Genomic DNA, 103333 nt, shown 5'->3' with positions numbered 1-103333 from the left:
CCATTCAAATATAGAAAACATATTCACCTTTTTTTTTTAACTTGAAGTTTCATATGACTTTAAATTCTGGAAAATGTAATTGACATCACTCTTTTAAGGCAATAATTAATCCAGTTACAGGTATTCAAATGCACCGATCAATTACTTGGTCATTTCACTTGAGCCATATATTTTGTTCTGAAAGGGTTAGTTCTTAAAACTGCTAAAACTAATGAAATCTTAAGCGAGATGACCATCTCATTTTTGATTTTATAAGTTTTAAGCTTCAAACCCTACATACATAAGTCATGTATGTGTATCTTCAATATTTATAACTGCCTCTGTGGTCTTCCGGTAGCGTGCTCACCTCGAGCGCGGAAGGGTCTTGGGTTTGATCCTCTGCCGGTTTGAATCAAAGAATGGCTTGCCACTCTGCTAAGAACTCGATATTTAGGTGTAAGAACAAAGAGTAGTCGGTCCGGAGTCAGAAAAGTGTGTCCGGTTATGCTAAAATATCAACCTGCGGACTAGTACCTTGTAAACGAGCACGTTAAAAAATTGATCGGCGTGTCGGTCTAGTACAAAATTTAAGTAATGTTCATATTCAACTACTCGTCCTGAATATCACATTCAAACTACATATGCAATGAACACTTGTGGTCCTACATCATTTTTTTGTATTTGGACTTATATAATATTTTAGAATGTTATTCCCATTAAGCAAAACAACATTACACAGAACAATCCTTAATCGAGCACACCTTCTAAAAATACAACCTTTAAAGGGTTTTGTTTTATCTATAAATTCAATAAAAAATGGAAAAATACGTTATTTAGAAATTAAATGGAAGTGATAGTTTTTATCTCATTTTTGAACAAGTTCTGACAAACACTTATTTCGATCTTTCTGAACATGTCAGAAAAATTTTCCTTCTAAAATGTGTTTTCCTACACGAAATATAGATAAATAAGATTAAAAAAAAAGAAAGAAAGAAAGAACATCATAAAACGAAAGATAAGCATGTAAAATATAGAATAATGGAGCGTTAGGGATCATAGATTTATTCTTACGAGGAAGTTCCGAGCATGCTCGGAGCTTTTTCAGAAGGCTCTTCTCAGCAGTTTATGTGATAATAATTATTATGATCCATTAAGATGTCAATCAAATCTGTAGCCTCTTCTATGATAAGAAAAGTAGAGCATTATAGAGTAAGCTCAATTAACACCTGTGTAAACATCTGGTCTATTCAAATACATTTTGTATAAAATTTTACAAAACTATAAAATAGATTAGAAATTCTTCAACAGTACTGTGTAATGCTTCGAAAGAAATGTGGTGTCGCCACAAAAAGTAAAAGTCATTAAAATATTTTCTTATTATATTTAATAATCCTTCTTTTTTAATAATAACAATTTTTTCAAATTTTATAATTAGATTATATAATTTTAATATAGTTAATACTATATAATATGCTGCATAAAAGTCATCAAGACACAAAAAACAGTGGGGGAGCAATACTAAACAAGTTATTTTTTATAGTTACTTATATTAGTATTTTTTGTTTTTAAATGTCAATAGAAGCATGGACTAAGATTTAGATTTTAAGAATTTTTATATCATTTTATTAAATGAAATTACATTTGTAAGTATTTATCAAATTTGAAATGAGTATAGAGATAAATTACTTTGAAAATAATGACAAAAATATTACTTTTATAAATTATTTTATACATCTTTAAAATACTTAGAACATGTACTTACAATTATTTAAGGAACATATATGTAATTGTTTTAGATTACAAATTATAAATAACTTCAAGTTTTAATAAAATCACAAGGTTCCATCTATTTATGTCTGTCTACATTTAAGATTTTAAAGGAAAATGATGTTCAAATAGCCCAAAGAGACCAATCTTTGACGCAGAAGCATAGCTTCAGAAAGGCAATTACTGTTTCAGGAGGATTAGTTTTATATTTCATGGGGAAAATAACCAGATGTTTGCAAAAAATTTGGTAAAGCTGATAAAATCTGTATGAATGGACACCTATAAAAATAATATTAACAAAAGTTACTTAATATACATGATATAGAAGTAATATTTGAAATAGCCTTGTTTTCAACATAACTTGTATAGGTAATTTCGAAAATTACTTGTTCAAGTAATGCCCTAACTAAACAATGGTAATACATTTTGTTTTATAAAATAGCAAACTTATTTTTTTATAGAAAATTATGACTACTTTAGGAAAATTTGTAATTCATTATTGGAAGGCTGGTTTGAGGGGGAAATACCACAATTGTTTTTCCCCTAGTACGTCTCTGTTTAATTGACATTGTTTTTATATTGTGCAGAATTTATCTTTGTTTTAAATAAAGAAATACTTGGCATGAGTAAAGTTTTATCCTGTCCAGTACTTCAATGAAAATTTAACATAAAATTGTTTTTCCCCCTTTAAGTCTTTGTTTCATTGACATTTTCCAAAAAATTGTGCAGAATTTATCTATGTTTTAAGGTGGTACCTTACACTACAGGGAGATAACTCTGTAAAAATCAGCTAAACGTTTTAATTACGTTGTATTGTTAGGGAAATATTAAGCTTCTCAATGATCAAAATTAGTGTTTGTCAAACTGCTATATAACCAACGAAATTTTTCTGATAAAGTGGTTGGTTCAAATTTTTTGAAATTTTTATTTTTTTGTCAAAGGGTCAAAGTAAACATTTTGTCAAAATTTTATGAAAATTAAACGAGCCAAATTAATATTAGTCAAGGTGTTGGGTACCACCTTAAATAAATAAATACTTCACATGAGTAAAGTTTTATCCTGTCCAGTACTACAGTGGAAATACAACATAACTTTGCATTGCATATATATATATAAGATAGTAAACGTCACCAGAAGTTAACCATTCAAATTTCTCTCCCCCTTTTTTCCCTGTTTACAAGCTTTAGTAGCCATGTCCCCTTACATTTCCTAAATATTTTATAGAAACACCAAATAGAATTTTTTTATTCTTTTGTAAAACACATGATACATGTACATGTTTACGACCGCAAAAAATAGATCTGTTCACATTGATAAATAGAAAAAGGAGGTTAAATTTATATGAAATAGAATTCTTGCAATTATCATTTATGGATATCAAATGTAATTATGACTTTCTGCATTTTGATTAAGCTTAAAACAGATATTTGAAAAAATAAGTTGACATTTTTTATACAAATCAATGTGTATTGAAAAACTAGAATTAAAAATAAAATTAAGAGCTAAGAGCTATTAGTTTAGAAAAAGATGCTCCAATACTTTGTACATTTAATAGTATTGATAGTATTGTAAAAATGGTGGAAATGGTAATTGGTCTGGGCAGTTGAAAAAATAATGCACCTTTTTAAAGTTATTTTGTTACTAAACTATGAAAAAGAAAAGTAAAGTCATAAAAAATTAATAAGAAATTATATAAGCTCATAATTTCTTATTAATTCCATTTAATTTGTGTATAAATGTTTTAAACATAAACAGTATCAATAAAATATCTTTTCAATACTTTCCTGTGGATATCATATATAAAATGTTATGAGAAAAGAAGTTGTATTGCATAGACAAAAGGGATTCCAGTACAAAGTATACATTTTTGTTATAACATTTTTGGTCCACTGAATCTGTTAAATTATCTTAAAAACAAATTTAATAAACTGCTTCGCCGAGCGCAGCTGGACACGACCGCAGAGGTCCAACCCTGAAAGTTGGGGCAATAATGGACACAATATTCAAGCTTGATACAGGTCTGAATTTGGATTGCAATTAAATATTTGACACATTATAGGTTTCTGACACAGAATAAATGTAGTAAAAGAACTTGAAATTGGTTATATGATTTGAATTTATATTCAATTGAAGATTTCTTGCTATTGTCCAATACACTGTGCTGTTGCGCAATGCTTAGTTAATCTGTTTTCAGACTATATTAAAAGAATTAGCCCAATTTTTCTTTGGAAAATTGTCAATTTTTTAAATCTTGAGGAAAAAAAAATTGACCCCCACCCTCTAAATTTATTTTTACCTCCTCCTTTTGCAGAAAAATATTTGAAGAAAACCTTGAAAAAAAATTGCACCTCCCCCACCCCACTTTTTCCAAAAAAAAAATAACATTTGAAGAAATGTTCTTTTTGTAAAATGTGGTACAATTTAAGAGACATCAATACACTTAAACACAAGTTATTGTCTGAAAACTAGAAAAATGCTTGTTTTAGATCCTTTTTGGCCCCTAATTCCTACATGGTTTTGGGCAATTACCCCCAACATGATACCAAACCTTCTACTTGTGGCATTGTACCTGTACCTTGCGTTACAATTTCAGAGCAATCATAATACTTATATTCAGGTTATTGTCTTGAAATTAGAAAAATGCTTGTTTTTTAAGGCCCCTTTTTGGTACCTAATTCCTAAATGGTTGGGACCATCACACCCCAAAACAATCCCAACCTTCCTTTTGTGGTATTGAACCTCTTGGTTAAGTTCATAGAGATCCATGCACTTAACTTAAAGTTATTGTCTGGAAACCTAATGTCTTCAGACGAAAACGTGATAGCAATATAGGATCCCAATAAATTTTTGCGGTCGTATAAAAATGTTATTCAAGAAAAAGATATAGAGGAATGCTGAACTAAAAACAATGTATCCTAACTATTATATTGTGAAAAGTCTTTTAACCTAGCCTATACATTACAACTTTTCCCAAAGTAGCCATCATTTTCTATTTAAGAAGTTTGCTATTGCATATAAAGTTTAACAAATGATTATAAAACAATTACCATGTTTCTGTCTTTGATTACTTTTATGTTTCATTTTATATAGTATAAATAAGCTATTTTTATATTTAAAATATAAAATTTTAGTATTTTTTTGTATTGTGGAGACTTGATATTTCTTTTGAAGCATTGTACAGTACTATTGAAGAATTTCTAATCTATTTTATAGTTTTGTAAAATATCATGCACGATTCATTTTGAATAGACCAGATGTTTACATAGGTGGTAATTGAGCTTCCTCTATAATGCTCTACATTCCTTGTTATAGAAGTGCTACAAATTTGATTGACATCTTAATGGATCATGATAATTGTTATCACATAAACTGCAGAAAAGAGCCTACTTTAAAAGCTCCGAGCATCCTCCTCGTAAGAATAAATCTATGATCCCTTAGTCTGCAAAGTATATTTGAAAAACAATTCTCACAATCAAAACCATAAAAGATAACACAAATCGATCGTATGATAAGGGATACCAGTTTAAACGTGATCTTATATCGATGAAAATTATGGCGGGAATCTGAAGAATCACGTGATGATTAAAAATACATGATTTCTATCTTTTTTCGTCATTTTAAAATTATTTAATATTGACGGAAATGATATGATTTATAAGTCTTGGAATACATTGTTTAAACTTGAGCGACGTATTTAACAAAAGTCATACGTTGGCAATAACCGTTCCAATTAGGAACGTACGTCGATTTACGTACGTATGTTATTTTATTGAAAATCTCTACTAGGCCTGACGCTCATTTCGTTTACATAAGATACACCAGTGAAGCTCGCATCAGAACAGTTAAGTCCAAATCATTTACGAGGCTTATGGTTAGGGGCATTGAATACCAAATTCTAAAAAGTTGTGCTAAATGACTAATGCAGTATTGGTATATAAGCCTATAGGTATGACATTAGTGTTTCGAATGATTCTAACATTTTATAAACAGTAAATTTGCAGACAAGAACCACTTCAATACAATTTTATGTCAGCTCAGAAGCGTTTCATCTGGGCTTGTTAAACATTCGTAGACAAGACGCGAACCGGAAGCAGTAACTATCCAATGACTGTAGGGGAGCTACCATTTGATTTTTATGGGGGGTGGGACTAGGATGAAAAATTTTGACCTGCTTTTTTTTTTAGTTGTAATCTCTGTCCTGCCTTTTTATTTTTTACTCTATTCGGTCCTGCCTTTTTTTTTTTACTAGTTTATCCTGAATTTTTTTACACAAATTGTCATCCTGCCTTTTTTTTTACCAAGTTGCTCATCCTACCTTTTTTTTACTCAAAACAACTGTCCTGCCTATTTTTTTCAAATTTCATCCTAGCCCCCCCATAAAAATCAAATGGTAGCTCCCTAACATGTGTAAAAACTTATTAAAGATACAAATCTTAAAATTAAGTGCGCAAACCGCGCGTTTCGTCTGAATAAGACCAATCATCAGTGACACTCGATTCTGAACAGTTGGAACTCTAAATCATTTACGATGTTAAAATGCTTTGAAACCAAAAATTACAAATGTAAACAAAATGCATAATATATGTATAAGAAAGTCATGAATTGATTGTATCAATGTACAAATGTATTAAAATTCAAATACAACTAGTTCTTTTGATTAGAGAGAATTACTTCACCAATTACATGTCCATCCAAATGCATATGCGTATTTACCGAAGTTAGTACTTTGGCAGTAAATAATACTCATGGGTTGTAAAAAGTACAAATCAGTATCGTCCAAAGGACTGCTTTAGGGTGTACTTATTTAGTTAATTTAGTTACTCTGATTTGCTGACCTAATGAAATAGTATAACAAAAATACCGAACTCTTAATCAAATTAAAAAAAAAGGAAGTCCATTAACACTGACAAAACCAAACGCTATCGACCAAAGGAACAAATGAAAAACAACTGCCATATTCCTGACTTTGTAAAGGCATTTTCCGAAGAAAATCTGGTTTTATGGCTGGCTAAACATCCCACTTGTATGACAGTTGCTTATAGTTTTGAAATAGAGGTAACAGTAGTTTATCGATGGTCAAATTTCATAAATTCATTAGGAAGATACACATCAAGGTGAAAACACTAAAGCAATCGCATAAACTGTCCCAAGGACAGTGATCATGTGCATCGACAGGGTAAGCGTCCCCTGATAAGCATGCATTACCCATCATATGAATATACACTCAGCCAAAACGTCAAAATCGATAAAAAGGACACAATATGTAAATTAACAGAGCAGACAATTAGTCTGTTATCTAAAGATTCCAAAGACAACGAAAACATGTCGCTAGGGAGTTGAGACACATTATATCAGTCAACCAATTGGTGATGGTGACCGTAAAACTTGTGTAGAGTCGATTTCAGTAGTTTTTCCCTTTTAACTCTGACGGAGTAGTTTTCTGTCAGGAGCATAACCCTGTTAACGAAGTCCACATAGGGTAAACATATACAAGCGTATCGTATTACTTGAGATATGTTAAAATTACATGATGAGGTCTATTTATCAGATACTATAAGCAATAGGTGAATTACATTTGGTGTATGGAATGATTGTGTGGTGTACATGTTCTTCTGGTATGTTGACCTTGAAATCGATTCCATCTCTGTTTTTGTCTGTTTCTGGAAACTATGTCCAATATGTTAACTATATTTAGCGTGGACATTTTTTAAAATAGCACGTGAAAAGATTAAAATAGAATACTGATGACTTGAAAGAAATTTTGGGGAATTCATGAATTGTTTCCTGTATTGTCCATGAATACTAGATAAGATCTCTTTAAATGTTTTTTGTCTATATAAAGCTCTAATTTTTATTTTCAATTTTTATCTCCAGTGGTTTTGTGCTTGAAATTGAAAATTAGTGAAAAAGCACAATTAGATCAATTTTAAATACTACATTAACTATGTCATTATTGATATTTTAAGAAGAGATACTAGATTCATGCACCATACACAATTTATGTATTTTTTTGGGCAATTATGGTTATACGCAACCACATCATTTTGTAGCATAAATATCTCAGCATAAATTTTATTGATTATAATATTTCTTGAAATGTTCATCAGTCAGGGGTCTAACTTAAACAAGTTATTAGAGAAAATGACATACATAGTGTTAGTGTTAGAATTCTGATGGAGTTATCTCCTCCTGTCATCATTGTGTTGCTTTTCCCAAAATAGTAACTCCTAATATCTACTACATGTTATCTCAGAAATAAGGGGAGGTCAACCTTTTAGATAATATAGATTTGTACACACAATGTTACTTTTTGCCCATAATAACACTTGGATGTTGTTGCAAAATTACTATACAAGAAAGACAACTCTAATAATTTTCCACAATAACACTATGCCTGTTATTTTCTCTAATAACTTGTTTAAGTTAGACCCCTGACTGTTCATGGATAGGTTGTACAGAATGTTGTGTTCAATGCACTATGTTTTGTTTATCTCAAAAGTAGTGATAAAGTCTGGAGAAAATTGAAAACTATCAAGCCAGCGACATAAGGATTTTGATTGCATGAATATAATCTTTACCCCAAAAAAATTTTACTTGATATAAACAAAACCACCAAAACAAAGGGTTTTCAGGCAATCTTTACCCCCAAAAATGTTGCCTGATGCAGAAAAAAAAACACCAATACATTCAGTTCTTTATTTATTTATTTGCACTGCACAACAATAGTTTTTTCTTGCATATCCAATGTTTTCTTATAATCCTTTATTTACAAACAGTAAACAAATACCTGTGGAATGTACACAGACTTTAAAATAAATAAGAAAAAAAGTTTTAAAACTGTTGACAAATAACATAAAAATTTCAGAGGTATATCTGTAAACTTTGAAATTAATGATATGTAAAAAGCATGATTATGATTATGGAAAACAAACAAAACATTGATATAAGACAATCGAAAAAAGCAGGTTTTGCAAGACAGATTTTTTTTCAGTTTTCTGCACTCTTAAGAATATCTAAGAATTAGTTCATTGTAGTCATATGCACTACTTTTTGTAAAGTTTCAAAATAATCACGATGAGATAAGGTGACAAGAACATTTTTTTCGCAACATAATTAAAATTTCTTTTAAAGAATCTTTTGGCCTTTCTTTTATTTAAATAAAATTATATACTTACGGATATTGGTTTTTAAAAATCTGTTTTATTGTTTTTTTCGCAACATAATTAAAATTTCTTTTAAGGAATCTTTTGGTCTTTCTTTTATTTAAATTTAAGTATATACTTACGGATATTTGTTTTGCAAAATCTGTATTTTATTGCATGATTTGTGCTTGTCTTTAGGAGGATGACAGTTGTCACTGTTGAAGCAGTAACTGCATACCTTTATAGAGAACCTAAGTTCATCCCTGTTTATTTGGTTGGGTTAAGTTTGATAAATCTTTACTTTTCAGGGTAGTGTTTTCTGTACTGTTGTCTTTTTTCTTAATTACTGAAAAAAAATTTAAATTTAAGCCTAAAACGGAATGAGACGATGAGTTAATTTTGGTTTAATATCGACTTGGTCTAAGACCCAGTTTTTCATTAAACACTGACTTATTGACTGAACTTTTGAATTTAACACACTCAAACAATGGATTATTTTAAGTTTAGATAGTTTTTTACAAATTACTAGGCTCATGGTAAGAAGAATACTATTCTCATATGTAAGAAATTCCTTAAAGGCAGAAAACTGAAAAAATCTTTTAGGTTGACATTTTTTAAGGGAATTCTGGGTAAAACAACTCAAGCATGACATGATTACTAAACATAACCAACAATTATAAATGACATAATGATATATCTTCAAAAAACAAATAACATTGGATAAAATCTCAACAAGATCATAATTATTATCAAAATGACAATCCATATCTCATTAATAACTTATATAATCACAACAAAAAAACATAAAATTCTTCTACAGCCATTGTAAAGAATGCAACCTTTATTGTAGTGCTTGAATATAGTACTCAAGCTTTACCCTTTTTTCATGATCAGATATCTTATATGCACCATTATTTTTTACAATTTTGAAATAATAAGACTATAGTGTCTGTCGAACAAGTCAGCGTCTTATATCATACAATAAAAAAAGCATGCTGACTTATTAGATGGACAATACTACCTGATTTGACTGTAAATCAGTACTTCAATGGTCAATCTATGACTCATCAAAGCCACAACAAATGACCTATGTTCGTAAATTGTTTTCATAAACTTTTCCGACAAAATGTTTCTTGATAAAATAACATTTGGGAAACAATCAGCATGCACTTTTACTTCATTAATCACATACAAATGAAAACTGATATTTTGAGTTTGATATTCCTAGTTGCTGCTAAAATTAAAAATGTCAACATTTTCATGGAATTATGTCTTTTTCAATAGAAAAATTATAAAACAACATAAAGAAGAAGCATATGTCCATGTGGTTGGTTTTTGAGATGCAAGCATTGGAAAAATTTGAATTTGTGGCAGGAAAAATATGTCTTGATTTTTCATATGAACTATATCAGAAGAAAAGGATGTTAAACTGTGTAAAAACTATGTTAGGAATAACAAGCGTTTTAAAAATTTACCATAAGTGTTTGTGAGATGTCTCTTGTTCAAATATTGAGAAATATGAGTGTAAAAAATAAGTAAGGCAAAGCATTGGTAAAATCCAGAGGGGTCACAAAATATTTAGGAAAAGTCCTTAAGTTATGAGCTCATTAAACCAGAGCTAAAAATACATTTTGTGTTTCTTGGTCAAATGGCTTGCATACTGTGCTAACATACATCAACAGAAATTTTCTACAAACAAAACATTTAGTCACAAAACAACAAAACACAATGTTGTAAAATAAGACTATAAAACTCAATATCAGCAGTGAAATAAAAATTTCAACATCACAGATTTTTAAGGACTAAAATAATGTATAGAGATCAATGGGTTTAATGCAACAAACCTTACCTTACAGTATTCAAGGGGAAAGGGGGGTCTGAAAACCTTCATTTTTAATATTAACTACATTGCCAAATTTAAAGTTCCAATCCACATCAAATTTTCATGAGGAAAACCGTTGCAAAAGATTTTAATTAATCTTCTAAAGAGCCGATTTCACTTCCTTATTATATTATTTTTTTTTATTTCTTCAATTTTGTCAGTCTTAAAAAGTGTGATGGTGGAAGGACACATTATTATACGACAGAATAGAGTAACAGCATTAATATTTACTTTAAGCTGCTGGGAATTCATTAATTTTGCAGGTTATAATATTTGTAGATTGAGTAAAATATGAATTTTTCCTGGATACTTTATTTTGTGGGTTAAATTTTTTTATATTTGAAATCATGCTTAACCTTTACCCCTGAAATCCATGAAAATAAGTACAGTACTAATAATAATAAAAAATTACATAAAGTAAGGATTGTTTGTTGGTAATAATAAAATCTACAAAATAAAATAAGTAACAATCAAAAGTAAAATTTAAGATATTGCAGACAAAACCATTAAAAAATAATAACAAAATTCTACAAGGCAAATAGTACTTCTATAGTCACATGACTACAGACCTAAAACGTTAACTTTTATACAAAACATTTCACATCATTGACATCAACAAATATATGTGAAGTTGTCTCCCTTGTAATAGCTCTTTTTTTTATAGAGACCACTCTTGGTGATATCATTGCAGCATGTTTGTCTTGTGGGTAGACAGTTTTTGGTTCGATACCATACTCATGTGCAATAATATCTCCAATCTGAATATGTATATTGTTTTTTTATCAGTTTTTCTGTACCACATAACTTTTTAACTCAATATCATCAAAAGCTTTGCAAACTCAAATTGAATTTTTGTCACTGTAAAATATGAAGAACATTCTATCAATACAAGAATGACAAAATTAAATTAGCCAAAACTCAGGGTATTGATCACAAAAAAAACATTGTTTTGTACAATGAAAGAATAAATGTTAACAGTCCTACCTTTCATTCTCACTATATATCAAATTTAACATTTTAAAATTATAATAAAATTTAACTTTTTTGAAAAATTTAACCAACATATTGCATTTTGCTTGAATTATATATACCATATAACAATATTTTTTTTCACAATTTGGCAAATCACAACAATTATTTGTTATTTGTAAACATTTCTGCAAAGGCTATGTAAAAATAAATGCTTGTTTTTTCAGACATGTTTGCAAGCTGGAAATTGGAAAATAAAGAACATTTGAAAAAGGGGGATAATAGGATGATGGGAGTGTTTTAAAATGATCGTGACAACCTATAAAGGCCTTGAACACGGCTACCTATACATCAAAGAAACAGTACTTATTTTTCGTTACAAAATTATACTTTCATCTTATTTCTAATTACTATAAACAGGGAGAGGCGAAATGGAAAAATCTACTCATCTACCTAACATATCGTGAAACAAGAATGCAGATAAGAGTAAGCTAGGTACATCCTGGCTAAAGATGAGGGAAAATATGCTTGATGGTCTAACATCTTTAAAGGGAGGCAATAAAGTAAAAAAAATTGATTGCTTTACATATCTAAATATAAAGAAAGGTAAGGTAACACAGCCAACGATTTCTTGTCAAATATACAAGGAGAAAAAAAATTCTAACTTGGCTTGCAAACATGTATTAAAAAAACAAGATTTTTTTTTTCTGTTGCCTATATAAACATTCCAAAATAACCATAAATAACATTAATAATAATTCTGTATTTAAAAGAAAAACCAACATTTCAATAAAATTCTTCACAACCTTCATCCTTTGACCTCTAACAAGGACATAATAAAAAATATTCCTAGATACCTATTGCAGTTGGATCCTTTCAATGAATATTTTTTTTCATTTTTGTCTGCCCACTGCAATTTTTAAATAATTCTAGAAATATTTCAATTAGTCCTAAAATGCTTATTTAGAAACACTCAGACACAAATACAAATAATATAATTGAATGAATTTCTTTTATTGATATTCAACTAAATGTAAATAATGCAGTGAAAAGGGATAGCCTCCTAAATTTAAAGTCAGCTATTAAGGGACATAAAAAAATAAATTCAGTTGAAAAAAGGGGGAGGGGTTGTATCAAGCAAAGCACATCCAAATTTAAATGGCAGATATTACGGGTTTTATCAAGCGAAGCAGACCCAAAATTAAATATCAGTTTTTTTCAAGTTGTATCAAGCAAGGGTCAAAAACATAGCAGAAATACTTTTAAATGCCATTTGACTTTATAAATGATATGACTATGACTTTCATGTGAGACTAGAATCTAAATTTATGTAACACTGAGTTAAAAAATACCATCAAAACTTGATTATGGATTCAAAATTAGAGACATTCTATCCATTACCTATCAAATTTACTTTTTATTTAGTATCAGAAACCTTCTGATCAATGACCAATCAAATTTGTTTGTGAGTCATAGGCAAGAATTTTTGTTTTCTCTGATCCATGACCAATCAAATTATGGTTTAGGATTCAAAATCAGAGATATTCTGATCCATGACCAATCAAATTGGTTTAGGATTCAAAATCAGAGATATTCTGATGCATGACCAATCAAATTGGTTTAGGATTCAAAATCAGACATTCTGACCCATGACAATCAAATTATTATTAAATAATTTTAATTATAACAAAGTTTTGATGGTATAATTTAACTATCTGTAACAATATTTGGTCCAATACAATGTAAAATATACATATAAATAGAATTGCTTTTCAAAAATGGAATAAATTCTTATCATATTAGGAATAAATATGAACCTGCACATCTAAACTTGAGCATTCATTCAAACATGGAATTGCACAATAGTTATCTACCCTAACTAAACTCTTTAATAAAAATTCATAAATTATCTCCCTGTAAATTTCTTGACTGCCATGTTGTGTTGTTTTACGGTAACATTGAAGCCAAACTGATGAATTGCAGACTGTATATTTATTATATTTGCCATTAAAAATATGTAGACTTGCCTCAAAAATTTATAGAATATGAAATTTCATTTGTTTGCACTTTCATTTAACTATGTTTTCTTCTCCAGTCAATGTGACCCAATAATTTTTGCTTTGTAAATAATCCAATTCAATTTTGCCAAAAATAAATGATCTCTGTTAATGAAAAGTTCTATTAATATCAATCCTGTCAAATCCTTAACTGTTACCATTTTCTTTAACAATAACCAAATAAAACAAAGTACATCTATAAAGTTTCAAGTAGTTCTCAATAAAAATAAGAATGTAGAGAAAATTTTACAGCCTTTTCATCAAAATGCAAATAGAGCTCCATTAAACCTAAAAGATAATAATTTTCACTTTTACATATGCCAATGGAATAATTCCATGTATGCTATTTTCAAAATGATTTGTTGAAAGTGTAAGGAAGACATAATAAACTGTTCAAAACAACAACAAATTTCATCATCCTCTCACATTTCATAACTTGACCTTTATTTGACCTCTAAAGCCCATACAGAACTACAAAAATGTATTTATAGCACTTCTATAAAACAGTTACAATAACATTAACAGCTGTAACTATGGTTACGTCACCATCCTTCAGCTTCCATTCGTCTTGCAGGCCGATGGACAGTAGTTGAGACTGTAATGTCGGAACACTCATCCGAATCTGATGTTAAGTCAGAATTCTGTTAAAAAAAAATATTCCAGATTACTTTGGTTACAAAATAGACTATCCTTACGTTTGTACAATTCTCATACAGTCATTGTTAAATCTTTATACTTTGGAAATTTTGAACTTACTGTTTTTTTTATATATTTGACCTAGAGTCCTATAAGTGTTGTGACTTTCTGTTTGTTTACCAAACTGTAGATGCATGTACATGATAACAAGTTAATAACTGTAATCTACTCTGACTAAAATCAAACATTTATTTTTTTAATACATTTTTACATTATAAACTTTATAATTCTGTTATTTAAGCTTTATTTTTTTTGTAATTTCTGTTTTTTATTAAGTATTAACTTTAGAGTTGAGATTATTGTAAATTAAAATTTATTTTATATTACCTCATACAAATGTTCCGGAGATACAGAAACTTGATCCCTCATTTTTCGTACTGTATATTCTCGATCAGAAAGTCCGTCAGACACATGAATCACTGCACAATTTGCTAGTTCTAAATGTAAATTGTCTGAACTGTTCGTAGATAGTAATCCATCTGGGGTTAATTGTTCAGAATGTTCACTTGTATTTTCCTCCTCTGATAGAATACCTTCCGAACTTAATGTTGAACAATAAGACTGTCGACTTCTACGAATGTCATCCTCGCTTACTTCCCCTTCCTCTTCAGACCATGAGTCTTCTGAATGCTAAAATTTAATAATTCTATAAAAGTTCTGCATCAAAACCTAGTTAAATAGTATCTGAGATCTAATAAAAAAAAAATATGCATGCTTTAACAGCTGAAATCATTGGTGTCACTGACAAGTTACTTTGTTTAAGGAAATTGAAGCCATTAATTGAAGAAAAGTTTTGTTTTAATTGTTTATTGTATCCTATATATATATATATATATATATATGCATGCAATTTATTTTATTCTGTCTGCTTATTGTAAATGGTTCCATTGAACCCAGAGTTTTGTCTGCTGCTGTCAGTGAGAAGGTGTAATGTTGACTACCAAAAAACTAGATCCATTTATCAATAAAACATGGAAAATGATAAATACAATTTTCTAAATTTTGCTCAGAAAGTTATTTCTAGATTTCGAAAATCTTAGCCTTTTTCATTTTTAACTTTGTAAAAATCCATGAAGTTTTGACAAAGTTTTCCAAATTCTTGAATCTAAATCTACCAGCAGACTGCACCTAAATGTAAATGTATAATACTGTAAAAAAAAACAAAAAAACTTTGCTCTAGATGTTATCCTTTTTTTTGAAGAAGCTTCTATCAATAATAATCCTGAAATTCCATAAAGCTTCAAGGTCTTAAAAACTTACACCACTGACAACAATATCACAACAACAACTGAATCCTGGATCACTATAGCATGCTCATTTTCGTGACTTTCACAGATTCAGACGAGACAAAAAATTTAAGAATGTTCGCTCTTTTGTTTCAAAATAACAAGCTTTTTAAAAGACTTATAAATTGATAGTATATAAATAGCGGAACTTAAAAAGTAGATAAATGTCAGGTCCGTGACCTTGTTTTTGAGATATAATCCATTGAAAATTTGGTGGGAAATGATTCTCTCTAGATTTTTGATACATTTGACATTGGCACCTTTTTTCTTTCAAAAACTATGAAAAAATAACAAGGATTTTATAAGAATTTCAAAAATTGCCTTTTTAAAACTAAATGTAATAAAAATATGAAAAGAAGAATAGTGTTTACCAGGCAAAATTATTATTGGCACTACATAGGTAATAATAGAGGATTTCCATTATCTGACAAAAAGTCACAAGGAAGAGTGGCAAACATCCTTAGAAAAGATCCAATAATTAAAAGATAGGCTTGCAGTATTCAGGTTGACCTTTTTGTGTCCTTAATTTTAAACATCTGAAAGTTTCCAATTTTTTATTTCGTTTGTGAAGAACTATAGGAAAGACATCGTCTTTCATAAGTGCTAATTCAGAGTAATGTGTCAGTTTACCGCTATTAATAAATTGCCGTACCTTAACAGTTCTAAATGTCTTCCTTTCCCTCAATCGTACATTTACTGGCTCCGAATCTGTGCTATCCATCCTATGTGAATTTATATTTAAAGAAGGAGAACTCCGAGGATCACTTAATCTACGATTCAATGCAGTGTTTATAATTGTGTTATCGTCTGTATTAACGTCATTTGTAGTGGTCGTTAAATTCTCTGTAGTTGTTTCTGTGTCAAAGGAACAGTTTAAATTCTCATTTGAATCTTTTTCTCGTAACGTTGGTTTTGATTCATTTACATTTTCATTGTTTTGGTTTTCAATTCCAATTATACTTTTTGACTCCACTACTGGACTTGGACTTGACGAGGCCGCCGTGTCAGCAGTTGGACTATCGTCAACACTTATTCTACTAGATCTTTTACTACTACATGTATTGTCACTACAAATTCCCTCACACCCAAAACACACATCGTTTAAATTTTTATCCGTTAAATCCCTGTCACAATTTTGATAGCTATAACCTTCATCACCATGACAACCAAAGTCATGATCTTTATGGCAATATTCATGCTGGTCCATCGAATGGTATTCCCTCACTGCAGTACCTGGCCCCAGATATTTAAAAACTCCAGGGGCAACTGTTCTTGGATCACGTTGTAACTGCATTTGCTTAGCATGTAATTCTTCATGAAGGGCATCTTTTGTAGGACTTTTGGCAGGACTTGAAAAGATACTGCTCAAAGATCCTTTACTTCCCTTTCGATGGCGGCTTTTTCTCATTCTGAGTTTAGTTGGAGATGGCAACACAAGTTCTGAACTTGTTGTCAAACTACTATCCATATTAATATTCTCTGGACTGAAAAAAAAAATTTGTTTTATAAAAAAAAGAAGCGTTTAGTACTCAAAGTTCTAATATTTAATATCTTTATTATGTTATACAAGGTCAGGAACCTTGTTAATAATAAATTCTGTTTTTCCTCTTTTTTTTCAATAAGAAATTTGTATCTGTTCAAGCTAATCACAACCTGTATAGACTTTTAAAGCTTAACACTTATCCATTGTTGTAAAAGAGTAAAGATGTATTGACCTATAAATGCCTGTTTTGTGTTGTTGGGTTATAAATGTCTTTTGGTTATTTGTGTTGTTTTGTTGCTGTCTCGTTGAAGTATACCCCATAATTCCTTTTATCAATATCTAAAGTGTATCCAGAATGAACGTGCTCTTAATTTGTCTTTTGATGCTTCAAAATTGCAATAATGTATCATCGAAACTTGAGATTTTTTGTGTTTGCTTGTGTGTGTGCACTGTATAGAATCATAATTGACTGTTGGACTAGTCGCATATTTGTGTTCTAAATACAATGCTCATTATTTAAGGTGGTACCTAACACCTTGACTAAAATAAATTTGGCTCGTTGAATTTTCATAAAAATTTTACAAAATACTTACTTTGACCCTTTGACAAAAATATAAAAATTTCAAAAACTTTGAACCACACATTTTCTCGGAAAAATTTCATTGGATATATAGCAGTTTGACAAACACTAATTTTGATCATTGAAAAGCTTAATATTTTCTTTACAATACAACTTGATTAAAACATTTAGCTGATTTTTACAGAGTTATCTCCCTGTAGTGTTAGGTACCACCTTAACTGACAAAGGTTTTTTAAATAAGTTGCCATAGTAAATTATTGAATACCATGTGCACTGAGTTAATTCAATCCCCCCTCCTTTATTTTTGAATAAAACTGCCTTGTGAATGTGACAAGAATGCATATGTAGTTGTGCTCCACAAAAACCACTCGTAATTTAAATTATCTGCAAACAGGGAGTTAGTTTCTAACATATCCGAAAGTGCTCCTACGTTACAACCCATCACTGTCAATCTGCAGACAAAATATAACAATTTTGTTCATTAGTACTTGGAGAAAAGTGTGACAATAAATTTAAAGTTCATTCAACATACTGAGAGTTCAAAGAACAGACAAACAGAAAGAAGGTGTCTGACAGATCATGTTAAGTGTTCACACTTTGAAAACTCATTACTGTCAAACTGCTGACCATTTATGAAGTCATTCTGTCGAGTAGCATTTGAAAAAAGTGTGACAGAAATATTTGTTAGATAACAGACGAATGGAAGATTGAATGGACGGAAAAGGTGAATGCAATATAGCCCAAGAGAGGGGGTAAAATAAAACCTTGTAGGATAAGTGCCAATTTTTGTAAGAATCAGGCATTTTAGAAGAATTTCAAAACATGGCCAAAAATAAACCACCTACCTAACCATCCTATTTTAAAGTTACTCTCATCCTGAGTTAGAAATAGTAGGTCTTTTCAGTGTGTCTAGTAATTCAAGAAAGATCTACATAACTTTTGGTTAGAATAATAGCAAATAATGGAGTTAGCTCCCCATAACTAATAATTTCTAGTGCATTTCAACCAAATCATATCTTGAAATTCCAGAACAGGAAAAGGAAACGAATGTTATGTTGGTGCACCAATATACAATTTGAACATAAATGAATGTCAACTTGAGTGGGTTTTTGTTTGTCATGTTTTCATCACTGCCTGATTCTTAGGCAGACTGGCACTTAAGGGACTGATTTGTAAATGTATTAGTACCTTGTAGGTTCAGAGACTTGACTTTTAAATGTATTAATACCTTGTAGGTTCAGAGCCTGACTTGTAAGATCTCTTTTTACTCAATCTTTCTAACCTCTCTTGAGCTCTGATTACTGGTCGTACAATACTTTTCCTTTTCTTTGCATACATAGCAAGCTGTTGTTCTCTCCTATAAATAGAATTTTATTAAAACTGAAATTATGAACAACTACAGGTAGTCTTGATAAAAATGAACGATATATGACACTTTACGAATATTATTTTAACTTTTATTTTCATTTTTGAAATTTAATACTCATTTTTTTGCATTGTCCAAGGGCATCACAATCGAGTTTATTAATGATTAATGAAGGGTTATTTCCCTTTACCCAATGGTCCTTTTTTACAATATGAAATTCTACATTGACAATTTTGCATCAATAATATATGAAATAGGTAGTCATTGATTTGATAAATGCTTAAATTGTTGTACACATAAAATGCATTTCCATTTAGTATGAGTAAAATCCAGTGTCTAAAATGACATAAGAACTGAATACATCATAGAGCAGTCTCTAAGAAATTGTATTACCTTTTTTAGGCCTCTAAGTAGTCATATTGTTTTATTAGTTTTATGTTGTATTATTTTAAGGCCTCTAAGTAGTCATATTGTTTTATTAGCCTCTAAGAAATGTTATTATTTTTTTAGGCTTTAAGAAATTGTATTTCTTTTTTCCCAAAAATTTTCAGATATTTAGTGAATAAATATAGCTCATTACAAACTAGTTCAAACTGTTCTCAGACTTCATTATATTTACCAACCGTGCTAGACCCTTATGGGTAGTCAAGGTTGTTAAACACCCCCTATTATTAGTATTAGAAGTACCGCTTTATAATAAACCTCAAGAAATTACTAACTTGATTAGCTCCCTTTCTCTTTTTTCCAACTGCAACATACAGGCTGTAAGTTCCATGTACAAATTATTGGCTCTCTCCAACTTTCTTTCATAATGATCTCGTACATCTTGTGCATGTCTGTAATATCAAATTCACATATAAGTATGTTGACAATTTTTATAGATACTGCAGATACATTTATTTTCGTGGGTACCAATTTTCGCATCTTGAGGAAAAATTGTATTTTATGGTTTTGACAAAGTTCGCATATAAGCCTTAAGAAAGATTTTACTTCTTTGATCATTTAAATTCATCGTTCAGCTATACCCTTGAAATCCACAAAATGGATATCCCACAATAAAATAATGATTCCACAGTACCTGAACAAATTTCAACCAAATTTCATTTTACTAATACACGTAATAATACAAATTTTACCAATTATATAGGTGTTACACTTATAAATAAATATCAGAGTCAAGCTTAAAAGAATGTAAGGGATCATCTTGACTTGCTTGTTGGTTCATCACTGATGATCTTCGAGTGCTTGTCATGAAGAAGAACAGAAATACAAGTTATTCATTTCCTTATTTTATTGGTTACAGCTGTTTGGTGTAATTTTTGCCTCTTCAACACCCCAGACTCCAGTGAAGGATCCAGGTAGGGTGACGAGGCTGTATGCCCCCTTTTAAAAGCCCCTAAAAAATTATCTCATGCTTTACAAGATATATATGATTTCATAGCATAAAATGGTCCAAATTTTTTTAACTTACACCACTCAGCAGTATATATTTTGTGGTCTGGAATTACATCCCCCTTCATAAATCCTTGATCTGCCCCTGCATTCCATTTTTTTAAGTTTGCAGTGAGCGAGGGGGTATACCTTTGCTATAAGTTTGCAGCAGACAAGTGGGTGTGATATAACCAATATTTACCTTAGCTCCTCCCTCCTCCTCTTGACTAGCTCCTCCTCTAGGTGGGGCATATGTGTTCCTTCACATCTGATTAATTGTAACTGTTCCTTAATTTCTTCTTTCCATATAGTCTACAATATTCAAAATTCAAAGCTTATATGACAGGTCATTTAATATCTAAAATAAAATTCAAGGTCAAGAGACATTTCCAATTGCAGTAACCACAATCTCATCCTCTTTTCCTCCAATGTTACTTATCACCAATTTTTTTTCCTTACATCAGCAACATGACAGATGCCATATGTGGAGTAGGATCTGTTCACCCTTCTGGGGCTCCTGAGATTACCCCCAGGTTTTTGATGCAGTTCATGTTACTTAGTCTTTGGATTTCTATGTTGCCTTTTGAATACTATTGTATTTCTTTTGATTTGTTTTTCCTTTTTTTTTTGCCATGTCGTTCTCAGTTCTTTGTGGACTCATGTGTTTGAATGACCCTTTGGTATCATTCGCCTCTCTTTTAATATTCATAAACATTCAAAGTCAGGTGACAGCTGGGACTATTAGACAATGTATTAGTCCCAGGTGACAGGTTATTTATTTTTCATCAGGTTTTCCAAAAAATGAAGATTAGAACTAAATACAAATCCTCAATTATCATCTGTGTTTATTTTCATGTGTTATAGTCATTTTAGACAATAAAGTGTCCAATTGCAACAAGTAAGTGTATTTGAGTACCAGATATCTTGTACCAAATGAAAATATTTTTAATCCTTACCTGCGCTTCAATAAAATCTTGATGTTTAAAGTTGAGTAGTTCAGGGGAGGCAATTTCTAGGTGCATTAAAATCTGTCGGAATGAAGGTCTATTTCTTGCTTTTGGAGACCTGAAAATATTTTATATAGATCTAAAGACTGTTACTGGTATATTCCTCCTTTCTAAGGAGCACTCCCTAAGGAGTTTTATTAAATTAGATTTCAAATATTAGTATATATACATTGATATTTACAGGGAACACTGTTCACTAAACACATTCATATCTAAATTCCGTTTCAATAAAAAAAAAAGTTATGCATTTTGAGATTCTCCGCCAATCAACCACTGTGTAGGAGTTCCCCTTTTACTCAAACTCTACAGTTTCATCGATCTTAAATGGGATATTACTGGACTCTTTGTCACTGTCTGATAAATCTTCAGAATTTTTGACCTTGGATGTAATACATACTAGCCTATCATCCTGGCTCGAGGATCTGGAAATTTTTTCACACAATTTCGGTCATTTTGAGATGACTTGAAAGTTGGGGTCTATTTTTTTCAAACTGTCAAAATTATTCATACTAGATTTAAAACTTTTAATCAATGTTTTCATGGCATTTACTTCATGAAGTTTCCTACTGTTTTTCTTAAACATTCAAGAATAAGCCTTATCTATGCTTCCATCAGTAAGGCTAGACGTGGAAGAATTTATTTTACCCATACTGTACAGCACTGCATTTCTGTGTATGTGTGTATAATAGCTACACTAGTTAGTTGTTAACTAAAACTTCACTAACAATATAAATCATTAAGTTTTGATTATCATGTCAAGATATTTATTTAACTTATTGCAGAATTCTCGTGAATTTCAAATGATTTTTGATGAAATTTGTGGCAAGATGATTATTGCTGTGGATATGTCAGCAATTTGACACTATCCCACAATGCATCATTCTTAATATCCAATAAAAGTAAACATGTGGTTGCATTCTGCCTGGCTCTTCTTACTAACTATGAGTCAGGTCTATCGGTCATAAAACTTTACTCAGTACTGGGAGTACAAAATTTGTGTTCAAACACCAAATCCAGTATTTCAATTGGTTGATTTCTGAGTCTGAGTGTGATAATCCTGCTCCAAATTTTTATGACCACAGGGCCAGGATCTTGGGCTAAATACATACCAACATTGTCTCATCAGCAGTTTGAAGCCCTCGGGACAAGACGATGGCACAGGTAAATGAAGGCTGTTACTTCCAACTCCCCATATTATTGCTGAGGAATCTACGTCTTTATAAGGGATTTCTCCTGATAATAACTCCCATAAGACAACACCAAATGACCTAAAAGAAGAAAATTGTATTGTGTTCGTGTATTGAAATACTGTAAATTCAGAAATTATTGTGAATAATGCGACTGGTTGAGCATCATATTGTATGTTGTAATATTACACTACTGTTTCAGGTTAGGGTGAAGGTTGGCACCTGTTAAAACGTTTAAACCCTGCTGCATTTGTATTCACCTGTTCGAAGTCAGGAGCCCCTTGTTCAGTGGTTGTCGTTTGTTGGTGTGGTTTATAAGTGTTTCTTGTTTCTCTTTTTTATATAGATTAGACCGTTGGTTTTCCTGTTTGAATTGTTTTATACTAGTCATTTTCTGGCCCTTTATGCTTGCTGTTCGATGTAAGCCAAGGCTCTGTGTTGAAGGCCGTACTTTGACCTAACATTGTATACTTTTTATACATTGTGACTTGGATGGAGAGTTGTCTCATTGGCACTCATACTACATCTTCTTATAATATTGTAATAATTTCTAAATTTACAGTATGAGCTTTAGTAAAACTGGGTCAAACCATCACTTTTATTTGCAAACTTTCCATATCCATATCATTTGAAAAACATTTTGTCTCACATTTGTAGCCAATTTATTAGCTTATTTCAAATATCAATCAAAATTATGAAACAATTTGTAGCTAAATCAATAATTTTCACTTCTCTTCAACACATTTAAAGGTTGCATGTAGGAACACATTTGCAATTTTTTTAATAAAACAAATAAATGTCTAATGGTACTATTAACAAGGAAATATAAAACATTAAATATTGCTGTTTTATGGAAACATAACTTGGAATAAATGTCAAACTATGAATAAAAGTGTGCAATTATGGATTAGATACTATTATCTTACACAATATGATTAATCTGCAATGAGTTTTATGGAGATTAAAAGGTACTACAAGTCCCTATTTGAATTACTTCATCCTTTATTTATTGAATCTGCCATCTTTACATTAAAAAAATACCGTTATAAATGTGAAAGCATTAATTGAAATAAATGTCAACGTTTGATTTGAAATGTACATCCATGTTTTGAATTCTATTTGATGTAGATTTAAATAATTTACCACAAACTCTCAAAAGATTAAGAATAAATGTCAAAGTTTGATTTTAATTGTGTATCCATGTTTTGAATACTATTTTACATAAATATAAATAATCTATCACAAATTTTATAAAGACTTGCTATAAGTTTCTCACTGAACTATTCTATCAATATTTCTATTTTATTAAGTTTTTTATTTCGATTACAGATAAACACATTATATTTGTATCAATTTCTTTTTCTCAGTTTCCATGCCTGAAAGCAAAATGGGGGTCATCACAAATGCATGTGTATGTGATTCACTGTTCCCATTACATTGAAAGATTGTTTTATTTTAGTTTTTTGTATTGTTTTTATTCCGTTGCATCAATAATATTTGACCTTTTATTCTTTTTCTTCACATTGAATGTCATTTCCTTATTTTAGACTTGTCCTGTATATTCATCAAATATTTGTCACTGGACATTAAGCAAACAACTGAAAATGATACATTTCTGAGAAATTTGATTCAATAATATTTATCTTACCATATGTCAACTTTCTCTGAACATGGTTCATTTCGGATGACCTCTGGGGCCATCCATGCCACTGTTCCAGCAAATGACATTTTGGTACTTTTTTCATTCCATGTCCGACTGGTCCCGAAATCTGATATTTTAACAATATCATTCTTGGCAACCAAGACACTACAAATACACAAGAAATACACAATTAAGACAAAATAAATACACAATTAAAACACAATAAATACATAAGGAGTATACAATTAAGACACTACAATTACATAAGGAATACCGTATAGCGGGTTTTTATCGCGGGTGTAAAATTGTTTTACCTGCATGCCGTCTTATTTATTGATAACATTTTGACACAGTTATTCAATAGAATACTGGTATTAAGATATTTGTCACAGACGTACACACTTCTAGTAAATGTTACGGTTGATCTGTTACGAAATTGACCGTACCTTTGATGTACTAATTAGATTTTTAAAATTATCAAAAGTGACTTGCAACTGTTCTATAATTTGACACTAATTATTAAGGGTAAAATACCTGACAGAGTACCTCACACTCTTGTATTTTTGACACTAATAAACTAATTAACACCTCACAGCCATTTTATAGTTTTTACAAAATATATGTAAATAATACCCTTTTGGCATTTATGTTGTTCAAATTATCATAAACTGTTATTGACCCGTCGACCTGGAAGAAAAATAGATTGTTTACAAATCGCTTTAGTTATAAGAACGTACCGAACGTATGCATAAATTTACGTGGAATTTATTTTCGTGATTTTCCTTTACCCGCCAAAATAAGGGAAAATAAACACCCCGCGAAAATAACCCGCTATATAATACACAATTACTACAAATACACATGGATTTAACATTTAATGTATTTAAGTATTTCACAGATATGTAGACAAGAAATACACTCCAATTTTTCTAAACTAGCTCCATCTACATTCTGAAATACCATGTTTTTATTTAATTTTAATTTTGAAGGACAACATTGACAGTGGTGGTATTCACAGTTTATTTTGAAGCTATAATTTATAATATATATTTATATAGAATAATGGCATTTTTTTTTTTGATACTGTCTTCGTCAGCAGAATTTCAAGGAGATTGCCATTTTTCTTTTTATTGGCAATTTTGTCTTAATTATATGTTTTTTAGTTAAGAATATAAAATACAATGATAATTTAGTAAAACTATTTTTACAGGTACAAAACGTTGATAGTTGTTTCGGTTGTATGAATGAAGTAGGGTGCATTTCATTGATAAATTAACGCTGATGAACACGGACTTGTGACGTTGCTGCACTGTTACGCTAAGTCATTGCCTAATATTTTCAAGTATCAGGTCCTGTCCAGCGCCCCTTACATACATTTCTGCATATTATATAATGAAAACCTTTATTATGTTTACTAACAGTCAATAATCAATTTCATGCGTTTCATTCCATTCTGAAATACTCTTGGGATTGAAAGAATTACGCAGTGTAATGCTTCTGCACTTATGACAACTTTTACCTCATAAATAATAGATGAGAGTTTAATATTACGTCCTTGAGGCAGTTTACAATAGGAATTATTAGCAATCTTCCACCTTTAAACATTCTATGAATTCATTTTCTTCTTTGTAAATGTTTGAAAAATTGCAATATAAGAGAAGACCCTAATGATGATAAATGGTGATTATTTCAAATACTCATGTTTACTTCAAATTTCAACAATTTACCAAATAAAGCAGACAAAAGTTTTAGAAATTTTTTACTGCATGTTATTGTTTTACACAAAACTTTTCATGCTTAAGGGTCAAAACCAAATACTTGAACTAAAATAATTCTGTAATGGTTTAATTATTACAAAATTATAGCTGCGTCTAGTATCACATTCAGATTGGAACTAAAATTTACACAATTTTTAGTTATCTCCCTTTCCTATAAATTCTTCCCAAAATAATTTAATTATTTTGCATCCAAATCCAAATGGTGCATATTGTAATGGCAGTATTCATTAAAAAAAATCAGTTAAACATTGAATTTAGTGTAAGAGTATCTTGTGGATCCATTTTACAGTAAATATGTATTATCTGCTTAAAATTTAAATTTTGTCTTCTATTTTTAAACTAAAATAAAATTTACTAATCATGAAAATTGATGAAGGCAAAGCTATAAACAAAGTCTCAACTAACAAAACAAATAGCTTGAAAGGGAATGAATTAATGTTAAATCTTTGATGAAGCATATACTTCAGATCAGATCACAAATGCAATTAATTGTTTACAACTTTATATATTTGTTTTAGAAGGGTAATAAATCATATGGAGAGCTTTTATTGGACAATTTTTTTTAAACACTTGGGAATATTATTGTAGCCTATTTTAGTCAATATTATTGGGTAATCTAATATTCAGAATTTGCAGTAAACAGAAGAATTTGCTTAGATAACTAGATTATAAATAAACCATAATAGCTCTTTGTAATAACTGATACTGCCATAAAAATTCTATGTGTTTTAAGATCTTGCACATTTTCATTTTAAGTTCTAAATATTTATCCCAACATATCAGCTATTTACCTAGTGATGTGTCTGTAATATTTGTTTTCATATATTGTTTGTCAAAAATTAGACCTTTAGTTTTCTAGATTGAAGTTTTTTCACATTTTGTCATGTCTATGCCTTTAATAGCTGACTTTATAGTATAGGCTTTGTTCATTGGTGAAGGCTGGATGATAATCTATAGATGCTTAATTCCATGTCATTTGGATAGTTGTCTCATTGGCAATCATACTACATCTCCTTATTTTTATACTGAGGTTCCTGCATAAAACATTTTTGGTTTTGCATCATTAAAGTCCAGACATTTTTGTTTCTGCACCTTTCAAGTCCAGACATTCTTGGCTAAGCGCTGTTAATGTCCAGATCTATAGAATTTCTCTGTATAGTTTATGTAAAATGTTTTTAAATGTAACATAATTTTATCTACTTTTGCTATTTTTTTTACCAGGAGGCAGGAAAGAAGAATAAATTTTTGTTTGCCTTTGTACCAAAACTTACTTTGGTGATTTGAGGTCTCTGTACAGAACTTACATTGGTGATTTGAGGTCTCTGTGTATAACTTACTTTGGTGATTTGAGGTCTCTGTACAGAGCTGACTTTGGTGATTTGAGGTCTCTGTGTATAACTTACTTTGGTTATTTGAGGACTCTGTGTATTACTTAATTTGGTGATTTGAGGTCTCTGTGTATAACTTACTTTGGTGATTTGAGGTATCTGTGTATAACTTACTTTGGTGATTTGAGGTCTCTGTGTATAACATACTTTGGCGATTTGAGGCCTTTGTACAAAACTTTACTTTGGATATTTGAGGTCTCTGTGTATAACTTACTTTGGTGATTTGAGGTCTCTGTGTATAACTTACTTTGGTGATTTGAGGTGTCTGTGTATAACTTACTTTGGTGATTTGAGGTCTCTGTGTATAACTTACTTTGGTGATTTGAGGTCTCTGTGTATAACTTACTTTGGTGATTTGAGATCTCTATGTATAACTTACTTTGGTGATTTGAGGTCTCTGTGTATAACTTACTTTGGTGATTTGAGGTCTCTGTATATAACTTACTTTGGTGATTTGAGGTCTCTGTGTATAATTTTATGACTATGGAGATAATTCATCCCACTTGCTATCTGTTTGGACCAGTCCAATATCAAAGCAGGGGGAATTTCTTTTCCGTCTTTGAGTATTTCGTAAAGTTGTCCATATGGACAATATTCCATGATGATGCAGTAACATGGTGCTTGGGTACATACACCCCTGAAAAAACGAAAACAGAATCCTGTGAATTCATAATTAGCAATTAACAACACACAGAGGAACCTTAGAGCCAGTGTTGTAGCACTAAAGGACATTGTTCACAGGTATTAGTGCAATAAAATATTTGAAGTTGGTTAAACAAGAATGTGTCCATAGTACATGGATGCCCCACTCCACTATCATTTTCTATGTTCAGGGGACCGTAATATTGGGGTCAAAACTCTAATTTGGCATTAAAATTAGAAAGATCATATCATAGGGAACATGTGTACTAAGTTTCAAGTTGATTGAACTTCAACTTCATCAAAAACTACCTTGACCAAAAACTTTAACCTGAAGCGGGACAGAGGGACAAACAGACGAATGGACAGACGGACGGACGGACGGACAGACCCACAGACTGAAAAACATAATGCCCCTAGGTGGTGAAAAAAAAATAGATTTGTAGGATACCAATTTTCGTGGATTTAGAGAACATAGGTGAACCGCAAATTCAAACGTTCAACGAAATACCCATTTTCTATAGGCTTGTGTGCAGACTTTGGCAAAACCACGAATATACAATGTTTCCTCAATCCACGAAAAAATAAAATGAATCTACAGTATTGTTATAACAGGTTATACTTATATATATACTGTAAACATAAGAGATTTTGCAGCAAATAATTTTCACTATTTTGATAGTCGCAGTGACTTTAATGGTATTTAATGTAACAGTCTTGACAGTTTTATAATGTTCCATGCTATATAAATATTATATAATGCATTGTTCTATAAATACAGTTTTCAAGGGTACTATTCCTTTTAATTACTTCTCATCTTTTTATTTACTAGGTCAGGTCAAACCAAAGACTTTAAAATTGGTATTTGCTGCTTCTCCACTAAGCACGCAGCATTAAGGAGTAAGAGCAAAGACTGGTAGACTAGGAGTCGGAATAATGTTTCCGGGTAAGATGACATGTCTTCCTGTGGACTGTTGCCTTGTGAACTAGCACGTTAAAAATCTGACTCAAATATTCATATTACATTAACATATTCTCATCCTGAATATGCATATTAATTTGCCGCTGGACATTAAGCAGCTATCCATCATTATCATCTTTTAATTTACTTGTCTCCCCAAACTCTTTGACTGGAACATACCTTATGCACCAAAACCTTACAGCTTTATAATCATAATTGATCATTATTGAAAACCAAATTGCATATTGGTCAGTATGAACCTAAATACAAAAGCTTATTTTTCTAAGGTGAGGTACATCTGCAAGTCTTATGTCTTTTTTTGAAAGAAAAAAATATTATTTCCACTTCATAGGATGGGCTAAGTAGGCCATCATAAAGTTTTGCTAGTTATATATGGAACCACTCCTACTGTGGACAGAATGAAAATGACAAAATCCACAAAAAATAAAGTGTATTCTGTAACAGCATATTTTTTTAATTGATGTTTGTTGGACTTCATGGCACTTGGTTACATCATGGCAGTCAGTTTTTATTGGTGGAGGAAGCCAGAGAGATTTAGTAATTTTAGCAGGCAGAAAAACAAGCTAGTGATCACTGTAGACTAATTACTTAAGATCACCTGGTCACTGAGGTACATTTTTAAATAGAACTCTGAACAGTAAATGAACAGTTTAATAACCAATTAGTAGGTTGGCTACTTGGACATGTTGGATGCTTTTATTATTGTACCGGTAATTGCTTCAGATTAGAAAAAAAGTTAAAAAAAATAATTAAAAAATAACCACCTAGCTTTCTGAACAAGCTATCTATGTTTTTCAATTCTTAATTGATTTTTAATAGTGTTGATTTCCACTTCAAAATTTATGAGGGTGTCAATTCCATTAAAATATTGAATTTCAATTAAACAAAATTAAATTTAGTATTATAAAAAATCTTGTTGTCTAATTACAGACTATAAATCAATTTATCATTAATAAATTCTCTTAGATTACAACAATTGAGTTTCATTCAAATTACATTCAATATTTTTTTTTAAAACACATGTTGAACAAATGATAAAATTGTTGATTAAATTATACAATTTACAAGAAGAAAAACACAAACGTTATTGAATTGTCGTCTGCAAGTTTGAAAATATTGACCGAAATACAACATCCGATGGAAATTGACGTCAGAATCATATTCTTATGTGGGAGTTGTTAATATACGATTTTTCTGCTTATTCAGGGATAAATTTTCTCAGATGGTTGAAATATTATACAAGTGTTAACCTATAGAGTCTAACCACGAAAACCTTTACAACTGGTATTCATCTGTGTGGAAAAATCAAAAGAATATATAGGCAGCTATAATAAACAATGATGCAAATATAAGGCAACAAAAGAAACACACCTCTTTTTGAAGGCAGAATTTTCATTCAGTTTCCTATTTTTGACCTGTTTTTTGTTTACATTAGATTGAAAAGGTTAGGCATTTGCTGGAAATAGATTTAAAGCTTTCATACGAGAATTTTTTTTTTTAGAAATGTTGCAGTTTTCCAAGATTAGGGTAAAAATAAAAAAAAATTAGATTTAACCTCTTTACAAAATATTTCTAACAAAACTGCATTTAAAACAGAAAATATAAGAATTTCTTTCTCTGTAAGGAAAACTTGCAAAATATGATTCCACTGTTTAAGTGTCAGAAATAATTTTTTGGGGGGCTAAATTACCTGTTTTTGAGAAAACAAAAAAATGTTTTTCATGATACTTTAACATTTATTTCTTACCTAAATGAAATGATGTTTGGATGATTAAGTTTTCTAAGATTTTTAATGTCCGTTTCATGGACGTCCCTGACTTTTTTAACAGCAACTTCTTCTCCGTTTAGTTTGCCAAGGAAGACTGCGCCCTGGGCTCCGCTCCCTAACCATTGTAAATCTGTAATATTTTCGAACGGTATCTCCCAGTCATCTACAAGACAAAAGAATAAACATCAATATAATAATCTGTCAGCAATTGCACAATAAGAAGGTGCACAAGATGTTGTGCAAAGTATATATATATATATGGTCTAGGGCGCTGGACAAGGTGCAGGCGGTGTTGCCATGATGTCACAGAAGCAAAGGTTCGAATCCTGCTGAGGGAAGAACAAAACTTTGCTAATGCAAATTTGAAGATCTAACATAGTTGGGCTAAATTTGAGACCAGTTATATATATATTCCACAATAAGGTGTGTACATGAAGTGGTGAAAAGTATACTCACACTTATTGTCAGAATTTTATGCTCAAGACTCCCAAGGGTATATAAAAAATTTGTCAGACATAAAGTGACTGCCAGGTCAGAAAATCACTTATGCATGTACAGTACAAATAAACATTACATGTATAAAGTTTCAGACAAAATAACCAATAACCTTATAACAGAAGCTGGGTTTTACGCAAATAATATTTTTTTTTGGCACAGTTCAAATCAACAGAAATTTAGTTCTTTGTTGTACTTTAAGTTTTAAGGCTAAAGTTACATCTTCATAAAATCCATGAAACACATTAAAAAAGCTGCACTTTAACAGGACCTCATTAGATTGACAAGTCAGGTCCTGTAAAGGATGACAGAGGGTCTGGTTTGAGGTTTCTTTCTATATTCTTTAAATATTTAAGCAGTTTTCTCTATTCTATATTTTTGGGACCATTATTTTTCATTCTGTGAACCCCATCCAGACCATCATGATATGCTTAGTGTTCTAGAGCTTTATATATGGAATAGACAATAACTTAATGGTGAAGTCCTTGTGTCAATGACCTCTAAAAAAGTCTTTTCTAGTTTTTTTTAATGTTGTTGGGTCACTGCCTCATTGAAATTTTACTTAAACATCTGTTTTTATTAACATCAAGTGCATTGGCTTTCCTTTTGATGCAACTAGATCTAACTACTAATTCTATTACCAGGAAAAACAAAATATTCCTGCATTTCTTCATATAATATGCTATAAGTCCTGATTCCATGTTTTCTTGTCAATTTAGCAATTCAGCTTTGGTGGAAGAATTTTCTGACTATCTCCTTTAAACTTTTTAAGACTAATGGCTATTTCGAACTTGACATATTGTAAAGATGTTTCCTTTTCTATTGTTGAAGACCACATGTTGTCCTTATGATGTCTTTTGTCTTTTTTTTTGTGTCATTGGGTTGCCATCTCATTGACATTGACCCAAACTGTCTGCTTAAAACACAAAACAAATCTTAATTCAAAGTTTCACAAACTGAAAAAAAAATCTTTATTTCACTAAAACCAAATAAGAAATATTTTCATGCACTGCAACAAATACCAAATAATTGTATTTGAAGAATTGTATTTCTGTTATAATCTGCCCTAGCCTATATATAGAATCAATATTTACTGCAGTAAATGGGATCAATATTTCCAATCTCACATGATTTGGTGTGACAGCTTGAACAAAATACAACATCAGATGTCAAGTCTGAAATTTGACATAAATAATCAATACTTAATTTAAATACTGTGTTCCCTGACAACCTTGAACAATTTTATATATCACTCTTTTTTTAGGATTGAATATAGATTTTTAATGACCTTCTAGTTTATTTTCCTTACTTTAGATACTTGTGTATTTATGTTAACAGTTAAAACATACATTCTATAATAAATTCTATATATTTATCATTTTCATTTATTTTGTCATGAAATATTTAATAAGTGTATCCCTGGTGACCCCCTCCACACAAATATACAAATATTATTTAATCAGGGTCGATCAAGAGTACCGGTAACCATAATGGCCCCACAATGTGAGAGGTGGACTTGTCTTCATAATGTGAGGGAAGATGTCTTCACAGTATGAGAGATGGAGTTGTCTTCATAATTTGAGGGAAGATATCTTCGCAGTGTGAGAGGTGGACTTGTCTTCATAATGTGAGGGAAGATGTCTTCACAGTGTGAGAGGTGGAGTTGACTTCATAATGTGAGGGAAGATGTCTTCACAGTGTGAGAGGTGGAGTTGTCTTCATAATGTGAGGGAAGATGTCTTCACAGTGTGAGAGGAGGTGTTGTCTTCATAATGTGAGGGAAGATGTCTTCACATTGTGAGAGGTGGAGTTGTCTTCATAATGTGAGGGAAGATGTCTTCATAATGTGGGAGGTGGAGTTGTCTTTATAATGTGAGGGAAGATGTCTTCACAGTGTGAGAGGTGGACTTGTCTTCATAATGTGAGGGAAGATGTCTTTACAATGTGAGAGGTGGAGTTGTCTTCATAATGTGAGGGAAGATGTCTTCACAACGTGAGTGATGGAGTTGTCTTTATAATGTGAGGGAAGATGTCTTCACAATGTGAGAGGTGGAGTTGTCTTCATAATTTGAGGGAAGATGTCTTCACAATGTGAGAGGCTGGGTTGTCTTCATAATGAGAGCAGAAGTTGTCACAGTGTGAGAGGAGAAGTGTCATCACAATGGGAGAGGAGAAGTTGTTGTCACAATGTGAGAGGAGAAGTTGAGTTCATAATGTGAACAGAGAAGTTGTAATCACAATATGAGATAAAAGGGCATCTATGGCAGTCTTGGTGGTCTAAATAGTCAAACTACTGTATCACTAGCCTGTCAACATTGCAGTTGTGATTTCGAATCCCCACATGTGGCAGATGTGCAAGACTCCTATCTTAATTCACAGGATTGTCAGTTTTCCTATCAAAGGCTGGGTTCTCTCCAGCCCTCCGGCTTCCTCCACCAATAAATACTGACCACCAAGAAATAGTAACATTAGTGCTGGAAGTAGCATTAAACACTAATCAATGTAAGATAAGAAGTTGTCATCAAAATGTGAGATGAAAAGTTGCCTTCACAATGTGAGAAGAGAAGTTCTTGTCACAATGTGAGAAGTTGTCTTCACAATGTGGGAGGAGAAGTTCTTGTCACAATGTGAGAAGTTGTCTTCACAATGTGAAAGGAGAAGTCCTTGTCACAATGTGAGAAGTTGTCTTCACAATGTGAGAGGAGAAGTTCTTGTCACAATATGAGAAGTTGTCTTCACAATGTGAGAGGAGAAGTTCTTGTCAAAATGTGAGAGATGTTCTTGTTATAATGTGAGAGGAGAAGTTGTCTTCATAATGTGAGAGTAGAAGTTGTCATGACAATTAGAGAGGAGAAGTTGTTGTCATAATGTGAGAGGAGAAGTTTTTCAAGTAGTCAGGAAGGGCAACTAACCCTTATATATGGAAAATATATGGAAAACGTCATGTTAATACAAAATTTATGTATCAGCTTATATTGTTACAACTTTGATGGTCAATCTAGACCATGTTCAATTCTGGTTTTCTAAATTCTTGACCATATTCAAACAACTTTCCATTTCAGACCATATGTTCTGTTCTGGTTTGAGACATGATATACCACATTCTTATTGGGTTCATTATTTTGGACATGTTCAAATCTTTAGGGCCATGTTTATTTCAGGTTGAACATTTGGATCACATTCTCATCAGGTTCTTATATTTGGGACATGTTCAAATCAGGTTCAAACATTCTTGGCCATGATCTTTTCTGGTTCAACATTTGGATTACATTTTAATCAGGATCTTATTTTTGGGAATGTTCTTTTCTGGTTCAGCTATTGTCATTTATAGCAAAATGGTATATATATATATATGTATTAAGATAATTTGCAAAATAAAAATGTCGAATTAAGTAGCATTGACTTATTCATCCTATCATTTTTGTTTTTCGTTCATTATTTTGTACATAAATCAGGCCGTTAGTTTTCTCTATAGTTTCGTCATTTGAATTGTTTTACATTTGTCATTTTTGGGCCTTTTATAGCTGACTATGCGGTATGGGTTTTACTGATTGTTGAAGGCCGTACGGTGACCTATAGTTGTTAATTTTCATATGGTCTCTTGTGGAGAGTTATCTCATTGGCAATCATATCACATCTTCTTATTTTTATATTAAGCACCAAAATATGCACCAAATGTCAATGCTAAGCACGCATACCCGAACTCGTAATTCAAAATATGAGCTGCATCAGATAGAAATCGACCTTATGCAAATGAATATCTATATACATTTGTTGACCTATTTCGGGTTGACAAAATCTCTACAGAATGTCTATAACTGTTTGAAAATTGAGTTTTATGAGAACCCTACAAAACAGACCAAAAACCATCTTTTGTTTCCTATTTTAATGTTCCAAAATCAATCCAAGTCTTATACATGTACATGTATACATGCACTACATAAGGTCGATTTCTATCCTATGCATCTCATATATAAGAACAGGTCAAGATGTTGTCCAACAAATTTTAAAGCATTACAACTCATCGATGTCAAGTTGAAGACCAAATATGAAGTCATTCTGTACAGCAGTACTAGACAAATATGGGATGAAAAATTTTAACTTCATTCAACATATTGAAATATTCAAAGTAAATAAGGCAAACAGGAATTAGGTGTTGACAATTGTACACAGGAAAAAATGGTGATGAAGATATTCTATTCTATTGCCCCAAAAAGTTCTTACAGACAATTCAAGGGACTCAATTTTTCTTGCATTAATTGACATAGTCAATGTTTACATGATGAAATTTCCTACACCAAAGTTGTGGCTGACATTTCATCCTTAATTCATTGATGCAGTAAACAACATATGTTTACTTGTTGACATGTTTACCATTAACAGCTGATGAAATCAACACATACCCCTCAATACATCCCCACACAAATAACAACAAATCTGTTTCCATAACTTTATCCTGCCCATAGCCACATCTATCTTTCTGTTGAATTCAAATATTTAACATCCGAAAAAACAATTATATTTCCATAATCATCATTTCACAAACACAGAATTTCCAAGTAATGTTGTCAAAAAGTTGTTGACGTCAACATGAAAGAAAATGGCCGTCAGATTCAAGTTATTGGTGTAACAGGTTGTCAAAATCGTGACTTAGATCTACCATCTTTTTATTGATTCTATAAATGGTATATAATTTGTCGTAGATACATATATTGACCTGTGCCAGAGGACGTCTTACAATTGTAATGAGGCTAATATATATCTACCATTAAAAATTAAATGTACCGAAATTTTATAAATTGATTTCTAACTATTATTACTATAGGTAGGAAGGTTATTTATCTTTATAATACAATACACAATGAAGTTATTTACTGTGGGAAATATAACATTCTATTATGTACTTTGTTCAAAGAAAAAGAAAATTAAAACTATCATGGGCTGATCTAGATCAGACTCTCCCCTTATATGTATATATATAAACATCCCTCTTCATTCAAAGTTTATATTGATTTTAGCTGCTGGCATGGCAAAGGCCATATTTAAAAGATTTTTTGCACTTTTGAATTTGTATTTCACTTGAAATGGCAACAAGATTCATGATATTTGCAAAACAGAGGGTACATCAAATCCTGCAGCAATTGTAAGCATCTCATAAACTGACTCCAAAAACTGTTTGTTTTTAGGGCTATAAACTTCATAGATTTTCTGAGTTAAATACCAACAGATACTGGAAATTATAATTAAAATCGAAAATTTCAAAAAAGTTGTGCCAAATCTTGCTTAACCTATCTTAGAGCTACAACTATCATAGGTTTTTTTTTTGATGAATTTATCTGTACAGGTGCATGTTAAAAAATACTTATACCTTAAGCCTTAACAAAGGTACTCACATAGTACCATAGCATAAGACAACTTTATCATTACAAATGTACTAGATATCTTATATATTGTCATGCCAGAGCCTTTTATAGCTTTGCTCATTGTTTAAGGTCGTAAAGTTATCCGTAGTTTATATCCGCCTCGTACTTTGTGTGAGATTTTAGGTGAATTCTGTTGTCTCATTTCAATCATTTCAAATCTAGATATTCATATAAGCATAATACAAATAGTCAATTTAAAATTAACAAAAAATTTAAAGTTTTACTGTGCGTATTGCTGTGTGTTTCTTTATTCTACATTGGCTAGAGGTACAACGGGAAGGTTGAGATCTCACAAAACATGTTTAACCCTGCCGCATTTTTGCGCCTGTCCAAAGTCAGGAGCCTCTGGCCTTTTTTAGACTTGTATGTTATTTTTAGTTCATTTATATGTTTTGGAGTTAAGTATGACGTCCATTTTCACTGAACTAGTACACATTTTTATTAGTGGCCAGCTGAGGCCCACCTCCAGGTGCGTGATTTTCTCGCTGCGTTGAAGACCCATTGGTTGCCTTCGGCTGTTATCTGCTCTTTGGTCGGGTTGTTGCCTCTTTGACATATTCCCCATTTCCATTCTCATTTTATTAAAAAGAATGCTTTTGAAAAAAAAAAACCCAAAAATAAAGTCATTATATATGAACCATGCATTAATATAGTAATTTTCATTGTCATCTTTTAAAGTGCCAATCTGCCTAAGAATCAGGCAGTTTAAACATGACAAACAAAAACCCACTCAAGTTGACATTAATTTATGTTCAAAATGTATAATGGTGTATGAATATAACACTTGTTTCCTTTTCCTGTTCTTGTAATACAAGATATAATTTGGTTGAAATGCACTAGAAATTAACAATTTAAGGGAGCTAACTCTATACTTTGCTATCATTCCAACCAAAAGTTATCTAGAAATTTCTCAAATTACCAGACACGCAGAAATGAAAGACCTACCATTTCTAACTCAAGATGAGGGTAACTTCAAAATAGGATGGTTAGGTCGGTGGGTTTTTTCCGGTCATGTTTTGATTTTTTTTCAAAATTGCATGATTCTTACAAAGACTGGCATTTAATTTTTGCTACAACATGTGAGATTTAAAAAATTGCTTCCCTCTAAAATTTGTCTGAAGTGGTATCAATTAGATATTTAAACAGATAATAATGAATTCTAATAAATCAAAACTTTCACATCTAAAACATCCTGACGACTATGAAAAACAACTTTGATAACATTCATTAACATACCAAAAAATTTCTTCTATCAATTGTATAAACCAATTTAATAGCATACAGAGAAACAGACGTGCAATGCGAACTTTTGTATTTATATAATTTTACCATCAATACGCGAGGAAATTGAAGCACGGCTTGATATGATCTGTAGAAATTATTTCCGACAGCGAAATCAATATTGGAACAATGTATATAATATAGCTAGTTCAAATGATGCTATTTGTGATCGTCCGATGGATTAAATGTGGGGTTGGCATTTTGTATACTGTAGAATATATCTAATGAAATTCAGAACGTTAGTATAAAGATATAAAGTAAATTCTCCAATTTGCAAGTGTATAAAATACTGAAGGCATTATTAAAAAAAACCTTGAGCCCTGGATTTCTTGAAATTAAATTCTTATTTAAATTAGCATATCCCTATGAATGATGCTTTTTGTGATTGTCTGATGGATTAAATGTGGGGTTGGCATTTTTGTCGAGTGTAGAATATGTGTAATGAAATGCAGTATGTTAAACATTAAGATTTAAAAATAAATTCTATAATATGCAAGTGTATTAAATACTGAATGCATTATTATTAAGCTTGAGATCTATTTTCTATATCAGTTAAACTTAGAGTATTCCTATAAATATTCATCAAATCATTATTATTGAAATATAAAACTTTTATCTTTGCCTATTAATTGTTAGGTCAAACATTTTTTGAGAGACAGGCCTGACCAAATAACAAAATTTGTCTCTTGTTTCTAGACAATAGATTTATCTGTTGAAGAAAAAACAGTGAATTGTCTCCCTTTAGCTTCTGTTTAAATCAAATGACACTTAGAGTATAAGGAAATTAAATTTTGAAACTGCAGAATCTTTTAAAATCCATCACATCGTCTTTCTACTCACAATAGATTATTTTCATATCACCGACTTCTTTTCTCATCAGAAAACAGTTAATTTTTTCCCCAAATTGCATTCTTGGTTTTACTTTTTTTTTAGTTGCTCTTATTTGAGACAGTAGGGGAATGTCCTACCAAAGAGTTGGAAAACTGTAGAAAAATCATGTACTCCGGAGTTAAAATATCAGTAATATGATAAATAGTCTATTTGTTGGGCGTGTAATATAAGCAGACCACATATAAATCTTAAACCTATTAACTTTTCAGCAAAAGAAAATTTTAGCAATTATATAATGGTTAAACATTTATTTATATTTTGTGTTATACATTAATTTATATTTTGTGTCATACATTTATTTATATTTTGTGTTATACATTTATTTATATTTTGTGTTATACATTTATTTATATTTTGTGTTATACATTTATTTATATTTTGTGTTATACATTTATTTATATTTTGTGTTATACATTTATTTATATTTTGTGTGTATTATGTAGCATTAAGGATACTAGGCAAGCTTTCTAGTGTATTGGAAACACTGACTCTCATTGTTATTAAGTTTTAATGCTTTAATGGACTACTACAGCTAAGATGTGTAAAATCATATTATTGGACAGCGAAATCTTATTATTTAAAGTGCATCCTGTCAAATCAATTTCAAAATTTTTCACACAAAATATTCAAGTCATTGTTGGAAAACAGTCGCTTACAATGGGTGATATTGTATAAATTTTTGGCGAGCTAATTTTTCATTAATCCATGCTGATCATTAGGCAAACTTCAAAGTTTAAATATTCCATGAACTTACACATATTTCTTATTTTATAGTGTATTAAACATGTTAAAAGAGAAAAATAATAAAATATTCTAATTCCAGTTTATATTTTTAATGTTCATTAGTTCATGCAGTCATTTTCATGGAGTCCTTGATTAAATATTCTTTATGTTGCCAACTGGGATAAAATTACATAATGCCTCGTCATAACCTCAAATTTTCTTACAGTTCATAAACTCTAAAAGCATGATTTCTGAAATGTTTCTAAAATTTCACTAAAGCAAATGCTTTAAAACATTCATTGAATTACAATAATGACAAATTATTTCTTTGCCTGACCAAGTTTCATTACAGGATGAAAACCCATTGATTAAAACACTCTAATCAAAGAGCATGATCGGGTCAATATCAAAATCATCTTGTATAACAATGAATGTTGAAGTTCTTTTTGTATTTTTCTTGTACAAGTCGTTCATAGATATTTCTAATCTGAAATATTGGACTTGCTAATTATTCTTCATCTGTGTCTCTAATACGTTTTATACCCGTAATTATTTGGCTTCATGCATTTACTAATTCATCCAATTATCCAATGTCAAACCTCAGGCAAACAACAAGGCGTCCAACTCATAAAATAATGACATACGGCCAAAGTTCAGTGACTATTAATGGGACTTGTAATAGCAGCATGTCATGTGATTCCATTTTATGGGCAGGAAATTACAGAAATTATAGTGGAACCAGAGCTTGACCTTTAGATCTGACCATTCTTTAGGATATTTTAATAGTCCTTTGAGTATGGCTTATACCAGTATTTGAATATGATGAAGCAAGTGGAATATCAAGAGATGCCTCCAATATGCCATGGATTTGACCATTTCAGAACCAAACATTATTTGGGAGTAAATTTCAGTAGTCTCCAATTAAGAACAATGTGTTTGGTTACGTCCAAATATTTTGTAAGGTAGACTAAACTGTTGTATTTTTGTACAATTTAAAGCATCCCATTTTTTTTAAACTTTAGCACTAGCCTGCCGGAGGGGGGGGGGGGGGGGGGGGGGAGGTGTATGAAAAATAAAAGAGGACACTGACTAACTAATCTAGTATAATATTTAGACTACACGTAGTTTGGTTTTTTATGAGTTTTTTTGGCTTGTCGACACTTTCCAAAGTTCAGGTCCCCCCCCCCCCCCCCCCCCCACTTTTCAGACTTACTCCTACACCTAGCTGAATCAGTTAAGTTTAAATACATTTAGAAAACTATCTTAAACATTCAAACAAAGTTATAATGCCCTTCAAGTCCCATACTAAAGCTATATTTTAAAATGCTTACTTCAAAAACAATCTTTTATGTTCCTTCTAGTAATTTAGATAAAAAATATTTGAAAATTCCTGTTTTTACCATTAAATCTTGACCCATTTAAGAAACCACTTTTAGATGTAACAAAACCATCAATAAAATTCACTTCCATGGGAAAATCATCCCTTTTTCTTTACAATATTAATATCATAAATTTTTCATTTACTGCTGTGCAAACAAAGCCTAATTTGCATTTTTGAAGAGTTTAAACTATCTAACATCACGCAACACTTCCTCAACCTATTTAAACAACAAAAAGACTTTTAATGCAATGTGAAAAAACCATATGTTGCAACTTTTGTCATAAATTTTCGTGAAAACTCCATATTAAGCTTGTCACATGCAAGATCAATTATAAGATAACCGATATTGTATTTTATCACTTGTAATCAAATTATGATTTTATTTACTAAATTAAGTTTGTCTGAACTATTACAATAAAACACACCATAGAGAAGCGAAGCCAGACAGACGTCTAAATGTAAAACATGGCAAAATCATTTCCAAAGGTGCCTTTCTACTGATAACGTGACATAACCAATTTTTGTCTGAATTTGCTTTTCTTTCTGTCCTGATGAATATTTGACAGAAAAAAGTCATAGTCAAGAACAATCATATACTAAAGATTTACTGTCTCCTGGCAGAAAACAATAGTTATAGGTAAAAGCTATGGACTAAAGAGGTGCTTATTTAACCAAAATTATCTGGACTTTAAAGGTGCTTAACCAAAATGTCTGGACTCTGAAGAAGCTTAACCTAAAAAGTCTGGACTCTGAAGGTGCTTAACTTAAAAAGTCTGGACTCTGAAGATACTTAACCGAAAATGTCTGGACTCTGAAGGTGCTTAACTTAAAAAGTCTGGACTCTGAAGATACTTATTAACTTAACCGAAAATGTCTGGACTCTGAAGATGCTTAACTTAAAAAGTCTGGACTCTGAAGATACTTAACTGAAAATGTCTGGACTCTGAAGGTGCTTAACCAAAAATGTCTAGACTTTAAAAGGTGCTAAACCAAAAATGTCTTTACTCAGAAGGCGCTTAACCAAAAATGTCTGGACTCTGAAGGTGCTTAACCAAAAATGTCTGGACTCTGAAGGTGCTTAACCAAATATGTCTGGGCTCTAAAGGTGCTGAACCAAATATGTCTGGACTTTAAAGGTGCTAAACCAAAATGTCATAAAATATGTTAGAGAAATCATACAAAATTTAGGGTAGTTACGGAGGCACTGTCGAGAATGAGGCTGAGGAAACTAAACTATACTCTTTTGGCCGAATAATAAAACTTGAAATGGCTCCTGTTTTGGGACAGAAACATGAACATGAACTGTAAGCTATAACTTAAATTACCAAGACCAGGCTGAACATGTACTGAATACTAAAAATTCATTATTTTAGTAGGAGGACCAATTTTCATGGATTGAAGAAAATATATTTTTGTGAATACTTCAATTCATGGATTTCCAAAAAACTAAAACTTTTAGCCTATAGGAAGCTTATACTTCATTAAACATTTAAATCTATGGTTTGCCTCTACCCACTAATCCACGAAAATTGCTATCCACTGAATAATACTGAATTCACAGTACCCCAATTCCCATGTGGACGATCACAGACATTCTGTGTTCATTTCTCATTGACATTTAAATCAAATCTTTTTTTTAAATGAACAAGAATAATGCCAGTTTGACAGTAACTAAGAACACAAACTGTACTTTTGTAAACAGATATTGGCCTCAATCCATTTTCTAAAACGCAGATTAAGAAAGCTGAGCTGTAATATTGACTTCTGTCTTTAATACTGATCAAATCTGACAAGAAAATTAACAAATATAATTTTTACAACAGTAGAATTACTTTTCTCCAAAGGCTAATCAATACCGTTACATAATTACAATTTTTAACAATTATTATCGTTTTATCAAAGGGATTCTAAAATCAATCATACAATGCTTCTAAACACTACCATATTGACGCTATTTCAAGTGCTTTAAAATGCAATTCTTCCTAAATTTATCCTTGAAGACTTAGAAAGGCTATGGAAAACTTTACAAATTTTCAAATCTTAATCTTCGCATTTATAACTTGTGCAATTCCATAATAAGTTATAAATGCAAAAATTAAAGATTTGAAATTTAGTGAAGGTTTTCAGAATCCTTTAAAAGTCAAAATCAAGGATTCACTTTTATAATAAGCTTGAAAGTTGTATGTTTTTAGCTCTTGTTTGAAAAGATGCCATATTCTGAACATTTAATAGAATTATAATACAATATCTGCTGAAAATTCACACAGGAAGTTAAACATCCCATTCTTTACAATGTAATTTTGTCAATTCTCCTTAGATTAGCCATTATGAACATTCCTTTCAGGATGTCAGTTTTAGAAAATTATCCTTAAGTAACTATTACAACCACTATTTTGTTCCATTATCTATTCATGTATGTGACAATTACCAATCATAAAAGAGAGGCGGAAGATACCAAAGGGATAGTCGAACTCATAAATCAAAGACAAACTGACAACGCCATGGCAAAAGATGAAAAAAGACCAAAAGACATATAGTATGTACAAAATACAACCTAGAAAAGTAAAGACTGATGATCAACAGGAACCCCACCAACCACGGGGAAATTTCACATTGATTTTTTTTTAATCCATTTTCTAAGAAAGTTACTCAAGCTATAGCATTTTTTAAAGAACAACAAAAGACATATTTAGAACATAATCAAAGTCAAACCTTGGTAAGCTCAAGTGCAACACTTTTAATATGTTGTAATCTGATATCCTATTGTCTTCAAATCATAAAACATTCCATCTTTAAGCTGCATATAGATTTAAACAAGACCAATATCAGGTCTGGACCTGTGTCAAATTGCATGCTATAGTTTGAGGTAACATGTCTACTGAAGCATAAACAATCATTCCCTTTCATCAAAACCTAGAAAACATTGAAAATTTTCTACCCTGAAGGCCTTTCCGACGGGCAGACGGATGAAGTGAAGTGGTTACTAGACCTGCTTTTCACCTTTTCCATGTAAAAAACCCATTGTAAAACATTAATACAGCTAAAAACAAGAGTCTCCAGAAAAAAATTTCTATTTACATTTGGAATAAATTCTTCAAAAATTGCAATGATTTAATAAGAGAATACATACATTCCTCTAATCTCATAAAAAGAACTTTTCTCTGATGATATCACAATTTCTACAAAGTAGATAGTGTCTCTTTAAATTTACAATACCGTTCCTTACCTTCATTTTTAAGTTCATTAACTGCTGCCTTTCCTATGATTGTCCAGACTGGTCGTAAACATCCAAGAAGACCCTCAAAGAATCCTCTTTCTGTAACACCGTCTCGGTAGGTTACTTCATCTTGGTGGGTTGTGGTTGACGCGGGAGCTGAGTGAGGTACGGTGGGTGATGGTGATGAGTCGGATGACTTTTCTGTTAAACTGAGCTGATCTATGTCATGTTCCAAATAGAGCATACTGAAAGTAGAAAAAAATCAAATCTATAAATAAACGTATCAACGATTCCAGGTGTATAATTTTGTACAGCAGACTCGCGTTTTGTCTACAAAAGACTCATCAGTGATCATGATAGATGAAAAAAAGATGAAAGGCCAAATAATGTATGAAGTTGAGGAGCAATTAGGGCCAAAAATTCAGAAAGGTTTTGAAAAATACAGCTACTGTAGTCTAAGTTTTCATTCAAGGAGTAATGAGGATCAATGACTATACAACACAATTTTCTAAATTTTCATCATTTCCTTGAACCTGAGAAATTTTATTGCTATATAAATTATTATATTGTGACATATAAATAATAACTTTCTGTGTTTACCGTCTATACAAACGATCGTACTAGACAAAAACCTTAAAAGGTACTGTCCCTTAGTCAATTCAATATCATAACAGGAACACAAATTATAGAGAAGACAAATATTGATTCCTAAACAATATGTTTATATAATACAAAAACAATTAGATGTGGTATGATTGCAAATAAGACAAATGACGTAAATATAAGTCAACGTACAGCACTCAACAATGAGCAAATCCTTCACTGTGTAGAAAGCTATTAAAGGCCCCCACAAGATCAAACGTAAAACAATTCAAACAAGAAAACCAATTGACTGATTTAATGTACAAAACAACAACGTTTACTCAATCTTTTTTTTCCCTTTTTTTCTGATTTTTATGCTTCATTCAAAGTTTATCATGAAATAAAAATGGGGAGTTCTGAGATCTCGAGAAATAATTCAAACCTGAGCCACATATTCATGTGCCTCTGTCCCAAGTTGTGAACCATGTCAGTGTAAGTTTGCACCTGTCCTAAGTCAGGAACCTGATGTTCTGTGGTTGTCGTTTGTTGGTGTGGTTCATAAGTGTTTCTCGTTTCTCGTTTTTAATATAGATTAGACTGTTGTTTTTCCTGTTTGAATGGTTTTACACTAGTCATGTTTGGGGCCCTTTATAGCTTGCTGTTCCATGTGAGCCTAGACTCCGTGTTGAAGGCCATACTTTGACCTATAATGATTTACTTTTACAAACTGTGAATTGGATGGAGAGTTGTCTCATTGGCTCTCATACCACATCTTCTTATATCTATTTACTTCTAAAACTACCCTTACATTTAATGTTTTTAAGGGAATTTTTGTATTGATGGCAGACCTCGCAGTACACAGTGCACCTCTTTTCTAGGGTAATTTGAGCTTGATATTTTGTACAGACATCTGTTCATTGTTGCAGACTTTATATTGACCTCTTAAAGTCTTCTTGTTTTAGTGCCATTTTATATTATATAATTACTCTTCATCCCCTTTCATCATTGACAATTTTCTTCATTACAATAATTATCATAAACGGAATACTAAAGTCGAAGATGATCAAATATTACACATTTTCCCATTTCTTTGATATTAATTGCTGTAACCACGAATGTGACCTACAGAATTCGACTTATCATCGTGTTTGTACTTACATGAGCAACACGAAAGGTGCCACATGTGGAGAAGGATCTGCTTACCCTTTCAGAGCACCTGAGATTGTCCCGGTTTTTGGTGGGGTTCGTGTTGCACAGTCTTTAGTTTTCTATGTTGTGTGTTGTATACTTATAGTGTTTGTATGTCATTTTTGTTTGCTGCCATGGTGTGGTCAGTTTATTTTCTACTTATATGAGTTTGTCCCTTTGGTATCTTTCACTTCTCTTTTAGTACCTGAACCGCTTTGGTGGTCTCGTGGTAGCATGTTTGCCTGGAGTGTGGGAGGTTGTGGGTTCGAACCAAAGACTTTAAAATTGGTATTTGCTGCTTCTCCACTAAGCGCACGGCATTAACGAGTAAGAGCAAAGACTAGTCGGCCTGGCGTCAGAATAATGTGTATAACATTAACCTGTTCTTGTCCTGAATATGCATATTAATTAGCCACTGGACCTTAAGCAGCCATCCACCATCATCATCATCTTCTTAGTTTTAGTGTATTTGTTTGGTGCACACAAGGCTGTCTGATTAATTCTTCTTTTTAAGGCTTTTCAGATCAATATATTAACCAATATTCGAAAACATACAAAAACTATAAAGACATAATTACACTCCTTGACAAACTGATCTACCCCCACTTTCATTAAAGGAAACCTTAAATTAGTTTTCTCAAAATAAACCAGAATTAATAGTCGAATCTGTTTATAAGTTACTATAACTGGACATAATTACCCCTTGAAAACATCCACATCATAATTCATAACACTAATTAACCCCATAGTAAGTGTGTTATTACACCTATAAACCTTTCTTATTTAGAAAGTGTAGGTCTGAGATAGTTACAAAAGCTATATAAAATGTTGTTGACCCTTAAATTATCCCTAAAATAAAAGATATTTATCAAATGTTTTATTTTTATTTGAGCTGCGTCGGATAGAAATCGACCTTATGCAAATGGTCCATATACATCTGTGAACTTATTTTGGGTTGAAAAAAATCTCTATGCAAAGTCTTATATCACTGTTTGAAAAATGAGTTGATATAAGAACCCTTCAAAACAGACCCAAAATAAATCAAAGTTTTATACATGTTCATGTATACGTGCACTTTTGCATAAGGTCGATTTCTATCCGATGTAGCTCATTTCTAATTGAGAAACTTTTCCAAAAGATGCAAGCCTATACAAAACTACTCAAAATTGACAATTTTATGCTGACTTTTTAAAAACTGAAAATAGTAATATTTACTTAATAAAAATAATCATATTTGATTTCTGATAAAACTTTGCCATTTTAAGTAAAAATCTGGAATAAAAACAATGATGAAATAATCTATCATTTAAGAGATGAAATTTACTCATTTGCTTTCCATTGGGTGGCTGTTAAATCCAATTATGATATATAACAGGGCTAACTAAAGATTTTTAATAAATATAGTTTAATATCACCAGTTTCAGAATTGAACAATCTTTACAAGAAAACTCAGAGAAGTAATAATGATATCAAAAAACACTGAAACCGACATAAACTTCATAAAAGTTGATAATCCTTAGATTTTTTCTTCAATCAATACTAAATGAGGAGATAGCTAAAGTAGACATAATTCCAGCATCCTATTGATTATTCTTAACTTTTATGCTAGATTCGCCCATCTTCCCCATCTTCCGCTATTTAGAGATCACAGACAAGTTGTTTGTATAAATATTTGGTCAATAACTAACCATATATCTTATGGATAACTTGTTGCAATGTTTTCAACCCCTGTACAGTAGAATCTAGATGGACCAGTTTCCATGGATTCACGGCATTTTTTGCAAATTATCATAAGATTTTAGCCAATTTCAATAACTTTCTATTCTGGGAATTCATTTTTATTTGTAACCCACATTGATCACTAATTTTTGTGGATTTTGGTATATTGCAATCCTAGCAAAATATATTTTTTCTAGAAGCTTGGATATATAATTATGCAGACTAGCAAAATAATGAAATTAAATCTCCACAAAAATACAAGAAAATTGGCATTTACCAAATTAATGAATACACAGTATATATGCAAACAATAATGCTCAGCAAATTCACTGCTACAACTAAATGTTATTGGTTTATTGCATTGGGAATGATAAACAATTAAATGGTTAAATTTTATAGTTTCTGGGGTAATCGATATCTTTGATAATTGAAAGCTTTCCTGTTACATATTCCAAAAGTCATGATGTGTTATAAAGTACTTAAAAGCGGTTCTTAAATAAGATGGGCATATTAAGGTATTAAAAAGGAACATTACTGTTTGGTCTTTGCAAGGACACTGTGACTGCACATATACAGCATAATTTCAAGGACCAATTAAAGTCACAAACTATTTATACAAAGAAATGCTTATCCATCAACCATAGCACAACTGAACAATACTCAATTCAAATTAAATTCTCCCAAGGGACAAATCTTTATTTCTATTTAAACTGTTTCTCCTGTATCCAATATACAAGGGTTGATTCAAGGCTTTCAAATCGATCAAACCTCGTTATCTCTGTTGATAGATTCTTCCAAGAAAACTAAAACAGCAAATGGAATATAAATGAGGGAGTTATTAAGATATTGTAAAACTGGGAATAAATTCCTTTAGATTAACATTTGGGTGGAAATGCGGAATAATCAAGCAGTTTTGTTTTCTGATTGGTTTTTAATGAGTTTTTCATTAATTTTTCAGATGATTTGTGCTGTATACAGTGCTGTAACAAGTATTTCCTAATGTTAGCAACAGATTAAGTTAAAACTTCCTTCAGAAACAAGGCAATTTTTATCAGAAAGAAACATTGGCAACAGGAACTACAACATTAAGTCAAATTACTAAAATCAGTATGAAGTTGATGTTAATTTACATCTTACGCAAAGTCAAAATCCAATTAATAGAACTTCAGGCCAAAAATAAAATTTAAATTGTTTAATGTTGCCTTACCTACCCACCTAAAAGCAGCGTATCCGAAAAATTTTATGACACAAATCATTTGAAAATATTTCTTTAAAGATTTTTTCTTGCTCTAACATCATTTTCTTGTCTAAAACATGTTACTAATGTTCCCAGGTTGTCTGCCAAAAAAAAATAAAGTCCCTTAACCTACCTACCCAATCTTAATAGGCATGGGTAGGCAACATCAAACAAAGAATCTTTTAAGGGGCACAGGCCTCATGTGGGCAAAAATAGAGAATTCAATTCTTAAAATTATAAAAAAAAAATTCTTCTTTATAGTCAGCAACAAAAGAAATCTAGCAACACTGCACTCCATTACATACACAGATTCAATATTATAAGTTTTAACTTATTATTATAACCATCATTAACCACAAACAAAGTAATGCAAAGTTAAACTACAAACTGTTGCTAAATTTTACGGAATGGTTAAAAAATTCACTAATTTCAATGCAAAAACATTTCCAATAACCGTGAGAAAAAAAATTTTCCAATAACTGTGAAAATGTTTTTTTCCAATAACCGTCTTTTCTAAAAGTTGACCTAGAACTGTTGCTAGATTTTATAGAAAGATCCAAAAAACGTTGAGTTGACAATAATCACAATGCAAAAAACAAGGTTCCAATAAATGTCTTATTTAACTAATTAACTTGATTTGAATCTTTCTTTCAGACATTCATCAAGATAAGTTACCCAGATAAACCATCACCCTACACATCTTTTTCACATTCATTTTCATTGAAGAAGTCTCAGAAGATTTTCTGTGACAATTCTAATAACCAAAGATGGATCGTCTTTTCAAAAAGATAGCAGCAAAATCAAGTTGGAGAGGGGGGACTTGATGTAACATGATATATTGTGCAGAAAAGTCTGCTGGTATCTTGAGATATTTGGTAAAGGGATGGGTTGCTGATTTAAAAAGATGCATGATTAGCAGGGAATAAATTTTGGGTCTAAAAAAGGGGGAAATCTGGATTTTTTTTTACTTTTTTTTCTGGGAAAATTTGTTATTGCACCTTTCAACATCAAATGCCTTCAATACTTATGAGTTCAGATAATAAGGTTTATAATATTCAGTTTTCTCAGATTAGAATGCCTAGGTTACACAAGGTTAGCATGATTTTATGCCAGTTAATTGACCTGATAATGCTTGCAAAATAATAATTTTGGTCTTACACATCAAATGCTTTCTGTTGTGAAGATAAACCTCTGAATGGTAGACAAACTCAAAATTGGTCTATTTTCCAGTAATCACTTTTTAAATCTGCCAGCACAACATGTATAATATTTAACTGTGGTTCTAATGTTAAATACTGAAATCTGACTTGTTACCCCTAGATGTTAATTTTGGAAAAGTTATTTTATTCGGTAGCAGTCAGATTTGCAAAGCAATCAACAACACTTATTCTACTTAAGTCTCCTGGATAAAGTTAAGTGAAAATAATGTACCTCAAAATGGACTAACATGCACTTCCTCATATTCTAGATTGACAGTTTGTGTACCTAAATGGGAGAAGGTCCAACTTGGCTGTGCAACAAATAACTACATGTCTACAACAGTAAAATACTAGCCAATAATAACTGGCTTCAATTTGTTGTTGCAGATTTTCTTGACAAGCTATTTAATTATATTTTGACAACTAAAGGAATATTTTCATGATATGCACTTATACTGTATGTTACATGTCAGTCAAAATTAGTTCAGGTTCATTCACGATCATTCACCTTTAATTAGCTCAAGACGGCTACCCAACAAAACACAAACAAGAATATATGTTTCCATAGGACACCTGATGCACTGCTAGCACTATCACATATTTGAGCACCATGAAATCTGGGTCAAAACTCTTATTAAAATTTTGGCTTTCAAAATTACATTTGTTTTCCAGCAAAATTGTAAAAAAATTATTCAACAAACAAATGTATGCAGTGAAATCGTACATTTTTGCAGTATCATATTATCAACAAATGTACAGTTTTAATCATATGCTGATATAAGAAAAGCAAATAGCACCTATATGGTTTGTATACCTTAGCCGGTTCCAGAGATCCTGAGTTCACTTTTTAGAGGGTTTCTAATGTTTCCCCCTGTAACCGTAGCACAAATAAATGAATTCACTGTATAAAGATTATGCACGTATATTTTGCAATGAATAAATTGAATCAAAACATGATTTACTTAATCAAAAGTCAGTCAGGCTTTTTTGAAAGCTAATTGTGCTATAACAACTGAAACCTCACCTTTCATGATATAATAGGGACATTTTATTTTCATGATATAACTAATCTCAAGGGAATTCCTGATTTAAAATGTCATTCATTAACATACAAAATTAATACTGTAAAATGAGAAACTTTTGCCAAGGCTTCATTTTTCACATATTCATGCAACATTGAAGATAAAAACTGTGAAAAATATCCCCTCACATTAATTTCACCTTTAAAGATCATAATACGGACATGACAAATGCAAACATTATGTTTACAGGGTTGGCGAATATAAGATACTCAATAATCATTACAAAACAACCTATGGTATTTCATCCTATATATATATATATATATATATAAAGTGAGCCGTAATGAAATTAATTTTAAGAAGCCTTTGGACAAAGATGGGGGTAATATAATTATATTGCTGTTATTTCATAAGGAACATCAAAAAGGCAGAACTTTAAGACAGCTAAAACAAAGCAAACTTATGTCCCCCTTTTTCTGCCTTCATCCTTCCTAATTCTATTTTAAAACTTACCGAACCATCGTGAATCAAATTAATCCTTTTCATGATATTCTAAAAGAACAATTAACTGAGAAAAACAAACCATCTTATTTCATTCACTCTGATACAATAAGTGATAAATGCATGTCAAAAAGATTATTGTATGATCAACAAATATTGAGGTACTGCCAAAAAAATCTGTATCAACCCTTGTACACTATACCCATCAAAATCTAGTTAGTTCTGCTTTTGTCATAGTGTAGAAACTATTGTACATATGTTCCTGTGGACTGTTCAATTGGGATCTGAGAAAATGTAAAAAAAAATGAAATGATTTAAAAGTATTTCTTGTGAAAGAAGTAGGGGTATATATTGAATGAGACAGCAACCCAGTAACATCATAAAGTCAAAAACAGTGGCCAGAAAACAGACACTTACACCTTTTGTATGTGTGCATTTTAAGTGTGAAGGAAAATCTTAATCCATTAGATTTCTTCAAATCTCCTTTAAATTTATTTGTTAAATTTTTCGTTTACAGGACAAAATGGGGACGCAAATAAATTAGCCCCTCTCTCAATCCTTTTTTGTGTGGATTTAGCAAATTGATCTCAACCACCCCCACCCCATATTCCCATCCCACTATAAGTTCTACTGCCTGATACTGCATCAGATGGATATTTGAGTTACTGTAAATTTATAACCATTATTTAAAATGCTATGTTTCAAACAGCAATGTCTTAGATGATGTATCTACTACACAGGGGTTGTTAATCAAAACCAAACATTGCCTACACCTGCCTTGGACAAAAAGTCATGTTAGAATAATTAAAAAGTACTACAAAAACAGATGTTTAAGTACCTCATCAAAACAAACAAGCTGAGGTAATGTTTATATGGGTTGTCAACAATGAAAAAAATAATATTAAGATTCAAGTAATTGATCATTATTTGAAAAAAAAATATGTTTATGTAAGTTCATGTAAACAATTATTGAAAACCATCTTATGAAAAAATCATAGGCTATCATGTAAAAAATTGAGAATCTGTGCTTAGCTGTTGGAAAGAATGTTTATGAAATTAACGAGATATGGGAAGGGTACTATCTTTTGCAAATCTTCAACAACTAATAATGCTAATAAAGATCTCGAGCTGCTGAACCAACACCTCCTATGTTTTGTGCTGGTAGAGTTCAAAAATCAAATACCGCTACATATACATTGACAACAATACTTAAGTAAACTGCATCCCCCCCCCCCCCCCCCCCCCCCATCCAGATAGACCCTCATACATGTACTAAGCAAAATTAGGTTTGATTGCTGTACATGCATTCAATCTGTTGTTGTAGTTGTCCAATGAAATAAAATCATTTCTTCAACTTTTGAATTAAATCCAAATTCAATATAAAATGGCAAATTAGCAGTTATCTAATTTAAAAGAAAGAATGATTGAAAATTTGATTTTTTTGTTGAACAACCAGTGGCAACATTTTAATGAAAATAAATAGTTAATTATATTTTGAAAGGAAAATTGAAAGGAGCAAAATATAAATAATGTGATTTAGATTTCTACCATGATGAAAAACGATTTTTTAAAATTTGGAATTTTATTAATGTGCCTTAAAAGAGAAATATTATTTCTCTAGAACAATAGATTTGCCCAGGTCACATCCTGAATCCTGATCAGAAATCCCTGAAGGGATCTGAATCACAAGGAACAATTAATGAAAAGTTTGTAACGGTGGGTAGGTAAAATCTTGATCCAATTCCCACAGATCCAGATTTTACCTACTCATCGTTACAAACTTTTCATTAATTGTTCCTCAGGATTCATATCCCGCCTTGGTTTTCGGATCAGGATTATCTGGTGTGCAGGTCAGGGGGTAAAAACATATTCAAGGCATTTAAAAGATTGCTTAGGCTACCTTATATAAAATTATAATTAATAATGAATAAGTTAAATTGATAAAGTGGGGATGTAGTTTGCTAAGGTCCAGTGGCAAATACTTCATGCATAATCAGGAAGAGAACAAATACATGCCATAAATACAGAAGGTATAGGTTCTTCGAAGTGGCTTGAAAGAGTTGGTAATTTGGACTCACTGCAACATGCTAAGGCAACAACTTAACAACACAAATTTGTATTAGGCCAAAAATAAAATTTAAATTGTTTGATGTTCATCCCCTACCTAGCTACCCACCTAAAAAACAGCCTTTCCGAAAAATTTATTATGGCACAAATCAGTTTAAAATTTTTTTTTAAAGATTTTTTCCCTGTTCTAATGTTGTTTTCTTGTCTAAAACATGTAACTTATGTCGTTAGCCAAAGAAAAAAATCCCTACCTACCTACCCAACCCTAGAAGGCATGGGACGGCAACATCAAACAAAGAATTTTTTAAGGGTGGCCTTCCATATACAGCCATTCAATTCGTGTATTGGTAGAATTAAACTTTTTTAAAAATTATAACAAATTATATTGAACTATTGATTAACTCTGTTACAATTACAGCATAAAACTTTTTAATTGATCACTTGTTTGAAAATTGGTAATGAACAGATGAAAGGTACAAAAACCATTATCTGCAATTTATTTGCCAATTTTCTCATAAGTGGTCAATTGTTTTCAGATTTGTTACAAATTCAAAGCTCTTTAAATTTTGTTTTTCTCTCATATGGATATTTATTTAAATTTGTAGTTTCTTTTGAAATTCAAATTTTGCATTTTCAGCACTTGTAATTCAAAAAATCGGAAAAGAGGAAGTAGGTGTCTGCCTGATTCGAAAAGCAAAGGGAAGGATGAACAGATGGTAAGACACGGTGATTGGAATATAGCCCCACTCCTAGAGTGGAGAGCAAAAGAGAATACTGTGTATTCATCATTTTTCATGGGATACTAATTTTAGTGGAATATACTACTACTACTACTAAGTGTGTTTAACGACCTTGACTACCCATGAGGGTCTCGCATCGTGGGTAATATAGGGGTAAATGTGAACCAAAAATTTTAATGTTCAACGAAGTACATATTTTGTATTAATTTGTATGCAGACTTAATTGGCAAAATCACAAAATCAAATATGCACGAATCCACGAAAATTTATATCTACAAAAATGCTAAATCTAAACTTGTATGCAAAAAATCTTTATCATCACAGGTCAAACTACTTTAGCCACAGATATTTATTTCAAGCTACAAAACCACAAAACAAATCAGTGTGTGGTCAACCATGTGACCTTAGCCTCCACATTCAATTATTATGAAACCGAAGCCAGTCAATGACTTCTTACGTCAGTAACACATAACAACTTGAGCACCAGTAAAGGATTCATCCTACACCAATTTTCCAAGAACTCTGAGACAGGAAGCAATTTAATTGGACTTACTGCTATTGATTTACCTAATCTTGTGTGGGCAAATGTAGCCAGGAGGTTTATAGGTACTGTAGCTGGTCATGATTTACAACAATTATCAAAATATTTAAGGCAAAAATATTCCAAATATGTCTGCCTATTTACCATTGAAGGAGTGGATTGATTCTTGATTCTCACTTTTATCTTTTTGATTGAATAACAATTTTTTTCTAAATCCAGTAGTAAATGACTGGTTTTTAAAAGTCAAAGAATTAATTACATTAAGAACTTCACCTTTCTCAAACCAATACATATAAGCAAAATAAAGGCCACATCTTAGTTCTTTGGTGGATCTTTTTCCAAAGCCTTAATGTTTGGTAAACAAATATCATACCTATACCGAGACCGAGACCGTGCAAGATCCTCATGGGTAGACAAGGTCGTTAACCCCCCCCCCCCCCCCTGTCATCATAAGAATGTTAGGCTTCAAAGTCATCACATTCTGGAGATGTTGTTAAATACAATGAATTTTTTGCATACTTTTAATCTTTCGGAAAACCTTGCATGGCCAAACGTTACAAGCTAAAATGTTCTGTAACAAAAAGGTGCCAAGGTTTATATTTAATTCCTAGTTACCAAAAGTTTCTTGGTCAGGTGTTGTGGCCAAAGAAAATTATGCTAAATACTATTATGGATTATATGGAAAATTTTGACCAAAACAGCTTTACAGCACAAATAATGCTTAATTCAGAGGTCATTACTTTGTAACTTATAATGTAATATGCCAAAAAGAAGTTATTTTGTAGCAATAGTAATATCACAACTATTTCCATGTAGAATGATTATACCGGTAGTATTATAGCCTGATTAAAAACATTGAAATCTTATGGCCCATGTTAAACCTTTGAGAACCTACTCCTTAATATAACTCAGAAGATTCATTTCCTTATTTTCAAGGGTACCAATTTTTTTCTTTTTTTTTCTAATATTTGAATTTGTGTTTTTGGTCAAAGTCAGCATACACACCTATAGAAAACATTTTTCTTATTAAACATTTGTTAAACATCTACTTTAATTTGTAGTTTAAAAAATCTGAGAAATCAACAAAAATTGGTACCCCATAAATCGTAATAAATACTTTCGAATTCAATTTTTTTTTATTCAAAGTTGTATAAGAATATTTTTCTTGGCTCAATCTACACAAATCTTTCCATTAAACATACTGACTGACTCATCAAATCAGTTATATTGTTTTAATTTGGAGTAATTTCTAATCAACTTCATCAATACAAAATTACAAGTGATCTTCTATCTCCAGCTGCCCACCTACAACCTGATTGTACACCTGCGGTTCAGAAAGTCAATCTCAAGGTCATTCTGAAGGTCACTGTTTGTTGATTGACTGGCTGAGTCAACCTCTTTACTTACCAATACTATAGTGATAGTAAATCTATTTGTGTCACTGAATCATCAATTAGGTCGCAGCGATGAATCAGTGCCACTATAAACAGGTGATTATTGTGTTTATGATAAGAATTTTGTGGTATTATTTCGATTAATGTGGTTTAAGTGTCTTTCTAATTATATTTTAGTGATATTATTTCGGAATATGGTTTCACTCACAGTGTCTATCTAATTATTGGGAATTTGTATGTATACAACTTAGTAATTTGATTTATCAGAGACTCTCTGAGAGGTACTAAAAGGACATCCCGCTGTAGTACATTACAAAATACATGTAGGAGCGACTAAGAAAATATTTCATTTAAATTCAGTTTCGGATCCAGCCATTTTTAAATGGGGGGGGGTTCCAACCATATGTCCCCATTCAAAAGCACTGATTGTCAAAAAAAAGGGGGTGTTCCAACAAGTTTACATTAATTTATGTTCAAAATGTATAATGGTGAATGGATAAAACATTTGTTTCCTTTTCCTGTTCTGGTATTTCAAGATATAATTTGGTTGAGATGCACTAGAAATTAACAATTAAGGGGAGATAACTCCATAATTTGCTATCATTCTAACCAAAAGTTATCAAGAGATTTCTCGAATTACCAGACATGCAGAAACACAGGCCTACCATTTCTAACTCAGGATGAGCGTAACTTCAAAAATAAGATGGTTAGGTCGGTGGGTTTTTTACAGCCATGTTTTGAAATACTTCTAAATTGCCCGATTCTTACAAAGACTGGCACTTAATTGACATTTATGAATTAATGTTAAGTAAAAAAAAATTCTATAAGAAAGTAATGGTTAAAATGCAAAACAACAAAATTTTAAGCACAAAACTCCTCGACATTCATGAAAGATTCAATATGATTATTATTAAATATTGTTTGAATAATCCAACAAACACAGAATCTCTCCTTTTTTTTTTTCATTTCAGAATGATACTACATATAAACAATTTAAAAGTGTGCCAAATTAATTATATTAACAGAAGGATGTTATACAAATGTTGCTGAATCAGTTGTGATAAATATACATGTATATAAACAATCAATAAATCTACTCTAATGTTTGTCAACAATTGATTAGAATCAATAAAGCATCTTATAAACATTGACATTCAATCATCATCTGAGTCACTGTCAGCTTTATGTTTGACCTCACTGATTATTTATTATCTATGATTTATGAAGAAGTAGGTATATTGCAAAATACCAATACAAAACTGACTCAGCGATGATGAAATACAATTCCTATTAAATGATAACTAATTGATGTTAAGTTGTAAAATTATTTATTGATATTTTTTAATAAATTGTACATTTTACCTATAATATCTCATAAAAGGAAAGTTACGTAATGACTAACATCAAAATATATTGCATCAAAATAAATGAAGATGTGGGATTGTCATCAAAACACAGCAAACCATCAAGACAGTTATATTAAAACTATTTCATGTTAAGTTCACTAAGTCACTCTTGAGTTAATACTGTAAATATTTTAACATTGTATTCTGTTTGAAGATTATTTTGTTTCATGTATATATATATATATGGACCTTTTTGAGTTGAAATAAAGATTATCTAATCTTATCTTATCTTTATATCATTCCTCTTTAAATTACTGTAGTTTGTTTCAGGTAAAAATTAAAATAGTTGATAATAATGCAAACTGTTTGAGTTTCAATGTCATGTTAACTAAAACTTGAGGGCAACTTAATTTTCAAGACTATCATGTGAGACATGGATGTCCCAACAGCAACCTAACAAAATATATATAGTCATAGAAAACTGTGACAAATTAAAAATATCCAGAAAGCCAAACAAAACGTAGAAGATACCTGCATATTGTGCAGTAAATGTAATTGTTACCACAACTGAAACCCTTAATAAGAAACTAAACTAAGTCTTTCATAGATCACATAGTGACCATGAAACTTATTTGCTCTATCTAAATGGTTGTATAATCAACTAAGAAAAAAACTGAATTCAACAACTAAGACTGGAAAGGAAACATGGAGGGCTGCATGTGTCACATTTTTTGTACACCTTACTTAAAATGGTAATCACCAGAAAATAAGTCCCATAGGCTTTTCCCCTAACGACATGTTTGTGTATTTAAGAACATAGATTTGTACCTACCTATTACCAAATTCAAAATCATCACTATTGGTGAGCACATTAAGTGTGGTGGGAGCATTCTTGCTGTTGATTGGTTCATCTTGACCGGTGGGATTTTCAGGCGTGGTTCGTGATGTCATAATATCGGTAGAATACTCAGGCTGAACATTTCGTTCCAGTGTCATGGTTACTAACACTCAACAATAAAAGTCCTGCAATAGAAATAAATGGGATTATTAAATGATTGAACCCGCTTGGAAAGCAGGAGGTAATATACAAGCCAATGAAAACTACATGTCGCATAATTCATCCATCTATAATATGATCTATTCAAATAAAATATGAATAGTAATTTAAATGAATAGGATGATATGGTCTTATAGTCTCTTTAGTTCAGAAATATTATCAGTGATGTCCGACTATGCTGAAAAAGTAATCACAGAGTCAAGAATTAGAAGGCCTAAATCAAATATGTAAGAAAATGTTAAAACATAAATACTGATATATGATATGACAGCCTCATGTCTTGTGAACATGTTCATATGTTTATATGTCTTTATATGAAATAATCATATGTACAATTATATAAACTCAAAATGTAAAATTTATTTGTAAAACAACATACAAATATGTAGAAATGCAAACCTTGCAAAAAAAAATCTCTCATGATTCATGACACTTAGAACAAATAAAAAATAATATAGTCATCTGTTAACAATTCAAATTGGGTTAATATAAATGTAAATCTTCAAATATTTGACTGAAATATATGTAAATTTTGATCACTCATACGAACTTCCATTTGTCATAACCATATAAGCCTGTCTGCCTTTCTTTAGAGATATCACCAAATAAGGCTTAAATTCTCACCAGATTTTTAAGAGGGGTGTAAAGGCGGGGTATCTGCACGGAAGAACGCGAAATAAAATTGCAATTTCACGATGAACGAACAATTAAAAATTTCTTGCACATTGATCTTTTTACCGATTTCACGAAACACAGTGAATAACAAACCTTTTTCACAGCTGCACAAGAAATAAAAATGGCAAAACACGTTGCACGAAAATTACCCTTTACCACCCTCTTTTAACTACTGTGGATGGATTGAATTACCTTGGTACTAATTTTCATAGATTGAGGAAACTATGTATTTACGTGGATATTTGAATTTGTGGTTTTTTCCAAAGTCTGCATACACTAGCCTATAGAAAAATGTGTACTTTGTTGAACATTTTAATTCATGGTTCACCTGTACTTACAAAATCGACCAAAATTGGTATCCAACAAATAGTATTATGAATCCACAGTAGTCATATGCAATACATATAAGGAACAACTAGTGTAACAGGAAACGCTGTCACTCTTGATTTCATTCATTTTATTTTGTTTTTGTTGCTTTAAACTTTTTTTTTGTGTGTAGTTTTTGAGGATTTTTGTTTGCCTTTACATCTTGTGAACAACGCGAAAAAATTCTTAATATGGCTTGAAGTAAAATGCAGAAAAACTGATACTACACATTATTCTTTTGTGTGTGTGTGTGGGGGGGGGGGGGGGGGGGGGGGGGGGGGGGGGGTCTGAGGCGGAAGGTGATGAGGTGCACTTCATTCTTTTTTGGGAAGAACACTTTCTAATTTTCTATTTTGGACAATTTTCTCTATTCTGTAGGCCCTATCTAGATCCTCCTTAATATGGTATCATGTTCTTAATATTACAAGAAAGGATATTATGAAGACAATTAGGGATATTATATAACAGGTAATTTTTTTTCTTGACGTTATTGGCCATGGTGTCTTATTGAAATCTTCTAAGATCAGATATAAAGAAGATTCCCTATACATCATTTACATTGATGAGACACCAATAATGTAAAGAAAAGAAAAATCACCTGTTATATGATATCGTTAATTGTCTTTATAATTTCCTTTCTTATAATATTTTAGAACATAATATCATATTAAGGGGGGGGGTAAAGAGGGTGCTTACATAATAGAGAAAAAGATAAAAATAGTGAATAATGTGCCCCCCCAAAAAAGAACAAAGAATGAAGAAAAGTTTGCAAACAAATAAATGGCTTAAAAATCAAAGAACACAGAAACAAAGACCCCCTCCGAACCAAATGCAGCTTTTTTTTTTTTTTTAATCTTTCCTGCTGCATGACACAAATAAAAACCTTCCATTAGCATAATAAGACTCCAATAACGCAAAGAAAAGAAAAACACGTGTCATATGATATCGCTAATTGTCTTTATATTTTCCTTTCTTATGATATTTTAGAACATGATACCCTATTTAGCCTTTTTCATAATCATTTTTATTGATTTTCATTACTTTTCCTGCAATTTATCAACCGAAACAAACCATTAACTCAACATCAGCAAGCTTAGCAAACAAATACCCAACCTACATCTTGATTTTATACTTTATATTTTAAACTTGCATAATATTTATACATTTTATATAAATAGAATAATAATAAACTGTCTGTGAGGTGAAATGCATGTCTAGTATGCCTTGTGAACATCTATATTTGTATTAGATACACATTGAGGGCGTTATAAGCCCGAATGGGTATATTGTCAATGCAGAATGATAGTTTTCAATAATTTAGGAGGGGTGTCTTTCAGTGATTTGACCATATGTTATTGAAAAGCATGATAAATGCAGGATATCCATCTTGGTGTAAATATTTTTTTATATATATATAGAATAATCCTGACTGTTAATGAAACACACATCTGGCATACCAAATTATAAGAACGCAGATTAATCTTTCAGAATACCAGTTTTTTGGAATGACCTCCAACCCTTGCAAATGAACACTACCATCGCGCATTCAAAAAAGAGAAAACAATCTGCCCGTAGTACACGGATTAATTGAAATTAGGGTCAAAACTCTGATTTGGCATTAAAATTAGAAAGATCAGATCATATCATAGGGAACATGTGTACTAAGTTTCATGTTGATTGAACTTCAACGTTATCAAAGAATACCTTGACCAAAAACTTGAACCTGAAGGGGGACGAATGGACGAACGAATGAATGGACGCACAGACCGAAAAACATAATGCCACTCTACTATCGTGGGCATAAAAAGGAGTTACATGATATTGTTAATTGAGTTTATTATATCTTTTCTTATATAATATTATAGAAAATGAGACCATATTAAGCCATTATTATAATAATCTTATAGATTTTCATTATTTTTCCTGCAATTTCTCAACCGAAATCAAACATTATTTCAACATCAGCAACTTTAGCAACAAAAATCCAACTTACATCTTGAATTATATACTCTATATTTTCTACTTGCATAACATTTATATATACATTTTTATGTAATAGAATAATCATAAACTGTCTGCAGATGAATGCATGTCTGGAATGTCTTGTGAAAATCTATATTTATATTTTTTTATATATATAATAATCATATTTAATTTAGTACTGTCATGACTGTCTGTATAAGAAACATGCATCTAGCATAACTAAATTATAAGCCTGGAATCTTCAGAATGTAAAATTTATAAGAAGAATGACTTCTAGAACCCTTGCAACAATTTTATTTTTAAACATAATCCTGCTTCATGTCAAGTTACACATATACATTTGTAAAAACCTTCCAAGCTTAATAAAACTCCTATTACGTAAAGTCAAGAAAACCGCGTGTTATATAATATTCTTAATTGTCTGTATAATATCCCTTCTTATAATATTTTCGAATATGATACCATATTAAGCCATTCTTATAATAATCTTATTGATTTTCTTTATATTTCCCGTACTTTATCACCTGTAACAAAACATGGCGTCAATATCAGAAACCTTAACAAACAAAACCCATTTTACTGCAGCCCAACCTACATCTCGTACTGATTAACCTGGATTTGTTGAACAATCCAACAGTGAAGGGAAAGTAGACAAATGTCATCAATTATTCATGATCAATTTTCTACAGGTAATATGTGAATAAATGACTTCAAATGGAGATGCAACCATGTACAACATGCAATGTACAAATATTAATAGTAAAGGTCTTAATGACTCCTAACACTGTGTTAGAAAGTGCTCTGAATCATGTTTCGTTTGTTGCTTTTAAGCTATATGTATGACTTCTAAATGCAGGTGTCATCAGAGTTATTCTTCAGATACGGTACATTATATTATTGACACTAAGACACTTGCTAAATGTACTTTAGTGAGAATGATAGTCCAAACTAATGCTATGGAAATATATAGGATAAGGAAAAAAGTAAGATTGCCAATGAGACAACTATTCCAAATGGGTATTTTTTACTCCTAACTCAGTGTGTTAAAAGTGCTCTGAATCACGATCCACATGTTGCTTTTTAAGCTTTATGTGTGACTTCTTAATGCAGGTGTATTCAGAGTTATTCGAGTATTCAGATACGGTACATAGTTTTAATGACAAATAAGACACTCAATGCTAAACATGCTAAATGTACTTTATTGAGAGTGATAGTCCAAACTAATGCTATGGAAATATATAAGATTATAAAGGAGTTGTGGTATAATCATGATTAAATGCCAATGAGACAACTATTCATTAGAGACCAAATGACCTTGATACATGTTGGCAACTATAGGTAACACTATGACCTTCAAAAATGAGCAATGTAGAAAATTTGCTATTTTGAGGGTACCTAATTTTTAGTTTCATTTGCTTTTCCCCTTTTTAAGTAACTAAAAATCTGTATTTAGTTGAGTTTATTAAATTTGATGTTAGTTATAGACTTAGTTAAGAAGAACTAAATTAAACTAGAGGCTCTAAAGAGCCTGTGTCGCTCACCTTGGTCTATGTGCATATTAAACAATGGACACAGATGGATTCATGACAAAATTGTGTTTTGGTGATGGTGATGTGTTTGTAGATCTTACTTTACTGAACATTCTTGCTCCTTACTATTATCTCTATCTATAATGAACTTGGCCCAGTAGTTACAGTGGAAAATATTTTGTAAAAACTTACAAAAATTTACAAAATTTATGAAAATTGTAAAAAATTGACTATAAAGGGCAATAACTCCTTAAGGGGTCAATTGACAGTTTTGGTCATGTTGACTTATTTGTAGATCTAACTTTGCTGTACATTATTGCTGTTTACAGTTTATCTCTATCTATAATAATATTCAAGATAATAACCAAAAGCTGCAAAATTTTCTTAAAATTACCAATTCAGGGGCAGCAACCCAACAACATGTTGCCTGATTGGTCTGAAAATTTCAGGGCAGATAGATCTTGACCTAATGAACAATTTTATACCATCAGATTTGCTCTAATTGCTTTGGTTTCAGAGATATGAGCCAAAAACTGCATTTTACCCTATGTATTATTTTTTTGCCATGTCGGCCATCTTGGTTTGCGGGCAGGGTCATCGGACACATTTTTTAAACTAGATACCCTAATGATGATTGTGGACAATTTTGGTTAAATTTGTCTTAGTAGTTTCAGAGGAGAAGATTTTTGTAAAAGATTACAAAAATTTACGAAAAATGGTTAAAAATTGACTATAAAGGGCAATAACTCCTTAAGGGGTCAACTGACCATTTTGGTCAAGTTGACTTATTTGTAGATCATACTTTGCTGAACATTATTGCTGTTTACAGTTTATCTCTATCTATAATAGTATTCAAGATAATAACCAAAAACGGCAAAATTTCCTTAAAATTACAAATTCAGGGGCAGCAACCCAACAACGGGTTGTCCGATTCATCTGAAAATTTCAGGGCAGATAGATCTTGACCTGCTAAACAATTTTACCCCATGTCAGATTTGCTCTAAATGCTTTGGTTTCAGAGATATAAGCCAAAATCTACATTTTACCCCTATGTTCTATTTTTAGCCATGGCGGCCATCTTGGTTGGTTGGCGGGGTCATCGGACACATTTTTTAAACTAGATACCCCAATGATGATTGTGGCCAAGTTTGGTCAAATTTGGCCCAGTAGTTTCAGAGGAGAAGATTTTTGTAAAAGTTTACGGACGACGGACGACGGACGCAAAGTGATGAGAAAAGCTCACTTGACCTTTCAGGTCAGGTGAGCTAAAAAGGTTACAATTTTAATGAATCTACACCATCTGTGTTACATACAGATATCCCATCTTGAAACCAATAATTGCAGTCTAAAATATACAAATTTAGATAAACCAAACATTTTTTCCTATTTATATTGCTTGTTCTAGATAATATAGTGTCAATTTTTAGCATTTTTGATTAATTTATTGTTGCTTGCTTCAAGTGCAGTGGCAAATATTTCATGCAAAAACAGGACAAGATCAATTCAATAATCAATACAATAAAATAGGTTCTGGTAGACCAGGATCAAGAAAGGGAAAATTGGACTGCCCCTGAAAAAAGGGGGTATCATGTTCAATAGGGTCAGTGTACAAGCAAGAACCCACCTACGGAACTGTTGCAAGGGATCTTGCAGAGAGAATAGCACTCTCCATTTACAAGTCATCAGATGTCCCCATTTACGGCTGAAGGTGGCTGTAAATTTATACATCCCGCACAGCTTAACAGATGACCCACTTTCTAAGCAAAAGTCTTACTGCTTTTTTATGTGTATCTATAACCCAGTCAACCCTTGGGGTGAAATTAAGCTACGTACATATGATATTAATCCACCTTAAATAAACTAAATGTCGATTTCCTTTGGAGATAATTGGTTTCGTCCTTGGACCAAATGAATTGTAATAAAAGTACAAAATATATATGCAAAATACACTTATTTACAAAACATAGTTGGTTTGTGTAATTTGCTTATATCACATGACATTGTGTCTTCTTCAATTTGTCAGCCTAAAATCAATCAAAATATATTTTGAAAAGATTTCCTGTTGAATTTCTTTTATGTATATGTCCATAATAGAAAAACAAAGAATATGAAACTTCCATCCATGACAGCATCCTTATTCTGTCAACAAAGGGGTTCAAAAGGATATCTTTCTGGATTTTCATCATCAAATGCAATTAAATCATTAAATATTTCAAAACACCTTTAATTTTAAATTAAGACAATAATTCTCTGATTAAAAATTGACAGAACTTAATTAAGTGTGTACTAATGACTAATAAATATGTTTTTAATTCAAAAAAAGAACAATAAATTAGTCATTTTTTATTATCATTAACATATATTCAAAATGGGGTTCAAGGGGTTGTAAGCTGGAAACCATCTAATTTTTTCCGTTTTTAAATTAATAAAACAATTTATCATAATTTGGCCTTGAACTCTTTTAAAAAATTTTTAAGTAGAAACCTCCTTTTTAAACATTTCTGATGTGGTTGCTTATATAGTCTTGATTGCAAGATTTCTACACCTGTCAATCAACTCTAGACACTAGAACCTTTGTTGACCTAGGGAAATAGCTTCTTAAAGTACAATTTTCTAAAAGTACAAATTTCTAACATAAAAGTACATGTTCCTAAAAGTTTGATGTGTTTTTGTAAAATATTTTTCCTACAGCTAGTAAACATTTCTTTCTCATAAATAAAATTGAGTGATCATATCTTTTTCCCTCTAAAATTAAGTTTTTCATGTATCTCTAAAACATTACATGCATACAGACACATTGAAGAAGTTGTTATTTATTAAAATATTTGTTGAAATCTCAGCAGCAATAACCCTATACAAACCACAACATTTAATTCAAGGATCAACCATACATTATGTTGTGATTATGAACATTTGATTCCTTTGTGAATATATTTCTCAATGAAATTATCTATTTTAACACCAATACTTTTTTATGCCCCCGTCGAAGCATAGGGGGCATTACGTGTTACCCTTGTCCGTCTTTACGTCCATCCGTCTGGACATCTGTATGTCCCAAAATTGGTTTCCGTTCTTTTACTTTAGTTTGCCTCAACCAAATGTTATGAACTTATACACAATGCTTATAACCACAAAACACAGGTCAAGTTCGAATTTGAGTTGCGTCACTTTTACTGTTCTTGAGTTATGTCCCTTTATAAAGTTATATGCAAGCAGGGGTATCATCAGTGTGTTCCATGGACACATTCTCCATTTATTTCTACCTTCTACAGAATTCAAATTGAATATCTCCCCCTCCCCCCCCCAAAAAAAAAGTAATATATTAATTTTACCGGTATTATGTAACAATCCAGATGGTCAGTCTGGAAATAAATCGCAGTTTGTTAGTACTAAGTTTTTCCAATTAAAAGTCAAACATGATATAAATGCCTGGGACTTTTATCTTAAGTATTAAACTCTGGATGGATGGGTTTGTGTTCTTGTCCAGTGGCAAATATTACATGCAAATTAGGACAAAAACATGTTGATGTGATATGAGTATGAACCCTAATATGAACTAGACTGAAACACTGAGTCTGGTTTTTAATGTGCTATTTCACAAGGTCACTGTCCACTGGAAGAAATGTCCCCCATACCACAGACAAGTTATTCTGACTTCATGCCGACCAGCCTTGTCTCTTACTCCCAAATGATATATACTTCTAAAAGAAGCAGATACATTTGTAACTCCAATTTTCAAGTCTCACTGATTTGCACCAGTCTCAAGGACCAAATCTATGACTCCCACATTGGATCACATTTCAGGCAGTTATCAAGAGATAACTTAGGCTGTCAAACTCTAGACAAAACTCATGAATATCAGAATAATTTTTTAGTACTGATAATAATTATTTCATAAATCCAGTGAGACTACATTTTAAATGTCTTGATACTTAGTGTCATTGGATTGCAGACTGTCTCTGATTGACATAAAATATTACAATGTACACCAAATATTTCATTTTATCCCAACCTAAATGAAAATAAACAATTAAAATTTAAAACAATATTACCAAAAATAGTCAAAGTTCCTTTCAGGCATCCATTTAAATATTTATAGATTTCTTGATAGCAAACGTTACCCATTTATCATATTTTATTGTCTCACTTAAATTGCAAAAGAGAATTATAAAAATAGCTAAAGGATACTTTTCAGCAAATGCACTAGAAATTACACCTTAACGAGTATTTTCTATATACCAGAGTCTATTTAAACAGTTCATTTACCCTGTCCAATACTTCAGAAAAAACCTTTCAACTGAAAATCATTTAATACGACCAAACGACCAAACATTTGAGCATGATACTATGAGGTTTACACATTTTAATCTACTTGTCAACATTATTGATTGTTGAATTTCAATGCAAAATTTCCATTTAATTCCAGGCACTTTTCACGGTTCAAAAATTACAACAAATCCTTTCTACTTTAGCAAATGGAGAGTTCATGTCAGGTGATGATCGTATACGATATTAATAATCATGCCTTTTGAAAACACGTTCCAACCCTTGACTTGGAGTATGTTATTAATGTCGATGGGAAGAACCGAGACACACGGATATTCTTGTATCTGTTCAATACTTATTGATTTTGTTACGGTAAAATAAAGCCGTACAAATAGAGTGATAAAAATAAAATGACAGAAACGTTTTTGTTCAGTTCTGATTAAATATTAAGCCTGATATGATAAGTGTTAGGTAAAATAATATCTTTTACTAACAAAGGATGGTTGTATAGATGGATTTAATGTCCATTAGGTAGTTTTCGCAAATGTAATGCTTAAGGTCATAGTGATATGAATCTGGTTCTAAGTGCAAATATTGTATTTTTGCTACAAGATAGCAATCCAACAAAGACAGCATGATGGTAAAGTAAATATCAATCAAAATATTCTGTAAATTCAGATATTGTACTAGATGTTTTTATCATTGCCAACATTGTGAAGGGACAGGTTTACTTGCACTATAAAATTTTGATAGCATTATTTCAATATACAATAACTTGCTGTTAGAAATCAGTAAGCAATAAATTATTGATTAACAAAATTTATAGAACTACAATGTAGCTGTTTATAAAATGTCAATTATAGGATAAAAGTTTTCATATCCAAGTCTGGAACCCAGTGCCTTCCATTATAGAAGCTGGATGATTTATTTTCAAAATAAAAAAAAAAGTGTCTCACTGAAGCAAATGGTATTGTCCATTTAAAAGACAAAGCCTTCTGATTAAACACAGTAATGACATCTTGGTGTAAGAGAGTACATGTTATCTATATATATAGGTAGGGGATAACCCTGGTATACACTGAAAATATACTCTTTTTGTTTTTTGTTGTAGCTTATTAAAAAATTTAAAAATAGATGTTGTAAAGGCATAGATCATTGTCTGACAAGTTTTGTTTTTCACTAAACATTCATGCCAAAAGGTTCAATGATGGTCCATCTATTAACCAATCAAACCAAAGGAGGAATTAAAAGTACACCGTGGAAGGACAGAAATAGATATTTTCATTATCAAAGGCCATTAATTTTTCAAAGACATAGAAAACGCAAATAAAACAAGTTGTACTTGTCCCTTCAGAGAACATTAGGATAGATTATGCTTACAAATTCTATTTGATTATAGCTGTTACCAAATGGTGAAAATAGGAACTATATACGGTCTAATTGATTTATTTACCATTTATTTGTTCTTGTTGGTTAAATTGCCACTGGCCATTAAACAAGCAACAATCAATCAATCTTTATATCCCAGTCTAAACGCTTAACCACAGGCCTAGCAGCCTAGGCTTGTAAATATGCTGTCGGGCCTGTAAAAATCATCTCTACAGACAAACAGAATCTAACAAAAATTTTCCAAAAATTGAGTCCCTGGCCTGGAGATTTAAAAGTTTATCTTGAAGACTGATATCCATTCGCAAATATTACAAAAGGCCCCCATAAATAAGTTATATAAAGGACTATTTAAAGAACAATTTTCATAAAACTTTTTCATTTTCAGCATCAAACACTTAACGCAGCATTTCCTCAAAAAAATTAACAAATCTGAAATCTTCCACATTCGAAATAAAGAAGCTAAACTTAAAACAATTAAAAATAACACAACATGTCCAGTAGCTAAGTCATTGGCATAAAAACTGAACGCTGCTAACCTTCAGAACAATGAGACATTATACCTTATAGAGGGTTATTTTTGCGGGGTGTAAATTTTCGCTTTTTTTTTGCGGATAGAACAAAATCGCCAAAATAAATTCCACCAATTTAAAAGTGCACATGTAATGGTATTGATAAAAGATTTGAATCCGCCAAAATATTTTGTATACCTTATTCAATGAAAATCGTGAAATTTTACACCCGCGAAAATAACCCGCTATACGGTAATATGTGTCCACAGCATGGACTATAAAACCAGCTTGCACTATTACATTTACACGTACAGCAAAGTCTTGGTCCAAACCATTATCTGTCATATATTTTCAAAAAGTGTACATCATAAAGAACATGCACACTAAGTTTCAAGTTTGTATGCCAACAACTTCATGGTATTTAACTACTAATCAAACCGAAAATGTTAACTGATCAGGGTTGGAGGGGGGATCATAGGGACCAAAGGACTAACAGACAGAATATGTACTGAAAATGTACTTTTTGGCATTTTTTTTTTTCTTTTTTAGGTGTTGTCATGACAGTCAAGGTTACGACCAATGATTAAGCTACACATTGAGGTTGAGGTATAGAAATGCCAAATATAATGAGCCTATGTGTGGTTCCAACATGGTCAAAACGGATCTGCAAACTTTGGGGATTTTCTGGGCGACCTGATGTTTCATTTAAAATATCTGTGACCTGCGACCTATAAAAATGAGCGAAACTATCTTAAACTTGCTTAAAAGTAAAGGGTACCCTACTGAAGCCCCCTATGTCAAAAGATAATAAAGTTATGCTTTATTGATTGCTGTTTGCTTTATGTCCAGTGGCAAATATTTCATGCATGTTTAGGACAATAAAAAGTTAGGACTGTTATACTGTATGTGGGGCTTTGTTGGCTTAGTGGTCTAAATAGTTCATATATAGTAATTTGTCAACATGGTGGGTGTAGGTTTGAACCTGGTACATGGCAGGTGCCTAAGACAATTTAACTCCCACCTTAATTTTCTAGGATTGCAAGTTATTCTGCCCAAGGGTGGTGAATTTCTACAGTTTCCTCCAAAAATAGAAACTGGTTACCACTGTATAGCTAAGAGTACTGAAGGTGGCATTAGACACCAACAATCAATCTGTATATACAAAAGAAGAAGGATCTGTTTTCATTCATAGGAGAGATATAAATATCATAAAATTGAGAATGGAAATGGGGAATGTGTCAAAGAGACAACAACCCGACCATAGAACAGACAACAGCATGCATGTATCCCTAAAAAAATCTATATGTTCTAGCTAAATTTGTGGTTGAAATGTAAAGGAATAAAACTTACCAATAAGTTATGACCATTTTTAATTCCTGATAAAATTTACCAACATATGGATTTATTAATAGATTGTTTGTGTTTACCTGGTAACACAATTTTCACCACTCTTGGCCATATTTTGGCAACCACATTTTATTGGTAGAGCGGAAGCTTGAGTGCCTGGAGAAACTCGTTGTCAGGAAAACTGGCAATAATACTCAATTAAGATTGGAGTTGAATGCATCTGCCGAAATTAAGATTGGAGTTGAATGCATAGATCTGCCAAAATTAAGATTGGAGTTGAACGCATCTGCCAAAATTAAGATTGGAGTTGAACGCATCTACCAAAATTAAGATTGGAGTTGAACGCATCTACCAAAATTAAGATTGGAGTTGAACGCATCTGCCAAAATTAAGATTGGAGTTGAACGCATCTACCAAAATTAAGATTGGAGTTGAACGCATCTACCAAAATTAAGATTGGAGTTGAACACACATACCAAAATTAAGATTGGAGTTGAATGCATCTGCCAAAATTAAGATTGGAGTTAAATGCATCTGCCAAAATTAAGATTGGAGTTGAACGCATCTGCCAAAATTAAGATTGGAGTTGAACGCATCTGCCAAATTAGGAGCTCAAGTGATTTCTATAGATGAACTACTAAGTCTACTTGTCCAAAGCGGCCCCACCAACATTAGAATAGTTGAAGGTTGTTTATCAAAACACTCCAAAAGTGTAGTTCATTATCATAAGCAACCAATGATAATATATTTTATGTAAATCATTTTTAGAAAATTGGTTTAATCATATTGTAAGATCAATCCTTGATAAAACTGGAGATAACTCTTGCAAGTACTTGTAATTTAGATATCCTTGCATTGTGAGCACCAGTTTTATAATCATATTAAAAATGTTAAATAATTATATTTTCTGTATTTCCATATTACTTTGTAATGTAAACCTCAGATATTTTTCTAAACAAGGCATTTGGATGCATAGAGTTACACAATAAATTAATTACAACCTGTTTTCTGTTCAAGACATGATCAGACATTATAACAAATAAGGTTTGACACTGGTACTGTATGGTTTCAACTCCCTCTAAGGCGAAGTTGATTTAAAAATGAATTTGGCAATTCTTTTTAGGTCCCTCTGGTCATATAGCTCCTCGCATTTCCAAAGTATTTATACATCCTAATGGCTTTCAAATTTGTGGTTATAAGCATTCCTGATGAAGGTAAATTCAGTAGATGCACATGTACATAATTTATAAAGTGTTAAACAAAAATTTGGGTTTTTTTTATAATTTTGTAAGCTGACAATAGAGAAATTTCTTAATCTAGTATCGTATTATGATATCTATTCCTTTTAAAAATTATTTTAGAACACCCATCCCCTTTTTTCACAATTTAAAAATGATCATCAAATATTTAGTCTAAAACAGTTTCCAATTTGTTCCAGTGCCTTTCTTTTTTTAATCTCAAAACTTTAAATAAAAATTGCCCAACTTTAAATAAACTTACCAAACTCCATTTTGACAGCTGCAGATGGGACACAATTAATTGAAGTTTTATGTTCAAATTAATTGTAAAATGATGAATCCTTGTGAGGAAAATTTATAATCCAATTATAAATAGCCTAGCTGGTTATAGTAATTCTTCACAATTAAACGATTTCGTTCACACAGTAATTATTTCAAAATCTATACCATAAATTCCAATTCAAATCACAAAAGTACAATTTTCAATTAATAAAAATATGATAACAATTTCTATGAATTATATTTAACCATTTTTTTCGCCTTCAATTTTAAATAAGCATACTTCAAAAACTAGATTCAAACGCTCCCATTTGTTGCTTCGAGCAACAACAAAAATGACTTGTTTCTTGAAATGAGAAAACAAAGTAATTAGAATAGAACAAATTATTCCACAAAATGACTTTGTCTCCTTATAAAAAAAGCTAAAACAATCTCAGATTTATCGTTTCCTTTCAATTCCGAAACCCTGCCAGCGTTCACTGAAAATTTCCGAATTCCACAGCAGACATCTTTAAAAAACTTAAAACCTCCTGTATCAGAATGTCCGATAAATAATCAAAGAAAATCTATACTCCACTCCATCAATGGAGTTTATGGAGACGGCCATATTGATTTCCATATAAGGAATTAAGCTGCAGGAATCTTCAGAAAAGGAATCAATAGGAATCCAATCTAACACACAGCAGAACTCTGTTACCCAATCATAACCATCATTACAAACAACTTTGGTTCCATATTGATTTTCTCCTAAGACTAGGTATAGTAGATGAATACTAAATAGATAGAAGAACGTGGTTAAGAAATCTCAAGGGAATTTAGGCTTTTATGCCTGGGCTTCACAGCATATTGATATTTTTACCCATAATAACGTCCTGTCATGGTTCCCGACACAAAACCAATACAAGACGAAAAGAGAAAAATTCATCAATTATGTATTAAGTGTTATAGTGTCAATTGTGTTGTTTTTTTAATTAACTCGTAAATACTACAGCTGTATCTAGTAGTTGTGCCCTAATTGTTTTGTTTTCTATACAATATTTCAGATTAATATTTTATTCATGAACCATAATTCTCATATTTTTCAATAAAAAAGTGATTTCTCGCTGATATGTATACATGATAAGTGGAGAAGAATCAAGAACGGGAAACCAAATGGCATTATGAATATTAATGTAAGGAAATCAGGTTAATCTTAATTTAAAGAGACCGGACCAATTTCCCTAGTATAATGTTTCACTCACTCGGTCAAAATCACAAAGTTGTCAATCAAAATTGAATATTAAAGAGCTACATATATATATTATATGCTTTAAACATTTTTTTACCAATTTTATATGTTTTCATATAAAGAAAATGTAATTTAGTGCTTACTAAATGTTGCTCTTAGAGGCATTTTGAAAAAAAAGTGTCTTTCACATGTTTTTGTAAATTTTACATTAAAGGAAATTGTTTTTTTTCAAAATCAATTAAATTTTTATCCTTAAGACAGTTTATAGTTTCACTTCCGACAAAAATTTTGTTTTGGTTATTAGGACATCCTTTATATACAATTTTGGGATAAATATTAAAAATTTTCCAAAATCTGATATAATTGCTGTTTTGAGCTATAATCAATCTTCAGGTGTTTTTTGTTTGTTAATCTTTTTAGAAATAAGCCATTATATTGTTAGAACCTTAAAGTGGAGAAATTCAGGTCCTTCCTCGTTGAATATTTTATTAAGAATTCTAATATAAAGCTCATCTCTCGCTTGGTAAACAAATCCAATTATGGTTCTATTTAAATTAAACATGGGGCGCATGTTTTCCTCTCACATTATCAAACTGCAACGTCAATTGTATTTTTAACAACACCAGTGATCATGATGGACTTTTTTGTTGGTGTTGCATGCTAGGAAACCAAATTAAATCAAAGCATGGAAGTAATATTTACTTCCATGATCAAAGTAAGTTTACATGTTTGAGTTTCATTTAATTTTTCATGTGTTGAAGGAAGATTGTATTTTTGATGAAACTTGTATTCCTGGATTTGATAAATTTTTTATAAGTCACTGAGCATCTAGAAATTTGGTGGTGTGTTGAAAAGTTAAATTCAAGGTTTACTTGTGCCCAGGAAATTCACAAAAATAGTTCTCCTTGAATAATAACAATTTAACAGTACATTCTTTTCTTGAAATTTCGCTGCTTTACTGGGCTTACAGACATAAAACTTTCGAGTACGAATATGTACTCAGACTCAAGTATTATCAAAATACTGGATTTGGTGTTTCGAGGACAAATTTTGTACTCCAAGTACTGAGTAAAGTTCTATGGCCACAAGACCTGGAATCTATGATGAATTAAATATACTCCAATGTTTTCCTTAGAGGGTTTATGCATAGTGTGGTACTTATTCATTACTTCAGCTAGGTCCCATGCTTTAAAATTGTAAATTCGCTATTATAGTACTCTATATAACCCCCATCCTTCAAAATCCTTTCAGTCTACCTCCTATCGTTAAATTTTTCAAGAAAAACTAATGAATTTTAGTAAAACTTATAAACTAAATTTTGAAACTCGTATAACATTTTTCCATGCAACTACCCACAATTTACCCTCATGAATTCTAGATTTATACTTATATAATTAGCAATCTTATGACAGATGGCCTAATTATTGGATTTTATTTGACAAAAAAATAATCCTGAAAAATGGGAGATCAATCATTATATCTTTGTTACCACCCATGGCTAGACTTGTACAATCAATGTTATCAGGTGAGTGTCAGGTGAACCTTATAGAACTACAGGTAAAGATCAAAGGCACACCTGCCAAGTTTAATTAGCATCAATTCTCAATTAGTTTCAATTCATCTTAAATTATCATGACTATAGGAAAATTATTCAGATAAAAAACTTAATCTATAAATTCATTTTTCTAAATAAATTTGAATGATAAGAGACATGGGGTATACACCAATGAGACAGCAACCAAACAATATATCAAAACCAATAAAGACATCTAGTTAAAAATAAGAAGATGTGGTAGAAGACATTTCTCCACATAGAGACCAAATGACAGAGAAGTTAACAGGTATAGGTCACTGTACAGCCTTCAACAACGAGCAAAGCCTATACCAAGTAGAAAGCTACATGTATAAAAAGCCAACAATGACAAATGTAAAATAATTCAAAGAAGAAAACTAACAGCCTGATTTATTTACAAAACAATAAATGAAAAACAAATATGATATACAGCAACAAACGACAACCACTGAACTACAGCTGGCTCCTCAGACTTGGGACAGGCACATCTAAACCATCATACCACATCTTCTTATTTTCTTGTAGTCATGATAATTTAAGATGAATTGAAACTAGTGTGACGTCCATTCTCATTAGTACACATTTTTGTTTAGGGGCCAGCTGAAGCCAGCCTCCGAGTGTGGGATTTTCTCACTGTGTTGAAGACCCATTGGAGGCCTTCAGCTGTTTTCTGCTCTTTGGTCGGGTTATCGTCTCTTTGACACATTCCCCATTTCCATTCTCAATTTTAATTGAGAATTTATAGCTGACTATGCTGTATGGGTTTTGCTCATTGTTGACGGTCGTACTGTGACATATAGTTGTTAACTTCTATGTCAATTGGTCTCTTTTGGAGAGTTGTCTCATTGGCAATCATACCACATCTTCTTTTTTCCCCATCTAGAGCTTAGTTATACAGTCTTCAACTAGAGGCTCTCAAGAGCCTGTGTCGATCACCTGACTCTACTTTGGTTTTAGAAATCATGTAAAGATAGATAAAAATCATAACAGATACCCAAATAATGATTGAGGCCAAATTTTGATTAATATTGGTCCCGTTATTTAATAAAATATCCTGGTGGCCATCTTGAACAGTAAATCGGCAACAAAGTAGCAACACTTGGTCAGCACTTCATAAGGAACATTCATGCCATGTTTGGTTTCATTCCATTCAGTGGTACTCTAAAAGAAGACATTTGTATGTATTTCCCATAGGGTCCTATGTTACTCTTCGGGCCAGGTGAGCTAAAAATATGTTTCTGTCTATATGCATTTATATATAAACCATATATGTCAAGAATTTATTTTAAATAGAAATTCATTCTTAAAATCTAATCAAGCATTTCTTCTTATCTCTATAGGTTCAAAAGTGTAAAAAAAATCAGTTATACTAGTATAATGTTTTTCATACATGTAAATCAAATTTAAACATTGTCTGAAACTGAATCTGTTCACTCTCTATTATACTCTTATAAGAACAGACAAAGGGACAGGATAGCACAGACCAGAAATCAAAATGTCTACTATGGTAGCAGGGCTTAATATGTAACTGCCTCAACAAGAAGGTTTGTACTTACTATTAATCACATATTTTCCTAATTTAGTAACAAATAAAATTCGCCTGCTGAATACAATACAATACAACACCAGATCTTTCACATGAATCCCTGTGGGTTTCTGGGTAATATGGACTAAATGTCTGCTTTCTATACAAATTATCTATCCATTTACATGACTAGATTGTTCTATAAATATGAGGCCCATTAGGGGTATTGAAAGAAAAGGTTCTATTCAGAAAAAACCTCTTCAGTAGTACTCTTATTTCTTGTTTAAGGTGGTACCCAACACCTTGACTAAAATGAATTTGACTCGTTTAATTTTCATAAAATTTTGACAAAATATTTACTTTGACCCTTTTTCAAAAATATAAAAATTTCAAAAAACTTGAACCACACACTTTATTGGAAAAATTTTATTGGATATATAGCAGTTTCACAAACACTAATTTTGATCTTTGAGAAGCTTAATATTTCCTTAACAATAGAACGTGATCAAAATGTTCAGCTGATTTTTACAGAGTTACCTCCCTGTAGTGTTATGTAACACCTTAATTTTACCATTTATATGCTGCAATATGTTTGCCATGCAATCAAAATTAAATGAGAATCATGTAAAGAAGATTTTATCATTCATCAATTCTCAAAAATTCAAAACCTTTGGGGCCATTAGTTTCATGAATATGTGGTTAGATGGGAAGAAAAGAAAATGGGAAAGATAACAGCCGTGGATACTAGATAACAACAGAAACAAAGCGATGGCAACAATTAAAGAGCCATGTGAGCTAAAACTCAATTTCAAAATTAAGAAATAATTCATGGGGGCTTGAATATATCGTGATTTTACCACGGGTTGGCCCTTTATGACAAATATTTAACCCTGAGCTATAGCGAGGGGTAAAATATCGGCATAAAGGGACAACCAGTGGTAAAATCACGATATATTCAAGCCCCCATGAATTATTTCGATTCTAATAGGACAAATACGGAAATTCTTTTGGATCGAAGCGCTCTAGGTGAAGGCATTATTTGCCGTTCCCATAAATAAACGCACTATTAAATTGACGTAAAAGAATGGAGCAAACTGAATAAGTGGCATGCTTAAACTATTTACAATAACATATTTAGATAGGTTTGAATGAATCTAAATGATAATTGTATTTATATATCTTATATGGAAACAAAAAATGGCTTATATAACACATTTTAGCATCCTTTGTTTACGTTTCCTTGTTGTGATGATTTTCAGTTTCACAAGCGTGTATTTTCCCGTAAAATGCTTATTTTCTGACGTCATCGTTCTATGACGTCGGGTAGCTCATTCATAAAAAAGCATATGACGCGGGAGTACGATCGGAACAGCCCAAACAATATATTCATATTTTACCACGGGTGTGTACTCAAAGCTTTTGAAGAACGTCATGTTAGAATATTAAATAGGATGGATTGATTGATTGATTGATTGATTGATTGATTGTTTAACACCATTTACAGCCAACTTTGATATATAGACAATAACTGTTTAGTGTCTTTAAATATCAGCTGTATTTGTACAAGGCTAAGAAATAGGTGTAATGCGAGCTTCAGCGAGTTATTACTCCTGTTTTGAGCCGACATTTTGAATTCTGGAATGTATTGACATGTAATTTCTCCAATAATAAGCAATAAACAGCTGCGCCATGAGCGCATGATACGCCCGTCGTCTTGTGTGTGAATTTTTATGCATAAATAGTTTTTGACATACGGCGCGACATGCGAAAACCCCCCTTTTTTTTACAAAAAACTCAATATCTCTAAATTAAAATTTTGAATCAAAACCAAAAAGTATACAGATCTTTAGATTAATATAACTAAGAAGTGTGTAAAATTTTAAGCAATAATCATAAATCGTTTTTGAGATACGGCGCGACATGCGAAAACCCCCCTTTTTTTTACAAAATACTCAATAACTCAAAAATAAAATTTTGAATCATCACCAAAAAGTATACAGATCTTAAGATTAATATAACTAAGAAGTGTGTAAAGTTTTAAGCAATAATCATAAATTGTTTTTGAGATACGGCGCAACATGTGAAAAAACCCTCCCCCTTTTTTTACAAAATACTCAATAACTCAAAAATAAAATTTTGAATCATCACCAAAAAGTATACAGATCTTAAGATTAATATAACTAAGAAGTGTGTAAAGTTTTAAGCAATAATCATAAATTGTTTTTGAGATACGGCGTGACATGTGAAAAAAAACACACACCTGTTTTAGTTACTAAGTCCCGTAACTCAAAAAGTTTTAATCTTATTTTCACCAAAAAGTATACAGATCGTTTGACCATCATAAGAAACAACTATGTTAAGTTTCATGAAATTTGGATAAGTCGTTCTCAAGTTACGGTGCGACATGTTTACCCCGGACAGACAAACGGACAGACAGACGGACAGACAGACGGACGGACAGACGGACGGACACCAGACATTTGTATACCATAAGACGTCCCGTCAAAAATTGACGGGCGTATAAAAACTCACATTTTGCACCTAGAAATCTTCTTTTTATCAAATTTTATAACATTTTGAGGCGGACAAGAAGCCAGAAAACGCCTGGTGTTTACGTTTGACGCTGGAAGCATACCTATGACATCACCTAGTTTAGGCGCCAAAGAAGATAACATCATTCGTTTAATGAAAATTTTACAATGAAATAATGCATAAAATTGAACGACTTGTTTATTTTGCATAAGAATAGAGATAACTATTGTATTTGAAGCTTTGCAAGCAGCATATGTCCATCGGTAGTTTAGCTGTCGCAAATTGAGTTTACCTGGCGACGTTTATCTCTTAATTGTCTTTATCCTGCTATTAATTTTGTACATTTTTTCCCCATCCCAATTGAATTTGTTTTTGAATGAAATCGACATGATTTAAACGCAGACTACAATGAGGACCCCAAATTGAACTGTGATGTAAACAGTAACTTGAACTAACCGTATGCTCGCAACAGAAGCAGGATACCAGGAGACTATAAATGTCTAGTAAACGTTTATCACTTCGTTTTAATATTACACCTGTATTTGTATAGTAGATAGGTCGGATTGCAGGATAAATTATGTCATCTAGTTTGTATCTGACATTAGACAAAAATGTTAGAGGACGCCAGAGTACCTAAGGATAACCAAGATCAGCCAGAAAACTGACAATCCTAGTCAATTAAGATTGGAGTTGAACCATCAATACAATGAACAAGTAAATGAATTCGGAAGTGCAAAAACTAATCGGAAAAACAAACAGACAAACACCAGCAATTTATAGATTACATATGTATTGTCTTGAAGACAAAGCCTTTTAAAAACTTAATCAATCTTTATGAACTGAAACCTCTCTTGCACAAGGAAGAAAAATAACATTTTTTTTTTCTACAACTGGTTTAATCCAACAACCAAAGTGAATTCCTAATAAGTTTTTCTGAAGTTTTTATAGCAACCTCTTTAAGACTGAGATACAATATTTATCACAAAGCCTATAGAAGCCTTTGATTTGTATTTCTGTATAATTAGCAAGATTAACTTTTAGACAGACCAAAAGAAAATCCTTAAGATCAATTGTAATTTCTGTGGAAAGGTTTTTTCTCAAATTACCATAAAAATTTGTCTAGAAAAGCTTTGATACCTGATTTGAAACATTTTATAGTGATTCTGATGCAAACTAGAGGCTCTCAAGAGCCTGTCTCGCTCACCTGATTCTACTTTGGTTTTGGAAATCATGTAGAAATAGATTAAAATCATAACAGATACCCTAATAATGAGTGAGGCCAAATTTGGTTTAATATTGGTCCTGTAATTTAATAAAAAATCCTGGTGGCCATCTTGAACAGTAAATCGGCAACAAAGTAGCAACACTTAATCAGCACCTCATAAGAAACATTTATGCCATGTTTTGGTTTCATTCCATTCAGTGCACCTCTAGAAGAAGCATTTGTATGTATTTCCCATAGGGTCTTATGTTAAAGGAAGTCCCCCCATTGGCGGCCATCATGGATGATGGATCAGCTTCAAAGTAACAAAACTTAGTCAGCACCTCATAAGGAACATTCATGCCATGTTTGTTTTCAATCCATTCAGTATGTGGTTCTCTAAAAGAAGTCATTTGTATGTATTGTCCATAGGGTCCTTTGTTAAACATTGCCCCCATCTGGCAGCCATAATGGATGAAGGATCAGCTTCAAAGTAACAACACTTGGTCAGCACCTCAAAAGGAACATGCATGCCATGTTTGGTTTCATTCCATTCAATGGTTCTCTAAAAGAAAACATTTGTACGTATTTCTCATAGGGTCCTATGTTTAACTAAGTCCTCCGCTGGCGGCCATCTTAGATTATGGATCTGCTTCATAGTAACAACACTTGGTCAGCACCTCATAAGGAACATTCATGCCATGTTTGGTTTCATTGCATTTAGTGGTTCTCTAAAAGAAGACATTTTTATGTATTTCCCATAGGGTCCTATGTAAAACTAAGTCCCCCTCTGGCTGCCATCTTGGATGATGGATCAGCTTCAAAGTAACAACACTTGGTCAGCACCTCATAAGGAACATTCATACCATGTTTGGTTTCATTCCATTCAGTAGTTCTCTAAAAGAAGACGTTTGTATGTATTTCCCATAGGGTCCCATGTTAAACTAAGTCCCCCGCTGGCGGCCATCTTGGATTAGGGATCGGCTTCAAAGTAACAACACTCGGTCAACACCTCATAAGGAACATTCATGCCATGTTTGGTTTCATTCCATTCAGTGGTTCTCTAAAAGAAGACATTTGTATGTATTTCTCATAGGGTCCCATGTTAAACTAAGTCCCCTGCAGGCGGCCATCTTGGATTATGGATTGCCTCAAAGTAACAACACTCGGTCAGCACCTCGTAAGGAACATTCATGCCATGTTTGGTTTCATTCCATTCAGTGGTTCTCTAAAAGAAGACATTTGTATGTATTTCCTATAGGGTCCAATGTTAAACTAAGTCCCCTGCTGGCGGCCATCTTGGATTATGGATCAGCTTCATAGTAACAACACTTGGTCAGCACCTCATAAGGAACATTCATGCCATGTTTGGTTTCATTCCATTCAGCGGTTCTCTAAAAGAAGACATTTGTATGTATTTCCCATAGGGTCCCATGTTAAACTAAGTCCCCCGCTGGCGGCCATCTTGGATTAGGGATCGGCTTCAAAGTAACAACACTTGGTCAGCACCTCATAAGGAACATTCATACCATGTTTGGTTTCATTCCATTCAGTGGTTCTCTAAAAGAAGACATTTGTATGTATTTCCCATAGGGTCCTATGTTAAACTAAGTCCCCAGCTGGCGGCCATCTTGGATTATGGATCGGCTTCAAAGTAACAACACTCGGTCAGCACCTCATAAGAAACATTCATGCCATGTTTGGTTTCATTCCATTCAGTGGTTCTCTAAAAGAAGACATTTGTATGTATTTCCCATAGGGTCCCATGTTAAACTAAGTCCCCCGCTGGCGGCCATCTTGGATTATGGATCGGCTTCAAAGTAACAACACTCGGTCAGCACCTCATAAGGAACATTCATACCATGTTTGGTTTCATTCCATTCAGTAGTTCTCTAAAAGAAGACATTTGTATGTATTTCTCATAGGGTCCCATGTTAAACTAAGTCCCCTGCAGGCGGCCATCTTGGATTATGGATTGCCTCAAAGTAACAACACTCGGTCAGCAGCTCATAAGGAACATTCATGCCATGTTTGGTTTCATTCCATTCAGTGGTTCTCTAAAAGAAGACATTTGTATGTATTTCCTATAGGGTCCAATGTTAAACTAAGTCCCCTGCTGGCGGCCATCTTGGATTATGGATCAGCTTCATAGTAACAACACTTGGTCAGCACCTCATAAGGAACATTCATGCCATGTTTGGTTTCATTCCATTCAGCGGTTCTCTAAAAGAAGACATTTGTATGTATTTCCCATAGGGTCCCATGTTAAACTAAGTCCCCCGCTGGCGGCCATCTTGGATTAGGGATCGGCTTCAAAGTAACAACACTTGGTCAGCACCTCATAAGGAACATTCATACCATGTTTGGTTTCATTCCATTCAGTGGTTCTCTAAAAGAAGACATTTGTATGTATTTCCCATAGGGTCCTATGTTAAACTAAGTCCCCAGCTGGCGGCCATCTTGGATTATGGATCGGCTTCAAAGTAACAACACTCGGTCAGCACCTCATAAGAAACATTCATGCCATGTTTGGTTTCATTCCATTCAGTGGTTCTCTAAAAGAAGACATTTGTATGTATTTTCCATAGGGTCCTATGTTAAACTAAGTCCCCCGCTGGCGGCCATCTTGGATGATGGATCCGCTACAAAGTAACAACGCTTGGTCAGCACCTCATAAGGAACATTCATGCCATGTTTGGTTTCATTCCATTCAGTGGTTCTCTAGAAGAAGTTCAAAATGTAAAAAGTTAACGCCGACGACGGACGACGATGGACGACGCCGGACGACGCCGGACGACGGACGACGGACGCCAAGTGATGAGAAAAGCTCACTTGGCCCTTCGGGCCAGGTGAGCTAAAAAAATGACATTGGATTATTGAATATTTAATCCTGTTTCAATTTCTAATCCTTAAAGCTTATACAACTAAATCAACACCTGAAAAATCTATTAACTGCATTTACAAATCAAAATGTAACATTTGGAAAACAAAAAACTTTTCAATAAGATATTTTTTAAAAACTACTTGTTCTTTACAGAATTCCATTTAAAATACAAAACATTTGAAAATACCATTGATTATTTGATTGAAGATTAAAAAAATAACACTATTTCCTTTATCATGTCTATAACAAATTTTCAAGTTAGGATTTGATGAGTTTTTGTACTCCATAGATAATTTATCATATGAAATTGTTCCACTTAAAATTGAGTACTTGATTGTACTGTTTAGTATCACATTAGGCACACTTGGCTTTATCATGGGGACCAGTTTTTATCAGAAGGGGGAAGCTGGAGTACCCAGAGAGAACTATGACATTCTGTAGGAAAACTAACAATCCTATAGTCAATTAAGATCTGAGTCAATGCTATAAGCAAATTGTCAACCTCAGTTTTGACAAGCTAGTGATCACTGTTGATGAAATACTTAAACAACACTGCTACTGAGGCCCCCTCACAGTAAATTGACCTTGATAGAGTGTGTCAAAGAATTATTGATGATTGACACTTCTTTAAGCTAAGTTTGGAAAAAATGTCCCAAAAAACAACTCATGTGTGCTGATAATGAACTTAAATGGTATTTTTTAATCCCTGGTATATTTAGTGTACTAGGTCCTATAAAACAAAACAAGAACCATTCAATAAATATACAAAATTAGTAATTCAAATCTATTTCATAAGTCAGGAATATGACAGTTGTTTTCCATTCATTTGATGTGTTAGAGCTTTTGATTTTGCCATTTAATAAAGGAATTTTTGTTTTGAATTTTCCTTGGAGTTTGCTTTTTTTGTTATTTTACTTTTCACAGAAAAATATCAATCCAAATATTCCAATTCCCCATTATTATCTTTTTTTTTCTCTTTTGTCTATTTCTCTGTTCTTCCTCTTTTTCTTTCCTTTACTCTGCACTTTTTGCCCATTATTCTCTATTCTGTAAACCCTAACCAGACCCTAATTGCTGGTAATCACTGTCCTGAATAAATTAAAGGAGAAAGTGACCACTTAGGGGCTCAAATTGGCCTAGTAAAATCAAGGAAATTGTAGAATTTTACAACCTCTTCCGAGTTGTTGTCTTTAGTCAGCAGATCTTTCCTACACTCTGTTAATTCATACACATTGATTTTGTCTAGACTGGGGGCCATTTATAGCTTGAGATATTGTATTGTCACATGTCTATTGTTCAAGACCATATGTTGACCTTAAGATGTCTTTTGAAATGGAAATAAAAGGAGAAGTATATTAATTCAGTACATGAAATCTTTACATGCACATTTATGCTAATTCAAAAAGCAATGGAAAACTTGTAAATCTGGTTTTCACTTAATTTCAGTTAAAGTGTGGCATTTAACACATTGCAAAAATGCTTCAATCCAAGTTCAAGACATTTCTCAACACTTGTTTGACCAGAATTCTATAAAGGTCAAAGAAACATTACAACAACTGGTCCTTATCGCTACTTATTCCAATCCGGATAAGTTCTGAAATCACACCAACTTTTTCATGACTTCACAAATCAGTTGAAACTACATGTATCTAGGGCCCTGTTGAAGCAATGTATTATGCATAGAAATTTTTATAGAAACATGTTTAAATGATTGTAACATTTAAAATAAAGCATTATTACTTTAATTCATGTTTAAAAAAAATTGAATCAAAAACTATCAATATCTCAAAATGTTCACTTTCTAAGCTTTTTCCTCCCTCAGCTCATTACCATGATTACTAATAACCTTTGTTTTTGCGATACTTGACCCAAACAGGAAGTTGTCTAATTAATTGTTTTTTCCCCGATTGAATTACAAATGTAAATAGCAATAAGGTGTGTTTCCCAAACAATCTCAAAGTAAAATATTATTAATATATGACCAATGCATAAGATGTCTAATAAACATATATATATCTCATGTTTCCTTTATTCATTTTTCTTGTTTTTTCTTTGGTAAAGAAAAAATTGTAATGGATATTTATGGGACAACATTGCTGTTCTTCATCTTACAGTTATTGAAAGATCTCTAATGGTTTACTCTATTTTCACAAGTTAAGCAAGACAAAGCTAATACCATTTCTGTAACTTGACTTTATGCATATCAAATACAGATCTAGAGAAAACAAGTACACCACAAATTTCAACTTGCTAGGCCAAAAAAAATACATAGTTTTGTTTTCTTCCTCCCTACATACCCTTAATTTTCATGACTACACTAACACATTCTTAAGGACTTTTATTGTTAAGCACTGTCAAAGTCCAGGAATTTTTAATTCAGCAATATATAAGTCCAGACATTTCTGGTTAAGGAGTTGTTGTTTAAATGCTAAACATATGGAAGTTTTAATAGAAAATTCACAGCCTTTTCCCATGGAGGAGGGTCACGATTTCTGGATGGGGGATCCTTCATTTCTGTATTCTTTATTTTTTTTTGCCATTTTTCTCTATTCTTTATACTTTTTGCCCATTATTCTCTTAGTATTCTTAATATGTTAGCACCTCATTATTCTCTATTCTTTATTTTTTTAGTCCATTTTTCTCTTATTCTTTATATCTTTTGCACATTATTCTCTATTCTGTAAACCCCCATCCACACCCTCATGTAGTATGAAGTACTCTTATATTTGACAATCTTGTATAGATAGAAAGGGGGATACTGCATGCAGTGCTGTCAATGATTTCACTAAAACAAATTTTTGAATACCAGTAAAGATTATAAGTTAAAACAAGTACAAATTATGAAGAAATTCAAGTACATGTTCTAGGGTGCACTCGCATTTAATGATGCAGCACAAGTTTTTTTAGATTGTAAAGGTTGTATAGGAATTTTGGTAAACAATAAATGCTAGCACACCATGGATAAACTAGTGAGTAATCTAGGTTTCAAATATTATAACGAAAGACTCTGCAATAAAATCTGTGGATTTTTTTGTAAAAATTTTGGTTTACACAAAATCCACAATAAGTAGACAATAAACATAATTTCTGTAATGAGCTTTCCCTTTGATATATGTACAAAATAGTATGTTTCTTTTATTCAGTATTTTTGCTGTTTTGATATAATTACACTTTGAAAATTTTCTAATACACAGTTCTGACTAGAGGGGGTCATAACCTTAAGCACTGCTAACACCCGGAACATTTCCGGATATATATATATAAAATATATAGTCTAAATGAATATATTTTACCCACCTACCTACCTTATTTGTTTTCAGTCAGGAGGCAGGAAACAAGCATATATATTTTGGGGGTCATATATCATGTACATTTAATTTGTATATATGTGTATCACATTCACAGTTATTGTCAAAAAATGTCTTACCAGATAACTTCACTTTTAGATCCACTGTAAAACTAGCTATTGTAATCCATATAAGTCTGAAAATAAATATTTCAAGTGAATTTTCAATGTTCTACAAAGCAAATAGTAGCTCAACACTTGCATGACTTGATAGACTGTCAAAATTTCATATTGTGTCCCCCAGAACATTGTCCCAATATTATCTATATATTATATTTTAAAAAATAAATCCTTGTCTTATTTTGTTTGTCAGGAGACAGGAAACAAGCATATATATTTCAAGGGGACTTATATCATGTATATAATCATGATCACGTAAATTTGTATATCACATTTATTGCCAAAACATTTCTTACCGGATACTGTCTCTTCATGCATATGTCCACTGTAAAATTAGATATTGTAATCCATTTACCTCTAAAAATAAAAATTTCAAGTGAACTGTCACTGATATATAAAGCAAGGATCATTAGCCTAGTGACACTTTATATTTAATAATAATGTCCGTAAAGTATTCCAATAAACCAAACAGTCTAATCTTTAAAGATTCAAAACAAACTTTTTTAAAGTTTAAATACAATAAAAATCAAACCTGTTGTTAATTCCAGTCAATAACATTCAATATGTTGTTAATTTCTTGTCAATATCACTTTTCAATTATCAACAAAAGACACCACCCATTTCAAAACATTGTAAGGAAGGGTTTTCCCCACTTGGATAATCCGTTTAATAGTAACACATGTAAATAAACAAACAAAAAGATCAATGGGGTCATATATGAATACTTATTAGGTCATTATTGATAAGTAATAATATTACTGGCTACCTGTGTTCTAATTTTGGACAACCCTCATAGTGATTTCCTTGTTCTATGTTTGGTTACCTCTATCCATGACCTTTCACCTGCAAGATTTAAACAAATCTATAAATAGAAATTAGTAATCACCATATATAAGGTGTATATGCATGTAAGATATGGTCCCGCTTAAATTAGTTTACATGTACATGTACTTCCAAAAGGTAACTTATCAATGAAAAAATAAATACTATATCTACAAATTAAGGTATACATGTACATGTAGGTATGTAGCAAATGAACTCAAATCTCCAAAAATATACAAAACTGAAATTATTGATGAGAATAAAGTCTACAAAAAGAGGAATATAACTTTTCAAAAACTTGTTTTCAGACTTGTTTAACACAGGAAAAAGGTCCCTGTCCCAATATGAATGCAGAAAGCAGAACACTTTTGATAGGCAGGGAACTTTTTCCCCTTTCAACATGTTCAAAAGTATAATTGACGGAATCAGCAAATGGTTTATAAATAACAGATGCACTCCGAATGAGTTCCTACTGTGGTTTTTAATGTGTTTTTTTTGGTGCGTACACTTATGAATCTGGAATGAATTTTGGTTTTTTGTATTGAATCTTTATAGGCATGGCCTTCAGCTGTTGTCTGCTCTATGGTCGGGTTGTTGTCTCTTTGGCACATTTCCCATTTCCATTCTCAATTTTATGATAGGTCTCCCTTTTTTGTAGATAAGATGAAGTACATTTTCAGTTGGAAACTTTTATTAAATTTATTCGGATATCAAATTTAAATAGACTTGAGGTACAGTCATTGCCGTTGGACCCAAAAAGTACTTTTGAAAATTTCATTGAAATCAAATAAGACTCTGTTTCAGGAAAAGTTGAAGCAATAAGGAGAGGATACTAAGATAGTAGAACCAAATATAGAAAGAATGTGACTGACAGACATCCGGAAGGACGGATGATGGACGGTCAAGGGTAACACTTAATGCCACCGTGGCCTACAAGGGGCCAAGTGATCTAAGTACTTTAACTACTGTATCACTAGCCTGTCATCAACACTGAGGTTGTGAGTTCAAATCCTGCACTTGGTAGGTGCACTGGACTCCAATCTTAATTGACTAGGATTGTCAGTTTTCCAACCAAAGGTCGTTGGTTCTCTCCTAGCATTCCGGGTTCCTCCATCAATAAAACCTGACCACCACAAAATAGTACAATAGTGTTGAAAGTTGCATTAAACACCAACCAATCAATCAACCAATCAATATAGTGAACAATATAATTTGCACAACATTGATAGTTAACAAGTATATACATTTGTACATGGTCAAAAACAAAGAAATCAGATCACAAAAATACTACATATAATAAAATGCTCCGCAGGGCGCAGCTTGATACGACCGCAGAGGTTGAACCCTGAACAGTTGGGGCAAGTATGGACACAACATTCAAGCTTGATACAGCTCTGAATTTGGATTGTGATTAAATATTTGACACAGCATAGGTTTCTGACACAGAATGAATGTGGTCTAAGAACTTAAAAATTTTAAATTGGACATTCACCTATTATGGTCCAATATCCAAAATCTAAATACATGGTTAGATTCAGCATATCAAAGAACCCCAAGAATTCAATTTTTGATGAAATCAAACAAAGTTTAATTTTGGACCCTTTTGACCTCAATGTGGACAAAGTTGATAATGGGGCCCAAAAATCAAAAATCTAAATACATGGTTAGATTCAGCATATCAAAGAACCCCACATATTCAATTTTTGTTGAAATCAAACAAAGTTTAATTTTGGACCCCGATTTGGACCAACTTGAAAACTGGGCCCATAATCAAAAATCTAAATACATGTTTAGATTCAGCATATCAAAGAACCCTAAGAATTCAATTTTTGTTAAAATCAAACTAAGTTTAATTTTGGACCCTTTGGACCTTAATGTAGACCAATTTAAAAACGGAACCAAAAATTAAGAATCTAAATACACGGTTAGAAGCGGCATATCAAAGAACCCCAATAATTCAATTTTTGATGAAATCAAACAAAGTTTAATTTTGGACACTTTGAACCTCAATGTGGACCAATTTAAAAACAGGGCCCAAAATCCAAAAACTTAATACACGGTTAGAATCAGCATATTAAAGAACCCCAAGAATTCAAGAATAAAACTCCATTGAAATTGGTCAAGAAATAAGCAATTTATACGAAGTATCTTCTTTTGCACAATACTGTGCAATTGAATATTTCTTGCTATTGCGCAATACTGTACAATTGACAATTTCTTGCTATTGCGCAATATTGTGCTATTGGATATTTCTTGCTATTGCACAATACTGTGCAATTGAAGATTTCTTGCTATTGCGCAATATTGTGCAATTGAAGATTTCTTGCTATTGTGCAATACGTATACTGTGCAATTGAAAATTTCTTGCTATTGCACAATACTTATTATATAATAATTTACACATCCTGTTTGGTGTGTATCTCCTACCATATCATTATTATTTGCTTTTAAATATAAAACAGAAATAACCAACTTAAAATGGAAAATTTTAAAAGAAAAAAAAAAGGAAAAAAAAAAAATCCCCCCCCCCCCAAATTTTTTGAACCCCCTTATGATTCATCACTCCCAAACTCAATCCCAGCCTTCCCTTTGTGGTATGGTACCTTGCAGTACAATTTCAGAGAGATCCATACAATTGAAAACAAGTTATTGTCTGGAAACTAGAAAAATGCTTATTTTTGGCCCCTTTTTGGCCCCTTATTCCTAAACATTTTGGGCAATTACCCCCAAACTCATTTCCAGCTTTCCCTTTGTGATATGGAACCTTGTAGTACAATTTCAAAAAGATCCATACACTTACACACAAGTTATTATCATGAAACTAGAAAAATGATTGTTTTTTGCCCCTTTTTTGGCCCCTAATTCCTAATATTTTGAGGCAATTACCCCTCAAAATCAATCCCAGCATTCCCTGTGTGATATGGAACCTTGTGGTACAATTTCAGAGAGATCCATACACTAACACACAAGTTATGTCTGGAAGTTACAAAAATGCTTATTTTTGGCCCCTTTTTGCTTAACTGTTGGTACCATAACCCCCAAAATCAATCCCAACCTTCCTTTTGTGGTATTGAACCTTATGGTAAAATTTCATAGAGATCCACTCACTTAAACTAAAGTTAGAGTGCGAAAACCAATGTGTCTTCGGACGACGCCAGACGATGACGACGACGCCAACGTCATACCAATATATTTTGCGGTCGTATAAAAATAAGATGTGGTATGATTGCCAATGAGACAACTCTCCATTAGAGACCAAATGACATAGAAGTAAACAACTATACATGTAGGTCACTGTACAGCCTTCAACACTGAGCAAAATCCATACCGCATAGTCAGCTATAAAAAGTTTTATACATACATGTTTGAAACAATATATCTGAATGGGACAATGCTGCTTCTTGTTTTCAGCTTTATTTGCTTTTCTCAATTATTTCATTCTATGATAACTCCATTTTAATCTTTCTGACCCATTTGTCAAAAGTCATTAAAAAACTCATAACCTTTCATCCTTAATGTCGATTAATAATCTACCTTACTGCAACTACTCAGTCATGATACGATTACAACTTTCCACCTTAATTACATCGCCAGCAAGTCTGCTCAGAACTCTTAATGTCACTTGTAATGACAAAAAAAGCCATTTATAGAAAAACTAGATTAATGTGGAAGAAAAATACGCTGAGGGAAGATGGCCAAATTAATTAGATGAAACATATTATCTTTAAAAAAACAATAAATTTGATCCTGATAAGAAAATTGTTGATGAGTTTATTTCGTTCACTGATACATTAAAAGGTAGCTTTTTTATTCCTTAATGGTCTTTTACTCAAGATGACTATAGAGATTTTCTAACCATGTATGTATTACCTTACAGATGTTATGCAGGATAAGATAAAAGTTCACAGGCCGTGACCTAAATCATGTTTTTGACTTGTAAGGGAAAAGTTGGGGATGAGACTGCAGCAATTTTACAAGGGTAAATTGATTTTTTTTAAATTTCAAAGTGAGAATGTTATGTTTTTGACTTGTACATGTTGTAAGGTCAAAGCTGGGCATGATAATAATGACTGCAGCAATTTTATAAGGGTAAATTGATTTTTTTAAAACTTCATAGTGAGTATGATTAACAGCGTTATAGCTACGTAGCTAGGATATAAGAGCTGATGGACAATTTTAGGATGAATTGCATATTAACTGTAATGTCTCAGTGTTTAAAAAGGGTTCGACAACTTGATCATGTTTAATTTATAACAAGATCAAAAAATAAAATAATTGAATAAATACAGTATTTTTGCAGAATTTATAGTATTTTGGATTTGATAACTGCTTTTTCCAGACTTTAAAGTTATTTTTTTATTGAAAGAATTCTTTTGGTTTGAGAAAACTGAATTGCAAAAGGCAGGACTATATTTGCTACATGTATCAGAATAGAGGGAGGAAAACATGAAGAAATAGAAGAAGGCAGAATAGAAAAAGCACAGTGGGTGCTGAGCTCTTATATTTTAGGGTATAGTTACATGTAGGACACTGTAAACAGGATCTAATATCTTGAAAACGGTATACGTAAGAGCTAGCTTTTTTGGGCAAGGAGAGACGAGAGCAGGATGAGGAGAAAACTAACAATAAATAAAATGCTCCAGGGCGATGACGCCAGAGGTCAAACCCTGAACAGTTGGGGCAAGTATGGACACAACATTCAAGCTTGATACAGCTCTGAATTTGGATTGTGATTAAATATTTGACACAGCATAGGTTTCTGAAACACTATGAATGCGGTCTAAGAACTTAATAATTTGAAATTAGACATTTACCTGTCATGCCTGTTATGTTCCAATATCCAAAATCTAAATACATGGTTTAGATTCAGCATATCAAAGAACTCTAAGAATTCAATTTTTGATGAAATCAAACAAACTTTAAATTTGGACCTCAATGTGGACCAATTTGATAACAGGGCCAAAAATCCAAAATCTAAATAAAGAGTTAGCTTCAGCATATCAAAGAACCTCATATCAATTTTTGTGGAAATCAAACAAAGATTAATTTGGGACCCTTTTACTTCGAACTTAATGTGGACCAATTTAAAAAGGTGGCCCAAAATCAAAAATCTAAATACAAAGTTAGATTCAGCATATTAAAGAAGCCCAAGAATTCAAGACTTTGAATTAAACCCCATTGAAATTGGTCAAGATATAAGCAATTTATACAAAGTATTATTTTTTACCCCTTTTTCCTAAACGGTTAACATGGTTAGGGTCATTATTTAGCCCAAAATCAATCTCAACCTTCCTTTTGTGGTATGGAACTTTGTGGTATAATTTCATAGAGATCCATACACATATACACAAGTTATTGTCAAGTTTTGTTGAATATTGTATTTCCAATATACTTGACTTCATCATGTTCATGATTTGACAAATTTTGCATTTAAACCAAAAGAAAATTTGTTTTTGTTGAACTGTTAGATTGACCTCACGATATGTGATAAATTTTGTATATATATTTTAGTTAGTCCCCCAAATCAACAAAATTTTACCCAGAAAATGATAAGAGTAACAAAATAATAATGAATCCAGAGTCATTACAGTATTTAATCAACACTGAATCCGGATTTTTAGAATATAACAATGAGATGTCATAATGATTGCCAATGAGACAACTTTCCACCAAACATTGCCAATGTCAAAAATGATATGAATTTAAGGAACTACAAATGTAAAGGACACTGTATGGCCTTCACTAATCAGCAAAATCCATAATGCAAAGTCAGCTATAAATTGCCTTCAGCATAACAAAAAGTGAAACCTTTTTCTCCTGGTAAAACTGTACCATCATTAACTTGAGCTGAACAAAGGATGAAATATCATCTTGTCTATAAGTAGGCGGATGTCTACCAGGATCATTTGATTGAAAATCAATGATGCTTAATAAAGGATTTATGTACATGTAAGACAATGTATTCTGGCTTTAGTATATTGAGGGGGTGGTATAATACATGGTATATATCTTGGGCCCGAGAACACAGTTATTTCGTAGTGCATTTCTTTTAGACAATAAATTCAAATTAAAAAAATCGCACCTGCTCTATCTCAAAAAGATTTTTACAGTGTAGTGTACTACTATTGATACAAATAATATCAAAATTAAGAAACTTCTACCAGCTCTAACTCAAAATATTGACAATTCTGTGTTAAGGGGGGCTAAAATTCAGTTTGACAGCTTCAGACATTCTAATTTTTGACCTTTTTTAACTGGACCAAATCACTACTTAACATAAAGATTCAGCACCCAAATTTTTTTATCATGTAATTTCATTCCCTTACTTAATATTTCATGCATAAAATATCAAGAAATAAATTGGGAAAGTGTATAAAAAAAAATGCAAGTTATACACTGTTCACACTAGGGACTATATTCGTAGACAACGAAAACCAAAGGACGATAACTGTGTCCTTGGACCTAATAGTATAGAAAGACTTGACCAATTTTAATAAAACTTTGCCTGACCTTAGCTTAGGAAATTATAAGATAGTTGGCCAAGTTTCATGGCCATAGGCTATATATTATAGAAACTAGGGCCATTTTAATATTGAAATTTGGATGTTTATTTTTGACGTTTAAATCAAATATTTTCAACTGTCAAGATTTTGGCCTAAAAAATTTAAATAAATTGCAAACATTTGCTTTTTAAATACTCTTGAATATAATATAATAAGTATTAAAAGCAACGGAACACTCATTTGATTTATCAGATTTATTACAGCTATTCAAAAGTCAAATTTATATGAGCCTGTGCCTGAAAATAGAGATTTTCGAATTAAAGGAAGCCTTACATAAACATGCACTTTTTTCAACCAATTTGAAGTTTTTGAAGTTTTTTAACCATTCATTATTCTTCCATATATATTAAATGTACTTTAAATGTAAAGAAAAGTTACAAAAAGCATACCACATGAGTATAAAATGATCTTAGGCCAAGTAAGACTGAGAACTATTTAGAGTCGATTTAGGCCGTAGCCAATATTTACATATAAAAATGCACACAGAGGCTATAAGAAATGGAAATTTGTTACTTTTTGCTCATTTCTATGCTAACATGTCATGATACAAGAAGTCTAATTGCAAAAGGACTCTTGAATTCAACTTTTTTTGCTGACAGTATGGTCTGATGACCAGTTTTTCACTTTTCAGTGGAAAATTTGTATGTAGTTTTAGTCTCAATTGGCATATATTTGAACCACTTACTATCCTAAAGAAGAAAATTATGGTAGCATATGAAATGAATAGGGTGTACTGATCATTGTAGAATGTTTTTTTTACAGACTTAGTGAAATATTTGTGATGGACTACAGATTTTATGTACAAAGCTCTTCACATTTCACATACATCAAACAGGCCGTTTAACCAGGGACATAAATACAAATATTCTGCACATTTTTTCTGTGATAATCTACTTTTCTCTAGATTCAGAGTTCACAAATGGTTAATTAAATTTAATTTAAGCATAGAAACACAAATATCAGGAACATAAAAAGCTCTCAGATAGAAAGTCAACATGGCTCTTAGGCATAAAATGGAAACTGCTTTAAATGCTTATTTTAGCCGTATAATGCCAAAATGGGACATTTTAACAGAATTTCTGTCAAACAAAGATGTAAATACTTTACTTTTATTGAGTTTGAAAAATTGAAACCAGCAAACCATTCAGGAAAGTTGCCAAAGTACAAAATCTACATTTACGGAATTCATCTCTTAGGCCCGAGAACACAGTTATTTCGTAGTGCATTTCTTTTAGACAATAAATTCAAATTAAAAAAATCACCTGCTCTATCTCAAAAAGATTTTTACAGTGTAGTGTACTACTATTGATACAAATAATATCAAAATTATAGAAACTTCTACCAGCTCTAACTCAAAATATTGACAATTCTGTGTTAAGGGGGGCTAAAATTCAGTTTGACAGCTTCGGACATTCTAATTTTTGACCTTTTTTAACTGGACCAAATCATTACTTAACATAAAGATTCAGCACCCAAATTTTTTTAACATGTAATTTCATTCCCTTACTTAATATTTCATGCATAAAATATCAAGAAATAAATTGGGAAAGTGTATAAAAAAAAAATGCAAGTTATACACTGTTCACACTAGGGACTATATTTGTAGACAACGAAAACCAAAGGACGATAACTGTGTCCTTGGACCTAATATACTTTTAAGCTTTTTATTGACAGCTTCTCAGAACTTTTATCTTATTTAAGCTTAAAGCTTTTCAGATTATATTTGATTATTTTCATTTTTCATTGTTTTTCTTGTACATTTTGTACTTTAAACATGATGTATTGAAAGTAACAACTTCTGTAACTGATCATTATCATGATTATGTTGTTGACTTTTTTGTTTTTAAACAATTAAAATCATTGCCATCAAATTCTTTACAAGGTACGTATACCATATAAATGTGTTTTTATTTAATAGGCCAACAAAAATTAGGTGTGTTTCATGTTGCATTGTTTTCATCAATCTCATCATCAAGGACATGTCAATATTAATAGCTGGAAATATTATCAACATTTTACTACACAAGTCAATTAAGGTCTATTATTTTTTCTACACAATGAAACAAGTACATGGAAAAGAATCATGCAAATAAAAAAGGCTATTAATAAATTTATTATCAGTGCAAGATAAGAAAAAAAAAAAGAACTTTGAAGAGATATGACAGTAACAGTTACACTATTTCTAGAGTTAAAAAACATGCATGCTAGAACATAGCAAAAATTGAAAAACTTAAAATATTGAAGCCTACATAAACTTACATGGAGATTTCCGAAAGTTAGCAGTTATAAACATGTCATGGAAACAAAGTTTTAGAAATTAAAAGTATATTAAAAAAAAAAATCAATTATATATAATTTAATTACATGTAGTAATAAATTTTATCGATCATAGTTTTTAAGAAATTTGGCAAATCACAAAAAATTAGTAAAAAAATTGTCATGAAAGGGCAATAACTCTAATAAGGAGTTGTCTGACAATTTTGGTCATAATATACATGTAGTAATAATTTTTCTCAGAAAATCTTATTGCTTAACTTTGTCATGTTTGTTCAACACTTCATATTTATAAATACATCCTATCATTTTACATGTTCCAACTACATAATTATTTCTTTATTACAATTTGTAGAAACTAGTTCAAGGCCTCAATGAAAATTTATTGTCTTTAAATTAAGAATTTACTAACTATGTAGCTTTACCTTTAATCGCAATAATTATTCTCAAATTTTGGTCTGTCATGTAGAAATCGCAATAATAAATGCACGCAATAATTTCTAAATTTACAGTTTATGGAGTCTATTGATAGTTTCAGTCGTATCCTCAGTTTTGTTGATCTTGTTTTGCAATTTCTATCTACTTGTATAATAAGCAAAAAAGCAGAGATCTGGTAAAAATCATCATTTAAGGGAAATAACTTCGTGAGGAGCCAGTTGACTGTTTAATCATATCAACAAGATCTTGTATTGCTTTTCAATTATGCTGCTAACAGTGCCATCCTATCTACATGTATACGGTAGTTGTTTTACAAGATTATAGTAAAAATAAAATGCTCCGCAGGGCGCAGCTTGATACGACCGCAGAGGTCGAACCCTGAACAGTTGGGGCAAGTATGGACACAACATTCAAGCTTGATACAGCTCTGAATTTGGATTGTGATTAAATATTTGACACAGCATAGGTTTCTGACACAGAATGAATGTGGTCTAAGAACTTAAAAATTTTAAATTGGACATTCACCTATTATGGTCCAATATCCAAAATCTAAATACATGGTTAGATTCAGCATATCAAAGAACCCCAAGAATTCAATTTTTGATGAAATCAAACAAAGTTTAATTTTGGACCCTTTTGATCTCAATGTGGACAAAGTTGATAACGGGGCCCAAAAATCAAAAATCTAAATACATGTTTAGATTCAGCATATCAAAGAACCCTAAAAATTCAATTTTTGTTAAAATCAAACTAAGTTTAATTTTGGACCCTTTGGACCTTTATGTAGACCAATTTGAAAACGGAACCAAAAATTAAGAATCTAAATACACGGTTAGATTCGGCATATCAAAGAACCCCAATAATTCAATTTTTGTTGAAATCAAATAAAGTTTAATTTTGGACCCCGATTTGGACCAACTTGAAAACTGGGCCCACAATCAAAAATCTAAATACATGGTTAGATTCAGCATATCAAAGAACCCCATATATTCAATTTTTGTTGAAATCAAACTAAGTTTAATTTTGGACCCTTTGGACCTTTATGTAGACCAATTTGAAAACGGAACCAAAAATTAAGAATCTAAATACACGGTTAGATTCGGCATATCACAGAACCCCAATAATTCAATTTTTGATAAAATCAAACAAAGTTAAATTTTGGACCCTTTGGACCTCAATGTGGACCAATTTAAAAACAGGGCCCAAAATCCAAAAACTTAATACATGGTTAGATTCAGCATATTAAAGAACCCCAAGAATTCAAGAATAAAACCCCATTGAAATTGATCAAGAAATAAGCAATTTATACAAAGTATATTCTTTTGCACAATACTGTGCAATTGAATATTTCTTGCTATTGCGCAATACTGTACAATTGACAATTTCTTGCTATTGCGCAATATTGTGCTATTGGATATTTCTTGCTATTGCGCAATACTGTGCAATTGAAGATTTCTTGCTATTGCGCAATACTGTGCAATTGAAGATTTCTTGCTATTGTGCAATACTGTGCAATTGAAAATTTCTTGCTATTGCACAATACTTATTGTATAATAATTTACACATCCTGTTTGGTGTGTATTTCCTACCATATCATTATTATTTGCTTTTAAATATAAATCAGAAATAACCAACTTAAAATGGAAAATTTTAAAAGAAAAAAAAAAGGAAAAAAAGAAAAAAAAAGAAACCCCCCCCCCCCCCCCCAAATATTTTGAACCCCCTTATGATTCATCACCCCAAACTCAATCCCAGCCTTCCCTTTGTGGTATGGTATCTTGCAGTACAATTTCAGAGAGATCCATACAATTGAACACAAGTTATTGTCTGGAAACTAGAAAAATGCTTATTTTTGGCCCCTTTTTGGCCCCCAATTCCTAAACGTTTCGGGCTATTACCCCCAAACTCAATTCCAGCTTTCCCTTTGTGATATGGAACCTTGTAGTACAATTTAAGAAATATCCAAACACTTACACACAAGTAATTGTCATGAAACTAGAAAAATGCTTGTTTTTTGCCCCTTTTTTGGCCCCTAATTCCTAAAATTTTGAGGCAATTACCCCCAAAATCAATTACAGCCTTCCCTATGTGATATGGAACCTTGTGGTACAATGTCAGAGAGATCCATACACTTACACACAAGTTATTGTCTGGAAGTTACAAAAATGCTTATTTTTGGCCCCTTTTTGACCCCTAATTCCTTAACTGTTGGTACCATAACCCCCAAAATCAATCCCAACCTTCCTTTCGTGGTATTGAACCTTATGGTAAAATTTCATGGAGATCCATTAACTTAAACTAAAGTTAGAGTGCGAAAACCAATGTGTCTTCGGACGACGCCGGACGACGACGACGACGCCAACGTCATACCAATATACGACCAAAAAATTTTTAATTTTTGCGGTCGTATAAAAATCACTATGGAGTCATCTGATAATTTAAAATGGGAATTCGAAGTTGACCAGAATTACATTATACAATTTGACATTCTAAGTGTTTTTGAGACTTTCAAATTTTCTCTATGTCATTATGGTTTTCCAGATATTAGATAATTGAAGTATTTTACCCTTTATAAATATATCTTCTGTTTTTAACAATTGTAGCCAGGTTGGTCGGTTGGAGGAAACAAAAAATTAACACTAAATATCATAGGGATCATGCATTCAGTCTAAACTACTTGTAAAGTTGTCATTAAAAAAAACTGAACAATAGAATTTTAAAGTAAAATTTGAGAAATATCTCTTATAATGTGCTTTTAGAAAATAAAAACAAAGATTTTGGTCACTGCAGTGCTCATGTTCTTACTTCAAAACAAAGTATGTAAATTTACTGTATATTCCATAATAAAACTGGATTGTTTGACTTTTATCCCCTAATATTAAAGATTTAAATTTTTAGTTGATGAAAAAGTTTTCTTTTTTTGTCAAATAAAATTGTGAATAGAAACGGGGATTGTGTCAATTAGACAAGAACCCAATCTAAGAGCAGAAAACAGCCAAAGGCCACCAATGGGTTTTCAACATAGTGAGAAAATCCCACACCCGGAGGCAGGCTTCAGCTGGACCCTAAAACAAAAATGTGTACTAGTTGAGAGAAAATGGAAAATTTTGGAATTTGAATGAAAAGACTTGCAGATACATTGTACATTCCCTTTTTAGTCAAATTTGCTAATTTCAGTAAAAATAAAGACCAATCATTTGCAATAATTGCAATCAAAAACTGTTAAACTCCCCCATATCCCTTTAGTCATGTTAGTTAAAAGATAGTTTCTTGCAATAAGCAAAATATTGTTTTAGTTCATTAAACATGTTAAAATTTAATGCTGGTACCAAATCTTTTGTAGTTTTATTTGAATTAATTCAGAACTAGGTGCTTAAGCATTTGTTAAGAGCATGATATGCTATGGACATTTGTCAATCATTGAAGAGGGTCTAGATGGAGTTTACAGAATAGAGAATAATGGACAAAATGTGCAGAATAAAGGGCAAAAAAATTAAATTAAAGAATAGAGAAAAATAAGTAAAAAAAAAGAAAGAATAGAGAATAGCGGGGTGCTAAAATATAAAGAATAGAGAATAATGAGCAAAATTTAAAAAGAATAGAGAAAAATTGCTTAAAAAATTACAGAATACAGAATTGAAGGACCCCCATCCAGACTGTCATTGAAGACTGTACATAAATATTGACATCTACATGTACATGAACTTCAGGACTTTTTTCATTTTAAAGTGTCATTGGGTTGATCTATACCCAATCTGACCTTATATCCTTCTGACATTCCCATAATTTATGATAGGTAGGCATAATTTTTTTATTGATTTTTTTCAGTGAATAAATCGGGCGTATGACATTTGCGCCAATTTTGAAAATATCATGTTTTTCATTAGCTCCAAAACAATGTTTTTATTTGCACCAATTTAATTTGAACAGGTGAGACTTGATACATTTTAGATAATTACAGTTACTTAGGTTAACCGAACGAACGTAGCAGGCATAACACATGCATAAGTGGTGTTCAATGAGTACATGTCTATGTTATATGTACATTATTAGTTACATAGTGTGCTAGTGACCTAATACGGTATATATGGGGTCAGTAAATTCCATATAGGGTGAGAGCAAAGCTCGAATCCCCATATGGAATTTACTGACCCCATATATACCGTATTACGTCACTAGCACACTATGTAACGAATTTATCTTACAGACTATCTTAACGTCTGAAATTTAGACTAGTGACCTAACAAAATGAGCAAGTCTTCAATACCGTTAGCATTCAGAAACTATTTCCATTGATCCTACAAAAACAGATGCCAACAATAACAACTTGTTAGGTTTAAATGTGTTTTCTGAATTTATTTCAATCTTTATCATCAATTTCTTCGTCTGTTGAAACCTTTAAGATTTTTTTTTCAGTACCGTTTAGTTTTTATAAAGGGATGTAACACCACTACTAACCGTGTATGAAATAAGCCCCGCCTCCCTACTAACCTAATATGGAATATATACGGTCTCCACGCGGACGCTTTTAACCAATCATATTCCTAGAAATGTACTGGAGGTAAGATAAGTATATATACATACATGTTGAGCTCATTGAGTTAAACACTTCTGTTTTACATTTTATGGATGTCATAAAGCAAATCCAGGCAACAACTTATGTAATCAAAGCACTGTAAGAGCTGTAGGCAGTTTACCAAAAACCAAGGCAAACATAATTATGAAAACTGTGGCAGTGTTGCTTCAATTTTTTTTTAAGATTTGAAAGAACAAACATTAAACATTTGTATATTGTACATTTATGTTCATTAAATGAATTGATTATTAAGGCAAATTAATTAATATTTCATCAAGGTTTTCAAAAGCAACTCATATATCAATGTAAATGACCCCCATCTTCACCCCCAAGTGCATGATGTTACTCCATACCAAGTTTGGAATAAAATGACAGGTGATTATAAAACAGTTGGTCAAACATTCTTGGGCTTTACACTGCTTGAAAGATTTATATGTTAGACAGAAATGAAAATTATTAATATTATAATTATTATTGGCCCAGAAATAATTTAATAAATAATTAAAGTAAATTCAATTAACCTAGACTAATTTTTTGCATCAATAAAATTTTATAATAAACAAGAAATAATTGTAACAGGATGCCGTTACGAAGTCTCCCAAACAAAGCCCCCATAATTCGTCATTCCCATGGTCTCCTGACATTGGGCAAAGTCCAGTTCATATTGGTTTGGTCTAGTGAAGTGATATGCATATGTGACACCTAGGAGATTGACCCTGTATGTCATTCAAATCTTTTTGAAATGATGAACAGGAATAAATATGGTTTAGGTGTGGGTATCTCAACAGTTTACAAGTTCTCAAACAGCCTGAAACAGGAGGGGGTGGGGTGACCCCAGGGACTCCCCTATATTTCATTTGATTTGTTATATTGTCCCATACATGAATACATATGGTTTAGGGGTGGGGATCTCGACCATTTCCAAGTTCTCAAACAGGAAGGGGCGGGGTGACCCCAGGGACTCCCCAAATATTTCATTTGATTTGTTATATTGTCCCATACATGAATATAAACAGTCTTCACGATGAACTTTAAAATCTACAGGCCTGGAGCTCAATTTTTGGAAAATTTTAGTTAGATTCTGTTGGCCTGTAAATATGATTTTTACAGGCCCGAGAGCAATTTTACAAGCCTGGGCTGCTGGGCCTGTGGTTCAGCGTGAAGACTGTATATATATGGTTTAGGGGTAGGGATCTTGACTGTTTACAAGTTCTCAAACAAGAGGGGGTGGGGTGTCCCCATGGACTCCCCCTATATTTCATTTGATTTGTTTTATTGTCCCATACATGAATATATATGGTTTAGGGGTGGGGATCTTGACCATTTCCCAGTTCTCAAACAGGAGGGGGTTTGGTGACGCGAGGAACTCCCCATATATTTCATTTGATTTGTTATATTGTCCCATACATGAATATATATGGTTTAGGGGTGGGGATCTTGACTGTTTACAATTCTCAAACAGGAGGGGTGGGGTGACCCCAGGGACTCCCCCTATATTTCATTTGATTTGTTTTATTGTCCCATACATGAATGTTTATGGTTTAGGGGTGGGGATCTCAACCATTTCCAAGTTCTCAAACAGGAGAGGTTGGGGTGACACCAGGGAATCCCCATATATTTCATTTGATTTGTTATAT

At 31.9% G+C, this 103333-nt stretch overlaps 1 protein-coding gene across 4 annotated transcripts; it reads right to left on the bottom strand.

The window, feature by feature from the left end:
- Positions 1-8432: 8432 nt before the first annotated feature.
- On the bottom strand, positions 8433-87673 carry LOC127717983 (mitogen-activated protein kinase kinase kinase 13-like). Of its 4 annotated transcripts, none has more exons than XM_052223856.1 (15): positions 87556-87673; positions 86985-87040; positions 58809-58999; positions 44450-44685; positions 31009-31192; positions 28086-28277; positions 24481-24639; positions 22755-22913; positions 21595-21703; positions 20841-20950; positions 19927-20043; positions 19070-19198; positions 16431-17262; positions 14820-15122; positions 8433-14437 (listed from the first exon to the last, which is right to left on the bottom strand). In XM_052223856.1, exons 3-15 carry the CDS (start codon positions 58970-58972, stop codon positions 14339-14341), a joined length of 2793 nt encoding a protein of 930 aa, XP_052079816.1. In that variant the 5' UTR covers positions 58973-58999; positions 86985-87040; positions 87556-87673; the 3' UTR covers positions 8433-14338. The 4 variants fall into 4 exon arrangements, with proteins under 4 accessions (XP_052079816.1, XP_052079818.1, XP_052079817.1 ...); XM_052223858.1 differs by lacking the exon at positions 87556-87673 and adding an exon at positions 87320-87446; XM_052223857.1 differs by lacking the exon at positions 87556-87673 and having other exon boundaries at positions 86985-87446.
- Between the last annotated feature and the right edge of the window lie 15660 nt (positions 87674-103333).

The sequence above is a fragment of the Mytilus californianus genome, unplaced genomic scaffold (assembly GCF_021869535.1).
Source record: "Mytilus californianus isolate M0D057914Y unplaced genomic scaffold, xbMytCali1.0.p SCAF_10, whole genome shotgun sequence".
Lineage (NCBI taxonomy): Eukaryota > Metazoa > Mollusca > Bivalvia > Mytilida > Mytilidae > Mytilus > Mytilus californianus.
This window is presented reverse-complemented; position numbering and strand designations above follow the sequence as displayed.

What these genes read in the sequence shown, in the direction of transcription:
- LOC127717983 (XM_052223856.1), bottom strand. Translation starts at nt 58,972, where the DNA reads ATGACACTGGAACGAAATGTTCAGCCTGAGTATTCTACCGATATTATG. An exon ending in CTGCTGATGAGACAATGTTG is followed by an intron (nt 21,704 to 22,754) that starts GTATGTATTTAG and finishes AAATATTTTCAG; the next exon opens with GTCTCCAAAAGCAAGAAATA. An exon ending in AGGAGGAGGGAGGAGCTAAG is followed by an intron (nt 20,044 to 20,840) that starts GTAAATATTGGT and finishes TTGATATTACAG; the next exon opens with ACATGCACAAGATGTACGAG.